This window comes from Schistocerca serialis, chromosome 4 (genome assembly GCF_023864345.2).
Source record: "Schistocerca serialis cubense isolate TAMUIC-IGC-003099 chromosome 4, iqSchSeri2.2, whole genome shotgun sequence".
NCBI classification, from domain to species: domain Eukaryota; kingdom Metazoa; phylum Arthropoda; class Insecta; order Orthoptera; family Acrididae; genus Schistocerca; species Schistocerca serialis.
The window spans coordinates 885,333,000-885,477,178 of record NC_064641.1 but is presented as its reverse complement, the minus strand read 5'-3'; the positions used below and the strand labels follow the sequence as shown (position 1 = coordinate 885,477,178).

Genomic DNA, 144,179 nt, shown 5'->3' with positions numbered 1-144,179 from the left:
CTAGTTCAATGAATTGATCGAACAGACTTCCGATTTTAGAGCTTTTCTGATGCATGATGGCGCATTTGAACCATATTACAGAAAGATGTGTAAAGACATGAGCAAACTACAAAAGGAAGACAATAGATGGAGACAAGTTATGCAAAAACTGCAGGCAGATGACAATAGTACATTGAAACAATACTACATACTGTCAAACGATGTTCTTTTCTACAGGCGCAATCCACAATCCAACACCTGGTGTGTATGCATCCCGGAAGAATACATAGACAATTTGATAAGACACACACATAGAGTATGGGGACACTATGGGGTATCAAAATGTACAGCGAAAATATCAACGTATTGTTATTTCCCGAATCTCAGACGCAGGTTTGAACATATAATAAAAAAGTGTACAATATGTCAGAAGGTTAAACATCTTAATAGATCTTCTTTGGACATATTACACCCTATCATTCCAACTAGACCAAGAGAACTAGTTTCCATGGACGCAGCAGGACCGTATCCACGAGGTAGGGGAGGAGTTAGATATGTATTCGCATTTTATGATGTCTTCACAAAGTACTTAAAAATGTATGCTATAAAAGCAGTACTGTCGGGAGCAATAATGAAACGCATGATGGAAGACTACATACCACTAGTGGGAAAACCCAAAATTATATTAACTGATAATGCAACGAACTTCACTAGTAATAAATGGAAAACATTTCTCGAATCTCAAAACATAAAACATACAGGGTTATTACAGATGATTGAAACGATTTCACAGCTCTACAATAACTTTATTGTTTGAGATATTTTCACAATGCTTTGCACACACATACAAAAACTCAAAAAGTTTTTTTAGGCATTCACAAATGTTCGATATGTGCCCCTTTAGTGATTCAGCAGACATCAAGCCAATAATCAAGTTCCTCCCACACTCGGCGCAGCATGTCCCCATCAATGAGTTCGAAAGCATTGTTGACGCGAGCTCGCAGTTCTGGCACGTTTCTTGGTAGAGGAGGTTTAAACACTGAATCTTTCACATAACCCCACATAAAGAAATCGCATGAGGTTAAGTCGGGAGAGCGTGGAGGCCATGACATGAATTGCTGATCATGATCTCCACCACGACCGATCCATCGGTTTTCCAATCTCCTGTTTAAGAAATGCTGAACATCATGATGGAAGTGCGGTGGAGCACCACCCTGTTGAAAGATGAAGTCGGCGCTGTCAGTCTCCAGTTGTGGCATGAGCCAATTTTCCAGCATATCCAGATACACGTGTCCTGTAACGTTTTTTTCGCAGAAGAAAAAGGGGCCGTAAATTTAAACCGTGAGAGTGCACAAAACTCGTTATCTTTTGGTGAATTGCGAATTTGCTGCACGAATGCGTGAGGATTCTCTACCGCCCAGACTCGCACATTGTGTCTGTTCACTTCACCATTAAGAAAAAATGTTGCTTCATCACTGAAAACAAGTTTCGCACTGAACGCATCCTCTTCCATGAGCTGTTGCAACCGCGCTGAAAATTCAAAGCGTTTGACTTTGTCATTGGGTGTCAGGGCTTGTAGCAGTTGTAAAGGATAAGGCTTCTGCTTTAGCCTTTTCCGTAAGATTTTCCAAACCGTCGGCTGTGGTACGTTTAGCTCCCTGTTTGCTTTATTCGTCGACTTCCACGGGCTACGCGTGAAACTTGCCCGCACGCGTTCAACCGTTTCTTCGCTCACTGCAGACCGACCCGTTGATTTCCCCTTACAGAGGCATCCAGAAGCTTTAAACTGCGCATACCATCGCCGAATGGAGTTAGCAGTTGGTGGATCTTTGTTGAACTTCGTCCTGAAGTGTCGTTGCACTGTTATGACTGACTAATGTGAGTGCATTTCAAGCACGACATACGCTTTCTTGGCTCCTGTCGCCATTTTGTCTCACTGCGCTCTCGAGCGCTCTGGCGGCAGAAACCTGAAGTGCGGCTTCAGCCGAACAAACTTTATGAGTTTTTCTACGTATCCGTAGTGTGTCGTGACCATATGTCAATGAATGGAGCTACAGTGAATTTATGAAATCGCTTCAATCATTTGTAATAGCCCTGTATATTGGTACTCAAATTTCACCCAGAATCGAGCCCGATTAAGAGAAGTTTTAAAGAATTTAATCACTTTATAAGAACTTATATACCAAATAAACAGACAGAATGGGTAGAATACATAGACCCATTTCAGCATATTGTAAAGAATTTAATTCATACTTCGACAGGCTTTACACCTACAGAGTCAATGTTTCAAGGCACAGAACTTGACGAATGGACTAAACCTTTACCTAAATTAGCCACAAAGGAAATAACACTAGACGAAAAGGTACGTCAAGCATTACTACAGATGGAAGAACAAGCAGAAATAAGGAGAAAACAGTTCAACAAAAAGATAAGAAAGGCTACAGAATTTAACATTGGACAGGAAGTACTATTACGTACCCACCCAAAATCCTCCAAAACTAAGGCATTAAACAAAAAGTGGCAGATGTTGTATGATGGCCCTTTCGTTATAATAGACAAACCTCGCCCAGGATGTTATCTGTTAGGTAACACACGAACGGGCAAGGTGAAAGGGTTATACCCCCACAAAGATATCAAGGAATTTTTTCATTAAAGGTTATATGTTATTTTAGCAAAATTGGAATTATACAACCTTGGATCACATAGTAAAATTGCAGTCATTAACCTAAGAAACTTGCGAACACGAAAAAAAGGACAGTCAGTTAGTGAAAAACATGCATTAAACTAGAAAACATAACTGAAGTTGGAATTAAACATCGAAACTAGTAACCAACTGGGGCCATATGCCCGCTTAAAAAACCGCATAGTTAACCACACCTAATGAAACATGTGTTACTGTGAGTCTTAACACTATAAAATAAACTATACGGTATTTTTGTAGTCTAACTCGGTTATTTAAGAGAGAGGAACAATGACAAGTTAGCGCGAAGGTCAGAGTTTGTTCGCTTGAGACGAGCAACAAACTACGCGTCAAAGTTGCAATACAACGCTCAGCTGACGAGCACGCGATAGCGGCATGGCAAGACGAGGGCATTGGCCGCGCTGTAGGCAGCGAGCCGGGGAGAAATCTTCCCCCTTCCCTGTCAGATCAGCAGAGTGTATACAAAGAGCGAAGGCGCATGCGCGGTCGAGTCCAGGCGACACGTGACTCATATTACACGATGGCGGCTATCAGGAATAATGTTCACCAACAATGCAGAGTTTTCCCCGCGCCTGCAGTCTAGTCATGGTACATAATCGCGCATGCGCGGAACGTTTAAAGTTTTGAGACCACTCTTACTATGAGACACAGTGACGAAAGTCGTTCAAAAACAAGAAAGAAAAGGGTACACAAGTCTTGTAAATAGTAGCTTAGAAAATTTAATGATAAGCTGGTACTACGTTATAAAACTGAACATACAAGTACATACTGGTCATGAACGGTATTGTAATATTATATTATATTGAGTAAAATCGTAGCTAGACGGAAGGAGAAAGAAAATAGCAAAACAGAAAAAAATAAATAATGCAGATATATAACCGGAAGAAAGGTTATGTACACGAGAACAACACACAATTACATATAGGTAAAAACTAGCAGTAAAGAGGAAAGCAAAGAGATAACGCATACATTTACATTACACAGTAGCGAGCGATTTTCAGAATGAACAACAAGGTAAACGCGTGAATTTTTGTGACTAAGGAAGAGAATGACACAAGCTTTAAAATAGGAAAATAATAAACAAATCTATGCAGCGTGAATAATGAACTGAATCACCCTCCAAACAAATACCTAGGCATTATAGAGAGAGAAACACATTAACGTTAGGAAACACCTAAAGCACTCAGCAAACAACTTTGTCGAATATCTAAGCTATACACGAGGGTACATGTACGAAAGCTAAAGCGTAAAGGAGGAAAATATGGAATGATTGCGCATTAACGGACCGTAAGGCAGTTACGTATCTAAGAAGAAATATTTAGTTGTAAGTATTATTAGTATGAGGGGACGATGCTCAGCACAGCCTGAATTATTTTGGAGTATTGAGGGATTGGTGCAGGGTACCGAAAAAGGGCCCCACCAGCAAAGTGTATATTATAGTGGTAGATAATATTTTGTGTGTATAAACGTATGCATGAATATGTGAAAGGCGAAAGAAGCTCTGTACATGTACGGAACCTAAACAACATAGAAGTGTATAAGGAAAATTAAACTCTAAGATAATCTCGTATAAACATGTATACCTAACGTCAAGAAACAACTTAGTTAAAACCGTAAGACTCTACAAGTTTACGAGAAAATACGAAAAACCTTATACACAGTGCAACATTAGCGATGCTTCACTCATGTATGCAGAAGGAAGGTATGAATTACTTTACACACTTGAAACATGAAATGATAAAACATGTCAAAATTATATCTTTTATACATATCACGATTTAAAGTCACAAAGAATGAAAATGATATCGCCGCTGTACGAGAAACAGGTAGGTAGTGTGATCGACGACCTGTAAGCAAAGAAATCGTCTATAAAATGAATTATGAACAAAAACGGCAAACAGAATTTTATGCTGCACTGAAGCTATGAAAGTCGGATTATTCGTGTACATAGATTTTCATGAGAACCGTTGCATTAAAATGTTTGTATTTTTTTTCTCATGATAACTCAAGACGTCTATAAGCGCACTTTAATTGAAGATGATGCACACAAGGGCGTGCCGCTATTATGAAATACTGCACATAGTAATAGTAGTTACACCCTGAACTTAGAGATTTTATGTTTATATGTCCATGTTAATGTAGGAAGTTTTATTAGAGGTAATGATTTACAAGCACACCAGAACATGCTTAAGCACAAAACGCTATTAGGGTTATGCTGCGTATAAATGATTATTCCTTGCATTTTCAGATTTCATACGTAAAAACTGTAGCATACACGTAGTCGTTGCCATTACCCTAAGTAGAAGGTAGAAAATTCCCTTCCCAAGCTTCAGTGGAGCGGCTACAGGTCTATTCCCTGCATGCTGATGCATGTCGTTACGTATGAAGAATACGTAACTTACACTCGAGTTCAAGAATGAAAACAAAGGACTTGTTCCTTCTAACAGATTAATGGAAGAAGCTGTGTGTGTCAGTAAATTCCAAGACGAAGAAGCCACTATGAATGGTCAAAAAATTTTTCAGTTTTCGTCGATAGTTTTTTCCTGTAACTAATGTAAACAATGTGTTGTGTGTGTTATATGTTATTCCATTGTATGTGATGTACTTTGTATTTCATGCCAAGTGCCGTGACTTACAAATTTGTGAATACTTATGTACATTGACCAGAAGTAGTGAGGGAAATGAATCTCGGTACAATAGGTAAAAGGGGTTAATGCGAAGAAAAAAGTGTAGTGAAAAGGAAAGTTTCGATTGCAATACTCCCGGTTAAAGCGGTGTGTGTAGAAATTAAAATTGTGCAAAGTAGTGCAACATTGCAAATGTCAGCGAGCCTAAACAAGTGACATCGAAAATTGTAGCTTGTATCGTCAAACGACCCATGGCGTCACAATAGGAGAGGACAATGCCAAACAAGTTTGACATGGTACGCTTCTTACCTGGAGCTGCATCGACGGGATCGTCCTCCGCCTCGCACATAGTGTGGTGTGTTCTTCGGGGCACATATTCCAATGTACCTCGTCGTATCCAGTCTAAGTACTGGAAGGAACTACAAAAAGCACACGCATATTGAGGTTCGGAAGTCTCGACGGTACCTACACGTCGGTCTATATTCACTGCACTGGCGCGCACATTCAACCAACGTCGCCAGCTAACGGACGACCAAACAATCAGGCGCGCGTATCGCCCGCCCATATTCAGCACTGGGGCTAGCGAACAAACCTCGTCGCCCCAGAATAAATACCGAAAGCAATACAAGGACTTAATTTTCACATCTGATGAGGAAGGAAACATTTGTAAATAACGTTGTATTCATTGTATATTTTATTGTACAAACTTTACTACATGATGTCGTTTTCTCAGTATTAACCAAAACTTTGTATATTAGAATTAAGGTTTGTAAATATTAGCATAAGTATACCAAAAAACTGACACACACTCAGTAACACCAAAGAATTCACAGTGCCATGAAAGTGAGACACTAAAAATGAAGTTTGTAAATAAAAGACCCCCAAACCTATTAATTGCAAGGTCGACTACTGTATCCTGTCAACCAAATAAAATTTTCTAGTGACAGTACACAGTAGGGCGGCAGTTGCAATGACACATTCCGACGCAGAGACATACAATACCTGAAAGGCTGAGCCAAAGATTAAATTGAGAGGGATGTAGAATATAATCTCTGCAATGTGCATATTGGATTCTATTTTGTTTCATACTCCAAGAAGGAGTTAAGAGACAATTTCGATTGTTACCTTGTAGGGGATGGACGTAATTTTTGGTGTGTGCAGAAAGGCAGCCATATTGTTAGTATTTATGGTTTGTGCAACGTGCAGAGCAAGTCTTATTGTGTTGTGAATAAAAAATAGTGAGAAGTATCTAAGTTTTACGAGAGTTATTTAAAGCGACATAGCATTGTATTCCTTGGTTTCCATTGGCTTCGTGAAGTGAACCGATGCCGACTCAGGAAGATACACACAGTCAACAAAGAGAACAACATCGATGGGGACTAATGAATCAATATTGTGGCAGAGGGACGAATTCTACATCTAAGCTGAGAACTCTGAATAAATCAACAATGACATAGAATTCAAAAATGTAATTAATCTGAATGGTAAATTATATTACAGGCAAATTTCACGCAGCACTGAATTTGTCCGCATTCAAGCCGGTCAATACAGTCCGTAAACAAGGCTTTCAAAAATTCTAAAGTTACAGTTCCATATCCATAATTTTTCCTCTTTTCAAAAAATCAATAAATTTTTTTTATTTATTTCGCCACACATTGAACTAGAAGATAATGGATGGGGATTAAAAAACTAATAATAAATTTTTAATCTATATAAATGAATAACTTAAGCATTGATTATATATTGACACCAAGTGGCAAAAATTAGCCAAAATCAATTAAACTTAAACTGAATAATGATCGATTAAATAGTTTTTTAACTGATGTTGAAAAAAGAAAAAAAAGAGAACAAAAGTGGTGGAAATTTACTTATTACATTAGATATTCCCATTGTAAGAAAGACTATCAAATACCCAACGAAAAAAGAAGGTAAAGGACTAACACAACACAAAGGTGGATTTCTTCCTCTACGTTTCTCAGCATTACCTTATTTAGAAACTGTTGGTTCACTTGTTGGTGGATCTGCAGCAATTGCAAATGAAGTAATAAAGAAGAAAAAAGCTGATGCAGAATTTTAAGAACAGAAAAGACATCACAAAACAATGGGATAGAATGCTGGCAGTGGACTCAAAAACGCAAAAAACATTTCGAAAAAGTAGTCAAAAAGTATGAAAATCCTTTACCTAATATTGACATAGAAAATTTAGTTAAACAATTAAAAAATCAATCATTTTCGTGGTGTCTCCATGATTGATGAATTACCTAACAAACCAAAAAAATTTGAATGTTGAATAGTAAATTTATATACTTCTAATCATACTGGTAGTCACTGGATGTGTCATTATAAGAATAATGGTAAAAAACTGGTTTCTGATTGATATGCAGTAAACATACCTGAAGAAATGGTTAAATACCTCAGATCAAATGAGCTATATTATAATGGACAACGAAATCAAAATTTTGATGAAGTAATATATGGCCAGTTTTGCTTGTTTGTTTCAAAACTATTATCAGCACCAGGTGAAGCATGTAATTATAAGTTTAATAATATTTTGAAGGTAATGAATGGACATTTTTGGAAATAATTTGAAGACTGAAGGTCATATGATAAATTTAAATGAATTAGATGCTATAATAAAAAATATAATTAAATAATTTCATAAAGAAATATGAGATATTTTTAAAGCTACTAAAACTTAAGTTGATTTTAAAGGTAGAAGAATATTCGATATAAAAGATCCAGTAACTGGTTGTAATGCAGTTACAAAACGATATTTAGTAAATGAGCTAACCAATCATGTTACAAAACCTGAATATACAAGTATTCTAACGCAACTCACTAATTATGTCAATACAAACAATCTTAATGAAAAAGTTATGCAGATTCATCAAGAAAACCAATCATTTACAAAAAAGGAAGTAGAAAAAGCTCTTTAAGATTATTTTTCAAAGGCAGATTTAACACCATACTTAAGTAAAATAAGTGATCTTCAGACAAGGATGCGTGACAAACATAACCTGGAATTTGATTTTAATACTGGTATAGAAATATTGAAATACACATTTGGTTGTGATGTAAAAATCAGGAGAATTATTTTATTTGGAGCCATTGTAAATCGTGACCAATCACCTACTGATTTTAAAACAGAGATAAAAAGATCTGATGTTGATGAACTGCAAATTTTATATCCAACAGAATTCAGTAACCCGTCACTTGAAACAATAATTGAAGATATAATATTTTTATATCTAAATGAATGTGTTAAAACTGTGTTTCAGGTGAATTAATCATGTTTGGTGAATTCCTTTTCGAATATAATGATGCTGACAGAATAGAACCATAATAAATTATTTTATTAAATTTTTAATCTGTATAAATGTACACTCACAATATCATATACTATTTAAAATGTAAAAAATTTACTGAAACATATAATTCTCACAGAGTAACAACTAAAGATGACAGACAAAAAATCGAATGTGTAAAACTAAAAAGAATAAATTAGTTAAAATATTTTGTAGGTGAAGGGGCTATGACCCTGCAAATATGCATGAAGGAACTATTAATGAATTACATAAACCAATGAGAAAAAATTTTTAATGAAGAAGTATGGTTTCTTTTGGTATAGACGATTTATGGCAAGCAGATCTAGTTCAAATGGATTCAGGTAATGTGAAAGGAATTTCAAAAATACAAGGATACAAATACCAATTAACTGATATAGATTTTTTCAAAATCTGCTTGGGTTATTCCAGTTAAAGATAAAATGGGTAAAAGTGTTATCTGATGTTTCTGAAACCAAGAAATTTACAAACAGAAAATGGTAAGGAATTCTACAATAAAAAATTTCAAGAATTCATGAAAAAAATATCACATTAATCATTATTCAACTTTTACTGAATTAAAAGCAGCCTTTGTTGAACGAATTAACAGAACATTGAAAGAAAAGATATGGAAAAATTTGACTTACAAGTCAATTACAACTAGTTTCTGAATTAGTTGATGAATACAATAACACAAAACATTCAATTATAAAAATGAAACCAATAGAAGTTAATGAAAATAATTGAAGACCATTCAGTTTGGACGTTTTAAAAGCTTATGATAGAAATAAATTCAGGAAAGGTGATAAACTTAAGGGAATCTTTAAAAAAGGATATACAGCCAATCGGTCAACAGAAATTTTTGAAATTGAATCTATTATAGCATTTATTCCTATCACGTATAAATTAAATGATGTGAATGGTGAACAAATAAGAGAAACCTTTTATGAGTATGAATTACAGAAAACAAAATATCCTGATGATTATCTTGTTGAAAAAGTTTTTAAAAAGAAAGGAGATAAGTGGCAGCTAAAGCAGCCTTTGGGCTGCAACAAAGTATATGTTAAATGGTTAGGTTTTGATAATTCACTGAATAGTTGGGTAAATAAAAATAATGTAACTTTATAGATGGGGTTAAAGTTATAGTAATTCAGTCTGATGAAGCATATTAGTATCATTAATCAATTTTTCTTGAGTATAGTTATTCAAAATATTGAAATAGGGGTTACAACAGACAATTGTCAAATTTTCTTTCATTCTTTGGTATAAATTTATTGAGTTAGGTTCATACTCAAGTCTCAACATTTATTTGGAATTTGGATGTCTATCTATAATTCCTTATAACTGTCTTTGTAAATTTCTTCTTTGTATTCTAATGACATAATAGTCATAGTCACATTCATCATCGAATAATTTTAAAAGAAGAAAGATATGTCTTAAATAAATATCTTCAGTTGGTGTAACTACATGTAGCTGTATTTCTAAAAATAATTCACCTTTCTCATTAATTTGTTGTCTTAAGTTTTGAATGTCTTCTCCTCTTTTCCTCAGAAGACACATAGCAATTTCCTTATCAATCTTCAATTTGTCCTTGTAAATTTTCAATTGTTGATTATAGTTTATATTGACAATGTTTCCTGATTGAATGTAAAACTGCTTTAATAATCCAATCTATAAATTTTTCAGCTGTTGACACTTTAGATATGAATATAAGCTTGTACAGAGCTGATTCGTTAGTAAAAGTAGTGTTTGGTTTTATATTATGTAGCATTGGAGATTGACCGATACTTAATTCAGTTTACGTTTTTGTATTTTTTTTTCTCTACATTATCATGTACCACTTTTCTGTGTCTTTTATATTCTAAAATTCTAGCTACATCTGTTCCTTGAAACCATGTATTATTCTCTTAATCAGTTATCACAAAAACTTTTTTATTGTTATATGCAACCTTGTTGTTGATTATATCTATGAACAACTCCATTTAAAGTCTGGCTGTATCTTTTTGTAACACCCTGTATATATATATATATATATATATAGGGTGTTACAAATATATATATATATATATATATATATATATATATATATATACATATAGGGTGTTACAAAAAGGTACGGCCAAACTTTCAGGAAACATTCCTCACACACAAATAAAGAAAAGATGTTATGTGGACATGTGTCCGGAAATGCTTAATTTCCATGTTAGAGCTCATTTTAGTTTCGTCCACCTACGCTCAATGGAGCACGTTATCATGATTTCATACAGGATACTCTACCTGTGCTGCTAGAACATGTGCCTTTACAAGTACGACACAACATGTGCTTCATGCACGATGGACCTCCTGCACATTTCAGTCGAAGTGTTTGTACGCTTCTCAACAACAGATTTGGTGACCGATGAATTGGTAGAGGCAGACCAATTCCATGGCCTCCAGCTCTCCTGGCCTCAACCCTCTTGACTTTCATTTATGCAAGCACTTGAAAGCTCTTGTCTACGCAACCCCGGTACCAAATGTAGAGACTCTTCGTGCTCGTATTGTGAACGGCTGTGATACAGTACACCATTCTCCAGGGCTGCATCAGAGCATCAGGGATTCCATGTGACGGAGGGTAGATGCATGTATCCTCGCTAACGGAGGACATTTTGAACATTTCCTGTAGCAAAGTGTTTGAAGTCACGCTGGTACGTTCTGTTGCTGTGTGTTTCCATTCCGTGATTAATGTGATTTGAAGAGAAGTAATAAAATGAGCTCTAACATGGAAAGTAAGCGTTTCCGGACACATGTCCACATAACATATTTTCTTTCTTTGTGTGTGAGGAATGTTTCCTGAAAGTTTGGCCGTACATTTTTGTCACACCCTGTATATATATATATAAAATCTTTTGTAAACTGACATGGGAAGTACTTTATTTTATTTTTCTAAATATAATCTACACCAGTTGAAAATGTTTAAATTTTTATGTGCTTTACTTCAAGATCTAATAAAATCGATAATTTTTATATAGAAGACTGTAGAGTGAATAAGTGTGTTTTAAACTATTTGGAGGGCCAGTTAGTTTACATGAAGACAGTGAGGTATCAAATGGACTAGCCAGGAATCTTATCATTAATTGTGCTAGTTGTAAATATACTTATTCATTTTGGAATTCTGATGAATGTAAAGATAATTATTTTGAAGTTAATGTTGGGTGGTTTTATAGATTGAGAGCTATTGGCAAACGACACTCTGCTGCAAAAACAATGTGTGCTGTGATGAATATTCCACACCCACCCTGTAAAATCAACAAGTGTGCTGGATTTATTGGGGCTGCTTTGGAATCTGTCACATATGAGTCAATGAAGGGTGCTGCAAACGAAGGGGGGCTGATCCCCAGAAAACGCTGGAATGACAGAGGATAGGGCGGATGGAGGATGGTGAAAGGATGCAATCCCCATGTCCCGGCCAGACAGGAGTTTCAGGAGGCAGAGGCGGGAATGGGCTTTCTGCTGGATGGTCAGGAGATAAGGGGTCCAGGTGAGATGACAGTCGAGGGTGAGGCCAAGGTATCTCAGGGCGGGGGTGAGCTGGATGGGACGAGAATAAATGGGGAGGTAGAAATCATGGAAGGTGTGTTTGGTACGGCCTATGATGATTGCCTGGGTTTTTGAGGGGTTCATACCAAAGAATCACTGGTTACACCAAGTGGTGAACTGGTCAAGGTGGGTTTGGAGGCTGCATTGGGACCATTGTAGGGTAGGATAGAGAGCCAGGAAGGCGGTGTCTTCAACATATTCGAGGAGGTGGACAGATGAGGGGTGGCTTGGGCATACCTGCAGTGTACAGGAGATAGAGGAGGGGGGATAGGACGGAGCTTTGAGGGACGCCAGCAGTGTTATAAAAGATACGGGAGTTGGTGTTGTGGAGGGTGACATAGGAATGATGGTGTGAGAGGAAGCCAGCGACCAAACGGACAAAATAGATAGGCAGGGCGTAGGTTTGGAGTTTAAAGAGGAGACCAAGATGCCATAAGCGGTCTTAGGCATTTTTGAGATCGAGGGAAACAAAGATTGGTATGCGATGGGAATTAAGTTGGAGGGAGAGAAGGTGGATGAGGTTAAGGAGTTGGTCTTCGAAGGAGAAGGAGGGATGGAAGCCACAATGGATAAGGGGGAGCAAGTGGATTTGATTGACATGGTGATGGATACAACGGGAGAGGATAGATTCAAAGACCTTACTGAAGATGGAGGTGAGGCAGATGGGACAATAGGAAGAGGTGACACAAGGGGGTTTGTTGTGTTTGAGGAATAATAGGATGTGGCAGTCTTCCACAGGTCGGGGTAGAAGACGGTAGAGAGGGTGATGATGTAGAGATTGGCAAGGACAGTCAGGAAGGAGAAGGAACATTCTCTAAGGTGGCGGTACATGACACAGTCGTGACCAGGGGTCGTGTTGCGTTTTGACCGCAGGATAAGTGTAATGTCTTGTGCTGTTATTGGAGTGTTGATGTTGGAAGGGGGGCAACTGTCCCAAGTACTGGAAACTGGGAGCGACTGAGGTATTGGTGCGTTCCATGGCAGTGGGGAAAAGAAAATAATCAACGTGAGGATCATCAGGGACAGAGAAGACCTCAGAAAGGTGGGAAGCAAAGTGGTTAGTCTTACTGAGGTTGTGAGCAAGGGGGTGGTCGTTATGGTGAAGGGGATAATGGGAGTGATAGAGGTGGCGAGATTCACGGAGGATGAGGACAGCCTGCAGAGGAAGAGTGGGACTGTTGGCGTGGATGGTTTTAGTGGGAACATGGTTCTCCACGGCGTCAGTAATGGCCTTCTGAAGAAAGGACGAGGTGTAGACGATGTCGCCAGGGGGTGGCTTTCGACTTGGGTGGCGATGGATTCCAGTAGGCATCCCAGTTGGCGCTATAGTAGTCATGGACTACCTTGGGAGAGGGTGCAGGGTGGGGAGCTGGAGGCGGGAGGTGAGCAGATGTTATGGTGACAGGTTGACAAGCGTATTTTTTTCCCTTTATTGAATTTCGATTCCCCCCAAAGGGGACGGGCTGGCAGCAGCTTAGTATGCTGCTCTTCAGCCAACAGAATTTTTAAAACACAAGAAGATAAGAAACAATAATAGCAGGCGATAAAACAGTGCCGTAAATTGTAAAACGGCGGAAAATTGTGGAAAGTTAAAACACAAAACAAATGTTGGATGATGGTAATAAAATACACAGGAAGCAGTCAGGGAAAATAATAGACATACAATTAAAAAAACACGGCGACAGTCTGGTTTCTGTTCGCAAGAGATATAAAAATCACACCCAGTGACAGTATGATGTCCGTTTGCAACAGCTCTGGAAAGACGCACAACACTTAACAATCATTGGAAACACTGCACTAAAAAGTCGGCACAAGGATGACACACCACAGCCAAGGGCAGAATGGGGGGGGGGGGGGACCTGGACAGATGAGGGGGAAAAAAGGGGGAGGAGAGGAAAAACGAAAGAGGGGGAAAGACGGAGGGAGAGGCCACAGAAGGGGGAGCAGGGCAGATGCAAGGGGGAATGGGGAAAGGCAGAATAAGGAAATGCAAAAGGAGTTGGGGGAGAGAAGGGAGGTGGAGAGAGGGTAGGTGGAGAAAAACAGGATGGAAGGGGGGGAGAGGGAGACAAGTGTTTTTTTTTTCTTTATTGTATTTCAATTCCCGATCGGGGCGGGCTGGCAGCAGCATATGTGCTGCTCTTCAGCCGAAAGACATAGAACAAACAATGGAAGACATTTAAAAATAACATAAGGGTGGTAACATGGTTTACATAGATATAAAAAAGGGGGAACATTATGGAAGATAAGAGACAAAAAAGGGGCGACTCTAAAATGGAGATAAAAAAACCACACACTCGGACAATTAAAAACGAACACAAGGAACAGTATAGCCGGAGCATAAAAGTATCGACGGATGGCGTAGCACATAACAATCACTGATAGTAACACTAAGTACAAGGCTGGCAAACAATTTAAATCACACCTCTCGATGCACAGGAGAACAGCACTAAACACAACACTGATGTGGCACACTGATGATGATCAAAACGGAGGTTGTGCCAGGTGCAAGGGGATGAGGGAGAAGGGGAGGGAGGGGAAGAGTGGGGGGAGAGGGGGGAGATGGATGGGGGCGCGCCAAAGAGGGCCAGGTAAGGAGAGACGTGGGAGGGAAAGAGGTGAGGATGGGGTGCAGGGTCTCAGTGAACAAGGCCTGATTATAGTTGGAAGGAAGGGTATATGTCACGGCAAAGTTCATAATCCTGGAAGAAGAGGCACTGGAAACTGCAATGATGAAGGAGATGGAGGGGGTGGAGGTGGAGAGAGATAGGGATACAGCGATAGAGGCACGGCAATGGCCGGGAGGGGAGGAGGGTGGAGAGGAAGGAGGAAACCAGTGGGTGGAGGGGATCAAGCCTGCAGACAATGTAAAGGATGTGGAGATGTTGGAGGAAAAGGAGGAAGTGGGGGAAGGGGATGATTTCATACAGGAGCCATGAGGGGGAAAAAAGGCGGATGTGGAAGGCAAGGTGGAGTGCATGGAGTTCTAGGATTTGGAGGGCCTTATAAAGGGGGGCGGAGATCCAGGCAACGCTGGCATAACCAAGCATAGGACAGATGAGGGATTTGTAGGTGTAGAGGTCGGTGAAAGGATGTAATCCCCATATCTGGCTAGACAGGAGTTTCAGAAGGCAGAGGCAGGAATGGACGTTCTGCTGGATGGTCAGGAGATGAGGGGTCCAGGTCAGGTGACGGTCGAGGTTGAGGGTGAGGGTGAGCAGGATGGGGCGACCATAAATGGTGAGGTAGAAATCGTGGAGACAGAAGGAGTGGGTGGGGCAGCCTATGATGATTGCCCGAGTTTTGGAGGGGTAGATACGAAGGTACCACTGGTCACAGCAAGTGGCGAACTGACTGATCAGGGTGGTTTTGGAGGGTGTGTTGGGACCATTGAAGGATAGGATAGAGAGTCAGGAAGGTGGTGTCATCAGCATATTGGAGGAGTTGGACAGGAGGGGGTGACTTGGGCCTATCGGCAGTGTATGGGAGATAGAGAAGAGGGGACAGAGCCATGGGGGACGCCAGCAGTGGGATAAAATATGGGAGTTAGTGTTGTGGAGGGTGACATAGGAAGGGCAGCGTGAGTGGAAGGAAATGACCAGACAGACAAAATTCATAGGCAGGGCAAAGGTTTGTCATTTAAAGAGGACGCTGTGATGCCAAATGTGGTCGTTGGCGTTTTTGAGATCAAGGGAACCAAACATGGCGGAGCGATGCGAATTAAGCTGGAGGGAGAGAAGGTGAATGAGTTTAAAGAGTTGATCTTCAGCGGAGAAGGAGGATTGGAAGCCACACTGGGTAAGGGTGAAGAGGTGGTGTTGATTAAGGTGCTGATGGATACAGCAGGAGAGGATGGATTCGAAGACCTTACTGAAGATGGAGGTGAGGTAGATGGGACAATAGGAAGAGGTGACGGAGGGGGTTTGTTGGGTTTGAAGAATAAGGGGACACAGGAAGTCTTCTACAGGTCAGGGTAGAAGCCGGTAGAGAGGATGACGTTATAGAGATGGGCGAGGACAGTCAGGAAGGAATAGGGGCTTTCTCTAAGGTGGCGGTAGGTGACACAGTTGTGACCAGGGGTCGTGTTACATTTGGATCAGATGATAAGTTTAATGTCTTGTGCTGTGATTGGAGTGTTGATGTTGAAGGGGGGCAACTGCCCAAGTACTAGAGACTAGGAGCAAGTGGAGCAACTGAGGTATCGGCACGTTCCATGACAGTGGGGAAAAGAGAATAATCAAAGTGTGGATCATCTGGGATGGAGAAGACCTCGGAAAGGTGGGAAGCGAAGTGGTTGGCCTTACTGTGGTTGTCAGGAAGGGAGCGGTCGTTATGGAGAAGGGGGTAGTGGGGAGCAGAATGGGAAACAGTAAGGCGATGGAAGGCAGACCAGTACTTGGAGGTGTTGAGAGGGAAAGCAGTGTTGAGTGGTGTGCAGGTCTGGCGCCAGTCCCGGCATTTCGTTGTTGTAAGAAGGTTCTGTACGTGTCGCTGTATTTGCCGGTGGCGTTGGAGTGTATCCCTGTCATGAGTGTGCAGGAAGGAGCGATAGAGGCGGCGGGATTCACTGAGGAGGAGGTCAGCCCTCGGAAGGAGAGTGGGACGATGGGGATGGATGGTTTTAGTAGGAACATGGGCATCCACGGCGTCAGTAATTACCTTCTGAAGGAAGGACGAGTCGAGGATGATGAGACAAGCGTATTTTTTTTTCTTTGTTGTATTTCGATTCCCCCCGAAGCGGGGCGGGCTGGCAGCAGCTTATTACGCTGCTCTGCAGCCTACAGACTTTTTAAAATGTAAGGAGAAGTTAAGAAACAATAAAAGCAGGCGATAAAACTGGGACTTAGATTGTAAAACGGCGGAAAATTGGGGAAAGTTAAAACAGGAAGCAAAGGGTTGGCAAAGCGAATAAAAATACACAGGATGCAGACAGTTAACATAGTAGACAGACAATTAAAAATCATGGCGACAGTCTGGTTTCTGTTCGCAAGAGATATAAAATCACACCCAGCGACAGTATGATGGCCGTACGCAACACTTCGGAAAAGACACACGACACTGAACACTCACTGTAAATACTGCACTAAAATGTCGGCACAAAGAGGACACACCATAGCCTAGGACACATGGGGGGTGGACCTGGAGAGATGAGGGAGAAAACAAGGAGGAAGGAGAGGAAAAACGAAATGGGTGGCAACGAAAGGAGGGAGAGGACTCATACGGGGGGAAGGGGCAGTGCAGATGCGAGAGGGAATGAGAAAAGGCAGAGGAGGGAAATGCAAAAGGACTCGGGCGAGAGAATGGGAGCAGAGAGAGGGTAGGAGGGGAAAAAAAAAGGGGATGGAAGGGGGGAGAGGGAGCCCAAGAAAAGAATGGAGGAAGAAGGGGGGTGAAGATCAAAGTTGATAGGAGGGATAAATGGAGGGAGAGAGGGCATCATCTGGGAGGCGGAGTTGATGGAAGCCACCTGGGGAAAGGAGATGGAGGGTAGGGGGGACACAACAGTGAAGATGTGGCAGGGGGTGGGGATGGGAGAGGAGAGGAGCAACCAGGGTGTGAGGGAGATCAAGGCAGTTGCAGGTGTGGAGTATGCGGATATGTTCGAGGAACAGGAGCAGATGGGGGAAAGGAATGAAGTCATAGAGGATCCGCATGGGAGACGGGGGGTGTATACGGAAAGTGAGACGGAGTGCATGATGCTCAAGAATCTGGAGGGACTTATAGAATTTGGGGGGGGGGGGGGCAGATATGCAGGCGGGACTGGCATAACAGAGACTGGGACAGATTAAAGATTTGTAGGTGTGGAGGATGGTAGAGGGGTGCAACCCCCATGTCCGGCCAGAGAGGAGTTTGAGGACTCGGAGGTGGTTGTGGGCTTTGGATTGGATGGAGCGGAGATGAGGGATCCAGGTGAGCTGATGGTCAATGGTGAGGCCAAGGTAGGTGAGGGTGGTGGTGAGGCGGAAAGGACGGGCATAGACAGTAAGGGAGAAATCCAGGAGTTGGAAGGAGCGAGTGTACGACCTATAATGATTGCCTGGATCTTGGAAGGATTGATTTTCAGGAGCCACTGGTTACACCATGTGGCAAAAAGGTCAAGGTGATTCTGGAGAAGGCGTTGGCACCAAAGGAGGGTAGGAGCGAGGGCGAGGAATGCGGTGTCATTGGCATATTCCTAGAGGTGTACTGGAGGGGGTGGTTGGGGCATATCTGCCATGTACAGGAAGTAGAGGAGGGGGGAGAGGAAAGAGCCCTGGGGCACACCTGCAGAGGGGTAGAAGGTGTGGGAATTGGCATTATAGATGGTAAGATAGGAGGGGCGGCAGGAGAGGAAGGAGGCCATCAGACGGATGTAGTTGCCAAGAAGGGCGTAGGTTTGGAGTTTAAACAGGAGACCGGGATGCCAGACATGGTCATAGGACTTCTCGAGGTTGAGGGAGACAAAAATGGCGGAGCGACGGGAGTTAAGCTGGAGGGAGAGGAGATGAGTGAGGCGGAGGAGTTGGTCATCGGCAGAGAAGGAAGGTTGAAAGCCACATTGGGTGTTGGGGAGGAGGTGGTTTTGGCAGAGGTGGTGATGGATGCGCCAGGAAAGGAAGGATTCCAAGAGCTTGCTAAACACCGATGTGAGACAGATAGACGATAGGAAAAGGCATCAGATGGAGGCTTGTTGGGTTTGGAGAACATCAGGATACGAGAGGTTTTCCACAGGTCGGGATAGAAGCCAGTAGCAAGGATGACATTGTAGAGTGTGGCAAGGACTGAAAGGAAGGAGGGAGGGCAGTGTTTGAGATGGCAGTAGGTAATATAAACGTGGCCGGGAGCAGTGTTGCGTTTAGTGCAGAGTGTGAGGCTGATGTCCTGTGTAGTTGGTTGGTTGTTTTGGGGAAGGAGACCAGACAGTGTGGTCATTGGTCTCATCGGATTAGGGAAGGAAGTCGGCCGTGCCCTTTCAGAGGAACCATCCTGGCTTTTGCCTGGAGTGATTTAGGGAAATCACGGAAAACCTAATTCAGGATGGCCGGACGCGAGATTGAACCGTCGTCCTCCCGAATGCGAGTCCAGTGTCTAACCACTGCGCCACCTCGCTCGGTCCTGTGTAGTGATGGGAGTGTTAAGTTCAGATGGTGGTGTGTAGCCCAAGTACTGGAAGCTAGCAGCAAGGGGAGGAACAGAGGTATTCGTACGGTCCATGACGTCAGGAAAGAGAGAATAATCAAAGTGGGGAGCATCTGGGATGGAAAAAACATCTGAGAGGTGAGAGGCAAAGTGGTTGGCCTTACTGAGGTTGTCAGGAAAGGGACAGTCATCAAGGAGGAGAGGGTACTCGGGGGTGGGGCGGTTCCCAGTAAGGCGGTGGAAAGCAGACCAATACTTGGATATGGGTGGCGACGGCGTCAGACAAGGTCTGGTGCAGGAAGGCAGCAGTGCGAGAGATGTCATCAGGAGTTTGGAGGGTAAGGTCGTGGCTGTCAACCTGGCTGTGTATGGAGTCCCGGTAAGCATCCCAGTTGGCACGGGAATAATAATGGACAAGTTTAGGGGGGATGTCGAATCGAGGAGCGTTGCGGGGATGGCGACCGTTAGAGATAGTGAGGAGAACTGGAGCATGGTCACTGCCAATGAGGTCAACGACATCTGCGATGATGCGCTCAAGGAAGTTGGGAGAGGCAAGGACCACATCAGGAGTGGTGTTGGATTCGGGTCGGGTGTGCTGAGGGAGGGCAACCAGGTCTCCCTGGAGGGTGGTGATAGACTGATGCCACTGCTGGAGGTCGGCAGGATCACGGTTGTGGATATTGAGGACAGCAGCAATCATGTAGGTGGAGAAGGTGCGGTCAATGTGGGCCAGTAAATCGTATGGGATAAGGGTGTGAGGGCAAACATAAATGGTGGCACAGGTGACAGTAAGGGTGGGGAAGAAGAGGCTGAGGGTGTGATGCTCGGCAGGATTGTTAAGGAGAGGTTGGGGCCTGACAGGGAGGTGCTTGAGGTGGCCTATAGCAACTCCAACACGCGCCAGAGGGTACAGGTCATCGGTGCCGTGAAGGGTGTAAGGAGCTGTGGAGATTGATATACGGGTTGAAGGAAGGTTTCATTTAGGACGAATGCATCCACGCAGTGCTGACGGAGGGTGTGGAGGAAGAGGAGTTTGTGGGTGGGCAGGGAGCGTATATTGTGGTACAGGATATGGTAGGGTTGTTGTACCATGGGAGGGGAAAGTTAGACGAGGGTGGTGAGGGGGGTGAAGGTGGAGACAAGCGTATTTTTTTCTTTATTGAATTTCAATTCCCTCTGAAGGGGGCGGGCTGGCAGCAGCTTAGTATGCCTCTCTTCAGCCTACAGACTTTGTTAAAAAGATGAAGAGAATAAATAATAAAAACAGGCGATAAAATCGGAGACTTAAAGAGTAAAATGGCGAAAAGAAATCGTGGAACTTAAAACTAAGAACAGAGGGATGATAAAATACATACGAAGCAGACAGGTAAAACAATATACAGACAATTAAAAAACATGGCGACAGTCTGCTTTCTGTTCGAAAAAGATATAAAATTCACACCTAGCGATAGCATGGTTTCTGTTCGCAACACGAGAAAGACGTACAACACTGAACAGTCACTGAAACACTGCACTAAAAAGTTGTCAAATGTGACATACCGCAGCTGAGAGCAGGTGGGAGGAAAGCTGGACAGAGGATGGGAAAATAAAAAAGGGGGAAAGGGGAGGAAAAGCGAAGGGGGGAGGCGGGAAAGGAGCTGACGGAGGATGAGGGCCCATAAGAGGGGGGGGGAGGTGCTGGGCAGACGCGACAGGGAGTGGGGAAGGCAGAGGAGGGGAATACAAATTGAATCGGGGGGGAGTAGGGAGGTAGGGAGAGGTTTGGTTGGGAGGAAACAGGATGGAAGGGGGGGAAGAGGGAGCCCAGGTAAAGGACAGAGGAACGGAGGGGGGAGTCATCAGAGTTGATAGGAGGGATAGATGGAGGGAGAGAGGGCATCATCTGGGAGGGGGAGTTGATGGAAGCCACCTGGGGAAAGGAGATGGAGGGTAGGGGGGACACAACAGTGAAGGCGTGGCAGGGGGATGGGAGAGGAAAGGAGCAACCAGCGGGTGAGGGCATCAAGGCGGCGGGAGGTGTAGAGTATGCGGATATGTTCGAGGAACAGGAGCAGATGGGGGAAAGGAATGAGGTCATAGAGGATCCGCGTGGGCGGCGGGAGGCTTATACGGAAGGCGAGGCGGAGTGCATGATGCTCAAGGATCTGGAGGGACTTATAGAATTTGGGGGGGGGGCAGATATGCAGGCGGGACTGGCATAACAGAGACTGGGACAGATTAAAGATTTGTAGGTGTGGAGGATGGTAGAGGGGTGCAACCCCCATGTCCGGCCAGAGAGGAGTTTGAGGACTCGGAGGTGGTTGTGGGTTTTGGATTGGATGGAGTGGAGATGAGGGATCCAGGTGAGCTGATGGTCAATGGTGAGGCCAAGGTAGGTGAGGGTGGTGGTGAGGCGGAAAGGACGGGCATAGACGGTAAGGGAGAAATCCAGGAGCTGGAAGGAGCAAGTGTACGACCTATAATGATTGCCTGGATCTTGGAAGGATTGATTTTCAGGAGCCACTGGTTACACCATGCGGCAAAAAGGTCAAGGTGATTCTGGAGAAGGCGTTGGCACCAAAGGAGGGTAGGAGCGAGGGCGAGGAATGCGGTGTCATTGGCATATTCCTAGAGGTGTACTGGAGGGGGTGGTTGGGGCATATCTGCCATGTACAGGAAGTAGAGGAGGGGGGAGAGGAAAGAGCCCTGGGGCACACCTGCAGAGGGGTAGAAGGTGTGGGAATTGGCATTATAGATGGTAAGATAGGAGGGGCGGCAGGAGAGGAAGGAGGCCATCAGACAGATGTAGTTGCCAAGAAGGGCGTAGGTTTGGAGTTTAAACAGGAGACCGGGATGCCAGACATGGTCATAGGACTTCTCGAGGTTGAGGGAGACAAAAATGGCGGAGCGACGGGAGTTAAGCTGGAGGGAGAGGAGATGAGTGAGGTGGAGGAGTTGGTCATCGGCAGAGAAGGAAGGTCGAAAGCCACATTGGGTGTTGGGGAGGAGGTGGTGATGGATGCGCCAGGAAAGGAAGGATTCCAAGAGCTTGCTGAACACTGATGTGAGACAGATAGACGATAGGAAAAGGCATCAGATGGAGGCTTGTTGGGTTTGGAGAACATCAGGATACGAGAGGTTTTCCACAGGTCGGGATAGAAGCCAGTAACAAGGATGACATTGTAGAGGGTGGCAAGGACTGAAAGGAAGGAGGGAGGGCAGTGTTGGAGGTGGTGATAGGTAATGCAGTCGTGGCCGGGAGCAGTGTTGCGTTTAGTGCAGAGTGTGAGGCTGATGTCCTGTGTAGTGATGGGGGTGTTAAGTTCAGATGGTGGTGTGTGGCCCAAGTACTGGAAGCTAGGAGCAAGGGGAGGAACAGAGGTATTCGTACGGTCCATGACATCAGGGAAGAGGGAATAATCAAAGTGGGGAGCATCTGGGATGGAAAAAACATTTGAGAGGTGAGAGGTAAAGTGGTTGGCCTTACTGAGGTTGTCAGGAAAGGGACAGTCATCAAGGAGGAGAGGGTACTCGGGGGTGGGGCGGTTCCCAGTAAGGCGGTGGAAAGCAGACCAGTACTTGGATATGGGTGGCGACGGCGTCAGACAAGGTCTGGTGCAGGAAGGCAGCAGTGCGAGAAATGTCGTCAGGAGTTTGGAGGGTAAGGTCGTGGCTGTCAACCTGGCTGTGTATGGAGTCCCGGTAGGCATCCCAGTTGGCACGGGAGTAATCATGGACAAGTTTAGGGGGGATGTCGAGGCGAGGAGCGTTGCGGGGATGGCGACCATTAGAGATAATGAGGAGAACTGGAGCATGGTCACTGCCAATGAGGTCAACGACATCTGCGGTGATGCACCCGAGGAGGTTGGGAGAGGCAAGGATCACATCAGGAGTGGTGTTGGATTCGGGTCGGCTGTGCTGAGGGAGGGCAACCAGGTCTCCCTGGAGGGTGGTGATAAACTGATGCCACTGCTGGAGGTCGGGAGGATCATGGTTGTGGATATTGAGGTCAGTGGCAAACACGTAGGTGGAGAAGGTGCGGTCAATGTGGGCCAGGAAATCGTATGGGATAAGGGTGTGAGGGCGAACATAAATGGTGGCACAGGTGACAGTAAGGGTGGGGAAGAAGAGGCTGAGGGTGTGATGCTCGGTAGGATTGTTAAGGAGAGGTTGGGGCCCGACAGGGAGGTGCTTGAGGTGGCCTATAGCAACTCCGCCATGCGCCAGAGGGTACGGGTCCTCGGTGCCATGAAGGGTGTAAGGAGCTCTGGAGATGGAGATATGGGTTGAAGAAAGGTTTCATTTAGGACGAATGCATCCACGCGGTGCTGACGGAGGGTGTGGAGGAAGAGGAGTTTGTGGATGGCAGGGAGCGAATATTGTGGTACAGGATATGGTAGGGTTGTTGTACCATGGGAGGGGAAAGTTAGACGAGGGTGGTGAGGGGGGTGAAGGTGGAGACAAGCGTATTATCATACCTTAATTTAAGTAACGAATTGCACACAGTGCTTTCAGGTGCGTTGTTATGTTTTTGAGAATATTACAGCACCATCAATCTCAAAGAAAGCAAATGTTCCAAATCAAACATTTCTATTTATTTATATACTATACGAATATGTAATTAAAAATGGTCGAACCTATTTTAAAAAATGCCATCTATTTTTCCCTGTCACACTCGAACAAATTTTCTTTTATTTTTTCACTTGATGATAATTTCGTTAGATATTTGGCCCGGTCACTGTCATGGACCACCCTGTATATTGAATGTGTGGAAAAAAGATTCCAATATTTACAAAGAATGTCGTATGTAGTATAGGGGAAGAAAAACTCTGGTTGTAAACTTTACATCTTCAGAGTTATGGTGTACTACCACTAACACCCAGCCCGCCCCCTTCTGGGGGGAATCGAAACCCAAGAAAGAGAAAAAAAATACTACTTTCAATGATCATTATGTCCTTCCACTACCTTTCACAACATGTGCTCAATGTGAACAGGGTACTGAAGACGTTTTAACTTTCTTTTAATACATTTCCCTTTTCCGTTCTCGTCACACTTAGTATTTCCTTGGTTAGTGCCAAGCAAATTGGTGCAATAGTTAGCACACTAGACTTGCCTTCAGAAGGACAGTGGTTCAAATCTGCAACCAGCTACCAAGATTTTATTTTCGACGATTTCCTTAAATATCTTCAGGAAAATTCTAGAATGGTTGCTTGGAAAGGCCATAGCTGATTTCCTTGTGCTCCATCTCTAATGACCTCGATGTCGACTGGACGTTAAACCCTAATCTGCCTTCCTGTCTTGCTTAGTACAGACTTTCCAAATCAACTTAAGTATTGAGCACATTATGCATCACCTCTTCTAAAGGAGTAACTCATGTTGACACACAACCCTTCAATGGCTTGCTTGCAAAATTTTCTGTCGTAAACGTCAGTGACAGTTACATTTCATTAATGGGTTGAAGCTGTGAGTGTGTGCTGTTTCTGTAAAGTTTACTAACAACCAGTTATTACTAGTGCTAATCCACTTCTACAGACTATTACCAGAACTACCTCTAGATTAAATTTTTCTTCTGCTGTCAATTTGGATATTATATTGTTGAGAATAGTAGTTGTTCTTCCTGTTTATCTATTATTTCTTACAGAGCATTTTGGTAACTTAACTGAGAACATTTTCATCTTTTTATACAAGAAAAACGTTAAGACTGATTTAAAAATCTACCATAGATCTCTCCCACACAAAACAATTTCCTGTTGTTGGAGGAAAGTACAGGTCAGACCCATCTACAGACAGGATCGGAGAAGTGATCCAGTAAACAACCAAACAGTATCCTTGACATCAATTTATTGTAGAATCTTAGAACATATTTTGAGCTCAAAAGTACTAAGGTACCTAGAGCATAATAACCTTTTCCACACCAACCAGGATGGATTCTGAAAAATCGATCATGTGAACTTATCTTGCACTTTTCTGACATAACTTCCTGGAAGCATTTGATTAAGGCAGTCAGGTGGATGCAGTATTTCTCGATTTTCGAAAAGTTTTTGAGTCAGTACCTCATCCACGCTATCAAAATTACGCCCGCATGTGGATTAAGCGAACTCCGTGAATGGATTGAGAATTTCTGGGTAGGGAAGATGTACCATGTTATGTTGGATTGAGGATTTTGGTCAGATGTGGCAGTAACTTCAAGTTCACCTCCAGAAACGTGTTGCGATCTATGTTAACACTAATTTCCGAATTTTCGCAGATGAAGCAACTGTATATACTAAAGTACTGTCTGAAAAGAGCTTTACCATCCCGTATATTGACTTGAAAATGGAAATAAAAGTGAATTTCAAATTTTATTCTGTCATCGACTGTGTAGTCGCTCTTCTTTGCCAGTGAGAACTTGCACACTTTTCTCTACATGTGGTCGATATTTGTACTGGCTCACTGCAATACGACTTACTGTGCGCCAAAGATAAATGCTAAAAAAAGTCGGCATCTTGATTTAGTTACATCCTTGACAGGTTTGTTGATCGAGTGTCGGCGTCTTGTTGTTATACTGAAAGTGGAAGGATGGTATTTATGCGGTGATGTTAATATGTATTTGGACGTAGACGTAGAAAACTGCAAGGACACGAAGTGCCACATCAGTTCTCCTGTGAATATTAGTTCGTTATGACTCCTTGTCATAAGAACAGTGAATCTAAGAAGTTCTGAGTGCAAGTAAACTAAGGTTAACTTAAGAGGTACAAGCTGCAACAGCCTCCAAAATGGGTAGGAGATCAATAAATACCACCAAGAGTGGTAAATATATGAACCCAACAGATCAGGCGAGTAAGTATAACATTTAAACGTGTACATAAATTTAAATTTATTTTAGCCGCTCATATAAATATTGGTGTTTATGTGTAGCATTAAACACTTTTTGTCAGTTTTGCTTGCGTCTTTTTAGAATGAAAACAATGTTGCATTCAGTGTTGGGAATTCAGCCTTGATGCGATTCGCGTAGTTGTAATGCTGAATTTCTCATTATGATAATGCTTTTTTGCCTTGATTACAAACTCACACTTCAGTACTAATCCATTTTTCTAGGAAATACTTAATTAACGTGATTGAGCATATTTTGCATATCTTAACCGTTCGGGTCTTGGAAATAAAGAAGTCTACGATTTATGCTATTTCGTTGACAGAATATGGCCTATTATTTTTCACTGTACCATAGCATATTTTGATTATTTAGCTGTAGTTCTAAAAATGTTTATAAGACAACCAGTAGGCTTTCCCTTTACCAGCATTTACATTTTAATATATGCACCAAAAAGCTGCTGTAAAACTATCTTGCTACAACTAGTTTCAGATATGTCATCATGATCTCGCAAACTTTGAAGCTTTAAATGTTGTTGGTCCTATACCATGTGTCTATTATTTCAAAGTATGTTAAGTAAATTGTTAATGATGAAATATTCAAAATCTATTTCATCAGATCTATCTGCTGGCAATCCTACGTTGCTCAGGCAAAAGCTTGATGCATTAGCAGAGAGAGGAAACTGTGGTTATGACAAGAAATTTTACAGTTCATTAACAGTTTTGCACCATCAGCAAAAGTTTGAAGTTGATGGAAAGGATTACTGAGAAAGGTAATGCGTACTCTCCAGTGGCTGTACAAGTTGGTGCTATTCTGATTGTTAGACCAGAACCTGTAGCTCAGAGAATGGCAAAATACTTTGAACAAATTAAATACAATGACAATTAGGATCCTTCATCTCAATTAAGATGCAACGTAGTTGAGAGAATACAGGTCGACGTAATGTCCAGTAACACTGGAGAGTACAACTGCCCCTTTTGTTAGAAAGATTAGAGCATGTGATGTCTGTGACTCTCAGTACATCATCAGGGACAGACAAAATGCACTACAGCACGTCACACAATATTTACATTGATGTGAAAGACTACCTCCACATGGTTTTTAACAGAATGTGGTCTGATGGACAGTACCCTGGTTCTCAGAAGGTACAGTCGTGATACTCTCCCTGCTTATTGTATGTCTAGAAATCAGAGATCTCAATTACTGAAATGCCTTCACAAAAGAATACGAAGTAAATATTGCAAAACTCGATTCGAGAAAAGCTGCCAACATGAGTAACGTAGAAGTAGATACCTCAGAGTAGTGAAGCGTTTTAAATCACTTAATAAAAGCAAGTCCTCTGGTCCAGACTGTATACCAGTTAGGTTCCTTTCAGAGTATGCTGATGCAATAGCTCCATACTTAACAATCATATACAACCTTTGTTTGGAAAATGTAGCGTCCTTGATATAGGCAAATTGGACAGATGCCAGCATACCAAACACAGAATGCATCTAAATTATGAAGGAAAAAACTTTGTATGTAAACTGATAAATGAAATCATTGCGAACAGAGAGAGAGTGAACAAATAAATTCCATGTACTGGTATGGGACCAGTCTCAGCAAAAGAAAAAGAAGTATGCTCAAAAGCAGCAGAATCATCAGTGGCGGAACCAACAACTAATTCAACATCTTGAGCGGTGACTATTGCCCATCCTACACCCAACAGAAAACAAACTCGGCGTTTTTTATGGTAAGTAACACGAGAGATGAGGATTCACAGTTGCGTGAAGCATCTATCTCGTGTGTTCGATATGAGTTTTCCACACCTCAAGCAATACTATCAACTAATGTACTGAAAAAAGCCACTCCTAGCAAACATGACGCAAATGCAGAGGTGAGAAAAAATCAAACTTTGTCTTTATTCCACCAAAATATATGTAGCCTCAAGAATAAAATAGACCAGTTGCTAATAAATTTAAAAGACGAGTGTGAAAGTGAGCCTGATTTACGTTATGAGTGGAATCCACAGGCTACAGATTGAGAACTTTAGTTTAGCTACTCATTACTGTAGATCTGTTATGGAAAAGGTGGTGTTGCAATATTTGTAAAAAATAATATAGTGTATAAATCCCTAGATTTAAGCAAATACTGTGATGAACAACATTTTGAGGTGTATGGCATTGAGTTAACAGCAGACAATGCAACTGTTATTGTTCTGGCTGTTTACAGGGCACCTGCTGGAAATCTAAATGTATTTCTAAGACAAACTGAATCACTTCTGTCCCACCTATGTAGGAAAACTAAATCTATCATTGTTATGGGTAACTTCAATGTGGACCTTTTAACAGAAAATAGAAACAAAACAGACTTTGAACATGTAATGTACTGTTACAATTTAGTACCATTGGTGGACACTCCAACTAGAGTAACTGCCAGCTCTAGCACTTTAATGGATAATGTATTTGTAAATAAGGATATTTGCAATAATTTAACCATGAAAAATATTATAAATGATCTCTCTGATCATGAAGGGCATTTCCTCACTCTAAACCAAATGAATGTACAAAGAAAAGAAAATTTCATTTGGAAAACATTTAGGATTATAAACAGACACACCACTGAAACCTTTAATCAGCAATTACAGCTTGTGGACTGGTCTCCTTGTATATGCTACAGTTGATGTTAATTCAAGATTTAATATTTAATATATTTATCAATGAAGTTACAAACCTTTTTGAAGAAGCATTTCCTAAAAAATCAGTGAGAGAAAACCTGTTCAAATCTGGAAACAAACCTTGGATTACTAAAGGCATCAAAATCTCTTGTAAAACAAGAAGAGAACTATATGCTGCAGCCAGGAGTTCAAATGATAACAATAGGATTACACACTATCAAATCTACAATAAAGTTCTGAATAAGACCATTCAGGCAGCAAAGAACATGTGCTTGAAGGCAGAAATTGACAATTCGAGCAATAAAGTAAAAACTATCTGGAAATTTGTAAAGAAGGAAACGGGGAAAAATGCAGTGTGTAGTGAAAATATCCAAATCAAAAGTGATGGTAATCTCGTTAGCGATCCAAAAACAGTTGCAGACACATTCAACAACAATTTTTTGACAGTAACAGAAAAAATAGGTTTACAAGGGTCCATGAAGCCAGCCATCAATCTTTTGAAAGCAAGAGTACCTGGTTCAGTACAACACATGAAGGTAAAAACAGTCACTGTTCAAGAAATTGAAAGAGTTATTAAATCCCTGAAAAGTAAAAACTCTGCTGGAATTGACAACATTTCTAACAAATTATTAGAATACTGCTCCAGCCATGTAAGTAAAGTCCTTCGCCACATTTTTGGTGCGTCACTTAAGTAAGAAATAGTTCCTGAGAGGCTTAAGTATGCAGTTGTAAAACCGCAGTATAAGAAGGGGGATAAGACGGATACTGCTAACTATAGGCCAATATTACTACTGACAATCTTTTCAAAGGTTTTAGAGAAACTATTGCATGCCAGGATAGTTAAGCATCTCAGTGAACACAATATGTTGAGCAAAAGTCAGTTTAGATTTCAGAAAGGTTTGTCAACAGAAGATGCAGTATTTGCATTTACTGGCAAACTCTTGGAATCTATCAACAAAAAACTGAAAGTGATTGGCATATTTTGTGACCTAACAAAAGCATTTGACTGTGTAAATCACCAAATTCTAATATATTCCACTAAATTGCCCCATGTCATTAACGTCGATATGCAGCAGGATTTTGGAACATATATTGTGTTCAAAGATTATGAATTACCTCTAAGAAAACTGTCTACTGACACACAGTCAACACAGATTTAGAAAATATCGTTCTTGTGAGAGACAACTAACTCTTTACTCGCACAAAATGTTGAGTGCTATTTACAAGGGATTTCAAATTGATACCGTATTTCTGGAAGGCTTTTGGCACTGTTCCATACAAGTGGCTTGTAGTGAAATTGAATGCTTATGGAATATCGTATCGATTATGTGACTGGATTCGTGATTTCCTGTCAGAGAGGTCACAGTTCATAGTAACTGATGGAAAGTCATTGAGTAAAACAGAAGTGATTTCTGACATTCGCTTTTCCTGTTCTTTACCTATATAAATTATTTGAGAGACAATCTCAGCAGCCGTCTTAGATTGTTTGCAGATGACGCTGTCGTTTATCGTCTAGTAAAGTCGCCAGAAGATCAAAACAAATTGCAAAACGATTTAGAAAAGATATCTGAATGGTGCAGAGATTGGCAATTGACCCTAAATAATGAAAAGTGTGAGGTCATCCACATGAGTGCTAAAAGGAATCCGCTAAACTTTGGTTACATGATGACTCAGTCAGATCTAAAGGCCATAAATTAACTAAATACCTGGGAATTACAATTACAAACAACTTAAATTGGAAGCAACACATAGAAAATGTTGTGGGGAAGACTAACCAAAGACTGCATTTTATTGGCAGGACACTTAGAAAATGTAACAGATCTACTAAGGGGACTGCCTACGTTACGCTTGTCCGTCCTCTTCTGGAATACTGCTGCACGGCGTGGCATCCTTACCAGATAGGATTGATGGAGTACATTGAAAAAGTTAAAGAAGGGCAGCATGTTTTGTATTATCACGAAGTATGAGAGATAGTGTCACTGAAATGATACAGGATTTGGGATGGACATCATGAAAATAAAGGCGTTTTTTGCTGCGGAGGAATCCTCTCATGAAATTCCAATCACCAACTTTCTCCTCCAAATGTGAAAATATTTTGTTGGCGCTGACTTACATAGTGAGAAATGATCACCATGATAAAATAAGAGAAAATCGGAGCTCGTACGTAAAGATATAAGTGTTCGTTCTTTCCACGTGCTCTACAAGATTGGAATAATAGAGAATTGTGAAGGTGGTTCGATGAACCCTCTGCCAGGCACTTTTATATGATTTGCAGAGTATCCATGTATATGTAGACCTTCAGAATCTGACAGCTGTACAAATAGGGCCTACAATGTTTTGCGTTCCCATCATAGAATGTGCTCGCAGTAACTCTTTTTGCAACCCTCATCAAGAGTATATAGTGTCGTCAGTTAGGGAGCTCTATTCATTGCTCGTCATCCTGGAGCATCAGAACTCCCGGCAAAGGCCGCCGTGCCAGGCGGCCCTTGCTGTGGCTGGGTGGCACCCGTGAGGAGAGCCCCTGATCGGAGTGGGTGGTATCAGGGCGGACACTATGCAAATGAAACGCATACGGGTCCAGAACTCTGGCCGTTTTTCTGCGGCCGTCTCTCTGTGTGGAACTGATTCTTCTAGCACTGCTTCTCCTGCCCCTTCGGCCTTCCCTTCCATGGCTACCCCCTGGGACGAGGGTCAGGCCTGTCGGCTAAGGGCGAAACCTTTCCCCCGCTATCTGGTTTGCACCAGGACTGATGGGGATACCTTCATCAATACCAAACCTTTATTCTTTGTGGAACACATTGAAGACAAGTTTGGTGAAGTGGACTCCCTGAGCAAGATGCGGTCGGGTTCGTTGCTGATCAAAACTGCTTCAGCTGCCCAGTCTGCGGCCCTTCATGCCTGTACCCATCTTGGCACAATTCCTGTGTCCATTACCCCCCACCAGTCTCTCAGTATGGTTCAAGGTGTGATTTTTCACAGGGACCTCATCCTTCAAACTGATGTGGAACTTTGGGACAATCTCGGGCGGCGGGGTGTTCACTATGTTCAGCGTGTTCAGAAGGATCCTAAGGACAATTGCATTGATACTGGTGTCTTTATCCTGGCCTTTGAAGGGGATACCCTCCCTGAGAAAGTAAAGATTATGGTTTATTGATGTGATGTGAAGACGTACATCCCACCTCCTATGAGGTGCTTTAAGTGCTTGCATTTTGGACACATGTCTTCCCGCTGTTCGCAGGCCCCTCTCTGTGGTGACTGTGGACATCCACTCCATGAAGGGAGTCTCTGTGTTCCCCCTCCTTTGTGTGTTAATTGTCATGGCAATCATTCTCCATGTTCACCAGATTGCCCAGTATATAAGAAGGAAAAGAAGATACAGGAGTACAAGTCCCTTGATCATTTAACATACACAGAGGCTCGTAAGAAGTATACACGTCTTCACCCTGTGTCCATGATGTCTATTTATGCTTTAGTAACATCTTCACACCTTCCTCCCCCTTCCTAACCCCAATCCCGGACCCCTCTCCTCACCCCCTTCCCTGCGGCTCCCACACCTTCTCCTCTGGGTGCTGCTCCCCCTCCCCAGCCGGAGAAGTGTCCCACTCCTTCGGCGTCTGTCAGTCGAGGGCGCCCCTCCCGGGATGCCCCTTCCCGGCACCTTCCAGGCCAAAGGTCTGCTGCCACGCGAGAACCCCGGTCTGTTGGCCCCGAGGTCGCCCGATCTCTTTCTGTTTCCGATCTTGCTGGAGCTGGCTCCTTTATGCCACACAGCCCTCCTCGATCTCAACCAGAAAGGAAGAAGAAACACAAGTCCCGCGACAAAGAGCCTCTGGTGTCACCAGAGGTCCCATCCCCGGCTTCACCACCAGATTCTGACCTGTCGTTCATGGATGTCACCCCCTCCTTGTCAGTGACAGGTGGTGACCCGGCGGTATGACTGGCTTTAGCCTGTTCAACCCCCATTTCAATCTTCGTACTGTGGTTATCCAATGGAATTGTAATGGATACTACCGTCACCCTCCGGAATTGAAATCCCTTATTTCGTCTTACTCTGCAGCTTGTGTGGTTCCACAGGAATCTCATTTTACTGATGATCACTCACCGACCCTCTGTGGGTCCCGTGTTTTCTGTCGAAATCGGGTCGAACCCCTGCGGGCTTCTGGTGGCGTTTGTACGTTGGTCCGTACAGAAATTGCTAGCACGTGGATTCGTCTTCAAACTACATTGGAAGCGGTTGCTGTTAGGGTCCACCTGGACTCTGAGGCCATGGTTTGCAATCTTTATCTCCCTCCTGACAGGACTCTTTACACCTGCTGCCTTAACTGCCCTTCTTCAGCAACTTCCTCCTCCCTTCCTCCTTCTTGGGGATTTTGATGCTCATCATCCCTTGTGGGGCAGTGCATTTCCATCTAGACGAGGTCTTCTCTTAGATCAGTTTATTACAGACCACGACTTGTGCCTTCTTAATGAATGCTCCCCTACTCATTTCAGTGCCGGCCATGGTACCTTTTCTGCCATTGATCTTTCTCTTTCTTCTCCCTCTCTCCTCCCTTCATTACACTGGTCACCACACAATGACCTTTGTGATAGTGGCCATTTCCCGTTGATTCTCTCTCTCCCTTCCCGCTCCCTGATGGACAGGCTATCGTTGGTCTTTCCAACGTGCCGATTGGCCTCTATACACTGCACAAGTCGTGTTTTCTCCCTCTTTGACAGGTTGTATTGATGACGTCCTACGTGACTTGTCTGACGCGATTGTTCGCGCTGCTAGCCTTGCTGTACCATGCTCATCTGGACCATTTCGTTGCCGTCAAGTCCCATGGTGGAGTACGGCCATTGCCATTGCCACCTGTGAACGCCGTCCAGCTTTGCAACACCTTAAGAGGCACCCATCCGTTGCCAGCCTTATTACCTTTAAGCACCTTCGCACTAAAGCCCGTTATTTAATCAAACAGAGCAAACGGATATGTTGGAAACGATTTGTTTCTTCCCTCGGTTCTACTGTCCCTATGTCACGGGTATGGGCTACACTTCGCTCTCTCCAAGGCTGCCATCAGCAGTCCAGCCTCCCAGGCCTTCAGCTCCCAGATGGCCTTTGTACGGACCCGTTGATTCTTGCGGAACATCTTGTGACCCATTTTGCAATGGTATCAGCATCAGCCTCGTATCCGGCTGCTTTCCTTCACCAGAAACAGCGGACCGAAGCTTCCACCTTGTGTTTTACCCCTTGTCAGTCAGAATCTTACAACGAACCTTTTACTGAATGGGAATTTCTTTCTGCACTTTCTTCTTCCATGATACAGCCCCTGGCCCAGACTCCATTCATAACCAACTGCTTCAACATCTTAGTGCTCCACAATGGCAACATCTTCTCCGGGTGTTTAACCATATCTGGCTCCAGGGTGACTTCCCTTCTCAGTGGAGGGATAGCATCATGGTTCCTGTCCTTAAGCCTGGTAAGAACCCCCTCTTTGTTGACAGCTATCGGCCAATTAGTCTGACCAATGTTTTGCAAGTTACTTGAACGGATGGTAGCCCATCGACTCAATTGGGTCCTCGAATCTCTGAATCTATTGTCCCCTTACCAGTGTGGCTTCTGAGAGGGATGGTCTCCGATCGATCATTTACTTCGCTTGGGATCCACAGTTCAGCAGGCTTTTTCCCAGTGCCACCATTTGGTTGCAGTATTTTTTGACCTATACAAGGCCTATGACACGGCCTGGCACCATCGCATCTTACTTAAACTTCATCAGTGGGGTCTTCGGAGCCCACTCCCGATTTTTATCTGCCAGTTCCTGTTCCATCAGTCATTCAGGGTTCGGGTTGGTACTGTTTTTAGTTCTCCATGGACCGAGGAGACAGGCATCCCACAGGGTTCTGTCTTGAGTGTACTTCTTTTCCTCATTGCTATCGATGGACTTGTGGCCTGTCGGTCCTTTGGTTGCCCCTGCCCTGTATGTGGATGATTTCTGCATTTGGGTTAGTTCCTCTTTGATGGCCTCTGCAGAGGCAGCTCCAGGGAGCTATACGGCGTGCCTCTGCATGGACCCTCTCACACGGGTTTCAATTCTCTCCTTTAAAATCACGGGTGGTCCACTTCCGTCGCCGTACTACAATCCACCCTGATCCAGAGCTCTATCTCGATGCACAACGATTGCCTGTGGTCCCACAGTTTCGTTTCCTGGGTCTTCTTTTCAACAAGCTCACTTGGCTGCCCCATATCAGACTTCTGAAGGTAGGATGTTTCTGTAAACTCAATGTTCTTCGCTTCCCGGTCCAATCCTCTTGGGGTGTGGACCGCTCCCTCCTTCTCCGTCTTTATCGTGCTCTAGTTCTGTCTCGCTTGGACTATGGTTGCCAAGTTTATGGTTCGGCTGCTCCTTCCACACTGCACGTACTGGATCCAGTCCACCATCGTGGTATCGGTTTGGCCACTGGTGCCTTCCCTACTAGCCCTATTGATAGTCTCCTGGTTGAAGCTGGGATGGCCCCCCTTTCTGTTCGGCGGTCCCAGCTTGTGATGTCTTATGCACTTGCTATCCGTTCCTCTCCCACTCATCCTTCCTATTCTATCCTGTTCACAGACCATGGACGTCGCCCACCCGATTCCCGCCCTCGGGCGGGTTTACCGGTTGGGCTCCACCTTGGGTCTCTTTGCCGTGATTTTCAGCTTCCTTCTTTGTCCTGTCTTTCTCGCTCCCTCCCCTCCAACCCCCCCCCCTTAGTTAATCCCTCGGCCTCGGATTCGGATGGATCTCCCCTCCTAGGTCCGAAAGATTCAATCCCCCCCCTCCCCGTCACGATGGTGTTCCGTTCCTTTTTCCGCCGAATTTTATGGGAGTTTCGAGATGCTGGGGATGTTGTTGTTTTTTACATTGATGGCTCTAAATCTGCTAATCATGTGGGGTATGCCTTCACGTCCTCTGTTGGAACGGAAAATCATCTGCTGCCACCTACATGTGGGGTGTTTACTGCGGAATTGATGGCAATTTCCCAGGCCCTTACCTTTATTAAACACTCCCAACACAACTGCGTTTTGTTATGTACGGACTCAATGAGTGGCCTTCTGGCTATTGACTGGTGTTTTTTGCGCCATCCCTTGGTCTCTGCCATCAATGACCATCCCGCTGATATTCACCGTGCTGCTTGTTCCATTGACTTCCTTTGGGTCCCTGGACATGTGGGTATCCCAGGTAATGAGCTCACTGATCGTTTTGCTGGGGGAGCAGTCACTTACCCCCCGTTTTCTGTAACCCCTCCTGCAGCGGATTTACGGCTTCATGTCAAATCCCACTTCGCAAAATCATGGGCCAACTCTTGGGAGGCTACTTCCCTGTCTAATAAACTTCGTGCGATTAAGGCCCGTGGCGTTCTTTCTTTCACCTCTCCCGAAAGGACTCGACCACACTGTGTCGTCTCTGCATTGGCCATACCAGGCTGACCCATGGTTTTCTTTTGTGTGATGAGCCTCCCCCACTTTGTGGTTGTGGAGCCTCCCAGTCAGTAGCCCACATTTTGGTTGAATGCCCCCTTCTTTTCGCTCTGTGTGCTATGTACAGACTCCCCCACACTTTACCTTTGATGTTGGCTGACGATTCCCGGGTGGTCGCCCTGGTTCTCGGTTTCCTCCGGGAAAGTGGTTTTTATTCTCAGTTTTAAGGTTTTTTATCTCTCTCTGGTGTTGGGGCAAGGCGGTGAGTGTTGGGGTATCTCCCACTGTAAGCCGTGTTTGGAGATTCCTGACTCCCATCCCTGGCTGAGATCCTCTTTTCTTCCCCTTTTACTCTTTTTTTTTTTTTTTTTTTTTTTTTTTTTTAAGGATTGGTTAGTCTCCTTTTCCTATAGCGGTTGCACCTTTTAAGTCGCAGGTGGTCTTGCCTCTGCTGCTTCAGCATAGCGTTGGGTTCGCTCTCTTGCTGACTTACCTCATTTTGTTTTTACCATTGACAACATGACTGCCCTTTTACATTTTTTAGCCTTTTCCCTTTTATTGTTCTGACTTTTCTGAGATGTCACACTATCGGAATGGACCACATTTGAAACAAGGGACTGATGACCTTGCTGTTTGGTCCCTTAAACCCCAACCAACCAACCATCTATTCATTGCTTTATTTTGTGGATGATTTTTCAAGCTGTTGTTTATCTTATGCTCTAGAAACAACTGCAAATAACATTAAAAAGACTAAAAATATGGGCTAAAACCACAGGCTTCAGTTTTTCCCCAGATAAATGTGTGTCAATTTGAATCACATATGTCATGTTTTTACTGAACCCTACTGCAGCTGTGAAGTAGCATTCTTAGTTTCAATGAATCAGTGAAGTTCGTGTGCCTTGGTGTTGGTGACCAGCTCATCTTATTGCCACACTTGAAGCATCTGCCGGCAAGGGATCTGAAGATCTGAAAGTGCATTATTAGTGACAGGTCCAGTGGTTAGAAAGATACTCTCTGCTGTTATTTTACACAGCCTTTGTTTGGTCACAGCTGAACTATGTCTGTTTTCTATATGGTCCTTCACAACCATTAAAGACCTTAGACTCTGTTCATCATGAGAACATTTTAGCCTAAACATTGTTAAAGCTATATATGAGTGCAGGCTTTCTCGGCGAATTTCATATATGAAATCTTCACGTGTTGTCAGCCGAGTAGCGTCATTGTCTCGTAGCAACGTTTTGATGGAATGCGTCTCCATCACCTTGAGGCGAAGTGTCGGGATATCGCCGGTTGCAGGCTGATCTCTCTGCTGGACCGCTCTCCACTTCCTGCTGCCGGCCAACACTATTAACTCGCCGATATGTGGTATTGATAAGCATTTATCACAGATGCTAGAACCCTTGGTGGGTTACGGTCCACACCATGTGAAAAACTCGGCTGAGTTTGTAAAGGTACTACAGGGCATGCGGCTGGACCGTAACCCACCAAGGGTTCTAGCATCTGTGATAAATGCTTATCAATACCACATGTCGGCGAGTTAATAGTGTTGGCCGGCTGGAAAATTAAGGCGTACTAGTCAGCTTCGATGTGACGTCCTTATTCACACGAATACCAATAGAAGACTCCCTGGCTTTACTCGAAGAACACTTTGAGGAGGATATCCTCAAGCTCTTTTGCCATGTGCTAACCACCACCTATTTCAAATGTGGTGCATAGCACCAGCCATAGCCAACTTATACATGGATCACTTCGAAAAGCTAGCGCTGGACACTGCTAAACACAAGCCAAAAGCCTTCTACTGGTACGTTGATGATACTTTTGTAGTTTGGCCACATGGCAAGGACAAACTGCTAGAGTTCCATCAACACCTCAATGGTATACATGAAAATATCAAATTTAACATGGAGATAGAAGAGAACAGAAGCTTACCCTTTCTGGATATCCTGATCACAAGAAACATGGACGGCACACTGGGACACTCAGTGTACAGAAACAAAACACACACGGATCTCTATCTTAATGCCAACAGCTGCCACCAGCTGCCACACCCTGTGCAATGCAATTCTGTACCCAACACCTTAGTGCACAGGGCCAGGTCCATCTGTGATAAGCAAGTTTGCCAGGAGAATTGCAACACCTCAAGGACACCTTCAGGAAAAATGGATACAGTGAGACACAAATAAGGAGAGCTCTGAAGACTGACCACAAGAAGAGAGAAGAGAGATTGGATGAAGGCGAAGCAATGGGCTGTGCGTTCTTGCCATATGCAGGTCCTCCAACAGCCAGGATCGCGAGAATTCTCAAGAAACATAAAGTGAAGACCATTTTCCATGCAGCGGGAAAAATCAAACAAATCTGCTGTGGCCGAACATAGTATTGATGAGAAGCACACCTTCAATTTTGAGGACACAAAGAAAATATGCAGTACAAACGGATTTTGGGACCCAGTATCAAAGAGTCCATAGAAATGCAGTTACACAACAACCTAGTCAACCGCGACAGTGGCTACCATCTCAGCATAGCCTGGGAGCCTGCAATCAGGAAAATCAGAGACGAACGCTCCATTCCACCAAGGGCCAAGGACGGAGCAGACAGAGATGGACGCCAGGACACAAACCTCACATACGCGTCCCCACCACCACCGGCCGCTCCAGGTGCATCGGGCAATTCCGTGGGCACGTGATTGACCTATTTAGATTTAGGATATATAAAGGAAGAGAGAAGTTGCAAGAGCTCTATGTATTATCTAATAAAAAAGGATTGAAATGAAAAGGAAAACAAACAATATTTGTTCATGTAGAAATGGCTCTTGACACAGTAGACTGGAAGGTACTCTTTGGGGAATTAGGCAAGTTGGAAGAGACTAGGGATAGGATGACTGATCCTCAGTTTGTGCAAGACCATTGTACAGAAAGATACATTAATGGCATGACAAAAGTGGCTAGAACAGGCATAGGAAGAATCATTCAACAAAACCATTTTCTCTGGTTTTCTGTTTTATCTGTTTATTGAAAATGTACTTTGAAGCAATGACAAATGAAACAAAAGGAATGTAAATAACTGGTTAACAAAGGTGTTGCTTTAGATTTGTATATGGTATAGCCGTACAAGATTTAGAAAAGGAAATTACTTATTTTCTTTTTAGTATATTGACTATCTTGTCACGCAACCATAAGCTAAAGTTAAACAGAAAGAAAACCAAAATGATCGTAATAGAAACATTGGACAAGGAAGTGAAGTCAAACATGACTGTCAGAAATACAACTCTGAAACAAGTGAACAAATTGTGTTGCTCTAGGTAGTACACTAACAAATGATAGTGGAAGCGTGATGGATATTAATATTGATTTGAAGAACATAACGGGAAATGTGGAACAATAATTACTCATAGGGAAAACTATTTAGTCTTTGACTTTTGAACTGTACCATATTTCTGAAAATGCTTTTATTGCTTAACATATCTGACATAATATGATTCAACATAATGAATTGAATGTTTATACATACCTCGAAGGGATTAATCAATACTTCCACTCAAGCCTGTTGCATTTTGGACACTGACCATCAGGCTTACGTTATAGCTTCCGAGACGCTTGAAGACTCACAACAGTGATGTCATTTAAATGCTGTATAACAGAGAGATGTCATGTCTTAACATGAAGAATGTGATAGGCTCTTAGCGAGGCTGGATTTGATTATGGTATTTGAGCATATCTGCTGATCACAGGTACACATGTGAGGGCAGGTGACATTATTGCACATGCAAATATTCTAAAATTTGCACTGCACCAATCTGGAAATCATTTATTTCTTTTTTCATCAAGTTGGTATGTTTGTTACTCCTTCACACTCATGTGGCAGGATGGATTTAGATGAACTTTGGAATGGAGATAGCCTGTACCCTGATTTAACACATAGGCTACCTCCTACTCCTAAAAACAAGGACTGGTTATCCGTGAGAGTAATATTGTAGACAAGAACATGAGAGTAATATTGTAGACAAGAACAAGTTGGTTGGAAACACGAAATTATTGATTAAGTACCTGGTGAGGAACCACCTACATCTCAGTCGATACAGTGATGACAAGAGACGACACATGTAGATTTTCTTAACTCATTAGAACAGTTGGGTGTGCCATTCCACGAGTTGGAGCTGAGGGTGGATGTGCCCGTCATACTGATGTGTAACCTGAATGCAACAAGGTTGTGCAACAGCGGGTTACACATTACAGAGCTGAGAAGTCATATAATGGAGGCCACAATCATCATCATCCGGAGTCGATGGAGTGACAGTATTGATACCACAAATTCCTATCATCCCAGCAATCTTGCCTTTCAACTTCAATTGCTTGCAGTTCTCTTTGAAAGTGGCCTTCCTGATTACTATAAATAAGAGTCAAGCACAAACATTAAAAGTGGAAACAGTTATGGGGGTAGTCCATATCAGTTCAGGCAGGCTAGGAAAAAAATCTTACCTTAATAGTCTCAGATGTTATTGAATTAAGCATCTGTTAAAATGGGAGACTAAGTAAGGGACACGTATTTTTTTGTTTTCTCCAAAAAATTTTCTGCTTCAAGGTACAGCCCTCCAAAGATGACACTGCGCACACCGTTTTAAATGTCATACCATGTCAAGTCATCCAGGCCATGACACCCATTATCTAGTTGTGAACTGAGATTTTGTGTACTGCTTTTCTATCTAATATCATGAACTTATGCCAATTTTTATTGCTTTATATACATTATGTTGGTAGCAATTGCTGAAAGTTTGATGCAATGCATTACTTCAAAGCAAACTGTAAAAATTTGAAAATTGGCTGCAGTTTTTAAACAAATATGGTATGCCAACAGTTTTTTCCCTGAATATCCTTTCGGACATGTAGTTTCTGAAAACATGTTAAAATTGTCCAATTAAATTTTTGTAAATTAATTTTATTTAATTTTATTATTAAATTAGAAAAAATATTTTGGACAGTTGCCCCCCTTTAGAAAACACCAAAAAAATTAGAAAGTGATCCACAAGTAATAAAATTTCATCACACAAAAAATCAGTTTTGAAATTAATGGCACTGGAGAGAAATGCAGGGTGTTTATAAATGAATATCGGGGTTTTAATGCTTTATAATATTTATTATATTAAACTTACAACTATAAATGCTACGTCAAATGAAAGAGCAACTCAAACAGTTTTACGAAGAACCTAATAAATATTCAATGTGACCAATATTTGTCACACGGCACACATCAAGTTTATAGCCGAGTTCTTCCCAAATGTTGATAAGAGTGTCTTCACTGATTGTAGCAGTAGCTGCTTCAATCTGGTTTCTTAATTTAGGGAGGTCTGCTTGTAGTGGAGGCACATACACACGATCCTTGTTGAAACCCCAAAGGAAAAAATCGCATGGCGTTAGGTCCAGTGAATGTGGAGGTTCATGCAAAGCAAGCCCTGTCATTGGGCCCCTTACGGCCTACCCAGTGCTTGGATGCAGTGAAGTTCAATCAATCTAGCGGATTGTGGTGGAAACATTGCGCACTGGTGCCAAACACAACTGTTTGAGTTGCTCTTTCATTGGACATACCATTTATAACTGTAAGTTGAATGTAATAAATATTATAAAGCGTTAAAACCCCGATATTCATTTACGAACACCCTGTACAATTACTACCCAAGAGACATTAACAGCGTAAGTGCACATAACAATATCCAAATGGAACAAAAATTGCAATATATGAAACAAAATTACACATTTTAAAATATAGGGCAACTTGGGCATTACATGACATATGAACACTTTCTTACCTCTGCCATAACCAAATTAACTCAATGTAAAAATACATAGCATTTTGTTTATAATATTTAAGCATTTTGTCAAAAGCCAGTACTGTCAACACTGCACAAAATGAATAAAACATTCTCAGTTTTCCAGCCATGTCAATTCGAATAAAATCCTCGTGCTTTCGATGACCATCTCTGCCATTGTCGTCAGAAGTTCACTGACTGCCAGGGCTGCTACGGTTTCTCGCTTATATAGGCATGATGACATCATCAGCAGCCAATCAGATCGACCCAATGTGGCGCTCGCGCGTACGTCGACCCGGGCAGCTAGTGGAGCTATTGCCCGTGGCAGCACCGGTGACATCAGGTGGCACCAGGGGCAGGCCGCTCCCACATCGCACATCTGTCTTTGGTTTCTTTCGATGTCCAAATGCCCACCCCCATGCCCTGCTGAGTGTGTATCCCTGGTCTCTGTTGAAGTTATTGTTGTTTAAATGAATCTCGGCTTCTTCCTTTATAACGGAGTCCCAATAACACTTTTGTATTTTCGAACCTAATTTTATGTCTGTTTTCTAGGAAATGCTCCACTATGGCCGACTTGTCAAGCTCCCTTTATTTTTTATGGTGCTTGTGCTCAGTACAACGCTCCGCAACCGTGCGAATTTTTTGTCCAATATACATGCTGCCACATTCACAGGGTACACCACACACACTGGACACTCGGAGAGCAATGTCGTGCTTAACAGGGCGCAACATATCTCGTATCCTGGGGGCGGGCCGGAACACTGCTCTTAGCCTATGTTTCTATAGCATACGTCCTAACTTACTGCTAGTTGCTCCACAGTGTGGCAGAAATACTGTCCTTTTGGCCTTTCCTACTGATTTAGCAGGTGTCTTTTGTCGGCGGCCCTTGAAAGTGTTTGCAATGTCTCTTTTGCTGTATTCATTTTCCCTGAAAACAGGTTTTAAGTTCTGCAATTCAGACTGTAGGTGGTTGTTGTCAGAGATAATCTTGGCTCTATGAACCGACATGTTCAGGACAGCTTTCTTGTGTACAGGGTGGTGGAAACTATTGGCATTCAAGTACTGATCAGTGTGTGTTGGTTTCCACTACACTGAATGACCAAGCTGGCCTCCTGACTTCCACTCAACCAAAAGATCCAAGAATGGTAGCTTGCCATGCTTCTCCATCTTGACAGTAAATTTAATGTTGGGATGGACACCATTCATATGATCGACACAAGATAGCTGTCCTGAACACGTTGGTTCATAAAGCCAAGATTATCTCTGATGACGACCACCTACAGTCTGAATTGCAGAACTGAAAACGTTTTTTTTTTTTTTTTTTTCAGGGAAAATGAATACAGCAAAAGAGACATTGCAAACACTTTCAAGGGCCGCCGACGAAAGACACATGGTGAATCAGTAGAAGAGGCCAAACAGACTGTATTCCTGCCATACTGTGGAGCAACTAGCAGTAAGTTAGGACGTCTGCTGCAGAAACGTGGGCTAAGACCAGTGTTCCCCGCCCCCAGGATACAAAATATGTTGCGCCCTGTTAAAGACGACATTGCTCCTCGAGTGCCCGGTGTGTATGGTGTACCCTGTGAATGTGGCAGCATGTATATTGGACAAACAATTTGCACAGATGCAGAGCATCGAACTGAGCACAAGCGCCATATAAAACAAAGGGAGCTTGACGAGTCGGTCATAGCAGAGCACTGCCAAGAAAACGGACATAAAATACAGTTCAAAAATACAAGAGTGTTGGCTCATGTGTCTACATGTTGGGACTTCATTATCAAAGAAGCGGCCAAGATTCGTTTAAACAAAAACGATTTCAACGGAGACCAGGGATACACACTCAGCAAGGCAGGGGTGTGGGCGTTGGACATCGAAAGAAAGCAAAGACAGATGCGTGATGCGGGAGTGGCAGTTTCAGACGTGGCGCCTGCCCCTGGCGCCACCTGACGTCACCGGTGCTGCCACAGGCATTAGCTCCGCTAGCTGCCCTGGTCGACTTACGCGCGCGCCGCATTGGGTCGATCTGATTGGCTGCTGGTGATGTCATCATGCCCATATAAGCGAGAAACCGTAGCAGTCAGTGAACTCCTGACGACGATGGCAGAGATGGCTCGAGGATTTTTATTCAAATTGACGTGGCTGGAAAATAGAGAACATTTTATTCATGTATGCCATCACGAAAGACTTTGAGGACACTGCACAAAATTCTGGTGCTGGAATCTGCATTCAAGTTGATTCAGAACTACACATGTGACAAGATACTTTGATGCTTAGATAATATTTTTTTTATATGAGAAACACTTTTCCTCCACCATTTTTGAGGACTCTTTGCTTGGAGAATAAGTATGGCCTGTTGCTGTGGTGATATCAGCTTCACACAAAATATGAGAGAAAGAAACATCACAAACATCATTATCAGGCCAATAGAAGGACATGGATGGTCCATGAGGATGCATGAACCTTACTGTAACATCTCCTTCTTCACAATTCATCTTCTCAACAATTCCCAAATTCCAAGAATAGTCATATGCACAAGCAACATAGCAGTTGGGCTGCACAGTACATTCTGGCATTAGTGGCGGAAATGCATCTGAGAAATCTTGCACGATACTAAAATCCATATCACAGCTCAGCCTTTTTGCTCCAATCTTGGTTGGTGATATTGGTACAATGTGATGCACAGACCATGTTCCAGTAATCGGTTTTGCATTATTCTTGTGTTTTCATCATCCAAATAAAAACACTTTACTTTTTGCACTGTATTGTGTGGCAATGTCTTTCCTCTTTTCTGCTCAGCCATTGATAAAATACCCTTCTCCATTAAAAGAGCTCTTGCTTGTTGTACCAAATATTCAGAAACCTGAAATTTGGAACTGACTTTCTGTCTAGACCAAGTTGGCGGCACAAGAGTAAGTAACTAAATTTTTTCACGATTATTTGCATATTCAAATTTCTGTTTTATTTTGTCCATGAGTTCATCATGATGTCTTGCCTTTTCTTCCAGTTCTGTTAAATCACTGCCAGGGATCATGCTTGCATCAGCAGCCAGCTGAACTTGATACGTATGTGAAATTTTAGTTTTCAGAGCCCCAGCTGCTGATTCCAATTTTCGTTTTGCTGCTGCATAACGACTATGCCGAGAAACTGAATGCAGCTTTGCAGGAGATACTCCTAAGCTAGTTAAGCTAATATTGAGCACACATTTTTCAGGAGTCTGCACCTTCACATTAATGTCGTTTATATAGTCTGATGATGAGTCGTCACTTGCTTGTTTTTCATTAATGAGGTTGGGCACATTTTCTCCCCAGGAATAACGCTAAAGCCTCTCATTTTGAAGGTCTTTGCCTTTTCTAAACCAATTTCACGCGCAGTCCAGATGAAACAGATTGTTTATGGGGCTTGAAGGGATCACAGCAAATTTTCTTATGTAGAGAGAATCTGCGCAGGTACCTGTCTGTTTTAAAACACACACACACACACACACACACACACACACACACACACACACACGAAACACTTAAATCACAGTATGAATGACTGTTGCTTCTCCATAATAAAAGTTCTTGTTCTTCACTGGTCAGTTCATTCACACAAGGCATGTATCTTGCAGATACTGTCCAAGAAAACACTGCCTACTTGTACTTTCCATACTGCTTCAGTCATAAAATCAATATTTGTCATAAATAATTGAAAAGATGATTGGTGTAACCTAAAATTTAATTAAATAATGAAAAATCATTCTACTCCATTGTTTCATTACAAAAGTATTTCACATTATTACTGTAACATTAGGTGACTTACGTTTTTTGGAATGAATAGTTAAAAATTGCAACATTTGAATTTTTAAACTATAATTGACTCTGGGTACAACTCGGTACAAGAGCTCAGAACTGCATATTCAGTGAACACATGACTCAAAACAAAGGAACTGTATGATGTAATACATGTAGTGGCAATAAAACAGTGTTCTCAGGTATGATTTGCTCCTAGGGAAATACTGTGTAGCCAACTTCAGCAATTTAGTGGTGACATGGTAGTCATGAATTAGCAACTTCAATATTTCTTTTAAATAACATTGTTTTTCACAGTTCCCATTATTTCTACAAACTGATTCATTTCATGTGACAATATTGTAAATTTTGCAAAGGTATCTATGAGGGGGCAATACCTTAAAAAAATTATAATGTCCATGCATGGATTTTGTTTAAAAGAAATTATTTACAATTTTTTCTGAGATGTAGATTATGGATATTCACTAAAAGGAGCATGACTATAAAAATATGAACCTTCCTCTTTAACTAAAACAAAAATCAAGCTTCTCCTGCAAAAACGGTAGGAACTATTGCAATCTTAAATTATAAAGGAGCTCGTCTATGAAAGCCTGAATGCGAATTTTGTAAAAAAAATTTGAAAACGATGTGTCTCTGGAACAGTTCTAGATATTTTGTTGGTTTTTTTATTTGAAAGATAATTGCTTTATGATTACTAAGAAATCCTCCATTTGGACTTATCTGTCAAAGTTCTTTTACTGTAGCGTTCTGAACTTTTTTATAATTTATGGAAAAAAATTTTTTTTTTTCAAAAATACCAACCCATAAAATTTTGATTTTTTTTTCTGTTGATTTGTACCATATAGTTCTACTTTCCCTGAAAAGGAGAGCTACTACCTTTAGGTTCAACAGGTTTTATAAACAATTCAAATTTTTGCCATACATAAAACCTGTTTTATTACCACATTATCACATAAAAGGCTCATAAAAATCAAAATCTAGCCTTATTTAACATAATTTAAGATTTGAATGATGAGGAAGAGACTCATTTTTCAAGCATATTAAATGGTTCCAAAATATATGTGAAAGGTCCAAAGACTTAATGGTTTCAATTTATACAACTTCTGTGCACTCTGTTTTGTATTGCAATTAGCCAGTCAATGGACTAAAATTGTGTTCCACTGCTTTAGTATCTTCCTTTGATATAGAGTGAAGCCTTTCTGTTGAACAAATAGGAACTGGAGCACTTACAATCTTCAAAACATTGTGAACAGGAAGTGAACAGTGGTGGCATTGTTGCTGTCCTGCAGCTGGAAACCTATACCAGCAGCTGGTCCATGTGGTAGCATAAAGTTCACTACAATTTCTTTTAACTCATAACTGGTGTCTATAATCTCTGCAATGCACCAGTCACAGTCATATACACACACCACAAACATTCCCATTCTCAGGTTGTGAATCTGAATATTATCCTGCTGTTTCTGAGTTGTTGGCTGAACAAACGAAATTTCTTCTTTCTTGCTCATCAAAGCATGTGCAATATGAGTTTTCCCATCACTTTGAGTCCAAAAATGTGTCTTCTGAATTCCTTTCACAGGATTAATTTGTTTGAACCATTCTTCTGTTTTCTGCTCACGGAATTGTTTGATTTCCTCTTTGGACAAAAGAATGAGGGTTGTGGAAGTGTAAGATTTCACGACTCTAGTAAAATCCTCAGCATTCTGAATCACAGCTGTATTTGGCCTGGAAAGATTATGTTTTGTAGCATGGTGCTTCAGCAGGCCTCCTACACCATCACAAGTCCCCTTCCCATGACCAGTAGCACTGTATATCCAGTCAGTTGGCACAAGTGACTTACTCAGTTCAAACGGCTGGTAACGATTTTTAAAATAACTGGGAGCACCATCAGAAATAATGATGATCTTCTCTGCCCCTGTTTGCAATAGAATTTTGCCCCTGTTTGCAATAGAAGAATTTTGCACATTGCTAGCAAAGCATATGCTGAGTCATGTCCTGTGTCATCACTTATAACTGCAACACTTGTGGTCTTGTTTTGAAAATATGTCACTCTTGTAAAAATTGAAACCTGGTCATTACTCCTTGTAGGAGAACTACAGACCAGTTCTCAGCAAAATCACAGTGAAGCACTAAAGATAGTTCTTCAGCCTGTACACACCCTTCCACTTCTGCAACGTATTGTTGTTGCAATTTCTTCAGATGCTGATGTGTTACTGCTTTCACTGACCATTTACCAAGTTCATCAATGAAACTGTCAAAGGCAACATTTTCTTAATTAGTTTATTTTCCTCCCATGTCGCATATGTATTTTCTGCAGAGTTATCTGCTACGTCTTCCAGGCAAAGTGTCTGTTAAGACAGTCCTGCCTTTCCAGGGCAGTCACCACATTCTTAAAACAAACAAGTCTCTCGCTGTACGTCAGAGACTACTAATAACTTCACACACCCAATCAAGGTGTCATATGTCACGTGCTCCAGTAAATTCTTCAAAGTTATCACACAAAGTTCAAAATTTGCTCAGTATACACATAAACGGAGAACTCTACGTGTGTGTGTGTGTGTGTGTGTGTAACTACCTGCTTAGGTCATAGTGCATAAAATTTTGATCTTCCAATATGTGAAGTTGCATAGTTGCCCTTACAAACTACAAAAGTTTTTTACTACTGCCAGTCATGTACCTCTTCACTTTCACAACCTTTTGACCTTCAACTGTTACAGTTATAGTGTCTTTTTTGTTGGCACTCGGCGAGAACAGTCCCATTTATCTTCCAGATAAAATGACTGCACTATTTGAACTTGACCTGTTTCTATAGGATGACCATAATAAGGATCTGGTCTTCCAAAGACTCCTTTTACAGACCTCACACTTCTAGAGTTGTCTACCATGTACTTTGATACTGATGGAATACGGCTCAAAATTGTTTTCTGTGAAAATATCTGTGGAATAATAGTTAAAACTTGCACGTTTTCACTGTAGGATGCACAGTATTCGACAGCTGAATTGATATTTGTAAAAAATTCCTGGCAAGAGTGCATTGGTTCATTTTCTTGTGAAGATGGAATTTCTATTTTGAAGAGTGTGGTCAGTTTTGCTGTAATGTATTCATTCATAGCTTTAGTAATTTCTCTGCGCTTTCTTGATGCATAGAGCTTATGACTCAACTTCACTGACCATGGTTTCTTAACAGGACTAACACCTACCTCTGTAGTTAAGTGATTCAGGATATTTAATTCTTCCTCTATTGATGCAGAATTTGCGTCATCTGCACCATGGGGGGCTTCACCTTGTTCAGATACTGTCATTGTTTTTATTCTGTCAAAATATTTAGGTCATCGCTGGAAACATCTTCATTTTGAAACAGTCTTCAAATGAAAGCATTTATTCCCAACCTGAACAAAATCTGTTTTTTTGTTCGTCTTGTATATCACTCTTTTATGAATATGCAAATAGTCAGCACACTTCACTCTCCTGTGACCCCACTCAGAAGACATTTCAAACTGTCCTTTCCTCAAAACACAATGCAACTGTGTCAACTGGCAAACTCCTCATGAAAACAGAACTCACTGGATGGTCTCAGATTTCTTAGAAACCTCTTCAGTAAACAAATTGGCATTGAACAACTACAATACAGAAACATGCAATTAACAACCACGACAAAGGAACTTACAAGAAACTACAACAAAGTGTAAGAAATATCTGCAACAATGAAAGTGAAAAGAAGTAACTGCATCAAAGAAAGTGATAAGAAATAACTGCAACAAAGACAATAGAAATAAACATTGTAACCAAGAAATTAGTAAGAAACAATTTCAGTGGAGATATAGATTACCCTTGAAAAATTAAAAAAAAAGATTTTTTAAAATAAAAGCTGTACAACTTAAAAATGGAAGCTCTCCTTTCCAGAAACTAAAGTACGAGGGTAAGTAAATTATTATCCGCAATTTAGTGATATTTTTGTTTATTTTGGTAGTACTGTCATTTTACGTTGATGGCAAATGCTTTGTTTATTTGTTGTTATTTCTTTGCAATTTTCAAGCTGCTAGGTTAGTTTCGTTATCGCTACCATGCTACTAATCACGGCTGCTCCACTGTCTATTTGCACCAAAGAAGAGCAACGTTCAGTGATCCGTTTTTGTGGTCAGAAGGATTCATCGAAGACTTTCGGTACAGTACGGGAGCTTACGGTTTTTTGAGATGCACAAGATCCATTACTGGAACATTGTGGGGAAAGGGGCATAACAATAAACTGAGAACATTACAGTGAGCTGCTTACTGCCAGGCTAAAACCTGCAATTCGAAGCAATGGCAGAGGATTGCTGTCAAAAGGTGTTGTGTTGTTGCACGACAATGCCTGTCCACATACTGCTGCCCACACTGCTGAAATGCTCCAGAAACTCAAATTTGAAGTACTGGATCATTCTCCATATAGTCCCAACCTTGCCCCTTCTATCACTTGTTTGGTCCACTCAAGCTGGCATTAAGGGGCTGTCAATTTGCCTTTGGCGAAGCAGTGAAAGAAGCGGTGCATTCTGGGCTCGCAGCTCAACTGAGAACCTTTCGTGAGGGCATCAGGAAGCTTGTACAACAATGGACAAAGTGCGTTCAAATGCAAGGAGACTATGTCAGAAAATGATGTTCTTGTAAGTTTCCTATTTGATTACAATAAAATTTTATAACTACTTTGTGGATAATAAATGACTTACCCTAGTACTACATGGTACTGATCAAGAGAAAAAATCTAACTTTTCTGGACTGGCATTTCTGAAAAACAGTTTTTGTCTGTAAATTATAAAAAAATTAAAAAGGCAACAGTTAAAGAACTTTGACCGATATGTCCAAATGGAGGATAACATTGTAATGACAAAACAATTATCTTACAAATAAAAAAAACTCCTTATAAAATATCTAGAACTGTTACAGAAAAATTTTCTGAAATTCGCATCTTCAAAATGGTGTTTGCAGTGTCATCTTTTGAGGTCTACATCTCGGGGCAGGAATTTTTTTTTTAATTTTTATTTTATTTTTTTTATTTTTTGAGAAAACAAAAAAATATGTGTTTCTTACTTACTCCTGAATTTTAACATATGCTAAATTCAATAACATCTGAGACTATGAATTTAATCCCTCTGCCTGAAGTGATACAGATTATGCTAGATCTTTTCTGTGCTAGGCAGGTCACAATAACACTTGTGAAATTATGTACTCCCTTTCCTGACACATTTTGCGATTCGCCACTTGGGCACCTGGTACTTCTTTTCCTTAAGTAAATGAGTGATTTGTGAATTATGTGTATTCTGTGAGCTTCTCCTTTTTTCTGGTGTTCCGCGCTTTGCTGGGCCGCAAGTGGCTTGCTCCTCAATACCTCTGAGAGATGTGCACCTCAGTAGCTGTGGTCTGTGGGGCTGACTGCCACGAAGTGAAGGTGGCCTGGGCTCTACTCCCAGCCAGCCAGAGATTCAGTCCGCTCCGGGACTGGTTGTTGTGTTGTTTTTGTCATCACTGATGCACCAGTCACGGAAGAGATATCAAATAAAAAGACTTACACCAGCCGGCTGCCTACCTCAGATGTGGAATCCTGGCCAAAAATGCCATACGATCTTTTCAGTTCACCTCCAAGAGGTAACTTTTGTGATGGCACACACATGCGTGGATAGTGAGTTTCAGCATTAACTTTTCTTTATAAACAACTGTTAACTGCGAGGAATGCCACAGGATGCAGTTAGTTTAATATATATGTGAGAATAAGTTAAACTAGAGTTTGTAAAGCTACAGCTGTGAAGGATTAACTTGTGAGAAATAAGAAAGAGAAAAGATTAGAAACACTAGAAATGTTGATAGTAAGACGACTCTATTACAGAAAAGAAAAACTAAATTTATTAGACATACAATTAGCCCCACCGAGTTTATAAAGCACATCTTAGAAAGAAATACTGCGGAAATAAGATCGAGAGACACACCCAGAATATCCGTACTGCAAAGTGAAATTGGTGGAATTAACCATAGTAATTGCAACTTATAGTACAGATGGAGGGGGGGGGGGGGGGAGAAAGAAATAAAGATGACTACATCCACAAGTCCTTGCCTGAAGTGAATTATGGCGATGATGATGACTGGTGAATACTGGAATGGTTCCTTCAACAAGGTCATGGAGCCCTGTTACCTTAGCCTCTCTGAACCAGCTGAGACAGAACTGTGTCTCAATGTTCCATGCTGAGAGATGTTTAGCTCTGTCATTTCTTCAATTTAAATTACACATCATGTTAAACAACTGCTCACAGTTTTGAATTAAGGGCTCCTGTCTCCCTTGTGTGGTAAATTACATACAAACGACATTAAAGAATTGTTTTGGTAGTGTTAGCAAAAACGTATGTTTCGCTATTTATGCCCTTGTATCAACTTGCTATTCCCATGCATGGCTCATCTGCACCAAATGCCTCTTGTTCAGGAAAAGAAGCAAGGAAGAAAGAACTGAAGAAAAACAAGAAACAAAGACAGATGGTCAGAGCAGCAGTGCTGAAAGGAAAGGACCCAGTTCAGCTTATTGCAGAAATGGAGAAGATTGATCAAATGGGTACGTAGCTTATCTCCTCTATTAAATTTTTGCATGAGTTGCTTTATTTTTATTTTTCAAAGTGGGTGTTACCTAACAAGCTTAATTTTAACATAGAATTTTTTTATGTGGCTAGTCATATTATGAAATTTACAATACTAGTGTTCATTGTTAATTGCATGGGCGATTCCTGCAGCATATTTGTCTTTATTCTTGAAAGCAGCTACCCACTTGGGAGGTGTTCTTCACACTTTTAATTCTTTTCATTTACACTCTTCAACCGTTAACTTAAAATTTCTGGTGTGAGATATGAACACAGTGCTTTGGGCACAACTCAAAATTTTGAGAATCCAGTTTTTACAGCTGGGTATGTGGCTTTGAACTATGCACACAATTGGTTAAGATCTCTCACACACACACACACACACACACACACACACACACACACACACACACACACAATCTTTTCTTCCTGGCATCACATAGCTCATATTGTGATCACAATAAAAATCATGTACAAGTTTAATGGCTTTCTCACACAGTGTTTTATCTATGTCTTTGAATTTGGTGTCACTGATATGGCATGTTCTGCTGCTCGTTTGCTGCTCTTATCAAACCTGAAATGGATAATTCTTTCATGGTTTCTCCTTGTACTTGAACTATTTGGATGTACTTTAAAAATTTGTATTTTGTCGCACATACTGTCTGAATTGCAAAACTTACTGTTATTTGGCTTCCTGCAATTTTTTTCCATAGCTTTCTTTTTCTAGTTGTGCCACAGAAGTATGTTCCAACACTGAGGCAACATTTTTTCAGTTTTTACTTGGGTATTTTTTCTCACACATAAGCCTCTTTTTCTTCACAGGCGATTCACTTAAATACTGAAGGCTAGTATTTAAAGAATCCAGTATGTAATTAGATGTTATTTCGTCTTCGCTTACATCTTCTGTGTGGAAGTACTTAAGATAACTAAGGCTACACCTGTAAGGATGGAAAGATTTTGTGATATTTGCTTTATACATTTTCTGTAAATTTTTCCACCTACCAATACATTAGGACACTTGAGTACCGACACTCCCGAACATTCCTCAAATTCTCTGTACTCTTGCATGACCTCATTCTTTAAATGGATTGTCATATGTCTGCACGTGAGATTTCCAGGCTCCTAAACATCCCTACGTCCACTGTTTGTGATGTGATAATGAAGTGGAAACATGAAGGAACTTAAGATCCATTTTTACAAACCACTAAACTATAAATACTACTTCACAGCACATGTACTCTGCAGTTATAGTAAACAAGCCACTGCCATGTAACAAACTAAACTGGTTGAGATAAAAATCTGTCTTGTTGGCTGTTTACAGCAAGAAATGTTCACCAGTTGGTCAGAATAATAGTGACTGCTATTGGTGGCTGCTGTTTTGAGCCTTTGTTTGAGTATGCCGTAGCCAAATTTGACACGATTCCTTAAAGGTAACTCCATATTGGGCTCGGGAACATGGGACAGCAGCTGGTCAATGAAATGTAATAATACTGTACCACCTATATTTTGATATTGTTTCATCAGGCAACCAATTCTGACATTCCAGTCATGTCATCTTCAAACCTGTTGCATGAATGACACGGAGTACTCATGCATGTATAAGACAAGGCACCAATATTTGTATCTGGTTCTGTAGATATCTGAACTTCATGAGCATGTTTGCTCTTCACAAATGTGACAGCAACTCAGTTGCAGCCACATGTGTAAAGAGCACACATGTGACTGCAGTTGAGTTCCCATCACATGTGAGAAGAGCACTCATGTTCACAAAGTTAAGATATCTAAAGATACACTATGCGATCAAAAGCATCCGGACACCCACAAAAACATATGTTTTTCTTATTAGGTGCATTGTGCTGCCACCTACTGCCACGTACTCCATATTAGTGACCTCAGTAGTCATTGTATGTTGTGAGAGAGCAGAATGGGGTGTTCTGTGGAACTCATGGACTTCAAACGTGGTCAGGTGACTGGGTATCACTTGTGTCATATGTCTGCACGTGAGATTTCCAGGCTCCTAAACATCCCTACGTCCACTGTTTATGATGTGACAATGAATTGGAAACATGAAGGGACGTGTACAGCACAAAAGCATTCAAGCCGACCTCGTCAGTTGACTGATGGAGACCGCCAACAGTTGAAGAGGGGCGTAATGTATAATAGGCAGACATCTATCCAGACCATCACACAGGAATTCTAAAACTGCATCAGGATCCACTGCAAGTACTATGACAGGTGAGAAAACTTGGATTTCATGGTCGAGCAGCTGCTCATAAGCCACGCATCATGCCGGTAAATACCTAATGACGCCTCGCTTGGACTAAGGAGTGTAAACATTGGATGACTGAACAGTGGAAAAACATTGTGTGGAGTGGCGAATCACGGTACACAATATGGCGATCCAATGGTATGGTGTGGGTATGGTGAATGCCCAGTGAATGTCATCTACCAGTCTGTGTAGTGCCAGCAGTAAAATTCAGAGGTGGTAGTGTTATGGTGTGGTCGTGTTTTTCATGTTCATGAAGGGGCCTTGCACCCCTTGTTTTGCGAGGCACTATACAGCACAGGCCTACATTGATGCCACTGTTGAAGAGCAATTCGGGGATGGCGATTGCATCTTTCAACAAGACCGAGCATCTATTCATAATGCACGGCCTTTGGCGGAGTGGTTACACGACAGTAACATTGCTATAATGGACTGGCCTGCACAAAGTCCTGACCTGAATCCTATAGTACGCCTTTGGGATGTTTTGGGATGCCGACTTCGTGCCAGGCCTCACTGACCAACATCGATACCTCTCCTCGGTGTAGCACTCCGTGAAGAATGGGCTGCCGTTCCCCAAGAAACCTTCCAGCACCTGATTGAACATATGCCTGGGAGAGTGGAAGCTGTAATCAAGGCTAAGGGTGGGCCAACACCATATTGAATTCCAGCATTACTGATAGAGGGCACCACGAACTTTTAAGTCGTTTTCAGCTAGGTGTCTGGATACTTTTGATAACATAGTGTATCTCATGAAGTCCGAATCTCTACAGAAACAGATTTGAATATTGGTGACTTAACTTGTGTTATACATGCACATGTGGTACTTGGTGTCATTCATGCAACAGGCCCAATTATGTGATTGGAATGTTGAAACTGATTGCCTGATAAAACAATATCAAAATAATGGCTGTTGTTGCAGACTTAGATTGCCAGTTGTTTGATTGTGCCACTCGATGTTAGAGAGAGCATAAAACTGGATTCGTAACTGCATACTGGATGTTGTGAGAGAAGTGATGTAAATTAAAATTAAATAAATTTTTGAGTGTGAAGCCTTTTGTGTGCTGATCTTCATATTTACCATGTTTATTGTAACATACTATAGTATACAATATTTCTTTCTTTTCCAAAAAATTGAAGGCTGGATGTTCTGAAATATTAAAGGCCAAGGTCAAGGTCAGTGACCTTGCGAGTGAAAATTATTAGGAAGATACTATGTTGCATATTATTTTAATAGTCCACTCATTACTTTTTTCAATGATTCATTTCATTGCTTTATCTGGATTAGAACAGAATCATAGTTATTTATGTTAAGACAGACATCTGAGTGAGATGATGCAGTAGTTAGTGTAGTAACCACAACCAACAGTGGGAATGCCTTGGGCTCCGGATCAGAGCTGCCAGGCGGGGAAGCCGCCGGCGGTGGAGCACGCACCACCGGGTAAACACAGGACGAGTCGGACGACAGACCAACGACAACTGACAACATCCGACCATGACCGACCACGACCGACTATGAGCGACACAACAAGGAAGAGATAAACAACGGAGGCTTGTGGAAACCACAACACGAAACACCAAACATAAATCCACTTGGAACCAGAGCCAGGCAAATGTCAACAACGAGCAACGACCAGAATACAGTACCGCCAAGATAGAAACGAAATCCAGAGCGAGTGCCAGACTGGCTGGACTAGGGCAGAGCAGGTCCCTATATACGAAACCGGAGGGAGCGGCTATTGGCTGCTGTCTGCACGTGGCTTAGCAGTGGCACCCTCACTGCGCAAGAGCCGCTGCGTGGAATAGCTGCCGCGGAGGCGGAGCTCTCTGTGGGCTGACCACGTCCATTTGTTCTGCCGCGTGTTCGACTTCCGCGGCGGAAGGTACTAGATGCCTCACCCCCGAAATTGGTGCATAGGGGCGGGAATGCCCCGGACGATGCCTAGGTGGGCGGAACGAGGGCACGGGTTGTGAGACGTCCGGAGGGACCACTGGGGGAGGGGAGGGCAGACTGTCAGCGGCATCCATCAAGGTGTCATCAGAGGGCAGGGGGTCAGAGGGCGTCTCTATACCCCGGCGAGGCGGAAGGGGTGTCTGCAGAGCCGGCGAGGAGATGGAGGTTGAAGGGAAGGGCTCCACCTCGAGGGGTGTGTCCGCACCAGGAAGCAGGGAAGGCAGTGGGGGAGGAATCATAGCAGGGGCCCAAGGGCGGAGTTGGTTATGGTGGCGACGCTCGAGCCCTCTGTGTGTCTGTATGGTCGTCACTCGCCGCCCGTGAGCTGCTGTCACCGTAGCGGGTGTCCATGCAGGTGTGCTGCCATAGGAGCGGGCCCACACGGCCCTGCCCGGGGCGTAGTGCCGGGAGGAGCGAGAGCGGGGCCCAGAAGGGGATGGTGTCAGCAGGTGGAGGAGGATTCGAGGTTGTCACCCGTGAAGGAGTTCGGCAGGACTATGACCGGCCACCGGCGTAGTGCGGTAGGTGCTTAGAAACAAGGTGAGGGCCGAGGTGGTGGCCAACGGCTCCACTGATTTCATCAGCTGCTGTTTTGAAAGTGTGGACCAGGCGTTCCGCCATGCCATTGGATGAAGGATGGAGGTGGGGGGGGGGGGGGGGAGCGAAGAGGGGGGGGGGGGAGCGAATGTGTTTGATACCGTTAGCGGAGCAGAAGCTCTGGAACGAGGACGCCGTGAATTGGGGCTCGTTATCTGTGACCAACGTCTGAGGGAGGCCTTCAATGGGCAACACCTGGGCCAAGGCGGTGAGGGTGGCGTCACTGGTGGTGGACACCATGCGAACCACATATGGGTATTTGGAATAGGCATCAATGATGAGGAGCCTAAGAAGGGGCCTGCAAAATCGAGATGGATCCTGTCCCATGGTTGGCTGGGTATTGGCCAGGGCGCGAAAGATTGTGGAGGACTAGCCTGATGACGCGCACACACTGTGCAACCACGGGCCAGGTGCTCAATGTCTCCATTGATCCCTGGCCAATAGACATGTCATCGAGCCAACGCCTTCATGCGAGACATCCCCCAGTGTCCGCGGTGTAATAAGTGCAGGACGTGGTGGCGTAAGTCCGGAGGGATGATCACCCGATGGGCATCCGAGTCCGTGGACAACAGGAGGACGTCCTCCATCACCGAAAGTCTGTGCGAGACGTGACGCCACAGGCTGAAGTCAGTTTTCAAACGTCGGGTAAGGTAGGGAGGCCAACCATGGGTCACATAGCGGAGGACATGCCGCAGAATGGGGTCCCTGTGCGTGGAAGCGGCGATTTGCGTGGCTGTCAGAGGAAATCTATCAAGAGTCTCCCGGCGGGCAGAGTCGATGTGGAAGCACAGGACTTCCTGCTGGTCGAACGCTGGATCGGGTCCTGCTGGGAGACGGGACAAGGCATCTGCATTAGTGTGTTGACTGGTGGGCTTATAGCGGAAGGTGTAAGTGTAATTACGCAAGAACAACGCCCAGCACTGAAGACACTGAGCCGTCTGTTCTGGGAGGTGCGAATGGGGTCCGAAAAGCCACACTAAGGGCTTGTGATTCGTGAGGAGGGTGAACTGCGCCCTGAACAGGTAAATGTGAAATTTCTGAACTGCAAAAATAATGGCAAGAGCCTCCTTTTCGATCTGAAAGTAATTCCTTTGCATAGGGGTTAACGTCTTGGATGCATATGCCACAGGTTGTTCCGACCCATCCTCATTCCTGTGTGCCAGGACTGCCTCAATCCCGTACGCTGAGGCATCGGCCGCCACCACCAAGGGACGATCCGGAGAGAAAGGCGTCAGGCAAGGGGCAGATTTCAGCATCGTCTTCAGGCGGGTGAAAGCCTAATCGCAGGCAGAAGTCCACGTGTAAGGTACCCCTTTGCGACACAGGCGATTTAGGGGATGCGCGACGTGGGCGGCTTGGGGTCAGAACGTTAAGTAATAAGTGACTTTTCCCAAAAATACATGGAGTTTGGATAAGTTTCGTGGACGGGGAAGGGCATCGATGGCTGCAACATTGCGGTCCGAAGGGCGAATGCCATCTTTACTGAGTCAATGTCCTCAGTACTCCACCTCCAGTTGAAAAAAATTGCACTTCTCCAGTCGACAACGTAAACCCGCAGCCTGCAGGGCGTGAAATAAGGTACTGAGGTTGCCCAGATGTTCCGGGCACGTGCGCCCCGTGACTAAGATATCATAGAGGTAATTGACACAAGCCGGTATTGGTTGCGTAAGTTGCTCGAGATACCGCTGGAAAATCGCAGGGGCAGACGAAATGCCAAACGGAAGACGCTTGTATTTATAGAGACCGAAAGGCGTGTTGATGACGACGATGGCCTGCGATTCCTCATACAACGGCAATTTGTGATAGGCTTCTGCCAGATCAATCTTAGAAAAGTACTCGCCACCCGCCAGTTTAGCGAGAAGGTCTTCCTGTCGAGGAATGGGATAAGTTTTGACCAAAGACTGAGCGTTGACCATAGCCCCAAAATCCCCACAAAGACGAAGCAATCCATTGGGTTTCATGATGACCACTAAGGGCGTTGCCCAGGCACTCGATTGTACTGGCTCGATAACCCCCGTAGCCTGGAGCCGATCGAGTTCCTGCTTGACGGCCGCACACAAAGCTACCGGGATAGGCCGAGCCCGACAAAAGCGAGGCCGTGCGTTCGGCAGTAAAGTGATGTGTGCCTGGAAATCGGAAGTGCAGCCCAGGTCTGCCTGAAACAGGGAGGAAAAGGACGCACACAGATTGTCTAGGTCCTGAAATGGAACCGTACTTGAAACGAACGGCACTTCGTCTTGAATGGAAAAGCCAAACCGTGTAAACGCATCTAGTCCAAAAATGTTCGAAGCCGACGGGTGGTCCACCACAAATAGGGTAATGGGCCGGGGAATGTTTTTGTAGATGGCCATGACAGAAAACTGCCCACAGAGAGGGATGGAACCGTCGCCGTAGGCGACCAACCTCCGAGAGGGTGGGGACAATTCTGGAGACCCGAGTCGTGCATACGTCGTCAGCTTGACCAAAGAAACTGTGGCCCCCGTATCAACCTGGAAACGGACGTCCTCATTAAAGATGCGTAGGGTGAGGAATAACTTCTGAGCCAATGTGTCGGTCCAAGGGGCGACTGCGTGTAAAGCATGGATGGCCTCCTGTTGGCCCGCAGGGGCGGGACGGGGGCAGGTCGAGCGGCTACGACAGACAGATCGAAGGTGGCCCTCTTTCTCACAGAGCGAACAGGTCTTCCAGCAATGGGGACAGTCAGCTCGAGTGTGAGCCGAGATGCACTGGGGGCACAACGGGAGGGGGCCACGCGGCCGACGTCGAGGGGCGACCGACGGTTCGGACGCCATAGAGACGTCAGGCAGCGAGGAATCTTGACGGCGGTGCCCCCTGGAGACTGCACCCCGTCGACGGCGATAAGGAGGGGAGTGGGAAGTGGACTCGACCGCTGGCTCGTGGGGCCGTGCCATGAGACGTTCATTTGCCGCTTGAGCAATTTCGAAGGAATGGGCAATACGTAGAATGTCTTGCAACGAGGGGTTGTCCAACTTTAACGCCGCAGTGCGGACCTCTAGATCAGGCGCCAGTTGAACGACCACATCCCGAATTAACGAATCTGCCGCCTTGCACTGCTGATTGGTGCACGTGAAGTTGCCTTTGCGGCTGAGGCCTTGCAAATCCATCACCCAGGAATAGTAGGACTGACCCGGCTGCTTGTGGTATTGATGGAATTCCTAGCGAGATGCAACCACGTGGTAGCGCTGGGAATAATAGTCAGCAACACACAGATCTCGTGAAAGGAGAGAGCCACGCGGTCGGCCAACGGTGCCAACTTGCGGAGCAAGTAAAACGTGTCCGGTGAGGCCCAAGACAAGAACAACGACCGCTGCAGAGAGTCATCCGACACCTGAAAGGCCCTGAAATGTTGCTTCAGACAATGCAGGTACGTTTCCCAATCCTCTTTTGCGTCGTTGAATGGTGGGAACGACAGCGGACATGGGAATGTGTCTGAAAGCGGGGCACCTGGGGAAAGAGGTGGGAGGGAATCCCGCTTATTGACCCTGTCCCAGAGCAACTGCAGTGAGGTCTGTAAGACCAACTGCTGCTGCTGCTGCTACCACATGAGCTGCTGCTGTTGCTCTAAGAGAGTGAGTAATTTCTCTTCCATACTCCTATGTTCCGTTTACCTTGTCACCAAATGTAGTAACCACAACCAACAGTGGGAACGCCTTGGGCTGCGGATCGGAGCCGCCAGGCGGGGAAGCCGCCGGCGGTGGAGCACGCACCACCGGGTAAACACAGGACGAGTCGGACGACAGACCAACGACAACTGACAACAACCAACCACGACCGACTATGAGCAACACAACAAGGAAGAGATAAACAGCGAAGTCTTGTGGAAACCACAACACCAAACACCAAACGTAAATCCACTCGGAACTAGAGCCAGGCAAATGTCAACAACGAGCAACGACCAGAACGCAGTACCGCCAAGATAGAAATGAAATCCAGAGCGAGTACCAGACTGGCTGGACTAGGGCAGAGCGGGTCCTTATATACGAAACTGGAGGGAGCGGCTATTGGCTGCTGTCTGCACGTGGCTTAGCGATGGCACCCTCGCTGCGCGGAATAGCCACCGCGGAGGCGGAGCCCTCTATGGGCTGACCATGTCCATTTGTTCTGCTGCGTGTTTGACTTCTGCGGCGGAAGGTACTAAAGTTAGAACACTGGACTTGTATGCGGCAGGGCAATGGTTCAATTCTCCATCCAGTCGTCCAGATTTAGGTTTTTCTGTGATTACCCTAAATTGCAAATGTCAAGGTGGTTCTTTTCAAAGGACATGGGTGATTTCACACCCGATCCTCGAAACAATCTGGGTTTGTGCTCGATCTCTTAATGACCTCAGTGTCGACGGTATGTTAAAACCTAATCTTCCATCCTTAGAGACAGACATTTTAAACTTACACAGTTCCAGTACTTTGCAGGCCTGCAACTTTCTCCACAATTGTCATATACCTGTGCAAATTGGTAGTTTTTCATCTCTTATCTGGATTCCCAAATGCGCCAAATTTGTAAGAAATCTGATTTGGTCAGGTTGAATGGTGCGTTGAATTAACACCTGCAGTATTTAGTCATAATTCTTTGCCTAAGTACAAACATGGAGTTTCAATGAAGTGATTAAAATGCAGCAGAGTGAACTAGCTTGTGACGGAGATGTTGACAGCTTGATCACTGTGACTCTGAAAGCTGGTCTGCTGCATTGCCAGTACACCAAAAATGATGTAACATGTCCACGTGCTGCCTTTGTCAAGTGTGCATTGTGTTCCACTTCACTCTGTTTTAATTACTCCACATTGGCAGATCACTGATGAATAAGGGAAGAATGCACAACAACTTAGCAATTTCTATTTTTAGAAATTGGCTTTGTAAGTATTGTATGTGTTAACCTATATTGTTTCATACAGATCATTAGCTGTTTGCCAAATAATATATCAGTTATGACTGTTGTGAATCTCCTGGTCTTAGTTGTCTGTTAGATTGTATTGTTTCTTTAGTGACTTGTGTGTCAGTAGTCATTAGATTCATTAACCTTCAAACATTGGTTGTAGAATAATGCAGAGTTTTATGATGGGTGGTAGAAAATGCACATTTCAATATTTTAAATTTTTTTTATATGGTTTTAGTCATTGGAATGAGGTAGGAATATTACTTTTCATCCCCTCGCATTCTGCCTGTGAATGGTGTCTGCTATGAAAAACTGAAATAACTGTGATTTGCTCCAGTTTTATTGTCACAGTTATATTCGAGTTTAATTGTATTTGTGGTGTATAGTGTCTTATGTTCTGCACTGGAGTTTATTGAACATATCTATGATGCTCTTGCAGTAATAAAAAAAGAAAAAGTGTTGAGACATGTCAATCTACTTTCAACCTTTACCACTTTGTTAATACTATTTGGCAAAAATTTCAGATTGAGTAACACTGCCCTTGAATGAGTAGACATTGCGTTCAGTAAAGTATTTCACATTGTGATTGACTGTAGTGAGTTGTTATATGCTGTGCTTTCAGACACACTGATCTGTGGAAATTTTAAAAGGAATTAAATTACATCTGCGTATTATTGAGAATCCTTTGTTATCTTTGTACTAATCTCAAATAATCAGTAAGTCTTTCCATATTTTGTAACACTTTTTGACCATTGTCTTTTCCAGTGGACAGGGGTCTACCAATGTTGTTATTCATGATGATGATGTGAGTAGTAATAGCCAAATCGTATATCCTCTTGGTACACCCTACACTAGTTTTACTTCCGACATTACCTCATTGGGGACATATTGGGTCCCTTGTGCTAGAAAGTCTACAGTCATAGTAGAGTTCATTTTGCAGTACCATCAACTAAATTCTTACAAGTATAATTATATTGCTTATCTATACTTTTCACTGGAAAATTTGTAAAACATGGTTTTGATCTTTAACGCTTTCTGTAGAAACAGTATTCCATTATACAAAAAGCTGTGTTAGTGCACTGTTTTGTGTTTTATCATATGGTGTAATGTTATGTTATGGCACTGTGGATTATTTTGATAGCTTGTGGTTTATGTATGCTTTACGTTATTTTATTTCAGAGTACAATGTTCTGCATCCACCACCTCTAAATGAGAAAGTTTTAAAAGACAAGAGAAAGAAGTTAAAGGAGACATTGGAGCGAGTGTTGACAATGTATGTAAGTATAGAACATAAATTGTACCAGTTGTTTGTTTAATTTACACGGTGAATATACCAACACTCTAAACACAGTTGCACAGTTGTTGACAGAAGTGTACAAGATGTAAGATTTATGCAACTAATGCCGCAGAGACAGAATTGTACCTTCAAGGCAATGGAGCAGAGAAAAAAACTTTCTCATCTGATCTTCTCTCACTACTCACAGAACAGCTCATTAGCTGCATTGAGAAGAGAGAATAGTTCAGATGATTTGTAGCTACCTTCTCCTGTTACAAAAAGAGGGGGAATATGTAGCATTCTGTTTGGAAATAGGGCAAGTTGGACTCTTAAGAGACACAAGCAAGATGATGTAAGGCCAAAAGGAGCATGCTGTTGAACTTGGCTGCTCCCATATCAACTACTGCATAGCTGTTGAATCAGTAGACTGAGAGATGATGGAAGGAAGAGCTGCAGGAAATGGTACCATACAAGCTATGATTGGTAGCAAAACCAAGTGTCTGGGTATGTCAAGAGGATGGTGCAACCCTGTCCATCTCTCAGAAAAGTCTTGAGGTAAGCTGTGCACCATGGCTTCTGAGGCCACTAAATGGGCAGCAGCCTGAGGAACTTGCATCAGTGTAGTTATGTTAGGGTTGTTCCAAAAAGTGTGGCTCAGTCTGGAATGACTATCATCTCCCCATTTCTTCGTGGGAGGCTATTACTTCTTATAATAGGACTCCCTGCAGATTGAGCAGACAACTTGTGAACATTCACATGCAGCCTAATAAGAAAGCCTATATGCCATTCTTCTGGTAATTTCATCAGATCAGAATGTCATTAACATTAACAAGCCACATATAGTGTCTAGTAAATGTATTTTGGGTTATTGGAAGATAAGATGAAAGTGTCATTGATTATTCTCTTTCTATATTTTTTTAAAAAAAATAAACACATTTACAATGGAACACATTTAATGTAGATATCAACATCATTCCGAGCAACTGCATTACTGAATTTGAAATGTCCTATGAAGTCTTCTTTTTATGCTGTACTAACTTTTGGTCAGGGCATTTTGCAATATATCAGTGTATTGCATTTAGTACAGGAACTACAGAAAGGGTGGAAAAATAAGAGTGACTGAGATACAAGGAGCTATCAAGAGAATTAACAAGTATGTTCAGCTTTTATTCAGGTGTTAAATTCATGTAAGCTGCTGGGTTATATCAGAGCCTGTGTCGTCGTCCTCTGTATATTCCAGAAATGTGGCCACAGTACCATCTGATGCAAAGGGCAAGCAACATGTGGGAAATGTAGTTCAGATATGCACAAACAGGATCTATGTGGATGTGCCAACTGCAGAGCAACCATGCAGTCTGCATCCTTGATCGTACTGTATTCATAAATTAAAAAAGGAGATAGCAAGGCATATGCCTTAAGCTGAAACCAGAAAGACATATAAAGCATTGCCACAATCTACATCATTAGCCCTTGAATGGATGAGGACTCTCTCTTGGACCCAGTCTCTCTCTCTCTCTCTCTCTCTCTCTCTCTCTCTCTCTCTCTCTCTCTCTCTCTCTCTCTACATCTACATAGATACTACTCCGCAAGCTACCCATATGGTGCATGGCGGAGGATACACTGTGTCACTACTAGTCATTTCCTTTCCTGTGCCACTCGCATACAGAGTGAGGAAAAAACGACTCACTGTATGCCTTCGTAAGAGCACTAATTTCTCATATTTTATCCTTGTGATCACTATGCGCAATGTATGTTGGCAGCAATAGAATCACTCGGCAGACAGCTTCAAGTAGCGGTTCTTTAAATTTTCTCAATAGTGTTTCTCAAAAAGAGCATTGCCTTCCCTCCAGGAATTCCTATTTGTATGCCCAAAGCAAGCATCTCCATAACACTTATGTGTTGTTTGAACCTACCGGTAACAAATCTAGGAACCCACTACAGAATTGCTTCAATGCCTATCTGGTCCGGGTCCCAATACTCGAGCAGTACTCAAGAATAGATCCACCAGCATTCTATATGCAGTCTCCTTTACAGGTGAACCACTCTTTCCTAAAATTCTCCCAGTAAAGTGAAGTTGACTATTCACGTCCTGTACCACAGTTTTCATGTGCTCATTCCACCTCATACCTCTTTGCTACGTTATGCCCATATATTTAAACGACTTGAAAGTGTCACAGAGGACACTGGTAATACTGCATCAGAATGTTACAGGTTTGGTCTTCCTACTCATCTGCATTAACTTACATTTTTCCACATTTAAGGCTAACTGCCATTCACTACACCAACTGGAAATTTTGTCTATGTCGTCTTGTAGAGCCTATAATCACTCAACTTTGACACCTTACTGTACACCATGGCATCGTCTGCTATCGACTGCAGATTGCTGCTCACCATGTCGGCCAAATCATTTATGTATGCAGAGAACATCATCAGTCCCCTTTTACCTTTGTTATATACTGGAGTCACCTGTGATTTTTTCCAGTTGCTTGGGACTTGGTGCGGGGTGAGAGATTCACGATAAATGCAAGTTAGGTAAGGGGCCAGAGCCATAGAGTTCGCTTTGTAAAATTGAACTGGGATTCCATGTGGACCTGGTGATTTATTTACTTTCAAATCCTTCAGCTGTTTTTCTGTGTCGGATATACTTATTACTGTGTTGTCCATACGGGATTCTGTCTGATGGTCGAATGACGGTATGTTTGTACTATTCTTGAACATGAAATTGAAAACTTCAGCTTTCATTTTGCTATCTTTAACTGGCATGCCAGACAAGTCAACAAAGGACTGAATGGAAGCCTTAGACCTGCTTAGCGATTTTACATACAATCAGAATTTTCTTGGTTCTCTGCCCGTCACTTGTCATCATTTATGCAATCTCTTTTGAACCAAGAGTGTGACAGCCTCTGCTTCCTCAGCACCCGCTGAATTTAGTTATGAAACCATGGTGAGTCTTTTCTACCTTTTATCCACTTAGTAGGCACATAACTCTCCAGACCACGATTTACAACCTGCTTAAACTTTACCCGTTATTCCTCTGCATCCATTTTACTGGAACTGAGTGATGCCAATTCACTGTCTAAGTGAGATGTTAATGTCTAAGTGCTTATATGCTCTATCTAGCAGAAACAATGTCCTAGCTTTCTTAACTAATTTATTAACTTTCGTAATCACTGTCGCTATAATGACATCATGATTGCTACTCCCTGTTTCTATACTGACGTTCTCAATAAGGTCTGGCCTATTTGTAGCTACAAGGTCTAAAATATTATTGATGCATATGGCCTGGCGAGCTAGCTGCTCAAGACAGTTTTCAGAAAACATGTTCAGAAGTATTTCGCATAACTGTCTGTCTGTACTCCCCCTTCCCTTGTAATGAATGCATAGACATCCTAGTATATACTCAGCAGGTTAAAGTCCTGCCTCCAACCATTATTGCGTGATATGGGTACTTACGTGCTATTGACCATAGATTTTCTTTGAATGACTCTAGAAATGTCACAGCAGAATCAGGTGGCCAGTAAAAACATCTAACAATTAACTTGGTTTCACCAACACCTGTTATACGCAACACTCAGCTTCGACCTCAATAGAGAGAATAGTTTTGCCAGCTGCAGTAAACAGTCCTCCTCCTATGGCCTCTAATCTTCTTTTCTATATACATTCCACTGCTTTCCACTTCGGGCTTCTGCCAGCTCTCAGTCCCAAGAATAATTTGAGTGTGAGAATGTTCCTGGAAGGCAGTAAATTCGGAAACTTTATTACATTTCGACAGTTTACTGATAAAATTGTGACAATCTCTCTCTCTCTCTCTCTCTCTCTCTTATAAAAAAATAACTGCAAGAGTATGGTACTTATGAGTAAGCTTTCACTTAACAGTCCTAGAGACCACTACTAGTTTTGTCACTCCGCATTACTCTCCAGTTGATTGTTGATGCTTGTAGAGACATGTTGTAGGTCTGAAAGATGCAGACCATCTGTTTACGTTAGCTTTGTCTGCTTTTGCACTTTTCTTTTTATACTGACTGCATACAATAAAACTGCTCAAAAATAGCTTGGTAGTGTCCAGTAAATCAGGAAGAAATTGAAAAACTGTTTGAATTTTTGCATGTTTGCAAAGTAGAAGGAGTGATCTGTTTTACGTGGTAAAAACTTTCTAAAGACAAGATCGCATAACCATCTTGTTATTTACATACTGCAAGTTTTGACAGACTTTGACTGTGTTCTTTAGATCATCAAAAATTTGCGTTATAAAATGTGTTCATTCTGAGTTGGACCTCATTCCAAGTTGTCACGTAGATAAAGTGTAGGACATAATATAAAGGTTTGTTAAGACTAAAACATCTAAAATCAAGAAGCACCTTGTGCGCTTAGCCTTGTTCTTATATGCAGCACTCAAAGATGATTGTTACATCATAAAAGACGTAGCATACAATGAAATACAGAGTAGCACATCTGTTAACATTAGCTGGACATGTTGCAATCAACATGATCGTTATGTCATGAATAACACTGTATACAATAAAATACACAGTAGCACATATGTTAATGTTCAAATCATTGATTAGGACATGTTCATGTTGTAATTGGCAAGCTTTCGGAGCCAGTGGCTCCTCCTTCAGTCAGAAGGGTTGAATGGGAGGAATGTGGGTGAAGGAAGAGGATTGGAGAGGTCTAGTAAAAGGGGTAGATTTTGGGAAAGTCGCCCAGAACTGCGGGTCAGGGGAGATTTACTGCAAAGGATGAGAAGGAAAGACTGATTGTTGGGGACTGCATTGGACAAGATTTGAAAACCTGAGAGCTTAAAGGCTGAAGACAGGTTAATATGCAGACAAAGATAACTGCTTAAACATCATGCATGACTTAATAAGAGTGAGAAGCTAAATGTATTGTATGTAACAGAGGTTGGGGGGAGGGGGGGTAAAAAGACATTAAAAGAGTAAAAAACTAAAATGGAGTGAAGCAAAGAGTAGTTACTGTGAAGAAACACAGAGAGGGAAGAAATGAACGTAAATTAAGGCCAGGTGAATGATGAGAACCGAGGATATATTGTAGTGCTAGTTCTCCCACCTGCGGAGTTCTCAGGAACTGGTGTCTGGGGGAAGAATCCAGATGGTGCATGTGGTGAAACAGGTGCCGAGGTCAGGATTGTCATGTTGTAGAGTGTGCTGTGCAACAGGATGTCCACACTGCCTATGCCCATTCATCCTAATTGATAATTTGGTGGTAGTCATGCCGAGGTAGAAGGCTGAACAGTGTTTACATAACAGTTGGTACATGACGTGCTGTTTAACAGATGGCTCTCCTTTGATATAATATATTTTGCAAGTTACAGGGCTACTATAGATGGTGGTAGGAGGGTGCATAAGGCAAGTCTTACAGCAGGGACTGTCACAGGGGTAGGAGCCATAGGGTAGGGAGATGGGTGCAGGAGCAGCAAAGGGTCTAACAAGAATACTGTGGAGATAGGGAGGGCAACAGAAAACTATTCTAGGTGTGGTTGGGCAAAATTTCAGGCAGAATGGATCTCATTCCAATGCATGATTTTAGAAAGTCATGGCCCTGTCGAAGTAACTGATTAACTCTTTCCAGACCGGGATAATACTGAGTCAACAGGGTAGTGCTCCGAAGTTGTTTTTTGGAGGGATCAGCAGGACCAGGATTGGATGTGATGGCCCAGAAATTCTAGGCTAGTGGGGTAATTATGTGCAGTGAAGGCTGAGGTGAGAATGGTGCTGTATTGCTGTAAAGAGTCTGTGCATCTGTACAACTATGTTTGCCTTGGATGCCAAGGCTGTATGGGAGGGAACCTGTGACATGGAAAGGATAGCAATTGTCAAAATATAAGTAGTTTTGTTTGTTGATAGGTTTAAGGATGGAAGTGTGTAGCTGGCCTTCGGTGAGGATGAGGTCAACATCAAGGAAAGTGCCATGGGATTCGGAATAGGACCATTTTAGCAGGTCAGCCTCACCATGGGTCCATATGGTAAAGATATCATCAGTGTATCTAAACCAAATCAGAGGCTTCACTTCTGGATTCCAGGAAAGCGCCCTCCAAGTGACGCAGGAAAAGGTTGGCATAGGAAGGAACCATCCTGGTTCCCATGGCCGTACCCCTGATATGTTTGTATGTCTGCCCCTCAAAGATGAAGTAGTTGTTGGTAAGTATAAAATTGATTAAGGTGAGTGGGAAAGATGTCATAGGTTTGGAATCAGGTGGGCACTGACTGAGGAAATGTTCAGCAGCAAACAGACCATGAAGGTGGGGGATGTTGGTATAGAGGGAAGTAGCATCAGTGGCGACAAGCAAGGTTGATGGAGGTGGGACGGTTGGCATCTTTGATGTAGGGGGTGAGTCTTTGTACTATGGGTTGCAGATGTTGATTGACTAAGGCAGTTATATGTTTGGTGGGTCCTTTGAAGCCAGCAACTATAGGACGGCCTGGGTGATTGGGTTTGTGGACCTTAGAAAGAAGGTAAAAGGTTTGGGTGGGGTGAGAAGCTCTATGGCTTGAGGTGCCCTCATGTTTTAAGGAGGCACTGCAGCTCAGTTTTAATCATATGGATGGGATCTTGATGGCAGACGCTGTATGTAGTGGTGTCAGACAGCTGGCGTAGGCCTTCACTAACGTACTGCTTTCGGTCAAATACTACAGTGGTAGATCCTTTGTCTGCTGGGTGGATAATGAGGGAGTCATCAACTTTTAGGGAACGTAGAGCCTGGATTTCCGCAGAGGACAGGTTAGGGTCATGTTGTAGGAACCTGTAGGGTTGTGAAGCAATGCTGGGTGTGAGGAATAAGGAAAGCTTGTAAGGCATGATTTTGAGGTAGTGGTGGCGGATGAAGTTGGGATCGTGGTCTGAACTGGGGGGTCCAATGTCAGGTTTGCTGTTCAATGTCAGGTTTGCTGTTGGGAAGGTTTTTGGATTGGCTTGTAAAGTGATATTTCCAGTGGATATTACATGTGAAGGAAAGTAGGTCCTTCACCAAAGCAACACGATCAAATGCAGGTTTAGGGCTGAAAGTGAGACCCTTAGATAATGCCGATAATTCAGGAGGAGAGAGTGCTTTAGATGAGAGTTTAAGGACATCGGACTGTTGACTGGTTCCTGTGATTACAGGTTATTCTGGGAGGCAGTAGTGAAGGCTGTGAGATGTTAAGGAAGTCTGCCAAGCTCGGTTTGTAGGAGAGGAGTGCTGGTTGATGATGTGGCTGTTTAGGGAGCTGCAGAAGGACAGAAAGGGAAACCCTGTTCAGGTAGTTTAGGAGAAGATAGGATAGCTTTTTTAGGTGAAGTCTGGCATATTGTTGCAGTTTGAAGTTGGCTTGGTGGATGATACCATTCAGGGAAACATGAGGGGCAGATAACTGTAGGATTTTGTATAAGTGATGCTGATGATTCAGATATGGATCATAATTTTGTTCCTGAAATGGGCTCCACTCGGAGGTCGGAGGGGCACAGAGGCTGAGGCAATGGAGGGTCAGCTGGCAGCAGTGGATGCGAGGCCTCCTCTGCTAGCAAAGGGAGAGGGGGGCGGGCAGAGGGGGAAGAGGGCAGATCAGGATCCATGGGCTCCACATTGACAGGCGCAAGTGCTAGCCTCACTGGGATCCAAGGGTGCAGGTGAGAGAAGGATGGCAGGGGGCACAGACATGGTAGCAGTGGGGAGGTGAACTGCTGCAAGTGTGAGTCTACCCCTGGAACAGCATCATGACCAACTCTGCTGCTCAGCTGACTGGGATATTGCAGCGACAGTTCCCCAACACAATGCAGGTGCAACTAATTTGCATAACACGTCATCTGTCACCAGCCAACATCCACTACTGAGAACGCCTGATCTTCATGGCTCACCATGACACCTGTCAGCCGCTCCCTTTATGGGCCAAAGAATTGAGTCCAGGAAGGAAAATGCAGTGGGCCACGTTGGTCCGGGGATGTGACACAGTGTGCACTAAATCCAGCAGCCCTGCAGCTGGAACCCACACAAGCTTTCCTCTGGACTGCACCCATTGGCTGATGTCACATTCTCAGAAAACTCAACAACGCCATTGGCTGATGTCACATTCTCAGAAAACTAACAACGCATCATCGCGGGATGAGAGACTTCTTCATTTGGTTCTTGAATGTGTGTATGAAGTGTTCCACTTCCAAGTTAGGGGCCAGGTGAAACAGAGCGGTAGTCGAATGGTGGATACCATTGTGCACACAAAAGCTGCCACCAACCAACATCCACCACCGAGAACTGCTGATCTTTGTGGCTCACCGTGACACCTGCCAGCCACCCCTGGCCAAAGGACTGGGTCCTGGAAGGAAAATGCAGTGGACCACGTTTGTCCGGCGAATGCGATTCAGTGTGCACCAAATGCAGGACACCGCAGCTGGCACCCACGCAAGCATTCCACTGGACTGCACCCAGTGACTGATGTCACCTGGCATGTTGTCAGAAAACTCAACAAAGCATCATCGCAAGAAGAGGGACATCTTCATTTGGTTCTTGAATGTGTGCGTGAAGTGTTCCGCCTCCAAGTTAGTGTCCAGATGAAACAGGGCAGTGGTCAGATGCTGGAAACTGTTGTGTATACAAAAATCTTTCAAACTCCTTTGACCCAAACTGCCTACAAGACATGAGGGTCCTGAGGAATCCCTCTGTGGCAGAAATAACTGATAATGGGTGAAGAATGGCAACCAGTGACATAGGGGACAGCTTGGCTATGTGTGGAAAATGCTGCCCTAAATTAGACCCATGAAATCAACATGAACTGTGCCCCAAGGGTGCTCTGAGGCCTGCTAAGAAAAAATCGGACATGGCAGTGCAGCCCGGTTGTGTGCACAGGCTCGCAGGTGTGCACGACATTCAATGTCGTGCTTGACCGCTGGCCGGTAGCCTTGTCATCGTGCCAACACCTTCATATAAATCACACCCCAGTGCAACACATACAGCAAATGGAGTGTGTGAGGATGCAGTGCTGGAGGAATGACCACTCAGCAGCATTGCTCCTCTGATGTAAGCATGAGGACCCCTGCACAGTGTTGAGTCAGTCACATAAGAGAAAAACATATCCCATGCAGAATCTGCCCCCAAAGAGGCGCCCCACAGCTAACCCACCTGGACAGGTAAAACTATTTTCCAACAGTTGTGACATTTCACACTGTTAACTGGAAATCTGACAGGGTTTGGTACCATCCAATGTGAACACACCAGCCTCCTGCCTTCGAACTCTGGGTCAGGCTCCACTGGTAGCTGCAAAAGTGCATCAGCATTGGCGCACTGGGCAGTGGAGCGGTAATGAATGTTATAGCAATAGTTACTGAGAAAGAGAGCCCACCTCTGCAGTCAGTGGGCTCTCCTATCTGGCAACTTAAAACGAGAACCAGGCAAAGGAACCAGCAGCTTATGGTTGGCAATGAGGAGGAACCTTGCCCCATAGAGGGAAACATGAAACTTCTTTACTCCAAAAGTAATAGCTAGCATCTCCTTTCCCACCTGTGAATAATTACACTGTGCAGTAGAAGTGTTTTCGATAGATAAGCAGTGGGTTGTTCGCTGTCATCCGGGTTCCAATAGGACAAGACCCAATGTGACATGACTCCACCAAGCCATACTGATAACTCTCATATGCCACAGTTAAAGGTTTACTTGGAGTAAACAGAAAGCAGAGCACAAACACTGCTTGAGAGACTGAAAAAGCTCTATGACAATCCGCAGACCATACATGCTTAACACCCTTTTGGCGAAGCCAGTTAAGAAGATGGCGAATGTGCACTGCCCGGTGCATGGTATGAAATCCTACCCAAAATAGACTGGAGCTCCGTGAGGATCTTGGATGCCAGCTGGTAGGTGATGGTTTTGATGTGGTCATCTGTAGGATCGAGGCCATCTTTGCTAACCACATGTCCCAAAAAAAGCACCTGTGGGGGGTAAAAATATACCTTTGTGGGGGGTAAAAATATACCTTCCCAACTTGCAATGAAGGCCGTCCTCCAGCAGGCGTTGCAAAATTGATTAATGTTTTGTAAATGCTCCTCCCAATAGAGTCCATTACCCAGGTGCCAACCAGGTAATTGATGCAACAGGGAATTTCTTGAATCAGCTGCTCCAGATACCATTGATAAATTCCCAGCATAGACGAGATTCCAAAAGGCAAGCAATTAAGTTGGTAAAGCGCAGATTGGGTGCTGAGAACGAAGAAAGCCTGTGAAACTGCGTTCAACTACAGATAGGCATCGCTCATATCGATATGTGAAAGATAATGCCCCCCCCCCCCCCCCCCCCCCCCCTGGGCAACTTTGCCAACAACTCTGCCTGCTGCAGAATTGGATAGGAACCTGCACCACAATGCGCATTTGCCCCCTGTTTAAAATCACCACAAAGGCACACAGTGCCATCTGGCTTCTGATTCACCACCAAAGACATGGCTCACTGACTTGACTATCTGAGTTTCGCATGGTTAGCACACTGGACTCGCATTCAGGAGGACAACGGTTCAAACCCACATCCAGCCATCTGGATTTAGGTTTTCTGTGATTTTCCTAAATTGCTCCAGGCAAATGCTGGGATGGTTCCTTTGAAAGTGCATGGCTGACCTCCTTTCCCATCCTTGACACAATCTGAGTTTGTGCTCTGTTCTAATGACCTCAGTGTCAGTTGGATCTTAAACCTAGTCTTCCTTCCTTCATTCTTCCTTATTATCTTGACAAAATAGGAGAAACAACGCCTTGATGGAGCCAGTGCTGCAACTCAGCGTTTACCTTGTTGCACTTGAAGAAGGGAATGGGGTGGGGGTGACAAAATTTAAGTACTACTAATAGCTTAAGAGAAACATGTGCCTGAAAACCTTCTGTTGTGCCCAAGGTGTTCTCAAACAATGACCTGTATGGCCGCAGTAGTGTGTCCAAATCAAGAAAAGAAATGAATTGGCAGACTAAATGCAGTTTGACAACAATCTGGAAGCCAAAAGGAGAAAAAGCATCTAGCACAAAAATATTTTGTGCATGAACTGATCACTAAAAATGTTAAGTCGCTGTTCCACATCCTTATAATGTGCAGAGAATTGCCCCCACAAAGGAACACATTGTTTACTACAAAATACTAGCTGCCATAGTGGTCATTGCAACTCCAGGCATCCCAAGAGCTGTACATATGCAAAATAATGAGGCTGAATGTCACTCAACATGTCTACTTGAAATTTGACCAGCTGCTCATCCGCAACCATCATCATCAAAACATGCCAAGGCATTGGAAATGGCCCCTGAGTGCAGCAAAAACACACAAGTTTCTGGTGATTAACTCACAGCTCACCAAACTCCACACACGGCCTCCATGTGCGGGAAGGACCATTGGCTCACCCAATGAGCAGAAGGAGAATGACAGCAAGGACCGAAATATCTTGGATAGAAGTTATGACACTGCAGCTGATGTGGACCTGCCTAGTATGACCCGGGCAAAGAAGTCCAGTATCACTGCACCTTAATCGTATACACACAGTGACATGACAGGAGGCGAGACTGCCTGGGTACCCCACGGGGAACTGGGGGCTGTTTACTGTGCACACCTAGTTGAGCCACCTGCTAATTATCAGAAAGGACATACCTTGCAGCTACTGTTATCTCACACAATTCTGGAATCTGGGCTATGACAGCTAAAGAAGGGTTGGACAAGTCAATGCCGTAGTCTGAACCTTGGGATCAGATACTAACCAGACAATATTGTCCCGAATTAGTGAGTCTGCAGAAGAGGCAGCACGTTGTGGACACTGAAAATGACACTAGCACAGGAGACCCTGCAAATCGACCATGCAGGCCACACAGGACTGCCCTGGCCCCTTGTGGTGCTGGTTCAATTGCACTCACATCATCACCACATGGATCTGATGTTCATAATACCATGTCAGCAACCAGAAAGGCTCATCAAAGGGAAGTTTCTCGGGCTCAGTAGAAGGCTTCAAATTTTGGACAACTTCATATAAACCCATACTGCTTTACAACAACAAGGTGGCCTTATCAACCAGATCGATGATACGCCTTTCCTGGCAGTGCAAGAACTGCTGGAGGTAATTTCCCATGTTACCGTAGGCTCATCAAAACTGGTAAACAGTGGCTGGGGTTGGGTAAGAAAACTGAAGAGCGGGCGTCTGGCTCACTACTGGCTGGGCAAGGGCACAAAGCAAGTCCTCATTGTGGTTTAGCAGCATCTGCATCTGCATCTGCTCCTGCTGCTGCTGTTCCTTCCGTAGCTAAAACTGTTCCTACTAGCAGGATCTATAGTATCCAAAACTTAACACTAGGAACAGAGGAAAGCTATAAGGCCATAACATGCGTAAGAAAATCCTTTGTGCCTACTTTAGTATATCCACAGGCATGACAATGCCACTGCACTACACTGTCTGCTGATACTACACTTTGTGTACTCCCTCTATAGCATGTTTTCACACTTCCAGTGCTCTACCCACACCAGCTCATCTGCCTCCATTACAATGTCTGCTGGCGGGATGTAACAGTCCTAAATTCATAACTTTTAATAATACTTTTCAAATTCCAAAAAATGATTCTAAATGTTCAAGAATGTTTTTAAATGCTAAATAACTTAATTTGAAGATTTTTGGAGGAATTCTATTTTAAAAGAAATGTATGATAAATTTAAATACTAATAAACAATAAAAGAACTTTTTTGGAGTTGTTGTTTAAAATCTATGTTTTGCTAACTTTGGAACTTTTTCTTCTATCTGTTCTAGGGTTAAAACTTTTGTTAATCTCAACATTGATGAATGTAATACTTTACCAATAAATGGTTGCCACGCCCCAGTGGAATAGTAATGGCCTGGCAAGAGGCCTAAAGTTGATGTTGCTGTATTTGTCAGTGATGAATACCATTCCTTGCATCTCCCCTCAGCACCAACTTGCAAGCAAGTCATTTGCTGCAATAATACATGTGCGTGCATGGTGTGACCATAATTATCTTTTGTATACCTATTCCCAATGAAGATCTGAACAAGCACATGCCATAGTTCACCTGAGAGATTTTAATGCAGACAGTGGGATTCTGTCACCACATACTCCCTGGGTACAGCTTTTGAGAGCCTGATACAAAGAGAAGAGTTATGTCTTTTGAACATGGGACAGAGCACTCACTTCCAAATTGTTACACGATGGTTCTTCTCCATTAATACCCCAATTTGCTCTCTGGTCCAACCACACAAATCTTTGTGAGAAATGAGAAACTATTTGTACTTAAATAACCACGTTGTGATCTGGGTTCACCAATCAAATTACGCAATACCCATAAGTTAGTACCCAAGTGGATACTCAGTAACTCTAAATGAAAACTCTACAGACAGATGACTGTACTTGAATGTTCTGGAAGCATCCATGAATGACTGGGTGATCCACCAAATTGCTAACCTACCTACTATAAATTCCCCAGGCCCTCTACAAAGACTGACTGTCCTGTGGTGGAGTGCTGCTGTGCAATCATCAACAAGCATTTACATTGTCATCAGCAAATCTTAATTTTTTTTAATTTCTTCTCCCTAAATGTTAATTACCTTCTATATTTCTCGTTAGTTTCCTTTATTTCTTGCTCAATGTATGGGTTATATAGTATGTCTCACTCCCTTCCCAACTACTGCTTCCCTTTCACTTCCTTCAAATCAGTTTTGTTTCTGTACAGGTTGTAAATGACATTTTACTTCTAACATTTTATTCATGCCACCTTCAGAATTTCAAAGAAAATTATCAAAAGTTTTTTTTCTAAATCTACAAACATTTTAAATTTTGGTTTGACTTACTTTAATTTACCACCTAAGCTATGTCTTAGGGTAGGTATTACGTCACATTTTCTTGCATTCTTCCAGAAGCCAAACTCATCTTCTACCCAGTCGACTTATTCCAGTCCTTCATCAATCTATAGATAAGTTGTGTTAGTATTTTACAATCATGTCTTATTAAACTGAGAGTTTGATAAACTCACATCAGCAAGCATCTGCCTCCGCTTGTCACTGACACAGAAACATGAGGGCTTGTTTCCTCATATGGTGTTGTATTTTGGGAAACTCACTAAGAATAATATTCTTTATGCACGCAATTGCTGTTCAGGTGTCTCTGAATTCTAACTCTGTTGTCCGTGTACATATATTCCACCATGAAATTTGTTGTGGAATACATTAACTCATTCAGAAAAAACTGTAACAATCATTCAGTAAACACTGTATGGAAAAACAAAAAAATAGAGTGAAAAACCCAAAGTATTCAAACCGAAGTTGAAAGTTTCCTTGTGACATCCCTCCTGTCCTATCTAGGAGTTCCTTGCAGTAGTTGAGAACTGTTCTCTGTAATGTGTTATTAATTCGTATACACTCAGTTTTTTGTGTTTCATTAATTCTTTAAGTATTTGTTTATAAATTTTCTAATCAGCATTCTATAAACTGTGCACTGACTCATTCCATGAGCAAATAGCTTTAGCTCGGATGTTCCCACAGAAACTGATAAATAAATAATATAAAATAATATAAATTCTCCTTGATGTTTGAGGATATTTGCCTGTCTCGTGTCTTGTGTCTATCAGGAGGAACAGTTTAGCCATTGTTGGTCCTTCCAAGAGTGTTACTAATTGTGACAGAATGTGGTTCTCAGTTGCCTGATTTTATTGTGTTTATAGCTGCCGGTATTCTGTGCGGGTAGATTTGTGTAGAAGTAAATGAGGCATAATTGTTACGCTAAAGTCCAGGTAATAAATGTTGAACAGAAATTTTAAGTTTGTGTAACATCTTGTTATTGCCCTGATTCAGTTGCAAAAATTACATTCTTGTGGACAGTATTGAACATTTCAATTTGTGTGATAGGATAAAGAAGATCCAGAAAAATGGGCAGAGCTGAAGCGGATGGAAGTAGAGTACGAAAAACGCCGAGCGGCCCTCGTCGCATATGCCGAGTCGGTGCGGCACGCTCAGCAGGTCCAAGTCGATGACATTCCTCTCCCGACACTGCAGCTTCCCTCGTCAGTCCACCCGGACTCGATACTGTTTGCAGGCATTCCTTCCCAGATACCGCTTCCCACCGCAGACCCGCTGGTGGGCCTCATCCCACCCCACCACCTATCAGGGGCAGCAGCTCTGGCAGGAGTTCCCCTGCCCCCAGGCCTCACACTGCCCCCTCCGCCTGGAATACTTAAAAAGACTTCAGCCTATGCTGGCACTGGCCCTCCAAAAACAAAGAAGAACCCAGGAGTGCCACCCGGGCCTCCTCCAGAGCTCAGTGATGACAGCGGAGATGAAGAACCGATGGAGCAAGATGGTAAGTAAACTATGTTGTCACTTCATTGCTGATAAAACCGTAGGCAGATTCGCCATAGCATTCCGAAATTCGATTTTTGGAGATTCGATAAATGGAATTGTAATGGGCATCCTTCTCCAGTGGAAGTTTTAGATGTTCATTCATGATATACTTTCTAAAATTGTGATTCCCATTGACATATGTATTGTATTTAGTACCCCTATTATTTATTAATCAGCAATGACGTCTAAAAGCTATGCTCTATGTGGTACATTGCAGTAAATGTTCCGAGCCGAGCAAGGAAACTTATACAAGAAATCTATGCTGATAGGAATAATAGAATTTATCTGCTTGAGCAGCAGGTGAATATAATAACACATGTAGATACAGTTTGTTCTTGTAACTTTCCAAATTAATGTATCAATAGAGAAAATGGACAGAAGGACCTGAAATCGGAGTCTGCCTTAGTCATAAGCAATGTGATCAAATAATTCATTACAAATTGTGATTTACTACTTCTTCTTTCAGCACTTGTAATTTTTTTGCTAAATGACCCAAATTAGAGTCTAATTTCACTTTAAACATAATTGACGCATGAAATACAGCCTATTGTCATCTGTTATTGGCAGTTACCATGTTGACTGAAGGATCACTTTGAAATTTCAATTACAGAGAGAGAGAAAATAGTGATGCAGCAATCACCTAATACTGAGAGTAGCTTCATTCAGGCTTTCTCATTTAGTAAAAAAATTCTCACATTGGACAAAAAGTACAGTCAGATCCAGTACATCCTCATTATTTGTTCAATCTACCCATTTAATCTTCAGCATCATTCTGTAGCACCACGTTTCATAAGTGTTTATTATCTTTTTGTTTGAACCACTTATTGTCCAAGTTTCACTTCTGTACAGTGCCAGTCTCGATTCTAATATCTTCAGTAAGTGCATCTTAACTTCTATATTTATATTAGATGTTAACAAATTCCTGTTTTTCAGGAGTGCTTTTCTTTGTGTTACAAGTCTGCAGTTTACATCCATTCTACTTCAGCCATCAACACTTATTTTGCTGCCCAAATGGTAAAATTCATGTATTACATTTAGTGTCTTATTTCCTAATCTCATTCCCTCAGCATCACTTGATTTAATTTGACTACATCCCATTACCCTTGTTTTATTTTTGTTCATGTTCATCATACAATATATTTTCAAGACACTTTTCATTCTGTACAACTACTCTTCCAAGTACTTTGCCGTCTCTGACAGAATTACAGTGTCATTGGAGAAACTTGAAGTTATTTCTACTCCCTAACTTTAATTCCCTTTCCAACTGTCTCCTCAATCTCCTTTACATCGTGCTCAATGTACAGATTAAATAACATGTGGGATAGGCTACTGCAACCCTGTCTCACTCCACTCTCAGTTAGTGCTTCCCTTTCATATACTTTGCCACTTAAAACTGCAGTCTGATTTCTGTACAAGTTGTAAATAACCTTTCACTCACATATTTTATCCCTGATACCTTCAAAATTTGAAAGAACAGTACACTCAGTATTGTCAAAAGTGTTTGCTAAATTTACAAATGGTGTACCTTTCTTCAACTTGTCTTCTAAGATAAGGTGCGGGGTCAGTATTATCTCACTTGTTCCTACGTTTCTCCAGAATCCAAACTGCTCTTCCCCAAGGTCAGCTTCTGCTAACTATTCCATTCTTCTGGAAGTAATTTGTAACTGTGACTTATTAAACTGTTGGTTCTATAGTATTCACATCTGTCAGCACCCTGCCTTCTTGAGATTATTACAGTGTTCTTGAAGTCTAAAGGTATTTCCCCTGCCTCATACATCTTGCACAACAAGTGCAGTAGTTTTGTCATGGCTTGCTGTCTTAAACATCTCAATAATTTTGAGGGAATGTTGTCTGCTCCAGGGACCTGGTATCCACTTCGGTCTGTCACTCTTCTTCTTCTGAAACGCTTCTTCTTATGCGGGTCATTCACAGAGCCCCTTCCAATCTTCTGTTTTCTCTCACAGTCTATCATCCTACTTTTCCTCCCATTGTAGTACTCTTTAGCTCACATTATCCTTCATCTGGTCTCGCCATCTTGCTTGTGGTGTTCCAATTGGTTTTCTTTTAGATTCTGGCCATTCCAGAGTACTTCTTAAAAGTCTATCTTGTCCCATTCTGGCCAAACCATTTCAGGCTATTTCTCTCCATACTTTCTTCTAGAGCATTGATTGAAGCATATTTTGCATTGTTTCATTCATTACCCTGTCCCTTCTCATCTTACTCAGGATACAAAGCACATCTCGTGTCACTTGCATTCTGCTTCGATCTTTCTTTGTCCAAGTTCAGTATTCCGATCCATAAGTCAAAACAAGTAGATAAATTGTGTATCATAATCTTTTCTTCCTCAGGTTTTCTCCAATTCTTAATTATGTCTGATAAACAATATAAATTTTTGAGCTATTTTGTATCCTCTCCAAAATTTAACCCTTCCTTTCTTGGTTTGTGTACTTCTCTAGTTCTTTAATAATTTTTGTATTACAACTTACATCCTTCTTTTTTTTTCATTTTTCGTGCTGATTTTCATTGCACCAGTTTTTGTTAAATTTATTTTCATGTCAGCTTCTTCAATTAACCTCGGCCATTTGTTTAGTTGTTATTGAAATTTCTATTCATTGTTTTCCCTTCTCACCACATCATCTGCATATGCTATGATTTTCATATCATCTGCTGTTGACCATTGGTGAACTACTTATCATGTTGTCCATGACCATATTGAAGAGCATTGATGAGAACACACTCTTTGTCGAACCCCTCTAACTGTTGTAAAGCAATGCAACTTTTTGCTATCTATTATAACACAATTTGGGCATTTGTTATACATGTTTGTGATTTTGAGTTGCCAGTCCTTTTGGCAGTTCCAGTCTCTTCAGACCTTGCCATCTCTCTTCCCTTTTAACAGTGTCATAAACCTTTTTATACCTATAAATCAAACTATATCATCAGTCCCAAACTCTCATTCCTTTTCTACAGCTTCATGTTGACTGCAGACAGGCACCAGTGACTGCCATCCACATGAACTAGAATTAAAATTCTTTCAAAATCTATGACCTCCTCCTGCTGTTGGAACTTTTGCTACTATTTATTCATTTCCACCTGTCATCAGATTTGTGATAATCGGTGTGCTAATCATTCTCAAGGACTTGAAATATAATTGCTGCACAACACCCTATAACAACATAAGTCAGCCAGTCATTGTCAACTTCACAAGAACTGTTCTTTATGTGACTTCGCTGTGGTTGATAAAATGGCAACAACAAAACATAATTTAAATTTTCCTTAGATGTTTAGCTGGTTATAGTCATTAATACTTAGGAATTTTTGGCAGTGTGACTTGTTGCCTTCTCAGGTGACTGCTGATGACTGACTGGTGTTGGTGAGCACCCACAAAACCTTGGGCCTCACATTGTCTGCTTCTTCTCCTGGTTATTTATTTAGTTAGTTAGTTACATGCTCCACTTATTTGTACTACTATTTATCATGGTTTGGGTCAGTTTTCAGGATATATGCACATTTATTTATTTATCAGTATGACAGCATGCTGGCCATTTACAGTCTACTGGCTTAAATTTAGTAAATATGAACATATCACTCTTAGATACTATTCATGCAACTAGTGATACACCACCCCCCCTCCCCCCTCTTGCCTCCACCTACTTGCTCTTTGGGTATTGTTAAATGAATATGTGGGTAGCTCACTCAGACATGTGATTTTAGCCGTATTTTACAGCATACACATTTATTTAAGTGTGTGAATTGCCTACATGCATTTTCTTCAACTAGTTGTTGTTGTCGTCATCAGTCCAAAGATTGGTTTGATGCAGCTTTCCATACTTGCCTCCCATTCAAGCCTTCTTTATATCTGCATTATGACTACAACCTACATACACCTGAATCTGCTTGTCTTATTTGAGCCTCAGTCTCCCTCTGTAACATGCCTGGCTTTGAGCCTCAGTCTCCCTCTGTAACATGCCTGGCTTTATATAATTCTGCAGTTACTGTGCAACATTCTATTTGGGTACGGTAATTAACCATCCATCTATGCCTATAAATGTCCAGTGCCAAAATGTAACCAGCTGCAAACATAAGTCTTCTAGCTGCTGTACATGCTGCACAAAACAATGCTAATGACTTAAACAGCTGCTTCAGTGCCTGTGCTGTTTGGATTGTCCCCTGCAAAACAGCTACTCTGTGTATAGGGAAGGGGAGCTAACACAAGACAGTTACTAAATATGTTATTGTCGAGTGGAATATTAGGTGTTTCAGAGTAAATGTATGTGTTTAGAAAGAGCAGAAAAGATATAAACTCATTAGCCATATTTGCTTCTAAAGTTGGTGTTTTTTGTGTTTAGCAATCTTCAGGTCCTCTAGGATGTTTGGCAGGTGCTCATACATAGGGGCTTCACTGTATAGTCACATGAAATATAGACCCATGGAAATATCTGATGGAGAGGTCATTATATCACCAAAAGAAAAACTCAAAAATCTAGGGAACATATCACATAAGAACTGGCACAAACTGTGCAGCTGATAATTCCATTTTGCGTGAACCACACATTTTCCATCCCTAATTGTGTCCTGTTTACCTTTTCCTTATATCACTGTACTGTCGGGAGGTATCACTGTACTGTCGGGAGGTAAGATGATAATTAATGAAATGTCATTATATTCGGAATAAGACAGATATGAAAGGGCTGCCTTTAAATGTTGATCACTGTTATAATTCTCTATGACCATACAAACATCATAGATTTCGCAGTGTGGTAACTTCAAGAACACAGTGTTTGATGTTTTAATATTTTGTAGGCGATGCAGTAGTAGCAGAGCGTGCAGCTGCTGAAGCATCTGATAAGCGATCACGTGTGATCAGATTTGCTGATGACGATGATGATGATGACGAGAATGCAGAAGGTACAACAGATGATGCAGCAGTTGACAAAGGAGAGAACAATTCCAAGGAGAAAAATGATGACAGTCAAACTTCAGGGGCTCCCAAACCAACATCTTTGCAACAAAAAATGTTAGCTATGGCTGGCCAAGACATTGACCAATTCATGAAAGAGGTGAGTAATGTGCCCAGTTTGAATGCAGAAATGTTTCAGATGTCAAGAACACTGTAGCTGCTTCAGTACATAGCTTCTGTCTTATAACACTATAAAAACACACACACACACACACACACACACACACACACACACACACACACACACAAAATGTGGAAGAAAAATTTTCCATCTTTAGAGGCATGTCACTAGTTGTAGCTGGTAATTTATTGGTATAGTGGCTCATTCTCTGTACTACAAGGCTATACAGAATGAGAACATGACATTTACTGCCTATAAAAATAAAACAAAGTACTCATGCTAAAATCTTAGACCAACTTCTGTAAAAGGTTTGCAGAAAAATGTGTGTCTGTTAAAAAAATTTTATGGTAAAATAGTTTTGACTGAGTTGGAACAAAAATGTGATAAAGTAACAAAACTGACCATTTGGTTCTAACAGACATAATCTGTTAATGGAAGGAGTAAAGCTAACCACTGGCTATCTAGTTAAGCTGTTATGTGGGGTTACCTTACTCTTTCCATTGACCATTATATAGCTGGTAGGATAAAATGCCAAGTAAGCTGTGACTTGGCATATGCTCAAACACTCTGCTCTGTGATTACAATCCAATGTCTCTATGTACTGGCAACAGTTAGTTTGAAGTTGTATGTTGAATTAATTCAAACGTTTTGAGGACTCTTGAAGTTTTCCTAACTTGACTAGCAACCCACAGACCAGACCAACAAAACCAGAAACCAATCGGTATGCCATATCTCTTGTACATTAAGGTAATTACATAAGCTAATTCACCAGTATGTTACTTTCTCGGTGAGGAAATAGGGTTGTCTGGGAAAGATTGAAGAGGCTGGGCAGATAATTCAGCCTCCAGGTGAGGGAGAGGCCGACTTGTGTGTGTCCTTGATTTGATGTCTTTTGTCCTTACTTCATGAAGAAGATAGGACGTAACAAATTCGGCACCCAGGGTACATGAAAGAAATACATTTATTGGTAAATACGTAAATGAACTGGAAGGTAGGAGGTAGGAAGGTAGGAGACGAGATACTGGCAGAAGTAAAGCTGTGAGTACCGGGCGTGAGTCGTGCTTGGGTAGCTCAGTCGGTAGAGCACCTGCCCGCGAAAGGCAAAGGTCCCGAGTTCGAGTCTCGGTCGGGCACACAGTTTTAATCTGCCAGGAAGTTTCAAATAAATGAACTGTTCACAGTTCGAAGTGTAATAAAAAATAATAGCAATTTCTCGTAAAATGATAGTGTCTCAATGGTAATCCAGCTCCTCGAGGTCCTTGGTCAGCGTCTGGTCAATATCGTAGACAGTGTCCACCTCAGTCAAGGTGCGGGCTGGCCAGTGGGATGTTAAGAGAGTGCAGCAGCAGCTGAGGGGAGGCCAGTGCTTGAACCAACACCGGCTGCCGGGATACAAGAGTGCTGGGGCTCGGCCAGATGATAGTGTCCAGGGCAGTATCCAGTCAGATGCAGCTGGTGGGAAGCCAGCAAAGCACTGACCTGCTCGCAGCACTGTGGTTAGGGATGCGTGCACTGCTGGTGGGCAGTACTGATGCTTGGGGATGGGGGAAGAAATGTCTGATTAAAACCAGTACGGGTATTTTAGTTCTGTACAACTGATATTTTTCAATATTTATTTGGTCTTGGTTACAACAGTTTTCTTTTTTTTTTTCGTTTTTTACTAATAACCGAGTAATTGGAACCAGCCATAGCAGCAGTGCTAAAATTTTTGGTTGTTGCATAAAGCTTTAAAGAAATTGATATTTATTCATAAAAGTTCCATTGCTTTGAAATATTGGATTTTATAGAAACTGGAAATCAGACCAGCACTATTGTAATAAAACCTATGGTTTAGAAACTAGCAAAAAACACAAGGCATTTGAATCAGTACTGCATCGCAGAGACAATAATGTACCTTTTGCTGTGTGATGCGTAGGCTTGACAGATCCAAAAACAGAAAAACCAGATTTTGTGTTTATATTCAGCTGGCCTTTCAGCTCTAAAAGCGGGATTATAAATTTTGAGTACAAATAGTCGGTTGGGTATTTTCAGTCAGTTGGGTATTTTCAATCATTTATTAATAATCAGTTACAGTCAGTTGTTTCCACCATAAATGTGCCTCAACTAAAAAAATAAATAAAAAAAAATCAGTAAGCACCTTTATAATTTAGCAGTTATGATAGCAATCAAGTTCTGTCTTCTTAATTGATGTCTTTTTCCTCAGATAATGTATGTCAAAATAAACTACAAGCTGCCTGTTGAACAATGTAATTATACATTGTTCTGGAGCAGAAAGTGAAAATATGTTCAGAAACTTTCACTTCAGTTTGTCTTATAAATGAATAACATTAATATGTAAGTAAGTATTAAAATTTCTCTCCTAAACCCACTTTATCAAGAATTTTATTTTTCTTAGAAATCATTTCATGTAGCTCTTGATAGGATAATTTTAAATTACGCAATACCTTAGTGATTGTGTCGGTTTTCAATTTATCCTTGGGTTCATTGGTCATTTATGAAACAGAACTCTCATTCAGTGTTGGCATTATTGCCTGGAATTTCAGGTAATGTTTTGCTAATTTCAGTAATTCCAAATAAAATCCTTTATTATGCACTTGCATTTCTCAACACTGATGAGAACGAGGTGTAAGCAGGATGGAGTGGGGTAGGCAATGGACTGATCGACACATTCTTCCTACTTTGCCTCACTCGCTCTGTGCCTTGCATGGTTGTAACATGGGATGTTGTGCTTGTTCAGCCTACACAGAAAAGTGTTGGACACAGTCATAACAATAGCATTTCTTGGTATATTGGCAATCCTAGTGGCATGGTCTATTGACAGTATGCATGGACACACAGTGTGCAAGAGTTGCCCCCAACGGTTTTGTATGGTAATTTCTCACTGTTTTCCTCAGACATTGAACTCATACCATCCAGGGTGTACACGCGACCAAGGAAAAAAAAAATCCTGAATTTCCCTGTTAAAAGATACACCTTCTTCCGGGTGAAAATACACTTCTTCCGTGTTATGTGACAGTATACTTTCTGTCAGAACTGTAAAACTTATAAATCCTTTGAATGGTTTGGTTTTATACAGCAGTGTAGAATTTCCCAGCACTTTAGAAAACGAAACTCACAGGAAAAACACTTTTTGGAAAGATCTTTGATGTGCAGTAACATGTACGCTGCATATTTTCATATTATTTAAATTCGAATTCCACTAAACCTCGCCTGTTACTTTCTGAAAGCATTGAAATTGACATTGCGATGCACCTTTGTAAGCCAGTCATAGCTCATCTCACGTGATCTCGCAACCCGATGACAGTGGATATTCAGAGCCTATACACATGATGCAGTCAGGCAGTAGCAACATCACTGTCAAGTAGCGAGAAAAAACAAATAGGAAAAGTTACAGTTTAAATTAATTTACATAGCGTTGCTACAAGAACAGCAAAGCTTTCACATATAATATTGGTCTCGAAGATTAATAAGCTGCAAGAGAAGCTACGCTAATCTTTCACATATAACATTGATCTTTTTGTGCATGTTACACTTTAAGATACATCACACGAATGTGCCAGTAAAATTTTTAATAACGACATAAATATCTGATCTTCTGGGCTCGAAATTCTTCTAACTGGCTCGTCATCAGAGAGTTGATTTTTAATGAGAGTCAAACGCTCTGCAATTTCAGAAATTCATCATACATTCTCGCACATAGTTCATCTTGCGTAAAAGGAAATTTACTTTGAAAGTAACGCTTTTCAAACCACCATTCGCAATAACCTGTTAGAAACAGGTTTGTTCCAGCAGTTGTCAGAGTGCCAGATAGGTGTCACTGGGCTTGCGCAGCTTTGATGACATAGGGAGCCCGTATGTTCGTACATGTAAAACATTAAAATATCTTACATAAAAGAAATAAGACATCAAAGGCTACTACAAAAGCATCAGAATTTTATGAAGCAAACTCAAATGCGTGATCCGGTTTAAAGCGCACATTCGTATGTCCAGATTCCCAATGAAGCAGGCTTTTCAGTGCGCTTTTCGGGATGTAAATTTTCTTGGAGTACCAGTATTGTATTATCTCGTGCTTGGTTCTTTATTATACCATACATACTAGAAGCTGAAAACATGCACTTAAAATGCTGCGAACAGTTGAAACTAGCCAATAGTTTCGAATTACCGTATTTACTCGAATCTAAGCTGCACTCGAATCTAAGCCGCACCTGAAAAATGAGACTCGAAATCAAGGAAAAAAATTTTCCCGAATCTAAGCCGCATCTGAAATTTGAGACTGGAAATTCAAGGGGAGAGAAAAATTTTAGGCTGCATCTTCAAATCGAAACAAATTTGGTCCATTGTAATATGAGACACAATTTAGGTCAAATGAATGACGATACAGCTACAGTAGTTTGGTTCGAGACGTAAGCTTAGCAGTTACGCTTTACCAGATAGCCATTGCTATGTGTCAGGCGCTCTGTCCGTATTTATACGAGTACCCTTCTTTTTTCACGTGCGTCACTCTAAGCTGAGGATGCATTACTGTACTGTGTCATGCATTGTTTGTCGCATTTTGATAATGAGTGTTTATGGCCTGTCGCCGCTCACGGCATGGCTCGCTTTTGTGCGTGCTACCGCCGCTTACAATCGTCTCATTAGCAAAACAATGGCAAGAGACTGCTATTTGTTGTTACTTATACTGCTGCTTTCTTTGATAATGACCAACAAGAACCAAATAATAGACTGTGTATGATAGAATATGTTCTGAACGAGAGTTTAGCGAAAATTTTTCTCCGTTTGAAAATCTTTGCAGGCGCCTCTTTAGTACATTACATTCTGCACAGAAATTAGAGTAATCTTAGATTTAAAAATCTAGTCAATTGCCGTGCTTCATTTCTGACTGTATCACTATTACACATAAAAATAATACGAATATAAACATGACATCATATGTGTATTGTTCCGTGTTTTCTGTTGTCTCACTCTAGTTTCGTAGTTTATTAGGCAGACAGAATTTAAATGAAATAGCAGCAAACATGAAAGAATACGTGGCAAAATGTTTATATTCGTATTATTCTTATGGTGAGGAGAATACTGCATGTGATTCACAATTCATAAAAGTTCCTATTAGCAACCATCTCTTCTCACAGGTAGGAAAACATTCAGAACGTGAGTTGGCCATATTGACAAACATCCCTAACAGTCTTGCCAGTCGGATTTACGTAGTACATTGAAACGCTGCAACATTCGAAGATAAACAATACGGAATTTGTATTTACTTCGATGGATAATGCATGAAAATGCATTGGTCGAAACTCGGGCCGGAGGAAAAAAAGCTCGTCTTCCACTTTTTTTTTTTTAAATTTATTTACTGACGCAGAGGTTTTGGCACCAGTATTTATCTTTGTGCCTGCAAAGCATGCCTGTGAAGCGCTACATATATTCGATGGCAGAAGTTAGTTGTGGCGGCACCTACCAACATTTTTCAGAACTTCCGCTTGCTTTGCACTCGATTCTAAGCCGCAGGTGGTTTTTTTTATTACAAAAACCGGAAAAAAGTTGCGGCTTAGATTCGAGTAAATACGGTAAACACTTCGTTTCAAATAAATTGACTGCCTCAGTGGAAAAGATTAATAAAAGCCAAATTTCTGTAGCAAACTGACAAAAAAACTTCATTGTCTGGCACTCAGATTGCTCTGCACATCAGCCCTGGATTTACGATATTTCCGAACTGGGGCAATAGTAGATAGTGCCCTCACACCCTCCCGCGAGCGTTTGGAATAGGACTTTTCAGAAATATGTTTATTTTGTAGCACACATCTTTCTGAAGAGTCTGATACATAAAACATAAATGTTCGACGACATGTGAGACATATTATTTCCTCTTAGGTTGGCCAAAGTGCAGCGCCATGCTCCTTTACACCATATTATTCTATTGCACGTCACTGAATTTCGTTCTGTAGGATTCAAACTTGTATATTTTGTACTAGATGCCATCAAACTATATTCAGGACAGGTTTGACATCCTGCCCCTCTTTTAAAAATAAATAAATAAATAAAAACCTCACAATTAATACTGGATGGGAAGATTTGTAACTGGGAGAACAATAACTCTTCAGAAAAATTACATTCTTTATTGCCTATTAACTAACAACATGCTGTTTTGTGTGACATAAAATTAAATATAGAATACGTAAAGGCAAGAAACACGCAAGACAGTATACATTTCTTCCTAGCTGTTTTTTCTCTCTATCTTGATACAACTTTACATGGTGTGCTTTTCCGACTGCGAAAGAATCTATTACCTCGTCAAAGGTCATCAAATGTTTTGCTACACGAAAAATCAAAATGTCGTTATCTAATATTGAAAAAGCTGTTAATACAAATAGTACCCATGACTGTTGTGGTTTCTTGATCTGATTATGTCTATTTTGTCACTGTCTGCTAGATAAAATGAAATAGGTCTTTCTAATATTGCAACCATTGTAACATACATCAAATTAACGAGACTGTTTTGGCACAAATGGTCCTTTTTATAACACGACAGAATATAATTCAGGAAGTACCAATACCAAATGCCCCCCCCCCCCCCCCCCCACTTCTGCCCCCTAGATCCAGGCGTGCTGTGCATGGGTGCATCTGGCAGCTTGGGCGCGCTTGTAAGTTTTTTCCATCCAAAAGCAGGAGAAGGTACTACTCATACGCAAGCGTAAGAGCGCGTTCACAACTGCCCAAAGGAATCTAAGGTAAACAGTTGTGACGTCACGTTCATCAGAGGCAATTTGTTGTTATGAAGCCATGTGTGTTTTGTTGTACACATGCATTTTCTTTGCAATTTAAGTTTTATTTTTGTTTTTTTCTCTCATTCCTGTTTTATTGCTATAGTATTATTCTGCAGTAGTGAGATATATATAATAGAAGGAAACATTCCACATCGGAAAAATATATCTAAAAACAAAGATGCTGTAACTTACCAAACGAAAGTGTTGGTATGTTGATAGAGACAATAACAAACACAAACACACACACAAATTTCAAGCTTTCGCTGCCCACGGTTGCTTCATCAGGAAAGAGGGAAGGAGAGGGAAAGACGAAAGGATGTGGGTTTTAAGGGAGGGGGTAAGGAGGCATTCCAATCCCGGGAGTGGGAAGACTTACCTTAGGGGGGAAAAGGGACAGGTATACACTCGCACACAGTCTGCTTGTGTCTGTATATGTGCGGATGGATGTGTGTGTGTGTGTGTGTGTGTGTGTGTGTGTGTGTGTGTGTGTGTGTGTGTGTGTGCGTGCGTGCGTGCGTGCGAGTGTATACCTGTCCTTTTCCCCCCCTAAGGTAAGTCTTTCTGCTCCCGGGATTGGAATGACTCCTTACCCCCTCCCTTAAAACCCACATCCTTTCGTCTTTCCCTCTCCTTCCCTCTTTCCTGATGAAGCAACCGTGGGTTGTGAAAGCTTGAAATTTGTGTGTGTGTTTGTGTTTGTTATTTCTCTCTATCAACATACTAATGCTTTCGTTTGGTAAGTTACAGCATCTTTGTTTTATTTCTTTTTTAAGAACATCTGTTCCCACCAATCAAAATTACAAAAATTTAACTGAAAACTAGAAATGAAAAATTTCCAGAATTCTAAAAAATTCCCGGGTTTTTCCCGGACGAAAAAGTTCTCGGGTTTTTCCAGGATCTCCGGTTGTCCCAGGTCATATACACCCTGACCATCCCTAGTTCATGGAAGTATTTTATAAAGTGTGGTAGCAAAGAATTACAATGCTCCATTTGCTTTAAAAGATTAAAAACAGGAGGAGGCAAAACAAATTTGCAACTTCATGTAAGTAAAAACATCTGTTATGTTCCTTGGAAGAAAAGTTGTATTTGATTGTAATACCTATCATTTTATTGACATGCTATAAACTTGGGATAATAACTGAACCCTTAATTCTGTGATTGGTTCAGTGGTAAAAATTAATTTCATCCAAAAGTGATGATCTTGGGAAGTCGCCAACTTGCGACCTTATGCTCTTGCCGCCATTGCATCCCCCTCATTTACCTTCGTGGTCATTGCTAGAGACAATAAGACTGATTTTTTCTGCAGCCTCATATTCATCATGATCTGCTCCTTCATCTTCATTAGAATTTCCACCTTTGTTCAAGTCTGCATGTGTTACTGGAAATAATAGCAATAAAAAAACCGCAAATCAGTTATATCAGAAACTGGTTATTTTGAGCAGATTTAAAAGTTTGATTAAACTGGAGATGAAAAGAATCAATGTAACGGAAAACTGGTTGTTTCAATGATAGCCACCATCCCTTCTGAAGCCGCTTGTCACGGTTGCTGGAGTCTGGTCTGTATGCTGCCATTTCCATCTGGTGCGTACACAGATTAGCTATTGTCTTCTACTGGCGTTAGTGTTTGGACAGAATTGGGATTTGCCCACACATGACGGCTGTGGCAGGCGATGCCAAGAGCATGGAAACAGGCCGGTTAAGGTGTACGTACAGGCAGCATCAGTGGCCAGCCCAGCTACAATACTTTTAACTTTCCTGATGACACTCTATCCTGATGACACTCTATAAGGCTCTCACAGAACTCCTGTGTGAGGACCTGAACCCCCTTAATGCTCTGTGTGGCTCTGTTATCGCCTGCCTCAGGCTAGAGCTGTTAAGAGTCTCATATCATTAGGACTTCTGTGTCTGCTGAACACAATGAGGAGCACAGAGTCTTTCTTGCCAGTGGATCTCTTGGTATCCTCTCCAATCCTCACGAGCAAGTATCTTTAGGAAGTGGCCGATAACATACACTGCAGTCACCATTTTCTGATCAGGATGATCTGAGTAGATAAAGCAGTGGCTGAAAGGAAACACAGAAAACAGATGCTAAATGGGACTTAACTGGAAGTGCACTAAACTCCCGCTAATCCAGCCCTCAGTAGTTTAGCCTCTCAGTAGTCTGGTCCACATCCAGCCTCTAGTCGCTCAAGCAGAAATCACACATACACTTATGAATTCTCAAGTGCAACAATGTTGTTAGTAAATTACAATGTTAAGCTATGCTATAAATGTTTGAAGTTGTTGCTTTCTTTATGGTTCAGAATCGTGATTTCTAAAATTAAACATGTGCTGGACCTCAGGCAGAAACTCGAAATTAAAGGTAAGTTGAAGTGAGGTTCTTAGCAGAAAGCCATTGCTGCTGAGTACAGTGCTGGACAAGCAACTATTTATGAGAAAATTGTAACAGACACAAAAAGATAATCAAAAGCTTACAGGAAGTTTTTATTATGAAAGTAAATATCTCGTAATGCAGATGCTAAAGCTGCAGACATCTTCCTGAAGTACACTAAACAACAATCAGAAACATGCAGTACCAGCGTAAGTAATGCTTGTAAAGCCATTGTGTAACAAAGCTTACTGCCATCCCATATCATCATTGCAATAACTAAAAACTTTGGATATGTTTCAAAGTGAGTGATATTACTATATAAGTACACAATCGAGGACTAAGTTTTCTGTGAAAATTAATGTATCTTTGGATTTAATAAAGTACAATCCCTGTGGCCAAGAAAGTCTACTAGTATCAAACATAAACTTTAATTTGATGAAGAAATTTCTAAGGATGTATGTTTGGAGCATTGCATTATATGATGGGGGAACATGGACTTGGGAAATCCGGAACAGAAGAGAATTGAGGCATTTGAGGTGTGGTGCTACAGTAGAATCTTGAAAATTAGGTGGACTGATACAGTAAGGAATGAAGTGGTTCTCCGCAAAATTTCTGAGGAAAGAATTATATGGAAAACAGTGATGAGAGGACAGGATGATACGACATCAGGGAATAAGTTGGATGGTACTAGAGGAAGTTGTAGAGAGTAAAAATTGTAGAGGAAGAGAGAGATTGGAATACATCCAGCAAATAATTGAGGATGTAGGTTGCAAGTGCTACTCTGAGATGAAAAGGTTGGCAAAGGAGAGGAATTTGTGGCGGGCCACACCAAACCATTAGAAGACTGATGACTGAACACTACAACACCACACATAAGCAGATGCATCACATTATGAATGTGATCCACCACACCACTCATGTATCCATCTTGCAGTCTTCAGAGTATCTCCTAAGACAGCTTGTCACTTGGTGAAGTGAGCAGTGCACTCAGCAATAAGAAACAGATGTGTAGCACTACACAGGTTCATGCTTAGCAAATGTAGAGACATATACAATCTTTCAGACTGCAAGGGTCTGATAAGACTGTTAAAGAGAGCAGGAGGAAGCCATTATGAGTGTTCCTGGAATAAAAAATTATTCCACTAGATCAACACAAGCATAGGAAGATAGGAGGATTTCCAGAAAAAGTTGTCGGCCATCTAAAGCAGCCAGCATGTATAATGGAGGGACGTCACCTAGCATCAGCCAAAATCAAATAGGGCATGCAGTGGCAACTTGATAAACTAGAGGAACTCAGTTTAGAAATTTTTAGTAAAATGTAAAAGACACACAAAAGATGGACCTCGCCATGGACATTGGGAGTGAAGTTGCACATCATGAGCCTATTGCACACAGTTTGAGTCATAACACAATGTCCTGTGGCTGCACGAAAAGCATCATCCAACATAGTGGCACTGCTATCAGGGTTCCTCCGAGCCGTAATCCATAGGTACAGGTCATCCACTGCAGTCTTGGGCGGCCTGAGCGAGGCATGTCATCGACAGTTTCTGTCTCTCTCTATCTACTCCATGTTCAAACAACATTGTTTTGTTTCACTCTGAGACGTCTGGACACTTCCCTTGCTGAGAGCCCTCCCTGGTAGAAAGTAAGAATGCTGACGCGATCGAACCGTGGTATTGACCGCCTAGGCATGGTTGAACTACAGACAACACGAGCTGTGTACCTCCTTCCTGGTGGAACGACTGGAACTGATCGGCTGTCGGACCCCCTCCATCTAATGAACAGTGAAAGGGACTGTGTCTGTGATACAATATGCACTGTCAACGTGTATCTTCAGGAGTTCTGGGAACTAAACTTGTTTTGATGTGTGTATTATCATAGGACATTCATTCCAGTGATGTCACATTTCATTAGAAATTGTGAAAACGTAGACAAAACTTTAAATAACTCAGATGATGATTGTTGTGCCCAGTCCAGAAGAAAAATGGAGTGTCTTCCAAGCCCAAAGAAAACATACACAGTAATAGTTTTCAGTAAGAAAGAAAAGTCTTAAATTTCTTTTGTGAAACAAAATAGGGAGAAAATGTTTAAATTTAAGCAGTGTGCAAAGCCACATTCGTTTTATAAAATATGAACATGAATTGTGCATATGGACTTGAAAATTGAACAAAAACTCAATAGTAGTTTTCATTTCTGCAGGAGATACTAAAAGTACTGAGTGTTCTGTGGTGTAAATGTTGTCGACACTTACCATGTTGTATGGCAGGATAAAAGGGGTTGTGTCCACTGCTGATTCTATGCAGATAATGAGAGAGTGATGGGCAGACAATATCTTTGAAAGCAACAGACATTGTAACACTCTCTCATCAGTATAGAAGCAAAATCCAGTAGATATCTGGAAAGAAAACAACATGTTCTCAGGTCCCACTGTAACCATAACCTTAGAAATCATGACATATTCAGAAGAAACAGCCAAATATTTGTGACAACAAAGGTATGGATTCCACAGCTGTACCATTAGGGTGATGATGATTAAATATAGTGAGACCACAGGTGACAGGTTGGTAATGCAGAAAGGAGGAAAAGAAAACAGTCCACAAATTAATGTAAAGAGTTTCATTTTGTTTATTTAATTCTCATTGTATTACCAAAATGTAACAGTAAATGGCATAAATTTAGAATAGGCATAATGTTAACTTTTTAGGCAGTTACTAAGTCAATAAAACTGTTTGCATTTTTGATTAGTAAAAGTAAGTTAAAAATAATTTTTCCTCAAGGAGATTTTGAAAAGAGGGATGGGGTGTTTTACATTCAGGGTCATCTTATACTTGGGTAAATATGGTACAACAATGTCAGTGATGAGTTTCGGAGGGGTATTGTTTCTGCAGTTTAATCTTTGTCTTCAGGAACGTCAGGGCAAACTAGGACCAAAAATTAAGAAAAAGGACTGTTGACTTGCGAAAGTCTAATAATTAAAAATGGGAGAAAATAATGTTCATTGTTACATACTAAAAATTTTCTTACCATTTGCAGAAAATAATTCACTGCTTCTGTTGAACACTTGGCCTAGAATAATGATACCGCTGTCTTTAGGAGGAGGACTCTGATCTCACATATGCAGCAAATAGTGTGATTCAGCCTCTCGATAAAAAAAAATTTCAAGAGTGTAAAGTATTTTTCAGAAAATTGGCAGACAGCATAATTTCCAATACCTCTTTGTCATTTCAGGTTAATCAGCAGAACAGTGCTGTTAAAAGAAAATCTTGACTTTTAAACTATGTCAATTCGAATAAAAATCACCAGTTTTCGATTGCTATCTCTGCCATCGTTGTCAGGAGTACAAACCACTGACTGCTAGAGCTGGCTTGGTTTTCTGCTTATGTAGGTACAATTGGAGCAGCTTGCACCAATCAGAGAGGGCCAAAACGTCCTGTTATGGAAGGTGAGTTGGGCAGCCCTTAGCAGCTCCGGGTCACCACGAGACTGAGTGATGTCAGGTGGCACAAGGGGCTAGTGCCACATTTGAAACAGCCACTCCCGTCTCAGTGTAAGGGTCAATCGTCCATCTTTGCTCTCTTTCAGTATCAACATATTGGGATGATTGCGTTATAGAGGTGGTGGCTGATATTAAAATAAAGAGCAACAATTTTCATAGAGACAAGAGGTACACATTTAGTAAGGCATGGGGACAGGCTTTGGATATTGAAAGAGCGCGAAGATGGATGCCTGACAGGCTTTGGATATTGAAAGGGAGCAAAGATGGATGCCTGACACTCGTAAGGAGGCAGGAGCGGTGGTTTAAACCTTTAACTGCTCTGGAGTTGTTAATGCACGTGCCTTTGTACCTGTCCCTGTGTGCTCTGACCGTGTTTACGTGTGCCACCAATCCTTCTACCTGGTACTCTGAACGTGACTATGCGTAGACACGTTCAGAGTACCAGGTAGAGATTAAAGTCCATACTGGTGAAAGTTATCTGTAATGTAATGTCATACACTGCCTTGATTTTCTTATCTCCACTAGTCACTTGTGTAACAATTACATCTCTCCAATAGTATAGCTGTCGATATGAACTGCAAGTTATTAAAAAAAACTAATGATTTGGAAAATTTTTAGGATGGTTTAAGTAGTTAAAATTCATTGTTTGCATTTAGACTTCACACTATGTGGCACTACATCCCTTTGTCACAGCTAACCTGCTTATTCGGCAATTCATGCACTAGGCAGGAGGGGTTGTACAAACCACTATTATAAGCAGTTCTTCATGTGGCAGAAATGAGTAACTTTAACAGTTTTTGTTTTTAATATTTGCAGAGTATCCTGGCAGCTAAATTTTGGCACTGCATTCCTTTCAGTGTATTCTTCCTGTGTGAAAAATTCCCGGGGTAGGTTTCAGCATATTGAATTGTACCAGTCCTTTGCGAGTTAGTGTATAATGTACTTTGTAAGTTTTGTGTATTTAATCCTATTCGTTAGACTATTTTAGCAAGGCACTAAGAACCTTGTAGAGGAATTCATACTATATTTTGTTTTATTTTTAAATTATATCCTGCATTGGCCAGTATTAATTTTTCACTCAAATACTTACTCTTTCAAAAAGTTTCCTATGCTATATGACAACTACCTACATAAGCTGCCAGACAACTAACAAGGTATTTCACTGGTGGTTACTGAACCAGTGGTGCTTGTTGCCAATACTTCCTTGTCTTCTTCTTCTTCTTCTTCTGCATGTGCCTTATCCCACATGGCCACAGTGTCGGCAAGGTTATTAGTGAGTTTGGCATGGTTAGTTAAAGGGGTGGCCAGATGCCCTTCCTGTCACCACCCCGGAATGATGATGAAAATGATGAGGACAACACAAACACCTAGTCCCTGGGCAGAGAAAATCTCCAACCCAGGAATCGAACCCGGGACCCTGTGTTCCAGAGGACTTTGTTACTTTTCTCTTTTCTCAGTATACAGTCTTTTGTCTCCATCATGTTATGTAACACAGTTTGTTGTTATTTGGGCAGCTTGGAGAGTAAGTGGCAGGTCACAGATCCAAAGTTCTGTGGTTCATCTCTGTTTCCACCTCTGGTAATATCTGTAAGTGGAAAACATGCCAGGTTGCACTGTGGTTCCGAGTCCATGTTGAGCTGCACACTGGACTCACATTCGGAAGAATGGCGGTTCAAATCCATGTCCAGCCTTCCTGATTTAGGTTTTCCGTGATTTCCCAAAATTGCTCCACACAAATTCTGGGATGGTTCCTTTCAAAAGGGCACACCCGAATTTCTTCTCAATCCTTCCCTAATTCAATGGGTGCGGTGACCTCTCTGTTTGGTCCCCTCCCTAAAATCAACCAACAAACTGTGTTAAACTGTATAATATTGCCCTAAAATAACAAGACAGGTAAACCAGTTTAAAGGTCAGGGGAAGGCAAGGGTGTGTACCATCTCCAGCCAGAACAACCAAGCCTAGTGTCCACTTTCTATCTTTGCCCCTCGCGTTATCATCATTTTTTGTTCTTACTATTCTGCAATCATTGCGTTTTTAGATTAGAAGTTCTTGTGTATCCTTCATGGTATTGTTTTTTTGTGTAGTTGGACAATGTAAAAATAATAATACTAATAAAAACAAAGCAATCTCGCGGGGGCACATGTGCATTTATATGGAATGTGAAAGTCATAGCTAATCTTTATTTCATCCTGGGGTGAAATTGTGCATTTGTATGCAATCTGAAACTATCTTTATTTCATCTTGGACAAAATATTGTTGCAAATGAGCTAAAGATCTTGAAATTTTCAGTAAAGTGAAAGAAGTTACATGTAATATGGTTTTAACCACACACACACACACACACAATCATGGTGGCACCCAAATGCATCCGCACATGGCTGCAGTGATACTGTCTGACACTGCTACTGCAGTGATACTGTCTGACACTGCTAAGGAGGTGAGGTGGATGGACACATGACTTTCACACTGGCGTAATGATTTAGTGAAGAAGTATTGACAGTGTAAAATACTTTACGTGTACACATTATTGTATCCCAATTTCAGATGGAAGAAGTTCATCGGAAGCGCGAGCAAGACCGTGCTGCTGATCTGAGTGCTAGATTATCTGTACTGGAGGCAGAGGAAGGAGGAGAAGAAAATTCAAAGCAGGGGAGTGGTGCACCAAAGGCTGATGTCACCGGTGCAGGTGCACTGCCCGAAACAGCTGCCACTGACACGAGCGTGCCGCCCCCCACAGTGTCGGAGAATGCGCAGCAACCGCCACCACCATTGGGAATGCTGCCAGTGATGTTCAGGCCGCCACCACTGCGACCGGGGATGCCGCCACCTATAGGGATTCGCCTCCCCCCGGGTCCACCTCCTGGCCGCCCCGGCTTACCACCTGGCCCACCACCGGGCCTGCCCCCGAGGCTCAACCTAAGGCTGCCTCCTGGTCCTCCGCCAGGTGAGTACTGTGCTTCATTGTTATTGCTGAACATTGTGGTCTTCAGTCTGCCAAAGACTAGTTTGATGTAACTGTACACAGTAGTCAGTCCTGTGCAAGCACCTTTTAACTACAGCCTACATCCACTTGGACCTGCTTTATGCCATTTCAGCCTTGGTCTCCCTCAATAATTTTAACCCCCCCCCCCCCCCCCCAACACACACACACACACACACACACACACACACACACACACACACACACACACACTTTCTTGCATTGCCATTTGACAATTCGTGCCTCGAGTTGTGTCCTATGAACAGATTGATTTAGTACCTACTCATTAGTTACATGTCTTCAGCATTCTTCTGTACCACCACATTTCAAAAGATTTTATTCTCATCTAGTCTTAACGTTTGTACAAGGCTACACCCTAGACAGATGCCGTCAGAAAAGACTTCCCAACACTTAAATTTATATTCAGTGTTAAAACATTCCTCTGTTTCCTTGCTATTGCCATTTTGCATTTTATATCCTCACTAGTTCAGGCATCATCAGTTATTTTGCTGCCCAAATAGCAGAACTTGTCAACTAATTTTAAGATTTCATTTCTTGATCTAATTCCCTCAGCATCACTTGATTTAATTTGACTATATTCCATCACCTTTGTTTTACTTTTGTTGTTGTTCATCTTTATGGACAACCAGGAAATCTGGGAAAAAACAGAGAATTTTTCATCCAGGAAAAACCCAGATATTTTTTAGAATTCCAGGAATCTTTCATCGTTTTCATTTTTAGCTAAATTTTGAATGTTGACCGATAAGAACTGATACTCCAATGAAGAGTTTTACTTTAGCCCACTACTGCAGCAGTATTAGAAAATGCACCACTTACAACAACTAAACACAAGTGGCCACACGAGAGGCGTTCATTTCAAACCGACAAAGAAAAGTACAATTTTCAACCTGACCCTCTTCGATTTTCATAAAATTTGGTGTGTTCATTGCACATGACAAGGGAATGAAAAATACCAAATCACAGAATTTAGCACAAGTACAAAGAGTAATGGCCGCTCGAAGTCCTAAAAATGTGTGGAAAATTTGACAAATACTGCTGACATAAATGGCTGTATCTTCTGTTCTAATAAAGATAGAACAGTGAATCATGTAATTTTGGAAAGGTCTGAAGCTAGTTTTCCAATGGTATGCAATTTTGTCATATTCAAAGAATGTACACAATTAAGGTCAGTGACCTTGACTTTTGACCTTGAATATCACAAAACATGTCACCTTCAAAACTGATGAAAAAGTTATATTTGCTTCTTCTTGTTACACTATACAATGTAGTAAAAAATTAGGATATCAATGAGATTAGGAGATGTATAGTAATAGGTACAGCAACATGTTGCATTAATGCAAAATAAATTGTTTTCAGATACCAACAATATGACACAAAGCACTGAAAAAACAAGTTTATTATTAAAAAGCTGGTGTTATAACAGTGCACAGTAAGGTAACAATGTAGGCACTCCAGTGTCAAGCTATCAAATATTGGATTGCAGTGTGGCTGCTACGTGTAGACAGGTAGTTGCTGCAAAATACATAGTGCGTTGAAATTATACATATCTGCCATGAAGATGGAGTTTGAGAAGATCATGTATGGCTACCGAACATGGACCCAACAGATACAAGAAAAATCTATGTAAAGTGCAAATGTGGATGGTTGATATGATCGGTGTCATAATGACATAACTACAAAATATGTGATAAATGTAGAAAAAAATTATCTCGGGTACAGGGTCTGTGGCTGTTCCAACAACACTGAAACGAGTGGAAACCACAAACCTGCATAGCTCCTCAGATGAGTCAGACACATCTGTAGGCTGAAAAATTGCTTTAGATGCATTAAGTGATAGTTTGGTACCTCTTGGCAAGTCCCCACTGGAGAAGAAGAGACTGGGAGAGAAAATATGCACAGAAAAAGTTCAAGCAAGTGTCCGCAGTATTCCGAAGTAAATATGTACCTAGTGTGGAAGAAAATGCAGATCATGAAACAATTGTTGAATCTGAAATGATGATGCAAGTGATACTAGCACCAGAAGCAGTGAGAAGGTCTAAATTCTGACACTTCTTCCAAAAAGTTGGAGCATTCGAAGGATTGAAAATGAATTTTGGAGCCTCTAACTACTTAGTGAGAAAATTAAACCAATTAGTCAAAGAATGTAATATCTTAGTGGCTTCCAAGTCCAAGACCTAAATGTATCTTAAGTGAACAAACTGTGAATGGTATCATAGAATTCTACAACAGAGACAACATAAGCCGCTGTTTGCCTAGGAAGAAGGATATTGTTTTTGTCGGGGAAAATGGTTCCAGGATTCATAAAGGAAGCGACTACTGTTGGGAAACCCGCATGGGCTGTATCAAGCATTCAAAGGCGGACACCCAGGACCGAAAACAGGATTATAAAAAATCTGCCAGTTGTGACCCAACTGTGTTTTGGCTGGTGCAGCTGCCACCCACAGTGTGTGGGTTCACAATATTCACAAAAACGTGAAGCTCCTGTTGAAAGGTTCCAGATGAAAAGAGTTGGCACATGATGCACACTGTCAACATAGCACTTATAAACACTGTCTTGGTTGGATTTGTAATCCTGCACAGCCAAAATGCTCTAATCCTCATGTGAAAATTGTCCAGGTACACATTCTATCATGACACACCTGCAAGAGTTGTTTGATGAAAATGGAATTGATGACATAACATGTAAACTGTGGACATGTGTAGGTAGAACAGCTCTCCAGATATGTGTATTGTGTGTGGAAGACTTCTTGGAAAACCTTGCAGACAAATGAAAAAAGCTTTTGTTGCATTTCTTGATAGTCACCTGACAGTCTGAATTTCTACAACATCCGAAAGAGACACTTGGTAACAATGAATACATTGCAATATGTGATTTTACAGAAAATTATGCATATGTCCTGTAGGCTGGGGTGCATGGGTTTTCATCCATTTGTTTTTTATTATAGACATACAGAAAAGCGTGGTGCAATTGATCACATTTCCTTTGTTATATCAGAATGCCTTAAACATGTATGTTGGTTGTACCCACCTGTGATTCAGCATCTCTGCCATATGGTGAGTAGCGACTTTCCTTTTCATATGTTACATTCCATCCTTGATTTTCCATTGCTTGATTAGTGTGTGACTTTATATATTATAAATGCTTGCTATCAGGATGATTTCAATGCTTTTTCCTTTCACTCGTACTCTGGCTTTTAACATTCGATCATTGATACCTTCCACCTCCTCCTGCAGACCCTCTCTGACCACTATTGCCACTCCATTTCTTCCCCTCTCATTCCCTATCCAGTACAGTTTACATCCTTTACTTAGTGGTTTTTCACCAACTCCTCTCCACCTAGTCTCAGCAAGTCCCAAGATGTCCAATTTCCTCCTTTCCATCATTTCTACAATTTCTTCTAACTTCCCAGTTAGAGTCCTTACGTTTAAGGTGCCCAGTCGCAAACCATCTCGTAATCCTTTTCCATTGCTTGGTCAGTTTCCTTTAAATCCGGTCCGTGATCCGAGGCATGTTCCCTTTTTGAAAGCAGTTGATTTATCCACTACTGGCTTGCTAGGCCTATCGCAGCTTTTTGAAGATGACATGCAAAAGCAGCTAAATGGAGGTAATCAGATTATAATAGGGGACCTCAATGCACATGTTGGCACAGACAGGAAAGAATTCGAGGAGATAATGGGACCAGAGGGCTGGGGGAACTGAAATAGAGAAGGAAAATTGTTGCTGGAATTCTGCAAGAGGAATGGGCTGGCGATCGCAAATTCCTGGTACAAGAAGAGAAGTAGCCACAAAATAACTTGGTACAGTGGAGACTGGTCCCAAACTTCAGTAGTAGACTATGTACTAGTGGATAGGCAGATGATGAGCAGCCTCACATATGTTAAGGTCATTCCATCTGAGGCCTTAGACAGTGACCATCGGCTGTTGGTAGCCACCCTGAGAGAGAAAAAAGATAGGAGGGCAACAGATATACAGGAGAAAAGGTTGAAGACATGGATGCTGAAAGAGGATGAACGGAGGACCCAGTACCAGACATTGATCAGGAAGAAGCTGCCAAAGGAAGATCAGAGAACAGTGGAAGAAGAATGGGGAGATTTTAAGAGGGCTCTAGTTGAGGCAGCTGAGACTGTGTGCGGAAGAACTAGCACAAAGAGGAGAAGTAAGGAAACTCCATGGTGGAACAACATATGTAAAGAGGCAGTACTTCGAAAGAACAAAGCCTTCAGAGAATGGTTCCAGACCCGAACAGAGGAAGCTAGGGTAAAATATAAGGAAAGCAAGAAAGCGGCACAGACCATAGTAAGGGCGGAGAAGAAGAAGTGGATGGAAAAATGGACAAGAATGTTAGAAGAGGACAGTGAAGGGAACAAAAAAGTACTTTACACCATGGTAAGAAATAAGAGGAATGACAGAAGCGAGTGCCTGAGGATCATGGATAATAATGAAAGAGTTGTGGAGGAAATGCATGAGCTCAAAAAGATTTGGAAGGAGTACTTTGAAGATCTGTTGAATGCCGCCAAGCGGGCAACTAACAGCGATGGAGAGCCTAAGGCAGCAGACGATTATAATAGTGGGGAAACTGATGATCTAACTTGGAATGAAGTGGAAGAAGCCATAAAGAGGATGAAAGGGGGCAAGGCACCAGGTTGGGACGAAGTAACAGTGGATATGATACAAGCAGCAGGAGAAGTAGGAACCCAGTGGCTATACAGAGTGCTGAGGGTGGTGTGGAAGGAGAACAGAATTCCTGAGGATTGGAAGAAAGGAATTATAGTCCCGATCTTCAAGAAAGGGGATAAAAGGAGATGTGAGAACTACAGAGGAATCACCCTGCTATGCCACAGTGGAAAAATCTATGAAAAGATCCTGGAGAAGAGAATAAGAAGCAGTATTGAAAGTAGACTGCAAGAGGAGCAGTATGGTTTCAGACCGGGAAGATCAACAACGGACCTCATATTTGCGGTAAGGCAACTGCAGGAAAGGCACTATGAGTACGGGAAGGACTTAATCATGGCCTTTTTAGATATTGAGAAGGCATATGACAGTATCTATAGGGACAAGCTCTGGGATGTGCTGAACGCAAAAGGGATAGATGAAGAGATAACACGAAAAGTCAGAAAAATGTATGAGGGAAGTGAGAGTTGTGTGAAAGTGGGGAGGGAACGTACTGCATGGTTCAAGCTGGAAAATGGGCTGCGACAGGGAAGTGCACTTTCGCCTTTATTGTTTATTATTGTTATGGATGAAATCCTACAGCAAGTATCAGATGCAATTGGAGATCATAAAATGAAAGCAGTGCTTTTTGCCGATGACCTGATGTTATGGGGAAATTGCGAGAAGGAGGTGCAAGAGCAGTTAGACGTATGGGAGGCAACGGCAGCACAATATGGAATGCATTTCTCTGCAAAGAAAAGTGAAATAATTGTCACAACAAGGAAGAAGAATAGGCCAAATGTGGATATAACTTGTGGAGGGGAAAAACTACAAGTGGTAGAGAACTTCAAGTACCTGGGAAGCATGATTGAAAGTAAGGGGGGAAACGCGATGGAAATAAATGAAAGGTGCAGAAAAGCAGGGCAGTTCTACAAATGCATTAGGGGGCTTATTTGGAGCAAGGAGGTGCCACAGAAATCCAAGGGAATTATATACCGAACCTACTTTGTCCCCATATTGGCATACGGAAGTGAGACATGGGTAATGCACAAAAGCGACAAAAGTAGAATACAGGCTAGTGAAATGAAGTTCCAGAGGAGCAGGTTGAGTGTAACAAGATGAGACACATTGCGAAATGTGTATGTGAGGGAAAGACTAAAGGAGGAACCAGTACAGGACAGGATAGAAAAATCAAGACTGCAGTGGTATGGACACATGAAGAGAATGGATGAGGGAAGAATTCCAAAGAGGATGTTTGATCTGCAACTGGAGGGGAAGAGGCCCAGAGGAAGACCAAGAGATAGATGGGTGAAGGGAGTGAAGGAATGTGTGATGAGAAGTGGAGAGAACTGGACGAAGGTGGAAGAGGGGGAATGGTGGAAAGACAGAACACGATGGAGAGGCTTGTGTTCCCGACAGACCCAGCCAGTGGCTGGAAACTGTCCAAGATGATGATGATTAAATGCTTGCTATCAGCCTGTTGACTGTAGTAACTTACTGTGCTACATTATACCACCACCTTTTTATCAATAAATATGTGAACTTCGAGTGACTGTTACTCTTGCCTTACTTGTGCCAAAATTCTGTGATTTGGTCATGCGCAGTGAACACAGCAAATTTTACAAAAATGGAATGACTCATATATGACATTGCTGTTGAACTGGTGATAAGAAAATGATTTGTGTCTTACATAATTAACAAGAAGCTTCGTTATAGCACAGTGGGTGCCCAAGCATGTTCCAGAGAATTAGGAGACTGTGACAGCGCGTGTTTACTGACCATCTGTCGAGATATGTGGAGCAAGGAGGAATGGATTTAATTGTCCAGATTGTGGCATGTGATGAAATGGTGTGTCACCACTTCGACCCTGCCCCTAAATGGCTCAGCATTGAGTGGCAGCCACCCAGCTCTCCTCATCCAAGAAGAAAGCCCACTCTGACCTGAAAGGTGGAAAAGTGATGCTCAGTTTCTTTTTCAATGAAGAAAGACCTCTATTCCGGCACCTCCACATGTGACCAGTGGCGGATTTAAAAATTTCACCCCCTTAGGTACACCATATTATATGCAAACCCCCCCCAATAATTATTACCCGATCACTTAACAATTGCCATTTTGGGTGGGAGCGCTATGAGCTGTTTCTGTTCTCTGCCATTCATTATTGTGAAGGACACAGAGCTGTCTAGTTGCGCTCAATCAAAATGTAAGCTGGTTCCTGAAATGTGCTTGGTGTACAGCAGCGGAATAAAACAAACTTCATTTTGTTAACACTTCTTCTGTCGAGAGACAACAGAAATGAACACAAGGAAAATAACTTTTCTTTTATGCCAGAGCGTGTAGGAGACAACAGATTTTTTTTTTTTAACGTGAAACCATTGAAAATGAAAATGTTGTGTTACAATCTCAAAATTGAAGCGAACGTTTCATACATTAGAAATTAATACATACTTTTACAGAGATGCATTCAAAATAAAAATCAAACTGTCATTTTATGATCTAATAACTTGAATGTGTAGCAGATAAAAACAAGACACGATCGGTATTAATACGTGATAGGAAAGTGTTAAAAATGAAAATGAAATAGAGATTTCAGTGCATGACCTAATAACTAAATACAGATGAACAAACACAGAACTGTGTTTACTATTACATAATTTTACAGACTAGTGTGGAAAAATCAAATTTGTTTTATAATCTAATAGTTAATGTGTAAAGCATTACGGTGTGTGTAGCTAGATGCTGCATAATAAGTGTACACAATACCTTTAATCCATGTAAGGGCTGAACAGTTTTGTACTGCAGCTACTGCTCTCACCATAGCTCTTTCTAACGGTATTAGCAAAGCTTTTACATAACTATAACATTTCAGTAGACACCTGCTATACGCATCAGTTGTAACATACTACAGTATCAGAATGACTTGACTGTACAGTGCCAAGTGGCTGGGTCGTTCGGGTATTGTTTAGCATTCTGCCATCAGCAAGTGTAAAATAAACACACAATACGTAGCTTGTAAATCCAATGAAAGTGCTCTAAGTTATAATAAAAATCACATTATAATCTTAAGTTTTTGAAACTAATATGAATAAATGAACAAACTCACTATGAGTAAATGAACAACTCACTAGTCAGGAAAGTTTGTGTCTGGCTTTGATGGCAGAAAACTCGTTGATCATATCTTCATAGTTCAGATGGTTATCAATTAGGAGGTCGACTTCGATGGGAAGAATGGACAAGGCGTTCAATCTCTCCTCAGACAATGTAGAACATAGGTACAATTTCAGTCTTTTAAGAGCCGAAAATGAGCGTTCTGCTGAACAATTTATAAGTGCTATACATAGAAATATTCTAAGAACAATGTCAACATTCGGAAACATGAACTGTAATGTATGTTCCTGCGATAACTATAGAAATATTCTAAGAACAATGTCAACATTCGGAAAAATGAACTGTAATGTATATTCCTGCGGTAACTATAACATTTCAGTAGACACCTAGAATACGCATCTGGTCCAACAGTGTGTTATAGCTTTCCTTTCTCCTCGTTAATTTGGTGTACAAGTTGTTGAGTACTCCAAATTTTTCCCTTCCAGTCAGATAAACTTTTTTAGAGTCCAGTTCTTTGTCATCACGAATTTTGCATTTCCGTGAGCTTTTATAGGTGCATTCATAGTCTATATCAGTCACAATCTCTATGGATTTATTTTCATAATAGTTGAACACACCACGAATAGATGCAATAAATCCTATAGGTGATTCATATAATACATGGACTATTTTAGTACCAATATTTACACTTTGCATCATCATGAATACTGTTTCTAGTCAACTGAATTGATTCAGTAAAGCTGAAACCTCATTTCATATTGGCAATATGTGTGAGGGCATTGATAATGCCCTCCCAGTTTTCAAATAGACTTACACACGCTTCCTCTCTTCCTGCCTCACGTGTTTTTGATAAACTTTTACCATTTTGCTTCCTGGTTTCATGAAAGAAAGAAGTTTATCCCAGTGCTGTGTAGAAGCAGAGAAAAAATTATAAAGGTTTTGCACTACATTGAAAAATGAACATGCTTCCCAACAACAGCTTACAGGACTTTTAGTACAGCCTCAGCTAAGTTTTCGGACTTAATGTCCTGAGTTTGCTAAAATCAGAAGGAAACATTCAACAGGTTCACCATTCTCATTCACATATCTCAATATGAAAGATAATTGATCAATATGTGAAATGTCTGCAGCCGAATCTACTGTTATAGAGAAATATTTGACCTGTTTTATTTCACTTACGATAATTTTTGTTCAGCCAGAAAAAGCTCTATTATTTCATCACAGATTGTTGAAGAAAGATAACTTGTATGTCCCTGCCCTGGATTTCCACATCATTCAATGAGCTCTGCGAGAAAAGGATCAAACTTGGCTATAAGATCAAGAGACACATAAATTGATCATTGTGTAATGAATAGAATCTTTCAACGTGTCACTTAGGGGAAGTCCACGACATATTAGCTTCTTCACTACTGCAAACACCCTTTTCAACACACTGCACCATTACATTTTTTCTGTCTCAACATATGACTCGAAATGGTTATCTATTGTTCCAAGTGACTTTTTTCTTGTTATGAGTGATAACTCAGAATTTTTGTTTTCAAGTGAATTCTCATGATTAGATAAAATATTAGAAATATTTTTCCAATCTGCAATACCATTAGTAGATGTCGCAGCCTTGCCTCCGAACAATTTACATGGTACACAAAAAACAGCACCTGTGCTACAGGAGTATACTAGAAAATCGTGCAAAGCTGATTCGCCATTTAAAAGTTTATAGTAAAATATCTGGTTTTCCCTATTGATCTTCTTAAATTAGAAAAATCACCGTTACAATTTTGATTAATGCCATGTTGTAAGAGAATGTCGATTGTTGAGTCATCGACACACTATTCTGCAGGATCACCACTAACAAGGTTATTTCTTTTTGTAACGTCTGACTCGACACTTACTTTTTTGTGAAACTTGAAATCAGGAACAATTTGCTTTTCTTCATTTTTAGCTTTTGTTTTGTCTGTATTTACTTCTTTTACAACAGCTGCAGTGCCAGAAATATACCATCCCTACTACTTGAACTCGAAGTCGAACTAGCAACATTTCTTACAAAAAATTTATCTACTCCACAAAGCATTTTTAGAACATTGGCTTCTCATTCTTGCCTTTCCTTCGATAATTTCTGAAATGCTGCCCCACTTAATTTTGCACACTTGCTTTTTTTCACTGTTATTCATGATAAGGCACTTACAAAATTGTCAACCAACAATCGAAACAAAAGAAAAAAGTTTGTGAAAGGAAAGAAAGACTGTGTCCAGTTCCAGTCGTACTACACCGCACATTGAGCACAAAGCTTTTTACTTTAAATGTGGCACACGAGCACAAAGATTTTCCTTTAAACACGGAGCAGTGAACTGACCAACTCAGATTACTCGACGTAACTGTGCTATGAGAGAATGACTATGCAGAATAATTTAATTTCATTGTCGCCTGTTTCTCTGTTGTTAGTAAACAGTAGAAGCACTCCTGCTGGCTGGAATTCGTCCCGTAAAGAAAATGGGACAGTCCCTTTCTTGAATTCTGTTTCCCACATATCTGGAATTTTAGCTGGGACACAAATATGTTCTAAATATTCTTGACACTGTCTTTCTCATTCAAAAAGCAAATAATTTTTGCAATTTCTTTGAGGTGTGCTGGATCGACTCTTATCCCACTTATTCTTATAACATTGTAGTGGTATCTGTGAGCAGAGAAGACAGGCTGCAAAATGTATCTTGTTGGCCGTTGATATTGTGTGTTGTCATTTGTGTGAACACTGCTGTTATGTTTACACGCAAATGCACCCTTTGTTCCAACATAAAATAAAAATAACCTTTTTTCAAAGAAATTAAACATAGTTAAGAAATTTAATATAAAATTTGCAATGCATTGTTGTACTATTCGATTGCACAGAGTGGGAACTTTGATATCATGCAGGCTGCAGCACAATAAATGAGACAAACGAAAGTTGGTTTCTTCTTCTTCTTCTTCTTCTTCCTTTTTTTGCCAAAAAAAGTAACTAAGTAAATAAATAAAATGTTTAAACTGTTGTGAAGTTTATTTCACACATTATTAGATATTCTGCCTACGTTCTTTTCGTATAAACATGTGTTTAAAAATTTAAAACATTCCCAGTATCAACATGTTAAACGGGTGTCATTAAATCAAAGCTCAGATATTGAAGACCACAGAGCTTTCGCATTAATTACAGTAATGGAGGGTTGACTTGAAACTTCACCGTAATTTCTACAAGAAATTTAAGTAGAGTCTGGTTTTATGTACTGAGGCCCACACATGTTGCAGTATTTAAGAAACTGCTGATTAATTTATCACAGGTTTTCAGGGGTCCTGATATTTTCACGGGGAAATATGGTAGGGCTAAGTAGAAGCCAACAACTTTCTCGAAATAATAACATTTCAAACATTGTATTGCAGATTGCCATCCTGACAGCTTACTTCAAATTATTTTGAATAATTATGAGACTGATACCAGACAGAAACCCAATGTTAAATTTCTATTGAACTAGCAAGTTGTTTAACAATATTAAAAGTATTTGTTGTCTGTAAGCGGAGTTATTTTAAAACGTAAAAGGTTAATGTGGTGTCACAGCCAGACACCACACTTGCTAGGTGATAGCCATTAAATCGGCCACGGTCCATTAGTATACGCCGGACCCGCGTGTCGCCACTGTCAGTGATTGCAGACCGAGCGCCACCACACGGCAGGTCTAGAGAGACTTACTAGCACTCGCCCCAGTTGTACAGCCGACTTTGCTAGCGCAGCTACACTGACAAATACGCTCTCATTTGCCGAGACGATAGTTAGCATAGCCGTCAGCTACGTCATTTGCTACGACCTAGCAAGGCGCCATAGCATTGGATATTATTTTATGAAGCATGTACAATCAAGAGCGATGTTCTACAATTGTGGATTAAAGTTAAGTATTACAGCAACTGCGTCCGTTTTTCTAAGTTCTAATTTCCTTGTAATGTTCCAGACCTCACGCCAGCCTGCGTGAGCTTAAACGTGTGCCTTTCGGCTTCCTCTCATAGTGGCTTGGCTGTCTGGCCAAGTCACAACAGTTAAAATGAGTACAGAGCATAAAATGCTGCCCTCCCTTAAGGTGCCACCCTTAGGCCTGGCTAGTGGACATATATGTAAGTAAATCCACCACTGCATGTGATTGCATATCTGCAGCCCCATAAAACAGTCTGTGAAAAAAGAGAGTTTCACCATGACAAAGATGTGCAGGGCACCATGGAAAATTGGATCTGTCTACAATGCAGGAGTTACTACACTGAAGCCATCCACCCCCTTTCTACATGCTGGGATCTGTGTATCAATATCAGTGGTGTGTCAATGGTGATTACGTAAAGCTGTACTCTTCAACATGAACTGTAATTGGAATATTTTTATTAAAATTTCTTTCCATATAATTATAGTCTCCATTTCATTTGGGTGTATCTTATACATCCAAATGTACCGCTTGGCTTGCAAAAATTTTATCACCCACTTATTTGGACACATCAAAAATATATCTCCTTTGACAGATGTGGCTTTGTGTAGCAGATTTATACTCAAAGACATGTTGGCAAACATAATAATGCTTTCAGATCACTCTTTAATTATCCCTGCATGCCACACAGGACTGCCGCCTAGACTGCTGCGACCTCCAACAGCGCTGCCACCGCGTATGGGTTTGCCCGGCATGGCAGGGCTGCCACCACCGACAGCAGGTCAGTTGGGTGCCGTTAGTGTACCAGTATCTGCAGCTCCCCCTCCAGGAGCTCCTCCACCTGCCGTGGCTGCAACGCCCAACGTACTCACTGCCGCACCTCAGCTGATCAACAGGGCAGGTGGGGCTGCAGGAGCACAGGGAGGTGCAGCAGATCCCAAGAAACCGCAAGGAGCGACAATCGAGGCCAAGCCACAGATCAGGTGAGACCCTCTGATATCTTCCTACTTTAAATACCACCTTGTGCTTTCCAAACTGTGAGTTAGTAACAGGAAATATATGTGATATGCATTAACACCATGAAGCTGATATTACACTGTGAAATATCATATTTTATATTAGCTAAAAGTGCTGTTCAAGTAAGACAATCACTATCATTGGTTGCACAGTGTCATATATTCAAATTCTGTGTGAAGCATTGACCAAGCAGAAAACAAAGGTTTTTCAATAATCTTACAGCAAAAATTAATTTAATTATGCAAACTGTTCAAGTGATATGTTGTATACTTCATATCAATGTTTCACCTAGAACTGAAGAGGACAGTGACACAGCCAGATATTAATTCAAGTGGAAGTTGTAATTTATAGTGATAACTTATTGCTTCCAGTATTATGATTGCCAGACAATGAATCAAGCTACTAGGATTCTGCTTCACAAACAGCTTGCACATTTGTGTAGTTAAGCATCTGTGTTCATGATAGTAAGCTACCACCATGCACAGCTACCAACTATAATGAAGATTTTGTATCACAAATTTTTGATTCCTTAAGATTACTTTTTGCTCTTTAATTTGCTCAATTTTATCCTGTTCAACTATAATGAAGATTTTGTATCACAAATTTTTAATTCCTTAAGATTACTTTTTGCTCTTTAATTTGCTCAATTTTATCCTGTTATATCACTGCAATTGCTAGACATTTGACCAGTTGCAATGGTATTCTTTATATCGAGTATTGCTGATTTTAGCCATTCTGCTATAATTTCGTCTTCAGTGCATAGTTTCTTTTTCAGTCTCTTGTTGTGACATTTTTTTTTTATTTCTTGCCTCTTTAGGCAGATAATTAGGCATTGTTTCTTCAGGGATTTGAGGCGAAAAGTTCTCTGTTGGTTCCATACAGCCAAGAAAGGACTGGAAGCTTATTTTAAGTTTTCCTTTTTTAAAAGGGGGTACCAAAATTACATTAGGAATTTGTGCCCATCAGCTATGAAATATAAACTAAATCTACAATCATTGAGATATATTTAGCATGAAGCTACTTGCCAGAGATGAGATGATACATAAAAGAACCAATTTTTTCAAATGAAGTTAGTAGCTGGAAGAGCAGAGCCATCAAGCCAAAAAGTAGGTGAACATAAATTCCACATTAATCACTTTAAAAATGCCTGTGCAATCACAAATCCTCCATTTTTAACTCATTACGTGGCCGTTAATGTCTGCTTTAGATGGTAGCATCACCATTTTTTTTTTTTCAGAAGGATGTAGGTTGCAGTAGGTACTGGGAGATGAAAAAGCTTGCACAGGATAGAGTGGCATGGAGAGCTGCATCAAACCAGTCTCAGGACTGAAGACCACAACAACAACAACAATTTAAATTAACATTTCCATACTATTCCATAATTTGGCAGCCGTTTCTTGGCGCCTTGGAGCGGTTCTTAATTGATTTACGTCTGCTGTTCTAAGTGTGTTCTCATTATTCTCATGGTAGAATTATTTTTGTTACACTGCTTTTTTCAGTTGTTTATAACTTCTCTTTCCTCCCTCAGTCTAATTATTCTGATGGCATTTGGATTGTGCTGCTGTCAGATTTGAGATTGATGATTTTTAATTTTGTTCAATCTACTTTATTATTTGCTCTAAACCCAACACGTAGTATTTCGACATGCGGTACACAACTTTGTTATCAATTCTATGTCATCCTTTTCAGAAGGCCCACTCCTGACTCTATAGTTTTCTGTAAATGTAGCCATCTGTGTTTCAGAGTACAGTAAAGGACTTCACTGCCCATTTGACACTAGCCCTTTTGGCAGAATTTCAGCAAACTTTGTAGTTCGCTGTAAATCCAACAGATGGCATTTCAGGGCACATCCTGTTATTCTGTTTATTCCATATTTCTGCACTTCACTGTGAGACTGTATCATTGTTACATACTGCTGTAAATAGTGTAAAAAGTATTCACAACTCTCCCAGACCAATTCCAGTGCCTAAAACAACAAGAAAAAAGTTTGTCAGAAGTGTTGGGTGCATGGGTAGAAGCATGACAGAATGCAGCAGGGCTCGTAAGTCTCATACACACCAATCAAAGGATTAATCTGATGTTTCACCTTTTCTGATTTGAATGTTCATGGTTTCTCTGCGACAGGAATACGATGTAACTACATGACCACAACCAATTAAACACCAGGTAGTGACCATGGGCAGTTGTTTAGTGACCGTTATAAAGATATTATTCGCCAGTCTTCACAATACTTGGCTGTCAAACATTTGATCCAAAATCCAGTTTGTCAAATTTGGTGTGTTTCATTCAAGAACAGAAGGTTCCAGCCACATGATCTGATGCTTTCAGATCATGGTGTTTCCTGTTAAGCACATAAAATGAATAAAGTCACAAAAAAGGATGGGATTTTAAACTAAATTGAGCTGGATCAAAATGGGAACATTTAAGTAGATAGTAAACTTAGGTTCACAGAAATTGGTATCAAATTTATAAAACATTAAGCTCTCCTAAAAGCCTGTTCTTACATGAATATGCAAGTAATAACATAAACTGTACATTCAATATCAGTTGCATTCAGTGAGCAATACACTCTCTTGTCCAGTTGAATACAAGACATCAGAAGCAGGATCATAAGCTCGATCAATGATTATAAGCTGGTCAATCTGTGATTATTGTGATGCATGCAAATTTACATAATTATATTTGCCAAAAGATTGCAATATACGCATGCAACACTGCAGCAGGTCAGTCTAGGCCTGTGATCTCTCAGGTTCCCCCAGCACAATTGATTAATAGTGTGCTTCCAGACATTATGCCAAGCTGTTGTTTCCATTTTACCCACAACATTTCGGGCAACTGACCCAGCTGGTGCTACGTGTATTTGGTGCCCGGAGTACAGGCAGCCAACAGTTAAATTTGCAGCACCTGAAGAAGATGGCTGGATCGGTCTTAGAAATATTGTGCAAACAATGGAAACGACAACTCAAGACACATGGAAGAGCACACTACAATACTAATCTTGGCATGGCGCTCAAATGGTACTGGAACCAAACTATACATAATCATGCTGGTATTTCCATCACAGACTGAATATTTTGTGTACCTAAACTATTTTATATTAATTTACTGAAAACTAGGGACTGATGACCATAGATGTTAAGTCCCATAGTGCTCAGAGCCATTTGAACTGAAAACTAATTCACTAAGACAAACAATAAGAAGTGCCATGAATGTCGTAACCGGGCCTGATCCTGGATAATGGGGAAACAAAGACACATGTGATAGTCAAGAGGACTGTTCTTATGTTTGCACAATCATTAGTGTATTCCAGACATTGTATTACAAATAACAGCTTACTCACTAACAAATGCTTGTTCACCAAAAACATTTATTATGTACAAACACAAGAAAACTACAACTGAAATAAATATAACCAGACACACAAAATATTCGCTCTTTGCATTAGATGCCAGATCAAGAACTTAACATCAGTTTCAAATTAAGAATGAAAAATAAATTTGCAGTCCAAATCACAACAATCATCCCTTGACAGGACCTGCTGCCACACATAAAGCGAATAGCTGCTCCTAAAATTATGCATATCAGTACTTCCAGTTTTTTTAAAAAATGCACACATCACGTGCCACTAACATTCATTCAGTAATGTGTCAAGTTGTTAAAATGCCACTAAATTTTGATTAAGTAATCTTTGAACATTGCCAATTACTGCTGATAATCTGCTAGAACGCCCTTATGTGCTCCAGCTGCCCGCTGTGATGCCAAAAGTGTCCACGATGTTGGCATATATGGGCATATGTTACCTCTGTATTTGGTGCACCCACCTCAACTTCATGATTCCTGAATCCCATGCCACACTAAGCTGTTGGTCACTGTCTCTATTAAGTGTGTTGTTTGGGATTTTTGTTTCAGTGGTTTCTTTCATTACACTGCCTGAACCACAGCAGGAATGTCATCAGACTTGATCTGGTGGCTGTTCGCTAGAGTATATGCTCAGCTATAGTAGATTTTTTGGGATTGTGTAGACAACCCTCACAATATTTCCCAAGTTGTTCCACAGTGCACTTGTTTACCCGACATAAGATTGTCTGCAGTCATAGGGTAAACCTCGCAGTGTACTGACACCTGACACTCTATTCCTCATCTCAGTAGTCGGAACATTTTTGGCAGAGGCCTAAAGATCAATGATATTACTTGATTTACTTGGTGATCATTATTTCTGGTAACTGACATAAGTTTAGTCACAAATGAATCAAATACGTAAATTTCAAGATTCTCGAACAGTTTAGTCCCCAGTACCTAATCTCTAAAGTAGAAACAAGTGTCCCAATACTTTTATCCAAACTAAAATTCAAACTGCAATGTTCAGTACTTTGAACTATAGTATATAGGACGTTGTTCTTCCAAATAATTCAAACCGAGACCTAGGGTATAAAAGATTGCAATTTAGCGCATGGATGTCCAGAACAAAAGAGATACTACAATTAAGTTTACTGAACCACAATCAATCTGTTTAGATGCAGGTTCAATAACTCTCTGCTTGTACATCCTTGATTTCTTTACGTACGGATGCATGCTTAGCAAGAGACTGTATAAACTCAAGGTTGCACACTCATAATTATTGATCATTAGTAATATTTTCTCAGGCATATCTTGAAATCCATAAGCCAGTTCGTATAGGTCAACTTTTCCTTGTAGCACAAGGAGGCATTCATCTCTATTTTGAGTAATACTATTCACAGTGGTTTTCTCGAATATGCTATTTTGTGAGCCAAGAGAATGTTGAGAGACCTAATACTTATACTTAAGAGTTTAGGTTTTTTTCTAATACAGTGTCAATACTTCCTTTAATTGGCAAGGACAAAGTTAGAGGTTACATATCAAATAGGTGCTGGTTTATCGGAGCTGTACCAAACCAGGTGGTCTCGTTTGTGTGGGTGAAGGACCATACTGGGATTGGGGAGAAGTAAAAAGCCGTCCAATTGATTAAGGGCATGACAATGACATGAGAGAGTGATGCATTCCCACAGATCTCATTATTGTGGTTGGAGGCGTGGCCAAAAGTGACTGGGACAAGGCATGGGAGACAAGGGCACCTTGTACAGGCGAATCCATCAGCATTTACCGAAGGTCCAGTGGTATGCTTTAAAAGGGGCTCTGAACTGTAATTTAACTGTCATAGGGACTGCGAGACATTTTGTGAGAATCATTGCCAGCTTGAAAAATTCAACCATAGCTGCTACTGATATCATCTTTATAGGCTCCACCTCATACCCTTTCCATATTGCGACTGTGGGGAGCTCCGGAACTTTAATCACGTTCTTCGACTGCCCTTAGGTTGAAAGGAAATCTGTCTGGCTAATTACACTAGTCCACATGCATCAGACTCTTCCTGCTCATGTGTTAATCCTCATTTACACAGAATTTAGCTTTTATAAGTTATTAGTGACATTCAGAATTTGATCTAAAAGAAAGTTGGAATTAAATTGTCACTGTTAAGTTTAGATTTGTGTGTGTCTCTCTGTGTGTGTGTGTGTGGGGGGGGGGGGGACAGTCAATTCCCATAACGGAATCTATCACTAATCATGAAATAAGTTGTTTGATATTAGTAGTGCACCTGCAAATGGTAAAGACATACACATATGACGAGAAACAGCTTGTGCAATATCTTTTACTATCAACATGTGCAAATTTCTTTGTCCTTTTCTGTAAGTGCATTAATGATTTGATGTCAATTTCTTTCCTTATGACAATGATCTTCTTTGTACTGTTAAAGAAAACTGTGTTTCCTTCTTTTAGGAACTTGAGTGCTGATGTAACCAGATTCTTACCGACAGCTCTTAGAGTTAAACGTGAAGACAAAAAGAAGAAAGAAGTCAAGGGATCAGTTGTGTCAGGTTTGTTATACTTAATTTATTGACTCAAATATCATAGCCAACAAGCCTTACTTTAATAATCCAGTGGCTTACTTTAGTTAAGTAAACACTTGTTCAAAAGCAGATAATCTCAACATTTTCCATTATGAAATTTTCTTGACCTGCCAAAGAAAGTATGCTGTAAATAACATTTTTACATGCACAACAAAAATATGAGTATGTTAAATTAGTTTTGTAAGAAATGCATTGTCCAATACTGGGGTGTACAAGGTCCATTCTAATTTAGACAACTCAGTATTGTAAAATCCAAACAAAGTGTTAGTGTAATCTTCAGGAATACAAAATGCTGTTCCTCACGTTTCACCCAGTGTCAACAGAAAATGCCGATTTGTTTCACTTTTTTTTTCCAAAGGATTTTTATGTGCCTGTTTGATGGAACTGTCCGAAATTAGTGTAATGTGAAATTTAGTTAAGTAATATGTTGAAACTTCCTGGCAGATTAAAACTGTGTGCCAGACCGAGACTCAAACTCGGGAACTTTGCCTTTCGCGGGCAAGTGCTCCAGGTTCGCAGGAGAGCTTCTGTAAAGTTTGAAAGGTAGCAGACGAGATACTGGCAGAAGTAAAGCTTTGAGTACCGGGCGTGAGTCGTGCTTCGGTAGCTCAGATGGTAGAGCACTTGCCCGCGGAAGGCAAAGGTTCCGAGTTCGAGTCTCGGTCGGGCACACAGTTTTATTCTGCCAGGAAGTTTCATATCGGCGCACACTCCGCTGCAGAGTGAATATCTCATTCTGGAAAAATTTAATTCTCATGGGTGACTGGAATTTGATAGTAGGAAAAGGAAGAGAAGGAAATGAAGTAGGTGAATATGGAATGGTGATAAGAAGTGAAAGAGAAAGACGCCTGGTAAAATTCTGCACAGAGCATAACTTAATCATAGCTAACACTTGGTTCGAGAATCATGAAAGAAGGTTGTATACATGGAAAAGGCCTGGTTTCAAATAGATTATATAATGGTAAGACAGAGATTTAGGAACCAGGTTTTAAACTGTAAGACATTTCCAGGGCTAAGTGTGGACTCTGACCACAATCTATGGTTCTGAACTGTAGATTAAAACTGAAGAAACTGCAAAAAGGTGGGAATTTAAGGAGATGGGACCTGGATAAACTGACAGAACCAGAGGTTGTAGAGAGTTTCAGGGACAGCATAAGGGAATGATTGATAGGAATGGGGGACAGAAATACAGTAGAAGAAGAATGGGTAGCTTTGAGGGACAAAATAGCGAAGGCAGCAGAGGATCAACTAGGTAAAAAGACGAGGGCTAGTAGAAATCCTTGGGTAACAGAAGAAATATTGAATTTAATTGATGAAAGCAGAAAATATAAAAATGCAGTAAATGAAGCAGGCAAAAAGGAATACAAACGTCTCAAAAATGAGATCGACAGGAAGTGCAAAATGGCTAAGCAGGGATGGCTAGATGACAAATGTAAGGATATAGAGGCAAATCTCATTAGGAGTAAGACAGATACTACCTACAGCAAAATTAAAGAGACCTTTGGAGAAAAGAGAACCACTTGTATGAATATCAAGAGCTCAGATGGAAACCCAGTTCTAAGCAAAGAAGGGAAAGCAGAAAGGTGGAAGGAGTATATAGAGGGTCTGTGCAAGTTCGATGTACTTGAGGACAATATTATGGAAATGGCAGAGGTTGTAGATGAAGATGGAATGGGAGATATCATACTGCGTGAAGAGTTTGACAGAACACTGAGAGACCACAGTCGAAACAAGGCCCCGGGAGTAGACAACATTCCATTAGGATTACTGACAGCCTTGGGAGTGCCAGCCCTGACAAAACGCTACTATCTGGTGAGCAAGGTGTGTGTGACGGGTGAAATACCCTCAGACTTCAAGAAGAATATAATAATTCCAATCCCAAAGAAAGCAGGTGTTGACAGATGTGAAAATTACCAAACTATCAATTTAATAAGTCACGGCTGCAAAATACTAACGTGAATTCTTTACAGACAAATGGAGAAACTGGTAGAAGCCGACCTCGGGGAAGATCAGTTTGGATTCCATAGAAATATTGGAACACATGAGGCAATACTGACCCTATGACTTAACTTAGAAGAAAGATTAAGGAAAGGCAAACCTACATATCTAGCATTTGTAGACTTAGAGAAAGCTTTTGACAATATTGACTGGAATACTCTCTTTCAAATTCTGAAGGTGGCAGGGGTAAAATACAGGGAGCGAAAGGCTATTTACAATTTGTACAGAAACCAGATGGCAGTTATAAGAGTCGAGGGACATGAAAGGGAAGCAGTGGTTGGGAAGGGAGGGTTGTAGCCTATCCCCAATATTATTCGATCTGTATACTGAGCAAGCAGTAGAGGATAAAAAAGAAAAATCCAGAGTAGGTATTAAAATCCATGGAGAAGAAATAAAAACTTAGAGGTTCGCCGATGACATTGTAATTCTGTCAGAGACAGCAAAGGGCCTGGAAGAGCAGCTGAAAGGAATAGACAGTGTCTTGAAAGGAGGATATAAGATGAACATCAACAAAAGCAAAACGAGGATAATAGAATGTAGTCTAATTAAGTTGGGTGACGCTGAGGGAATAAGAACAGGAAATGAGACACTTAATGCAGTAAATGAGTTTTGCTATTCGGGGAGCAAAATAACTGATGATGGTCGAAGTAGAGGATATAAAATGTAGACTGGCAATGGCAAGGAAAGCGTTTCTGAAGAAGAGAAATTTGTTAATATCGAGTATAGATTTAAATGTCAGGGCTGAAGATTAGATGGGTAGATCACATAACTAATGAAGAGGTACTGAATAGAATTGGGAAGAAGAGAAATTTCTGGCACAACTTGACTAGAAGAAGGGATCGGTTGGTAGGACATGTTCTGAGGCATGAAGGGATCACCAATTTAGTATTGGAGGGCAGTGTGGAGGGTAAAAATCGTAGAGGGAGACCAAGAGATGAATACACTAAGCAGGTTCAGAAGGGTGTAGGTTGCAGTAGGTACTGGGAGATGAAGGAGCTTGCACAGTATAGAGTAGCATGGAGGGCTGGACTGAAGACCACAACAACAACGTCTTATTGCCACATTAACTATTAAAACCAGTGATAGACACTTTATTGTGTCTTGTGCGAAAACTGCCCTTTAACAGAGTTCGATTATATGCAGGCAATGGTTTTGTAGTTTCACCAGTGGCATTGCATCTCAAGTTGTTACAATGTGAATGGCACCACATTTATCACAATTTTTCTCTATTATCTATTGTTACTTCAAGCTGTGTGTGTTATTCTTTAATGTACACATTTGACTGTTTCAACAAATGCTGTTGTGATGCTGCCTGCCATGTTCCATTATTGCCAGGAATATCTGTACTTGTCATTCAATAGAAAGGTATATTCCAAATGGAAATATGCAGCTGGTTAACTTCAAGTTATAATGTTTCTTACAATTGTTAACAAACGTTTCAATCTGGGCTTCCTTTTTCTTTTCCAGAACCAAGGGCAGAAGCTATAGTTCCGAAACCAAATCCGGCAACGGGCCAGCAGACAAAAGATGATGCCTACATGCAGTTCATGCGTGAGATGGAAGGCCTTCTGTGAATATGTGTGTTTATTGTTTGATAGTTATGAAAAAACACTTGGTGAATGCAATTGCTTGAATGTGGGAGAGCATTTAAGTAGGCGTTAATGTCATAAAGTAATAGACTGTCAAACATGTACAAGTTTGTTTTTGTCACTATCTACCAGCAAACTAATGCAAGTAATGAAATTGCAATAGACACTATGTACAGTATCACTGTCACTAAGCTCATGTTTGTGGAAACTGATGTTAAACCAAAAAATATTAAACTAATTGTGTTTCAGACTTGTTAATATTTGTTGGAATTTCAAAATAACTTCAGACAGACAGAGGCAAAAGAATTTGGTACAGAAATGAACCTTCACATTAGTGAAAACTTTTGAGAAATCACTTTGAGTTTTGAGACTGTGTGCACACTTCACTTTGCAGTCTTTATCATTAATAATCATAATTATTTTATCAAAGGCTTCCTTGTGCTTGGAGCCCATCCATCATATGGTACATCATCATAAATCATACTGAAGTTTCTTGAAAACAAAACTATATGTTACAATACTCGAATTGTTGTAGTAGTGATTGAATGCAATTCCTTACGCCTTACATCAGTTTACCAACTGCTGGGCTTGCGCGGGGGGGGGGGGGGGGATGGGATTATAATATATTTTAAAATTCTCTGATAGGTCCTGCTCACCTTATTAAATTGACAATATATGTATATGAGCTTACTTCTCTATATGTGAAAAAAGCAGTGGAGGAAAGGCACTAAGTTTCACAGCAGGAATAAAAGTATACAACATAGCCCTTCTGGCTAAAACACACGTTTAATGAACGGTCAAATAAAGAGGTCCTGAATTTTGGTTAACAGTGTACAAAACATTGGTGAAAAATTGAGAAGAAAAGTACCAATAATAAGAGAATTGAAAGAATTGGAAAATCCAGTATGGAATGTAACAATATAATGAAAACGATAGTTGCTACTCGCCATATAGCGGAGAGGATGAGTTGCAGAAAGGCACAACAAAAAGACTGTTACACAATTAGCTTTCGGCCAACAAAGCCTTTGTCAAAATTAGACAACATACACACACTCAAGCAAATGCAACTCACACACACAAGACCATAGTCTCTGGCTCCAGCTGCCAGACTGTGGTCATGTGTGTGAGAGTTGAGTTTGCGTGAGTGTCTGTGTTGTCCAATTTTGATAAAGGCCTTGACAAATTGAGTGACAGTTTTCTTGTTGTGCCTTTCTGCGACTCAGCATCTTCACTAGTGAATTGAAACAGAGAACTTGCTATTTTTGAGGGTGATTTTTCCATATTTCTCAGTCACTAAACGTGGTGGTGACTTGTCCAATATAAATAGGAAAATGTAATTAAAGTAATACCCTGACCAGCATAACACACATGGTTCGCAGTAGCAGACTTGTAACCATATAATCAAAAATCAGTTAAGCTTAGAAATGAACTGTAAAATGTTTTAAAGTTCTAAAGGAACTGATGACAAGTATATCCTCATGCTAAAAATTAAAGCAGGACTTTGCATTCTTGGAGATGGACTGTTACTTCTTATAAACCCACCCCAAATATAATGTGCAGTGTGTTTATACATGCCAGTCCCCCCCCCCGATTCCTATTTGTTTATTCATTTGTATGTCTCCCATGTGACAATCATTTTGGATTTTTTATGTGCCTATCCATGTTATTAATTTGTGCTTGTGACATGTAATTTTACACTTCAGAACATTTATACAGTGCCATGCTATTTACCACTAAATTTGTGGCTAACACAAAGTTGATGCTTAATTTTGTTTTTATGCCATTTCCATCATATAGGAGCATTTCAGGATACGATTGAGCAACTTCATAAAAATGTCACCAGTCAATATTTCAGTTAATTTTATAATGATTATGTGACTTTGTTCCTCTAATATAAAGATCATTTGTTGTTAGTGGCAGAGTTCTGCAAATCATGTGATGATCTAATCTGTGCCTGGTATTGTGGTTATGAATTTATTTCACATAATCTACTAATATAATGGTTTGAAATGTACGCCTTAAGTATTTCTTTACTACAGACATTAGAATTTCAGTAATCATCCCAATTCTGATTTCTCTTCCTCGTGATCCAGTTTTATTCACACTAAGTCTTCCTATTATTTCTGGAATTCAGATGACACAGTTCTTACAAATGTAATGACCTCCTCCTCTCTGACGCCTTCTCCTTCATGCTCGTCTCCCTCATATCCATAAACATTTGAGCCCTCTCAGCCTGGGTGAGAGTGACTTGCCTCTCTTTTCCTCTCTAAGGAAGGAATTACATAACAGCTTTTACTACTTTTAAATGTTTCTGTTGGCAGTACTGAAATTTCGCCTCCAGAAGGCAAGCAGAGGCCAGCCGTTCTGGTTCCTACTAATTTTAGTTTTCTCTACAAAAATCTGTACCTTATAAAGCAGAGTCAAACTACACAAACATTTGTGCCTCAGTGAAAGGCTAATATTCTTAATAAATTGGTTGGTTTTTTATTGCACGCATGATCAACTTGTTTCCCTCATAGCCTGTAATCTACGTATACACCATAACTTACAAATGGAACTGCTTCTTACAAGAATATCCTGATATTTTGTCAACTTTAAACCATGTGTACCAAATGAACAATCTTCTGTGAATGTTATCTGTACAATAACCTGTTCGGTATGTACATTTTTGGGTTTTATACATAGATGGAAGGCTGACATGGAAACAGTGGTCTGGTGCGAAATCATTCAAAGGATCAAGCAGGTGAGAAAAGTTCTCCAGAGAATTACAGTAAACTTACAGAATGCTGTGCGTCTAGTTCAGAGGTTCCCAAACTGGTGAGCGCGCCCCCGATGTTGCGAGGAGGGCGCGGGTGGAGTTAGCGGTATAAACCTAATATTTCTTTTTTATATCAATGTTGTTGTTGTTGTTGTTGTTGTGGTCTTCAGTCCTGAGACTGGTTTGATGCAGCTCTCCATGCTACTCTATCCTGTGCAAGCTTCTTCATCTCCCAGTACCTACTGCAACCTACATCCTTCTGAATCTGCTTAGTGTATTCATCTCTTGGTCTCCCTCTATGATTTTTACCCTCCACGCTGCCCTCCAATACTAAATTGGTGATCCCTTGAAGCCTCAGAACATGTCCTACCAACCGATCCCTTCTTCTGGTCAAGTTGTGCCACAAACTTCTCTTCTCCCCAATCCTATTCAATACTTCCTCATTAGTTATGTGATCTACCCATCTAATCTTCAGCATTCTTCTGTAGCACCACATTTCGAAAGCTTCTATTCTCTTCTTGTCCAAACTATTTATCGTCCATGTTTCATTTCCATACATGGCTACACTCCATACAAATACTTTCAGAAATGACTTCCTGACACTTAAATCTATACTCGATGTTAACAAATTTCTCTTCTTCAGAAACACTTTCCTTGCCATTGCCAGTCTACATTTTATATCCTCTCTACTCCGACCATCATCAGGTATTTTGCTCCCCAAATAGCAAAACTCCTTTACTACTTTAAGTGTCTCATTTCCTAATCTAATTCCCTCAGCATCACCCGACTTAATTCGACTACATTCCATTATCCTCGTTTTGCTTTTGTTGATGTTCATCTTATGTCCTCCTTTCAAGACACTGTCCATTCCGTTCAACTGCTCTTCCAAGTCCTTTGCTGTCTCTGACAGAATTACAATGTCATCGGCGAACCTCAAAGTTTTTATTTTCTCCATGGATTTTAATACCTACTCCTAATTTTTCTTTTCTTTCCTTCACTGCTTGCTCAATATACAGATTGAACAACATCGGGGAGAGGCTACAACCCTGTCTTACTCCCTTCCCAACCATTGCTTCCCTTTCATGTCCCTCGACTCTTATAACTGCCATCTGGTTTCTGTACAAATTGTAAATAGCCTTTCGCTCCCTGTATTTTACCCCTGTCACCTTCAGAATTTGAAAGAGAGTATTCCAGTCAACATTGTCAAAAGCTTTCTCTAAGTCTACAAATGCTAGATATGTAGGTTTGCCTTTCCTTAATCTTTCTTCTAAGATAAGTCGTAAGGTCAGTATTGCCTCACGTGTTCCAGTGTTTCTACGGAATCCAAACTGATCTTCCCCGAGGTTGGCTTCTACTAGTTTTTCTATTCGTCTGTAAAGAATTCGTGTTAGTATTTTGCAGCTGTGACTTATTAAACTGATAGTTCGGTAATTTTCACATCTGTCAACACCTGCTTTCTTTGGGATTGGAATTATTATATTCTTCTTGAAGTCTGAGGGTATTTCGCCTGTTTCATACATCTTGCTCACCAGATGGTAGAGTTTTGTCCGGACTGGCTCTCCCAAGGCCGTCAGTAGTTCTAATGGAATGTTGTCTACTCCGGGGGCCTTGTTTCGACTCAGGTCTTTCAGTGCTCTGTCAAACTCTTCACACAGTATCATATCTCCCATTTCATCTTCATCTACCTCCTCTTCCATTTCCGTAATATTATCCTCAATAACATCACCCCTGTATAGAACCTCTATATACTCCTTCCACCTTTCTGCCTTCCCTTCTTTGCTTAGAACTAGGTTTCCATCTGAGCTCTTGATATTCATACAAGTCGTTCTCTTATCTCCAAAGTTCTCTTTAAATTTCCTCTAGGCAGTATCTATCTTACCCCTAGTGAGATAAGCCTCTACATCCTTACATTTGTCCTCTAGTCATCCCTGCTTAGCCATTTTGCACTTCCTGTCGATCTCATTTTTGAGCCGTTTGTATTCCTTCTTGCCTGCTTCACTTACTGCATTTTTGTGTTTTCTCCTTTCATCAATTAAATTCAGTATCTCTTCCATTACCCAAGGATTTCTACTAGCCCTCGTCTTTTTACCTAGTTGATCCTCTGCTGCCTTCACTATTTCATTCCTCAAAGCTACCCATTCTTCTTCTACTGTATCTCTTTCCCCCATTCCTGTCAATTGTTCCCTTATGCTCTCTCTGAAACTCCGTACAACCTCTGGTTCTTTCAGTTTATCCAGGTACCATCTCCTTAAATTCCCACCTTTTTGCAGTTTCTTCAGTTTTAATCTGCAGTTCATAACCAATAGATTGTGGTCAGAGCCCACATCTGCCCCTGGAAATGTCTTACAATTTAAAATCTGGTTCCTGAATCTCTGTCTTACTATTATATAATCTATCTGAAACCTTCTTGTATCTCCAGGATTCTTCCATGTACACAGCCTTCTTTCATGATTCTTGAACCAAGTGTTGGCTATGATTAAGTTATGCTCTGTGCAAAATTCTACCAGGCGGCTTCCTCTTGCATTTCTTAGCCCCAATTCATATTCACCTACTACGTTTCCTTCTCTTCCTTTTTCTACTGTCGAATTCCAGTCACCCGTGATTATTAAATTTTCGTCTCCCTTCACAACCTGAATAATTTCTTTTATCTCATCATACATTTCATCAATTTCTTCATCATCTGCAGAGCTAGTTGGCATATAAACTTGTACTACTGTAGTAGGTGTGGGCTTCGTGTCTATCTTGGCCACAATAATGCTTTCACTATGCTGTTTGTAGTAGCTTACCCGCACTCCTATTTCCCTATTCATTATTAAACCTACTCCTGCATTACCCCTATTTGATTTTGTATTTATTACCCTGTATTCACATGACCAAAAGTCTTGTTCCTCCTGCCACCGAACTTCACTAATTCCCACTATATCTAACTTTAACCTATCCATTTCCCTTTTTAAATTTTCTAACCTACCTGCCCGATTAAGGGATCTGACATTCCACGCTCCGATCCGTAGAACGCCAGTTTTCTTTCTCCCGATAATGACATCCTCTTGAGTAGTTCCCGCCCGGAGATCCGAATGGGGGACTATTTTACCTCCGGAATATTTTACCCAAGAGGACGCCATCATCATTTAATCATACTGTAAAGATGCATGCCCTCAGGAAAAATTACAGCTGTAGTTTCCCCTTGCTTTCAGCCGCTCACAGAACCACAACAGCAAGGCCATTTTGGTTAGTGTTACAGGGCCAGATCAGTCATCCAGACTGTTGCCCCTGCAACTACTGAAAAGGCTGCTGCCCCTCTTCAGGAACCACACGTTTGTCTGGCCTCTCAACAGATACCCCTCCGTTGTGGTTGAACCTACGGTACGGCTATCTGTATCGCTGAGGCACGCAAGCCGCCCTACCAACGGCAAGGTCCATGGTTCATAGGGGGGTTTATATCAATATTTTAATAAAAATGAATGTGCAGGTATTAGTGATAGATTATGGTGCTAAATGCAATCGTTTGGCTTCCCACTTCGCACAATCCTATCTCAATAACCTATCCTAGAACATACAGCTTTTGAAGATCACGTTTATAATGTCACACACAGAAACTCTCAAAATTACGAAGGCAATATGCGTTAATTCTAATGTATCAGATTTATAAATAACTTACTTCTGACAATTGGAAAACAGAAAAGTCAGGTATTAACTATTCCGTACATTGTACACATGAACTGAACATAATCATGTTATAACTTTTAGCCGTAGTAGGCTATGTTCATCAGAGTAATAATCACTTATACCGCGTAACCGCAAAAATGCTATTTCATTACTCTGTCAACCCGCGGATCCCCATGTGATGCAATTACAGTGACTTTAACAGACTGTATACGCTTCAAATGAACTGGCGGGTTCGTAATTTGGACGCCAGGGTTATACCCTTTGTCACCAGAAAAATGTGTACGACGTGAATGCGAAACTAGTACAAGTGTTTGTTCTAAGCAGAGTACTTCACGCCGTTCTGGAAACATTGTTGTGAGTGCTAACAATGAAACATAACCCAGCTAGGTAGACAATGAAGTCCATTAGTGAGGCTATTTTTTTCTTTTTTTTTTTTTTCCCTGAACGGTCAGTACTACAGCTCTTTCATTCGGATTACTTATCTGACAGAACAGTGATTTATTTTTCTTCTACCTTTTTGAAATACGGCACAATTTTGTTTGAAATTAGTGTACGTTCTTTGCTGCGACACTGGCTTCTTTTGGTACGAGTACAGAGATAACTGCTTGGCACTGTGCACAGTTTCCTGCGATGTGTGAGGTGTATCCATGACCTTACTTAATTACTATGAAATTTAACAACCAATTCATTGATGTTATCTCAAAACTTATAACATTTCATTTATAAGTAACGAAAGATAGGGGCACGAAAACGATTTTCGCATAAAACCTCAGGCTGCACTGCTCAGAACAGCACCACAGAACAGGTAGCAAATTCTTAGGGGGCCTGTGGGCTGTTTCCGCCCTAATCCGGGAAAAGCTGTTTCTGACCAGCAAGAGCCCTGCTCGGCCACCAGGTCGCAGACAGACAGTGCACTGACTACCTGCACTGCGGCTGGGCTTCCCCATTCTTCGCCCCACTCCTCGCAGGCAGTCATCTGAGGTGCCGACAGATGACAGTAGCTTTCCTTTATTTCAGCTGGTTGCTTGCAGTTGTTGACACATCTGATGTATTGGATTTTGCTGAAATCGCGTTGAATCTTTCACAGTTGTGCCTCAGTAAAGTCAGTGTTAGTGCGAAATTATACTGTTAACTTCTTGTTTTCTTTTTACTTCACCATGAGTGTCATGAAAAAACATAAATATAATGATGATTATATCAAATACAGTTTTGCTCCTATACAAAAAAAATGGTGTTGACCAGCCACAATGTGTTATTTGCTATGAGGTGTTGAGCAATGATTCCGTGAGACCTCGTCTGGAACGCCATTTGTGGGCAAAGCATGGTGCATTGAAAGAGAAGCCGAAGGAATTTTTTTGCGTCAAAATGTGATAATTTGAAACGGATGAAGTTGGAAACTGCTGGATCCTTCCCTAAGACATCAGAAAAGGTACTGGAAGCCTCGTATTAGTCATCACTACTTATTTCAAGGACCAAGAAAAGTCATATTATTGGAGAGACACTAGTCAAATCCTGTTTGTTGAAAGCTGCTGATATTGTTCTTGGGTCAGAAAGTAAATAAAAACTTTCACAAATACCGCTTTCTGACAATACTGTGAAACGTCGGATTGATGATATGGCCGAAGACATACAAAATCAATTAGTTACAGCCGTCAAACAATTGCAGTTTTTCGCAATACAGTTAGACAAGAGTACTGACGTTGCAAATTGTTGCCAACTGCTAGCTTTCGTTCACTATATAGAAAATGAAGCAATTAAAGAAGAGTTGCTGTTTTCTACAGCGTTAAAGACAACTTCAAAAGCAATTCATATAATGGCAGCCGTCTCTGAATTCTTTTGTAAAAATGAGTTATCATGTTAGAAACTGATAGGCGTATGCACAGACGGAGCCCCATCAATGCCTGGATGTCGCTCAGGATTCGTGCAGATGATCAGAGAGAGGGGGGGGGGGGGGGGGGGGGGAACACCCTAGTGTTACTGCTATCCACTGTGTAATACACCGTCAAGCATTGGCAGCTAAGACACTTCCAAAGGAACTCAATGATGTCTTGAAATTGTGCATCAAAATTGTGAATCATATTAAAAAGAGTGCGTTAAATTCCAGGTTTACGGCTCTTTATGAAAACTTGGGAGCAGAGCATAAAACACTTTTATTTCATACAGAAGTACGCTGGCTCTCAAAAGGAAATATGTTCGGAAGATTATTTGAACTTCGAGATGAAGTGATGCAGTTTTTGGAAAATAACAAACAAACTGAATTGTGGAATTTAGAAAGCCCGGTGTTCATGTTGCATTGGCTTATCTGTCAGATATTTTCGAATCTTTAAACACATTGAATTTTAAATTACAAGGTGTAGAGTCAATCATAATTTTTCATCGGGATGCCATCAAAGCGTTTACTGATAAGTTGCAACTATGGAAATGTAAAATTTTAGCCTGCAATTATTCCTGCTTTCCCAGATTGTTTGGAATCCTGGAAGAAGCCTGATTTCAAAACGATTTTAAGGATACTGATACCAACAAGGGAACCTCCCCATCGCAATCCCCTCAGATTTAGTTATAAGTTGGCGCAGTGGATAGGCTTTGAAAAACTGAACACAGATCAATCGAGAAAACAGGAAGAAGTTGTGTGGAACTATGAAAACAATAAGCAAAATATACAAACTGAGTAGTCAATGCGCAAGATAGGCAACATCAAGGAGAGCGTGGGCTCAGGAGCGCCGTGGTCCCGTGGTTAGCGTGAGCAGCTGCAGAATGAGAGGTCCTTGGTTCAAGTCTTCCCTCGTGTGAAAAGTTTACTTTCTTTATTTTCGCAAAGTTATAATCTGCCCGTTTGTTCATTGATGTCTCTGTTCACCGTAATAAGTTTAGTGTCTCTGTTTTGAGACCGCACCGCAAAACCGTGCGATTAGTAGACGAAAGGACGTGCTTTTCCAATGGGAATCGAAAACATTTGATTGCAACGTCATAGGTCAACCGATTTCTTCACAAGAAAACACGTCTGATATATTCTATACGACACTGGCGACTGCATGTGCGTCACATGACAGGAATATGTTGTCGACCCACCTAACTTGTACACTTGGCGAATGGGTAAATAAATTATTCTACCTTTTCCGATTTAGGTTTTCTTGTCTATGTGATAATCACTCCCAAAAAAGCAATGAAAACGTAAGAGTTTGTCAGATAATAATAGTCTGAAAATAAAAAATTAAAATTTTCACTCGAGGGAAGACTTGAACAAAGGACCTCCAGTTCCACAGTTGCTCACGCAAACCACGAGACCATAGTGCTCCTGAGCTCACACTATCATTGATGTTGCCTATCTTGTGCACAGACTACTCAGTTTGTATATTTTCTTATTTTTTTCATAGTTCCACACAACTTCTTCCTGTTTCCTCAATTGATCTGTGTTCAGTTTTTCAAGGCCTATCCACTGTGCCAACTTATAACTAAATCTGAGGGGGATGCGATGGGGAGGTTCCCTTGTACGAGTAAAATAACGAACCATTTGCAGCACCTCATTGATGAATTCGAACGATACTTCCCTAACAGTTGTGATGATAAAATTTATTATAGGTTAGCGACGGATCCATTTCACGTTGACATGGATGTGTTGCCAGACAGACTACAAGAGGAAGCCTTAGAAATTAAAAATGATTCTGCAGTGAAGTATGACTTTGAGAAGGTGGATAAGCCTTTATTTTGGGTGAAATATCTCACGGTGTATCCCAGCACAGCAGAACAAGCACTGAAACTGTATTTACCATTTTCAAGCACTTATTTGTGCGAAAGAGCATTTTCAGCGGTAGTGGCGATAAAAAATTAGCTTAGAAGTAAACTCAGTATTGCCAATGATGTATGTTGCACAGTTTCTACTATTCAGCCAAAAATTCAAAATCTTGTAAAAAATATGCAAGCTCATCCTTCACATTGATTTATTTGTTTTTTTCTTGCCATATGTGTGTGGAAATAATATTTTTATAATAAATACGTCACATTATAAGAGAACTTGTTATTTTTCTCCTAACTATCCTTACATGTAGGTAATACTGCAAAATTATAAAAAACTATTTCGAAGAAACAATATAGAATAAACATAGTGAATCTGATTTAAATATAAATACTGCGTGTGATCCTTATGGATTCTGATGTTACATGTGGTATGTTATTTCAACTAATAATAGTATTTCTTCTGGATGAAGACACAGCAAAAGTTTATCCTTGATATGGCAAGCAAAGAGTAGTCCTAAAATCGTATACTGGTGAAGAAATTGTGTGCGGCAAGGGAATGTAATCAAGGTAAGGAAGTTGTTTTATTCATAATTTTTAAAGTTCTGTGTAGTCTGCAAAATTATTTCATAAAACTTATTTTTTATTTTTTGTCTGGTTCTGAGAACTGGGCGTTTGTCGCCGTTCGGTAACTGTTGTTGTTGACATAAATGCCAACCTATGCGCAATGACAATGGGGAGTGCTATGGGCGTACAAATCAGTGATGTTCGTTAACACCGTGACTGAGTAACTATTTTTGATAATGAGTGAAAATAATAAGCTACACTCAACTTAAAATAATGGCCCGTATCCACTAATCTGCAAAGGTCGCAAATATTTTTCCTTGTTTACCAAGGACTTTCTTTACTTGAGGATTGGCTTATAATCCCTAGACTAGACTGATGACGTAATAACTGTGACTCGATCAACAGCCCACCATGTTACATGATGTCACCATCACAAATTTTTCAATAGTTTCTTGATAATTAATAAAAATCTCTATATTTTTTTAGGGGGGGTGCACGGAAGTTTTCTTTTCGGCAGAAGGGTGGCGTGACAAACAAAAGTTTGGGAACCTCTGGTCTAGTTGAAAAGAAGTGGAGATTAGAAGAGAGCTTTAATAGTGTGGTAACGGGTGCAAAAGTGTTTGCTCGCACACTTGGACCTCAGCCACAATTTGAAAAAGCAGATAACATTATTTGTGAAGAAGCAGTTTACCTACGAGTCTAGAAATGAACACATTGATAAAAGCGTAGCTGAATGCTCTTTTAAGGTAACTTTCCTCTACTTTATTGCTGACACAGCTATCCGCTGACTAAAAGATTCAAGCTTAAGGACAGTCACAGTAAGAGCTTCGTTTCTACGTTATATGCATGATCTGTAGATATGATATAGTGAAAGCAAAAGGCCATAATCAGACTCTTGAAACTATGATAAGTGGTTGTGGTGATGAATGTGATATCAATGGGAAGAAATTACATGATGCAGTTTTGATCTTAGAGCCATTCTTCTTCCTCAACACAAAATGCATTACCTTAGCCGGCCGGTGTGGCCGTGCGGGTCTAGGCGCTTCAGTCTGGAACCGCGTGACTGCTACGGTCGCAGATTCGAATCCTGCCTCGGGCATGGATGTGTGTGATGTCCTTAGGTTAGTTAGGTTTAAGTAGTTCTAAGTTCTAGGGGACTGATGACCACAGATGTTAAGTCCCATAGTGCTCAGAGCCATTGCATTACCTTAAATCACAACACAAATTTTTATTGGCATTTTTCCTAACACTTTTTAAAGTGTACAAATCCTCTTAATTTTACCAATATCTGTAACTAATGGTGAAAGGAGATAAGGCTGATGAAGAAATAACTTTCTAATTAATGGTTGAAGGTGTTGGTGGAAGGAAGTGCTAACCTTCAATTTAGTGAGAATTAGTCTGATCCCCCAAACTGATATGGTTTCTACTGCACTACACACTGGTAAAAGTAGTTTATGTCTGCCAGAAGACATTTGTCAGCTATATTCAGTTTTGCTTCACCATATTTTTATTCTTGTCTTTCGATGAAAACAAAGCCACCGTAGCTTGGCATCAGTAGCTGGAACAATGGTCAGGCCGTGGGAGCAGCTTCTCCATAGACAGTAAACTCAACAAAACAACTCGGAGTCAAATAAAATATTTTAAAAAATTGCCCCGGTGCCCTACAATCAGGTGGCTGGCTGCCTGCACCTCCTTCCCCCTCCATAGGAGTGCTGGTTATTGTTGATAAAAGTTGTGATTGACCAAGTGCTCCTTTGAGCAGGCAATGCTTTTGGCGAAGGTCCTATGGGATAAGGGAGATAATTGTGTGTTGTTTTTCTGAGGGATAATTTTACAATAATTGTTTCATCTGACTGAGTTGCAATCACAATAGTTAACAGGGGGCTTGTTTATTCTTTCCTTTCATTTTGGCATGTCTAGGCTTATAAATCTTGCCTCGCAGACTCATGAGGCGGCAGGGGCTGTGGTGGGCTGTGCAGCGAGGCGACGCAGTCGTATGCAGCAGTGAGGCCAGTGTACAGTTGTAAATGGCACCTGCTCATGGTCCACATATCAATTAATGCGCAAACTGTAACAGTCCCAGTTAATGCACGAACTGTAACAGTCCCGCAACGCACGTCTCAGGAAAAAGCACAGGGGATACATATTTTTACAGGATAAAATGGGTTAAAGTTTGAGAGATTTAGTATGCACTACACCCACCCTTCTGAAGTGAACACACGTTAAGATTCTATCTCATACCCCCGAAGAGCATTAAAACTGACCTGAGAACCTGGTGACAGTCCATCACTCTGTGAAAAATCTAGAATTGCAGGAGAGGTGGGGATCGACCCCACTTCTCATAGGCCGACAGGTCACCTGGCCTTTGAGCAGTGGGGTCGGTCCCCACTTCTCCTGTGATTCATGTTTTGCACTGAGAGGTGCTCTGTTGTTAAGACTACTTCGGCTATGAATCACCTAATCACTTTGTCATATGATGGTGCACTACCGCTATACACTTCCAACTCAACATGGATTGTTGTAGCCCCACCTAATTATATGCCACCAATTCAAGTCAGCCATCCAATGCGGATGTGTATTTGTTGTGCTCTGCATTTCGAGTCATTTTTGTGAGATATTAAGGAGCTGCAGTGTTCAGCTTTGGCATGCAAAGTCATCCGAGTTACAAAATCCATGCAATTCGCTGATTTATTTACTTGTACTCAGGTGTACAAGCCAACTCCTTGTATTTTCCTTGCCTTCTAGTAAAATCAAATGTGTCACATAAAATCAAACTTAGGTACAAAGACTTGACATAAAATTAAATGCATTTTTTGTGCCAATTTTAACAAAGCTCATGCGGGTGACATGATGTATTGTGTTTCATTATGTATTGTGTGGTAAAAACATAAGCTGTGCTTTCCAGAAGTGTGATATATTGTGTAATATTATATACTCAACTATAAACTTCACCTGTGCTTTTCAGAAACTCTGACCACAGTATCCCACACCCAACATTTCCCTAATTTAATTATGTGCATGCATGAAAAGGGGTACATTTTTTAGAAGTTTCAGACAATTGCCAAGATTTTCATAAATTACTAGTGTTTTGTATACATGGGTGGTTTGAAAAGGTCTTGGAATGGAATAGAAAAAAAGTACTTACATCACAAACTTTTTTTATGTTTCAATGTAGCCTCCTTTTAGATTAATGCACTTGGTCCAATGATGTTCCTGTGCCTTCATCCCATCTCGAAAATGACTTTCCTCCAGGCCTGCAAAATAGTTTTCAACTCCAGTTATCAACTCTTCGTCCACCAAGAAAAATTTTCAGTTTTGGGAAGAGATGGAAGTCTGACGGAGCCACATCACGTGAAAAAGGCGGGTGTGGCAACAATTCATACCTTAGTTCATGTAACTTTGCCATGGCAACGGCACATGTGTGCATTGTCTTATTTTTTTCATTTGTAATTCTTCAGTTAAAATATGATATACCCTTTCAGATGACATCTGGCAAGTGTGAGCAATTTCAAGCACTTTCAATCGGCGATTCTCCATGACCATTTTGTGCATTTTGCAATGATTTCTGAAGTAGCGACACACGTTGGCCGACCAGTGCGCAGATCATCATCTACGCTCTCCTGACCAAATGTAAATAAGAATCCGTATGAATGACTTTGCTTTCGTATCTTTCTTTATGAAGTACTTAATCACTGCTCGAATCTCGATTTTTTTCCAATTTTTGCAAATCACTATGTGGGAACAACAACAGAGCCATGGCACCACCACAGTGCTCTTCCAAGAGCACTGACGTAGCACATGTTTACAGGCAGCATATCACGTGAACAACTCGCTAATGCTGACCTCTCGTGGTGACTCCAAGAACTTTTCAAACCACCCTCATATATTGTTTCATAGTAAAGCAGTTTCTGTGATTTACAGTTACTGTAAATAAGTAACATATTGTGTCACATTACCTGTCTCTTTCAATAGGAGTGTATACTGTCTAAATTTGTCATAAATTAACATTAATGTCGAATTTTCTTAGTGACCATAACCCGTAAAACGTTTCAGAGGAACAGCAAACCTGTACCAAGCTTTCTGCTTTCACTGTAAATCACTTTAGTCCCAAAAAGTTACTGGTCATAGTTATAGGATATCAGACTCATAAATTAAAAGAAGGATCTGCAAGCTTAGTATAAAGTTATTTGCTTACTGACCAGTAAACTATTGCACCAGGAATAATGTAGTCCCACTAAAGCATATGAAAACCACACAGACCACTGTCAAGCAGTAAGAAGCTGCTGAAAATGGATTTGCTGGGAGGACTACTGTGAGTTGTGTACCCGATATACCAACTATAGGAATTCTGAAATGGAATGTAGACAAATTGGATGATAAAACGAATTACAATGATTAACCAGACTGAGTATAATGGAAAGAGGATAGAAGCAGTAAGGGTATGCAGGAGATAGTAAAGAGAAGCCTTAAAAACAGGAGACACGAAAGAGCATTATAACAGAAATGAGAGTAGAAAGTTTTATAAGAACTTAAAATAACACAAGGATACAGACATAAAATAATAGGCTTCAAATATCCAGGAAATGAAATAATTGCTGAGCTGTTGAAGGAAGACATTACTTTACACAAATGGACACATTAACTTACTTGTTTAATCTAGAATCAAGAAAGAATTGCAGAAAAATGGACTTTAGGTATAATCCAGCCACTATATAAGAAAGGTGATAAGGCACTGCTCAACCTACAGAAGGGACACTCGGCTGAATGCAGCATACGAGGGCTATGCCGAAAGTTTTTAACAGAATGTGTGAAAAAAATTTATTTGCAAAAAAACGTTTACAACTTTTCAAAATACTCTCCATTAGCATGTATACATTTTTCCATTCTCTGAAACCACTTAGAAAATGTGTCAGTCCAAGCTTCTTTTGGGATGTCACTTAATGCACTCTCGTACACTGCAATGGCCTCTTCATCTGATGAAAACCGCTGCCCTCGAATTCTTTCCTTAGTCTTGGGGAACAGAAAGAAGTCACAGGGGGCCATGTCAGGTGAATAGGGGGGGATGGGGTAACACTCACACTTTTTCCTTCTCCAACAATTCCAAAGTTCTGGCAGCCCTGTGTGCAGATGCATTGTCGTGATGCAGCAGAAGGTGCCCACTCTTGGACTTTGGATGCTGTGACTTCCATGTGGCGATGACTTTTGGAAGACAATCGTTCACGTACCATTCAGCATTGACTGTACGACATGTGTCCAAGGTTGCAGAGGTGAGATGCCCGATCTTTGTGAAAAAAAATTGCCACCATCTTTTTTCCAGAATTCAGACTTCATTGAACTTTTGTGGGTGGTTCCTCCCCTGAAAAGCACCACACAGAAGACTGTCTCTTCGTTTCAGGGTCATAATGATAGACCCACGTTTCATCACCTGTGACGATATTGTAGGTGTCTTGGGACTTCCCTCCATTGAATTTTTTGAGCATGAAACGATGCCAGTCCACTCTCGCCTCCTTTTGGCTTTCTGTCAGGGAATGTGGCACTCAGGGCTTTCTGTCAGGGAATGTGGCACCCAGCGGGCACATCTCTTAGTAAGGCCTAAGTGACTATGAACGATGGTCTGTGCTGCTGTTGATACAATATTTAGGGTCCCTTCAATGTCGCAAAATGCATGATGTGGATCTTCTTTGATCATTTTCCTCACAGCATCAATGTTTTCAGGAGTCACAGCTGTTGCTGGCCGACCAGGACGAGGTTCATCTTCAATTGACTGCGACCTCTCGAAAACTCGCGAAACCATTTTCCAACTGTGGCCCTAGAAGGGGAAGCTTCACCAAAAACACGCAGCAAAGAAGAATGGCATTCTTCGGCACTTAAACCCTTTTTATAATCGTAAAAAAATATGGCACGAAAGTCGCAGCGCGACAGCTCCATCCTGCACCATCTCTGACTCAGCACTGCCTGTGCTTTCTTACCGCACTGTGGGAGGATCACTGCAAGCCAGGGGCTGCACGCACACGTCCCAAGGTCGAAAAACATCGCTCTTTCGAATGAAAACAACCCCATTGTCCTCCGCCTTATGGTTTATGGGCTGCTAAAAATTTTCGGCATAGCCCTTGTATAAGGTTTTATCTGGAATGCTATATGATAGCTTAGGCCCATGTGTGAAAGATATACTGGGTGGTTATCAGTTTGCCTTTAAGCTTAATAGAACAACTGTGGACCGAGTATTTGTATTGAGACAAATACGGTAAAAAGAATATGAAACATATAATGAACTCAACAAGAGCTTCAACCAGGCATCGGATAGTCTGCATAGGGAAGAGATGTTAGAAGATATAAAACCTTGGCATACCACTCAAACATATTTTGGTTACTAAGGCAAACTTGGTAGGTTCCAAGACAATAGTAGAGTGGATGGGGAATTAACCGACTGTTTCAGTATCAATAAAGGTAAACAAGGTGATTCTCTTCCCACAATGATTTTCCGTTTGACCTTAGAAGAACTGTGGAGCTGAAAGACGGTGCACAGTATAGAGGACTGGAAATTGTCAAATCAAAAACTATATACATGAACTTCCGTAAAACAAGGTATAACAACCTGGATAAACAGTCACTGGCAGGTGTTAATATTCAGCATTTAGAGCTTTCGAATAGGTAGGGGGTAATATTAATAAAGTAAATTCCATGTCCACTAAATACAAACCTGCATTTTACGTGGTAATAGATATCATCATACATTTAAAAATCTAATGACACCTAGGATGGTAAACTGACAGCTCCAAATGATTATACATAAGGTTATGATTAGCCCAGTTGTTACATATGGATGTGAAGTATGGGCACTGACCAACACTGATGAACAACAAATCAGAGTATTTTAATGATGAATACTATGGAAAATTTACAGTGGGATCCAAAATTATGATGGTACCTAATCTCATACAAGGAGCTGAGACCGCTACAGTCGCAGGTTCAAATGCTGCCTCGAGCATGGATGTGTGTGATGTCCTTAGGTTGATTAGGTTTAAGTAATTCTAAGCTCTAGGGGACTAATGACCACAGATGTTAAGTCCCATAGTGCTCAGAGCCATTTGAACCATTTTTGAACAAGGAGCTGATCTTGAAAGGTTAATTAAAAGAGCCCAGTTGGGATATGTCATAAGGATGATGGACATAATAACTGCAAAGAAGGTCTTCCAATGGATACTGACAGGAAGAAGATTAAAAGGAAGACTATGTAGGTGATGGCTGGGTGGTTTGGAAGCAAATATCAATAGTCCTAAGAGGATGGAGAAGAAAAGTAAACAAGAAGATAGAACAGATTGAAATTGTTAAGAACGCAACGACCCATACAGGGTTGTAAAGCCACAAGAAGTAGAAGAAGAAGATTTGGATGATAAAAGGGTACATTTCTGAGAAATTTTGGACACTTTCAAAGATTTTCATACATTATGAGTGTTTTGCATCAGTTGTTTTGTAGTAAATCAGTTTTTCTGTTTTACAGTCATTTGTCCCTCTAACGGGAGTGTATACTGTCTGCATTTGTCATAAATTAACACTAATGTCAAATTTTCTTAGCGACCGTAACTTCTAAAACGTTTCACATAACAGTAAAATGTACCAAGTATCCTGTTGTAAAATATATAGTTTTTGGCTGTAAATCACTTAAGTTCCAAAAAGTTACTGTTATAGCATATCACTCCTAAATTAAAAGAGAATCTGAAAGCTTAGTACAAAATTATTTGTTTACTGTCCTGTAAAATACTGCACCAGGAATAATGCAGCTTCACTGGGTTTGCTGTTTGCAGGCAGGGGATAAGTTGGTTGCTACTAGTTAGCAAATGGAAATTGCCCCCACTACTGTACAGCAATTTCAAACTACTGCAAATGGGTGTGTTGGGAGCGCTACTGAGAATTGGGTACCCCAGGCACCAAAGACACCACATCTACTATGGATAATATCTCTCCGGCAGAAAATACAGGACCCACATTATTCACCCAATTGAATGTGAGTGACATGTCAATAGTATGTCTAGGTGTCTTGAACTGGGGAGACAGCAATCAGAAAGAACACGGGATGTTAACACCCATCAACCTAACCAACAGGTTCAAGAGGAATCCGTAGCTGAGCCAGGAGACTTGCTTCACCTGCTGGAAAACCTACAGTGTCCTTTGTCAAGGGGCAGCATACGCAAAGGGACAAGGGGGTTTGTTAATCCATTAGTTAAAACTTCCAGGCCGAGAGGCCGTGGTCAATCTGTAAAACTACTTCTTCCTGACGTTTCGCTGCCAACTGCAGGCATCTTCCGAGGTGAGTCAACGACTGGCTGCCAGGCCGTGGAGATCCCATTTATATCCACCATGTCATGTGGGGCCAGCTGAAAGTCTATCTCTGACTAACGTCATTATTCTTGATTGAAGGTAATCAATTGCAACATCATTGGTGCAAATTCAACTACCATATCTTGCCCAACTTTAAGCCTTCCCCTCTATTAAAATTATTGTTGTGTTTCTAATCTCTATAGCCTCCCTATACATACGTGCATAATAATGTGATGTCCTGGCTAGCACGCTTGTCTCACTAAATTTTATTTCATGATCATCATCTTTAAAAACATGTGCCGCAGCAGCTGATTTCTTGGTATGTCCTAGTCGACAGTTCCTTTTCTGTTTGGTTAAGCAGGTATTGACACTTCTTTTTGTTCTTCCAGTATAAACCTTCCCACGGCTACATGGAATTTTATACACCCCAGAAGTTGCTAAGGGGTGTAATGTGTCACACAGTTGGCAACGAAACATCAGGAAGAAGAAGTTTTATAGATCGACCATGGTCTCTCAGCCCTGGTGTTTTAACTAATGAAGATGCCGGCCGTGAAAGCCTACATATCACGGTCTGTTAATTCTACATCTACAGCTACATCTACATTGATACTCCGCAAGCCACCCAACGGTGTGTGGCGGAGGGCACTTTACATGCCACTGTCATTACCTCCCTTTCCTGTTCCAGTCGCGTATGGTTCGCGGGAAGAAGGACTGTCTGAAAGCCTCCGTGCGCGCTCTAATCTCTCTAATTTTACATTCGTGATCTCCTCGGGAGGTATAAGTAGGGGGAAGCAATATATTCGATACCTCATCCAGAAACGCACCCTCTTGAAACCTGGCGAGCAAGCTACACCGCGATGCAGAGCGCCTCTCTTGCAGAGTCTGCCACTTGAGTTTATTAAACATCTCCGTAACGCTATCACGGTTACCAAATAACCCTGTGACGAAACGCGCCGCTCTTCTTTGGATCTTCTCTATCACCTCTGTCAGACCGATCTGGTACGGATCCCACACTGATGAGCAATACTCAAGTATAGGTCGAACAAGTGTTTTGTAAGCCACCTCCTTTGTTGATGGACTACATTTTCTAAGCACTCTCCCAATGAATCTCAACCTGGTACCCGCCTTACCAACAATTAATTTTATATGATCATTCCACTTCAAATCGTTCCGCACGCATACTCCCAGATATTTTACAGAAGTAACTGCTACCAGTGTTCGTTCCGCTATCATATAATCATACAATAAAGGATCCTTCTTTCTATGTATTCGCAATACATTACATTTGTCTATGTTAAGGGTCAGTTGCCACTCCCTGCACCAAGTGCCTATCCGCTGCAGATCTTCCTGCATTTCGCTACAATTTTCTAATGCTGCAACTTCTCTGTATACTACAGCATCATCCGCGAAAAGCCGCATGGAACTTCCGACACTATCTACTAGGTCATTTATATATATTGTGAAAAGCAATGGTCCCATAACACTCCCCTGTGGCACGCCAGAGGTTACTTTAACGTCTGTAGACGTCTCTCCATTGATAACAACATGCTGTGTTCTGTTTGCTAAAAACTCTTCAATCCAGCCACACAGCTGGTCTGATATTCCGTAGGCTCTTACTTTGTTTATCAGGCGACAGTGCGGAACTGTATCGAACGCCTTCCAGAAGTCAAGAAAAATAGCATCTACCTGGGAGCCTGTATCTAATATTTTCTGGGTCTCATGAACAAATAAGGCGAGTTGGGTCTCACACGATCGCTGTTTCCGGAATCCATGTTGATTCCTACATAGTAGATTCTGGGTTTCCAGAAATGACATGATACGCGAGCAAAAAACATGTTCTAAAATTCTGCAAGAGATCGACGTCAGAGATATAGGTCTATAGTTTTGCGCATCTGCTCGACGACCCTTCTTGAAGACTGGGACTATCTGTGCTCTTTTCCAATCATTTGGAACCCTCCGTTCCTCTAGACACTTGCGGTACACGGCTGTTAGAAGGGGGTAGTTCAAACCCCTTAGGGAAATTGCAGTAAGGCATGGAAAGGAACACGAGGTACATTCAAGGTTAATGTCCAGGGGCCTCATTCAGTGTGGTGAAGAGACTATCCGGCAGCTACTGAGGGAACAGCTGCAGATTGTAGCACACTTTGCAACAAATGATGTCTGGGCCACAAGATCACACTTGGATCATTTCAGCAACTAGCATAGAAGGTTGAGAATACTAACCTTGCTCACAGAGTTTCAATGAAGCTAACAATCTGCAGGACTGTCCCCAGAATAGATTGTGCCCCCCACCACCTCCCACAGTTCTGAGATGAGTGGAAGGGTTGACCCAAGACTGCAAATGCTCGTGACAAGCTAGACTGTGACTACCTACACTTGTGCCATAGGTTGAGAGTTATACAGTCCTAAATGGTTCAGGTGTGCACTATACATTGGAGGCAGCTACCCACGTGTTTGGAGTGCAAAGAAGGGTCTTTTAATTAGGGACCTTTCATCCAATCCAGATGACACCAGATGTAGGAGGCTCAGAAGTATCAATGTAGATCCAAAGAAATGCCCCCCCCCCCCTCCCTCTTGTCAGTGAGAGTATTGAAATATTTACTATTAAAAACAGTCTTGTTCACAATTTATTTAGGATGGTGACCGGTTTCGACCACTACTGTGGTCATCTTCAGACCCATGAGTAAGAACCTCCTCCTGCTAGAGAAGGTTCTTATTCATGGGTCTGAAGATGACCACAGTAGTGGTCAAAACTGGTCACCATGCTAAATAAATCGTGATCAAGACTGTTTTTAATAGTAAATATCTGTAACATATTGATCACTGTCACTCCCATAATGTATTCAAAAGTAATTAGAGTATTGAAATCCTAGTGGTTAACTCCAAAGCATTCACAGCAAACTCCCAGAGCTTGAAGCACTCTTAAAGTGCTGAAGCTCACATGATACAAGGCACAAAAGCTGTTTAAAACATGAAGTTGACAGCAATCAGATCTTTGTGAAAATTTCAACTGAATACAAGAACAGAGAAACAGGAAATGGAAGTGGTGCAGACAAAAAAAAAAAAAAAAAAAAATCAGATCCCCTGAAGTAGAAATTGAAGCTGCATGCGAGATTGTTTAGGCAAGACTCAGTATTGAGGATGGGCATAAAATTATAATTGGGTCCTTCCATCAACCATCAGACTCACTTCCTGAATGGCAACTTTAAAGAAAACCTCTGTTAGCTTGTACATGAGCTGCCTAATCATACTGCAATCATTAGCAGACACTTTCATCAGCCAACATTCAATTGGGATAACTATAGTTCTTTTAGAGTTGGGCACGATCAAAACACCCTATGAAACATAACTAAATGCCCTCTCTGACTACTACCTAGAAAGGATATTTCAGAAACCTATTCATAATGGAAATATATGAGTGCCAATGGCAACAGACCTGACCTCTGTGAGGATGTCCACACCAAAACTGGTATCAGTGACCATG

General features: G+C 41.4%; 1 protein-coding gene across 1 annotated transcript; it reads left to right on the top strand.

Moving 5' to 3' along the window:
* Positions 1-25,797: 25,797 nt before the first annotated feature.
* Positions 25,798-121,903, top strand: LOC126473550 (WW domain-binding protein 11). The gene is made up of 9 exons (XM_050100680.1): positions 25,798-26,123; positions 52,276-52,401; positions 63,305-63,402; positions 78,239-78,689; positions 83,534-83,790; positions 98,984-99,383; positions 111,814-112,105; positions 117,936-118,033; positions 121,532-121,903. The coding sequence occupies exons 1-9, from the start codon at positions 26,060-26,062 to the stop codon at positions 121,636-121,638; spliced, it is 1,893 nt and encodes a 630-aa protein (XP_049956637.1). The 5' UTR covers positions 25,798-26,059; the 3' UTR covers positions 121,639-121,903.
* The last annotated feature ends 22,276 nt before the right edge of the window (positions 121,904-144,179 follow it).

Coding starts and splice junctions, on each gene's coding strand:
- LOC126473550 (XM_050100680.1), top strand. CDS start 26,060: ATGGGTAGGAGATCAATAAATACCACCAAGAGTGGTAAATATATGAAC. Junction 26,124..52,275: donor GAACCCAACAGATCAGGCGA/GTAAGTATAACA, acceptor CCTCTTGTTCAG/GAAAAGAAGCAAGGAAGAAA. Junction 78,690..83,533: donor AGAACCGATGGAGCAAGATG/GTAAGTAAACTA, acceptor AATATTTTGTAG/GCGATGCAGTAGTAGCAGAG.